Here is a 144,179-nt window from a genome sequence, read left to right as displayed (position 1 = left end):
TGAGAGCCTAGACATATCTTTAAAGAAATTGTTGTGGGAAATTGCCCTGATATCCTAGAACCAGAGGGTAAAGTAGAAATTGAAAGAAAAAAAACACCATTCCAGAGAACTCACATCAAAAAGAAAAATATTGCAAATAACCAGAGAGAAACAATTCAAACATCAAGGAGTCATAGTCAGGATAACCAAGATTTAGCAGCTTCTACATTGAAGAATCAGAATATGATATTCCAGAGGGCAGATGAGCTAGGATAACAACCAATAATCACCTGCTCAGCAAGACTGAATATAATCCTTCAGGAGAAAAATGGGTATTTAATGAAATAGAGGACTTTCAAACATTCCTGATGAAAATGCTGGAGCTGAATAAAACAAGATTCAAGAGAAGCATAAAAACAAAAACAAGAAAGCAAAAACATAAGAGATTCAATAAAGTTTAACTCTTTACATTCCTATATTGGAAGATTATAGTTGTTAATTCCTAAGAACTTCATCATTTCTAGAGCAGTTAGAAGGAGTGTACATACACAGAAGGCATGGATGTGAGTTGACTATGATGGGATGATATCTAAAAAAAAATAACATAAGGTGTCAGAAAGAGATGTGCTGGGAGGTGGGAGAAGGCAGAAGTAGAATGGGGTAAATTATCCCACATCAAAGAGAGTAAAGGGGAAAACAGCAAGTGGCAAGCAATGCTTAAACTTTACTCTCACTGGAATTGGTTCAAAGAGAAAATAACATAAACACTCATTTGGCTATAAAAATTTGTCTCACCCTACAGGGAAGTAGAAAGTGAGGGAAATAAAGAAAGGGGAAAGCTGATAGAAGGGAGGGCAGTTGGGGGGGGCAGTGGTCATAAGAAAAACACTTTTGAGGAACGACAAAGTGAAAGGAGAGAAAGAGAAAAATAAACAGGAAGAAAATAAGTTGGAGAGAAATACACAGCAATCATTACTGTGAAAAAAATTTATAGCAAGTATCTCTAATAAAGGCCTCTTTTCTTGAACATATAGAGAACTGAGTCAAATTTATAAGAATATGCATCATCCCCAAATGATTAACAGTCAAAGAATATGAACAGATAGTTTTCAGAAGGAGAAATCAAAGCTATCTACAGTCACATAAAAATATTCTAAATTGCTATTGATTAGAGAAATGCAAATTAAAAAAAATCTCTGAGATACTATTTCACACTTATCAGATTAGCTAATGTGACAGAAAAGGAAAATGACAAATATCAGAGGGTAGGTGAGAAAATTGAGACACTAAAGCACTCTTGGTGGAGTTGTGAACTGATCCAACCATTGTGGATAGCAATTTGGAAATACGCCCAAAGGGCTATAAAACTGTATAAATCCTTTGGCCCAGCAACACCACTGCTAGATCTATATTCGAAAGACATCCAAAAAAAAAAAAGAAAAGAAAAGAAAAAAGAAAAAGGATCTATATGTACAAAAATATTTGTAGCAACTCTTTTTGTGTTAGCAAAGAATTGAAAATTAAGGTGATGCCCATCAATTGGGGAATGGTTGAACAAGTTGTTGTATATGGATGTAATGGAATACTATTATGCTATAAAAAAAATGATGAGCAGGATGGTTTCAGAAAAAACTCAGAAAGATTAACATGAACTGATGCAAAGTGAAGTGAGCAAAAACCAGGTGAACAGTGTACACAGTAACAGCAAAATTGCACAATGATCAATTGTGAATGCCTTAGTTAGTCTCAGCAATAAGTGGTCCAAGACAATTTCAAAGGACTTATGATGAAAAATGCTATCCATCTCCAGAGAAAGAACTGATAGAGTCTGAATGCAGATCCAAATGTACTCTCTTTAACTTTATTTCTTCTTTTTTGGGGGGAGAAGTATTTTTCTTTCACAACATGACTGATGTGGAAATATATTTTGCACCTGTATAACCTATATCAAATTATTTGCCTTTTCAGTGAGGGGTGAGGGAAAAGAGGGAGAGAAGGAATTTGGAATTCAAAATTCTAAAAAAAAAAAATGTTAAAATTGTTTTTATTTATAATTGGAAAAAATAAAATATTAAAAAAGAAAACACTGGCCATACTAATATCAACTTGTCTAAATGAAAAGAGATTGCATGGAGAAGGAAACATTGTATCCTTTTTAATGAATGCTTCTTAATTAAGTACAAAGGGATTTAATTGTACAGAGACTGTTTATCTTAGGCAACTTTCTACATCAAAGTCTTTCACCTGATGTGTCCAGTCTGTCCAATAGGCTCAGAATTGTGTCCAAGAGAGGAAAACATTAAAAAAAAAAAAAGACTATCCTTCATGAGACCAACCTACCTAGAAGAACTGAGGAGGGGGAATTTATGTGAACTCCAGGCTTATCTTCCATAAGACCAGATATTGAAGTAATAAATTTAATTTTTCAGTTTCACTCCAGATGTTTAGAGTTATGCAGCCACAGCTGTCTATTCTGTGGCCCTGACAGTAGAATTAGGAGCAGAAACCAGGCAAGTAGCACTGAGATGTGCCAAAGATTGACCTTTTGAACTTCCAGTGGTTCACCAAGATGATACAGAGCTGCCCGATTGTAGCCTGGTCCTCCCAGCCCTGTAATCGTGCCCTTTGATTACCACTGCATGAAGTGATTCTAACCAGACTCCCTTTCCTTTGGTAATGTAAGCCATGTTTTTCTTCCATCCCTGTTTCCACTCCAGTAAAATTACTCCCTTGTATGTTTGGGAGGGGGGGAGGGAGAGATTCATTCCTGAAAAAGAAAATATTTATTCCTAGTATGGCCATTAATTTCTCTATGGAGAGGTAGAGGAGGGATGGGAGGGATGCCCAGGGAAAGAAGCACTGCAATTTGTGGAGAAAAGCTATCAAGACAAAGAGTTATGTTCACAGATTCTGGATTCTTACATCCAAATATATTATTTTCCCTGAGAAGGAAGCTGGGTCTTTAGTGTCAGATAAGGATTGGAGGTGTTGTAAACAACTTTCTTACAACAGCTGATGATAAGACAGAGCTGCTGGAAAGAAAGAGAGAAGGAAAGAAAGGAAGGAAAGAAGGAAGGAAGGAAGGAAGGAAGGAAGGAAGGAAGGAAGGAAGGAAGGAAGGAAGGAAGGGAGGGAGGGAGGGAGGGAGGGAGGGAGGGAGGGAGGGAGGAAGGAAGGAAGGAAGGAAGGAAGAAACAACATCAACATGAACATGGGTTCCATTAATTATTCCCATTTAGTTCCTATTTACTTCCAAGGACTGGGTCAAGGCAAAGAACTCCATTTCCTCTTGCTGATTCTTGACTTCCAAGGTGCATCATGTTGTATAGTTTTCTCCACTCTATTCAAAAAGAATTTATTAAGTATCTACTGCTTTTAAGTTCTTACTCTGCACCAGGCAAAATCATTCCTTGAATCCAAGGCACTTACAATCTCATAGGGGAGGCAACCTATAAATAAATAGGTACATACATGTTATATCCTAAGTAGATGGAAGACAGAAGGCCCTTGAATCTGGGGAGACTGGGAAAGGCCAAACTCTATAGGAAACCCTAGGAATACAAAGACCAAAGCAAAACACATACTTCTCTCAGGGAGTTTATATTCTACCACCCTATTTTCCTCTTAGAACTCAACTAATACTATGATTTTGGTAAAAAACTAATACTTCTATGGAAGTTATGGGAATAATAAAACCCATTTATTATGACAATCCTATAAGATAATGCAAATATGTACTATTGTTACTGTTATCATTTGTGACAATTTTGCAGAAGAGAAACCTGAAGTTCTAAACAGTAAAGTAATTTAACTGTAATCATATAGCAATTTATTTGGTGATGAAATTTAATTACAAACCTAAACGACCTGGCTTTAAGTGCTTTTGCTACCTGTATTAACTCTCTGAGGAAGCTAGGTGACATAGTGGATAGAGACCTGGGCTTGAAGTCAGGAAGACTCATCTTCCTGAATTCAAATCTGGCCTCAGACACTTACTAGCTATGTGACCCTGGGCTGGGGAAGGAAATGGTAAATCATTCCAGTATCTTTGCTAAGCAAACCCCAAAGTAGGTCACGAAGAGCCAAACATGACTGAACATCAATAACATGGAACAGTGGACTTGGAGTCAGAAGAGCTGGGTTCTAATCCTAACAGTATTACTACCAGAAAAGTCACTTTTTTCTTATGATCTGGTAAGTGGGGATGGAGTTGGGAGTTTAATCTAGATGGCCTTTAAGGTCTCCTTTAGCTCAAAGTGTATAATTATATAATAGCTCAAATTTCACATAACTGAATAATCAGGTAATACAAAAATCTTTTAACTGGACATCTAAAAGGAGGCAAAACACACACACACACACACACAACACATTATTGGCAATTCCCATAATAGCCAAGTATTACTGTATCTGATTATTTCTAAGACATAGGGCAGCACTTTAACTGCAGCTACCAGGGAAATGTAATGAAGTATAGTGGTAATACTACATATCTGAGAATGAAAAGGTGTGGGTTCTAGGGCCAGCTCGGTCACTAACAAATTCTGACTTCTTGGACAAGTCATTTCACCTTTTGATCTCAATTTCTAATCTATGAAGTAAGGCTATTTAGCTAAGTAATCTCTATGATCTCTTCTAGCCAACAAAACAAACTTCCTAATAAGAGCTGAATGTCATCAAGCACAGGTTGAATGAATTTTAGAGCAGTGTATTGTTCAGACATTGGACTAGATGATGTGATGATCCTGGGCAAGTCACTTAACTCTGTTTGCTTCAGTTTCCTCATCTCTAAAATGGGCTGGAGAAGAAAATGGCAAGCTATTCTTAATATCTACCAAGAAAACCACAAATAGGTCACAAAGAGTCAGACATGACTGAAACAACTGAATAACAAAAACATCTGACCCTCATGGCATAATGATCAAGTATTTATTAAGTGCTTATTATTTGACAAAAATTGTGCTAGGTGATAAAGATGCAAATATTAGGTAGAAATAATATCTGCCCTCCAAAAGCTTACATTCCAGTAGAGGAGACAACGTGTTACATAACTAGATTTATAAAAGCTACATGTAGAGTAGATATGAGATGACTTTACAGAGGAAAGCACTGTCTGCTGGAGAGGACTGGGTAAGGTCTCCTGCAAAAGGTGCTATCTGAGATATTTTTTAAAAGAAGCCAGGAATTCTAAGATGAGGAGGTGAAGAGGAAGAGCATTCCCGTCACAGGGTACAGTCAGTGCAAGTCACAGAAATGGAAAATGAAATGCTGTGTGTGAGAAAGAGCAAACAGGAACAAATAGTTATCACTTCTTCATGGATGACCCCAAATTTAGATCTCCAATGAAGATATCTCTCTGAGAAACAGGTTGAACTGCTTAAGATCACTTCTCCCTATACTTTGATTCCTTGCTTCTTCTCAAACATGCCTGCCTCCAGGTGTTGTTGCTGGTGGTCCCTAATGCTTAGAAGGCTCTCCCCCCTCATCTCCTTCTCCAAAGAAACCAGACTCCCTAGCTTTCTTCAAGTCTTAAAGTCTCACCTTCTGCAAGAATGAGGACTTTCTCAGTCCTCATTAATCTTAGTGCCAGAGTGAATTGGGTTTAAAGCTTGATCTTTGAGAAAGAAATCTAGCCAGTAAACCCCAAGTTAACTAGGTAGCTTTCAGCCATCAAAATTTCCCTTCCTTTCAGCAGAACACCCTCAGATAAGAGGAGAGGAGAGGACAGAAGAGGACAAGAAGAACAAGAGAGGATAGGAGAGGACAGGAGAGGACAGGAGAGAAGAGGATGAGCTGAGTTGCCCAGCTGTAACTGGCCAGCTGGGTTCCCTATTCAGGCAGTTCAGACTACTCACAGGTTGCGATTTGTCCTTCATTCTCATAGAGGACCATGGTATCAGGGAGATGATGACATGACTTGCAATTGACTTTGATTTGAGTGAGGAGGTTTGTGAAAAGTCACCAGCCTCACTTTCTTCTCCAGAGTCATCTGGGTCCAGTGGCCAATTGTAGATTATGACATCTGGAGATGGCCCAGAATGCAGTGGGAGACCTTGGCACTTTTAAGCTAAAGTCTTTTCACTTCCTCATTTTGAGTGAAGCAACACTCATTCAGCAAATAGGCCTCTCTAAGAAGTGAATCAAGGTCACCCCACTCTCAAACTATGCAACCTTGGGCAAATCACTTAACAACTCAGAGGCTCAGTTTCTTCTTCTACAAAATGGAGGTAATAATACTTGCACTTTCTACTCATGGGATTGTTGTAAGGAAAATACATAGTAAAAATTAAGGTAACACAAGAATAGAAGATATTTTTATTTCTCCCAATAATAATAATGTGGCAATATTTAATAATAATAATAATAATAGCTAGCATTTACATAGAACTTTAAGGTTTGTGAAATACTTCACATATGTTATTTCATTTTAACATCACAATAACCCTGTGAGGAAGGCTATTACTATCCCCATTTTCCAGATGATGAAGCTGAGGGAAATGGAAGTTACTGGGTCACTTAAAAAGAAAGTATCTGGGAGGGCAGAGCCAAGATGACAGAGTAAAAGCACTGACTTCTTTGACCTCTCCCCCAAACCCCTCCAAATACCTCTAAACAATAGCTCTGAACAAATTCTAAAGCAGCAGAACCCACAAAAAGAAAGGGTGAAACAAATTTCCAGCCCAAGATAACCTGGATGGTTGATTGGAAAGGTCTATCATGCTGGGCTGGGAGAGGAATGCAGTTCAGCATGGGTGCACAGGGAAAACAGGCCTCAGTGAACCTGGAGCAGGCCTCAGAGGACTGAATCACAGGCAGCTATGGCAGTTTCCAGACTTCTCAACCCACAAACACCAAAGACAACTTAGAAGGTCAGTAGGAAGTCTATAACCATAGTGAGAGAGAAACTTGGTCTTCCAGTCCTGGCGCAGCCCTGGGGCTGTGGCTACTTCCTGAGCTTGGCCCACAGACAGAGGGGGAATTGAGTGGCCGATCAGAGGGGGATTGCAGGGATCTCTTTGCTGATGCTAAGGCAGCATTCTTTGCTTTGAGCATTCTTGGATCTGGGTCACAGTTCTGGGTGGCAGTCCTAAGGCAAAGAGGAGCACTGACATGGTGGAGCTTGTAGTGGTGATAAAGAGAGAATCCTCCTCACAGTTCCAAGGCAGAAAAGAGTGCTTGTGGTCACTCATAGACCAGAGCACAGGCTAGGAAAGGAGTAAACACCTCGCCCTTGATCATACCATCTTGGAAGAACTGAAAATTTACAGGTCCCTAGAAGTATCTCTGAAAACAACTGCACAAAACCCCCAAAGCTTGGGACAGTGCATTCTCCACACTGGAAGCAGACTCCTACCTTAACAAAGAGCATATAACTCAAATAATTGGCTGGGATCATGAGCAAATTGTGCAAAAAAAAGTCAGATCATAGAATCTTTCTTTGATGACAAAGAAGATCAAAACATATGACCAGAAGAAGACAACAAAGTCAAAGTTCCTACATCCAAAACCTCCAAGAAAAATATTAATTGGTCCCAGGCCATGGAAGAATTCAAAAAAGATTTTGAGAAGCAAATAAAAGAAGTAAAGGGAAAGCTGGGAAGAGAAATGAAAGTGACGCAAGAAAATCATGAAAAACAAGTCAACAGCTTGCTAAAGCAGACCCAAAAAATGCTGAAGAAAATAACACCTTAAAAATAGCCTAACCCAAATGGCAAAAGAGTTCCAAAAAGCCAATGAGGAGAAGAATGCCTTCAAAAGCAGAATTGACCAAATGGAAAAGGAAGTACAAAAGCCCACTGAAAAAAATACTTCCTTAAAAATTAGAATGGAGCAAATGGAAGCCAGTGACTTTATGAGAAATCAAGACATTGTAAAATAAAACCAAAAGAATGAAAAAATAGAAAGCAATGTGAAATATCTCATTGGAAAAACAACTGACCTGGAAAATAGGTCCAGGTGAGATAATTTAAGAATTATCTGAAAATCATGATCAAAAAAAGAGCCTAGACATCATCTTTCAAGAAATTATCAAGGAAAACTGCCCTGATATTTTAGAACCAGAGGGCAAAATAGAAATTGAAAGAATCCACTGATCCCCTCCTGAAAGAGGATCCCTAAAGGAAAACTGCTAGGAATATTATAGCCAAATTTCAGAGTTCCCAGGTCAAGGAGAAAATATTGCAAGCATCCAGAAAGAAACAATTCAAGTATTGTGGAAATACAATCAGGGTAACACAAGATTTAGCAGCTTCTACATTAAGGGACCAGAGGGCTTGGAATATGATATTCCAGAGGTCAAAGGAGATAGGATTACAACCACGAATCACCTACCCAGCAAAACTAAGTATAATCCTTGAGGGGGAAAAAATGGATATTCAGTGAAATAGCTTTCTTGCATTCTTGATGAAAAGACCATAGAAAATTGGACTTTCAAATACAAGACTCAAGAGAAGCATGAAGAGGTAAACAGGAAAGAGAAATCATAAGGGACTTATTAAGATCGAACTGTTTACATTCCTACATGGAAAGATTTTTGTAACTCATGAGACCTTTGTCAGTATTAGGGTAGTTGGAGGGAAAAATTATATGTATGTACAGATAGATAGATAGGTAGATAGATAGATAGATAGATAGATAGATAGATAGATAGATAGATGGATAGATAGATGGCACAGGGTGAGTTAAAGATGAAGGGGTAATATCTGGAAAATAAAATTAAGGGGTGAGAGAGGATTATACTGGGAAAAGGAGAAAGGGAGAGGTAGAATGGGGTAAATTATCTCACATAAAACAGGAAAAAAGGCTTTTACAGTGGAAGGGAAACTAAAGGTGAGAGGGAATGAGTGAATCTTATTCTCATCAGAGTTAGCTTAAGAAGGGAATAACATACACATTCAATTGGGTATGGAAATCTATCTTACCATGCAGGAAAATAGGGGGGAAGGGGATAAGAGAGCAGGGAGATGATAGAGGGGAGGACCGATTTGGGGAGGGGGTAATCAGAAGCAAACATTTCTAAGGAGGGATGGGGTCAAAAGAGGGAATAGAATAAATAGTGGGGCAGCATAGGATGAAGGGAAATATAGTTAGTTTTTCACGACATGACTACTATGGAAGTGTTTTGCATGACTACTCACGTATAACCTGTATTGAGTTGCTTCCCTTCTCAATGAGGGTGGGTAGGGAGGGAGGAAGGGAGAAAGTGTGGAACCCAAAGTTTTAAAAAAAAATGTTAAAATTTGTTTTCACACGCAACTGAGAAATAAGATATGCAGGCAATGGGGTATAGAAATCTACCTTGCCCTATGGGAAAATAGAAGGAGAAGGGGAGAAGGGAAAGAGGGGAATAGATAGAAGGGAGGGCAGATTAGGGGAAAGGGAGATTCAGAATGCATGCCTTCTTGGGGTGGGAGGAGGGATGAGATGGGGAGAAAATCTGGAACACAAAATCTTGTGGAAGTGAATGTTGAAAACTAAAAATAAAAAATAGTATAAACTGAAAAAATAAAGGATAAAAATTTTTAAAAAGAAAGTATCTGAAGCTGGATTTGACTTCCTAACTCCAGGTCTGGTATTCTATTCACTGCAATATCAGCTGCTTCAAGATGTCAGATCCATGAGACTATATTTTCTGTCTGTGCATCTGCCGCCATCTTGTACAGCACATATCACGTAGAAGATAATTAATAAATGTTTGTAGAATAAATTGATAAGCTTATTTCATTAATGAAGCTCATTTGATCCACAACCCCTCTGTGACATAGATAAAATAGGAATTATTATAAAAAAGTGATTTAAAGAGCATTAATATTTTTCCAGAAGAATTCCTGAGGGGCTAGCACCACCTCTGTCCATGGGACACTAGGGAATAGCCCTAGACCCAAAAATAAAAAGCTTGAGTTCATATATCCACACTTCATCTCCTATAAACTTGGGTAAATTGAAGGATCATGGATTTGGAGTTAAAAAGACTTAGGAGTTCAAATCCAAACCCCTCATTTTGCAGGTGAGAAAACTGAGGCCCAGAGAGATTAAATGACATGCCCAAAGACACCCAGATAGTAAGTGTCACAGTCAGGATTTGAATTCCCTGTGAATCTAGATTCAGTGCTTGTTCTACTATACCAATCCCTTCTTTCCCTCAGCTTCCTCATCTATAAAATAGGGATAGCAATATTTTCATGGTGCAACTCACAATGTTGTAGCCCAGAAAGTACTTTGTAAACCACTATGCAAACATAAGCCAGGAGGGTTTCTATTTCATCACTTTTAGGACTAAATATCTTTGAGGACTTAAAAAATATTTAAGAAAGTAAGACCTTATGGCAGGGCCTGAGAAGGAAGCCAAGCCCTCAAGATTTATACCTTAACAATTATGTGGGATCCCAAAGGTGATTTCTTTCTCTCTTTGTAACAAAATGCTTCCCTTCATCAATGCAATTTTAAATATTCTACTCTGACCTTTTTGTCTGTGAGGAGAGTTTAATTACCTGCCCAGTTTACATAAATTATTTCCCCTGTTTGTCTAAAATTGAATCCTGGACAGAGATCAATATGCCCAAGAAGGAGCCAGGGAAAACGGCTTCTCACAAATGCCATCAAAGGTCACCAAAACCTTTTCTGCAAAGAGAGGGACACATTTTGTTCATCAGCCTAGTGCACATCCCTTGACTGTTGCCTGCTGTCTTGGAGTGTCAGCCATGGGGGATGATTGATCATCGGCTAGAGGGCATTGGGTACCAACTCTCCTGGGATTCGGCTGTGTGAAATTAATTGAACGCTGTGATAGGTCTGATTCATCATTCTCCAAGAAAGGGGGAGATGGTAGAGAACAAACTAAGCACTTGATGCATGATGCCTGGCTCAGATAAACTGATTTTTATCCTATAGCTCAGTACTAACCAAGCATGTGATCCTTGATCCTGCATCAGAGCCATTCAAAAAAAAGTGTTTGAAAAGGAACATCTCTGTAGCTTTTCATTCATTCGTTATTCAATGAATTAGTTGATCAACAAACACTTAGTGAGTACCTACTCTGTGGAAATGCTGTGTTTGGCATCAGGGGAGACACAATGAAAAATAAAGCAGAATTCCAGCCCTTAAGAAGTTTATATTCTAGGGAAAGATGTCATGACAAAATAGATGGAAAGCATTTCACAAAATGTTGAGTGTTATATGCTGAGCTATCTCCAGTTGTCCTGATGAATATCTGGCCACTGGACCCAGATGGCTCTGGAGGAGAAAGTGAGGCTGGTGACCTTGCACAGTCCTCCTTCACTCAAAACAAAGTCAATTGCAAGTCATGTCATCATCTCCCTGATGTCATGGGCCTCTTTGAGCACAAAGGACAAAAAACAACAACAACAACATGTGCTATATGATATCTCTTATCAATATTGTTGTTATTGTTGTGGTTATTGTTACTATTATATTGAGCTGTGTTAAGAAAAACACAGTTTCTTGGGATAGGAGGTAGTCATCTTGCTTGCTCAGATTATATCTGGAGAATTATGTCTAGTTTGGGGCATCATATTTGAGGAAGGACCTTGTTGACCTAAGGTATATCCAGAGAAGGACAAGCAAGATGATGAAGGTTCTTGAGTTCATGCCGTATGAGAATTGGTTGAAGACAATGACAATGTTTAGCCTGGAGAAGATAAGACTTGGTAGGGACATAGTACCTATCATCAAGTATTTGAGGCATATACAACAATTAGAGTGACTGTCAAGTGGGTTAGCAGCCAATTTGTTGGTATCCTTCACAATCGCAGAGGACCAAAATTTACATCACAATGTTGGGTCAAGGTACAGCATGTTCAACTATGGCTGATCAGACCACAGCCTGGGCAAAAATAGTTCATGTGAACATCTGGGAAGGAAATGTCTCTAAATTTTTGCATCCTACATTTCTTTAGAGTTACTGCAATTCTGCTTTGCTCATACAGCACAGCGCTTTCTTTGATGCAGACATGCCATGTTGAGTGGTCCTGTGCTAGCATCTCCCATGTCTCAAAATCCATCCTACAGCTCTTCATAGAGACCTAGAGAGTGTCTCTTTATCTCTTCTTCTGACCTCCACTTAAGGGGCTCTCAATCATGAGTCACACAGGAGCAGAAGTTGGTTTCCATCTACAAGACTTTCCAGGGGTTGCTGGGAATGGCCACTGAGGGAGCTCCAGAGAGGAGGCCAGACCCCTTAGACTCAAAGCCCCTCTGAAATTATATAATTCTGTGTCACAAATAAATATCAAACCAAATGGAATATACAAAATGCATAAGAAAACCACTGAGTACTATGATACTCTCCAGCTCTATTGACCTCAGTTAATAATGAGACCGAAGTGTTTAATCCTTGGGGCGGTCAACTACTCCCTTCAAGCTTCTGTTGAAGAAAAGGAGGGAATTAGTGGAAGACTAACCTAATAGGGGAGATAAGACATATACAAAGATAACTGTAATAGGGCAATATATGATGTTTCATATGACTAATTACAAGCTAAGTGCTAATTAGAAGGCAAAATGGAGGGAGAAAGAGAGAGAAGTCAGTTCCAATGGAGGAAATCAGGGAAGACAGCATGAAGGACATGGCCAATTAGTTAGATTTTTAAGGATGGGTCAGATTTTAGAATAATTAGAGATCATTATGTGAAATCTGTCCAAGATAAAGGAAAAGGTGTGAGTATGCACAAAGTTGGAAAAAAAATCATTTTATATTTTGAGAAATAGGGGTTTAGAGGAGAGTTGACTGATGTCAGAGCCTGACTCTGTTTCTTACTAACTGTGAGACCTCAGTCAAGCCACTTAGTTTTATTTTCTTCATATGTAAAATAAAGGGATTGGATTAGATTATCTCTAAGGTCCCTTACAACTTTATATCTATAATGATATGACTTGGGAAAAGATGACGGCCATAAGAAGACAGAAATAAATCAGTCATAATCAGTTATTAAGCATTTAGTTGTTGTTATTTAGTTATTTCAGTTATGTCCAACTCTTTGTGACCCCACTTGGATTTCTCAGCAAATACACTAGAGTGGTTTCCCATTTTCTTCTCCAGCTCATTTTACAGATGAGGAAACGGAAGCAAACAGGTTAAATGATTTGCCTAGGGTCACACAGTTAGTAAACGTCTGAGGCCACACTTGAATTCAGGAAAATGAGTCTTCCTGATTCTAGGCTCAGCACTATCCACTGAGCCACCTAGCTGTTCCTGCATCATCTAGCTTCCACTAAGAACCTAATATGCACCAAATATTTTGATGGGTTGTAAGGAGAGAGAGAGAGAGAGAGAGAGAGAGAGAGAGAGTGAATATCTGCCCTCAAAGAACTTACATTACATCAGAAATCTGTACCCCCCCAAAAAATTAACAGCAATACTGAAAGAAAAGAACAGGTAGAACTTGGTGGCATATTGTAATAGGTAGTAGGATAGAGACTTTCACCCTGGTAGAGAAACTCCCTCTACCAATGAAAGATCTCTGTAATTTACAATATTAAAGAGTTCCTTGTATCATAAAGAGGTTAAGTGACTTGGTAAAAGCCACATTGCCATTATGTGTTAGGGGTAAGGCTTGAAGCCAGGTCTATCTGGTTCTGAGGCCAGCCCCACACCATCATACCTCTCTGTGAGGGGTAGAAGACTAAAATTCAAAGATAATTCCAAAGTTTCATACCTAAGTTACGAGAAGAATGGTGGTTTGTAATAGAAATGGGAAATCTAGAGGGAGAGTAACTTTTTAAGGAAGATGTTGAGTTTGGGCCTCAGTTCTCTCATCAACAAAATATAAAAAAAGCTCTAATATTCTATGTTATTACAGGGCATTTGGAGGATGTCCTCTGCCAAATCATGGCTTTGCCACTCACTACCTGTATGGCCTTAGACAAATCACTTAACCTCCTCAAGTCAATTTCTCAGAATCACAGAATCAGAAGGTTATAAGGTACTTTTGTAACCATCTATTCCAACTTAGACATGAAGAAAATCCACACTATAACAATCACTGACAAGTGGTCATCCAGCCTCTGGGTAATTTCTTCCTCATGTGTAAAATGAAGTGGAAGGAAAGGGAGAGAATGCATTAGAAGGTTTGTAAGGTTCGTTTCAGCTCTTGATCTATGATTCCACGTTCTTAAGATCTAGGCAAAAAATTGGCAACAATGATTTTATGATTCCTGTGATTCAAACAAACACTGTCTTACTTGGACTAGCCACCAGAATGAGAGTTGCCGCCTCACAATTTATTGAGTGGCTTAGCACTGTCATCTGTAGAGCAGGAAGGCTACTTTTCATCCATTTTAGACAAGGGCTCCAAAGGACAAAAGCAGATGTTCAGTTTTTTCTGGGAGAGACACAGTCTTCATTTGGCTCCCCTGGATATCTTTCTACAAAGAGTCTAGTCACATATTAGGGGCCCTGGGATCATGGGACCATTACATTCCTCCAAGAAGAGAGTACTCTCAGCATACTTTCTGGGGAGTGTACAAGTCCATAATCAATTATTAAACAAGGTCAATATTTGTGGCGCAGGGAAGCATTTTAGCATATATTATTTATGCAAAGGGTTGTAATGGGCACGTCATGCTTGGATAGGGATTGTATGTAGTGGAATAACATTAACATGAAAACAGCTTGGCACAGGAAATGGATGTCTTTTCATGGAAAATGTTTAGTATCTCCCTTCATTTTTCGGTTCTTTCTAGCCAGCACTGTGCTCTCTCTCTCTCTCTCTCTCTCTCTCTCTCTCTTCTCTCTCTCTCTCTCTCTCTCTCTCTCTCTCTCCCTCTGTGTGTGTCTCTCTGTATATCTTTCTGTCTCTGTCTCTGTCTCTTATACCTACATACACACAGCACATGAGCTCAGTTTACACTTACAATAACTTTGTGAAGTATGTTCCATAAATAATTATCCTTGTTTTACAGATAATGCTGAGGACCAAAGAGATTAAACACCAGACTGAAGTCCCATGGTAGGAAATGACAATGCCAGGAAACAAACCCAGGTCCTCTGATTCAAAACCCATTACCTTTTGCACTGCATCATACTCCTTTATTTGTGGTTGTGAACAAATCAATTAAATTATTGGTTTCTTCGTTTACAAAACAAGTATAATAGTAGCACATACCTTACTGGGTTGTTGAAAGGGTTGAGATTATTTGTATAACATACCTTACAAACATTTAAGTGACATATGTACGTGTGTATATATCTATATATCTGTATCTATATATCTATATCTATATATATATATACACACACACACCTATATATACATATACATATATGCCAATGTTATTATTTATTAACATTAATTATTATTATTGTTGTTGTTGTTGTTGTTGTGAAGGGCCTAGTATATGCAAGATTACTGCTCTGTGGACTAGGGATGTCAAAAGAAAAATAAAATAGCCTCTGCCCCCAAGGATCTTGTATTCTACTGGCATTTTCTCTCTTTCTTGCTCTATCTTATCCTCTCTTTCTCCATCTCAAAAAACTTCAGGAATAGATGGGATCTCAGGGATAATCTAGTTATCAATTCTTACTCAAACAGAAATCACTTCTTAAAATCCCTACAAGTTGTTTCCAAAATCTAACAGAAATTTTTTTATTAATAGAGAGTTCACTACATGTTGAGCAAGCTTATTCCACTTTTGCAGAGACCTTTTAGGAAGTTTTGAATTTTTTCATAATACTGAGCTGAAATATCATCTTTGAAGGATATCTCGCCCAGCCTCCCCCTGTCCCCACTGTCTATAATCATCCTCTCTAAAGTTGCTTTCTGTCTCTATACATATTTTGTTTGTACCTTTTTGTTTGCATTCTCTCTCTCCAATTAGAATGAAAAATTCTTGAAGGTAAGGATGGTTTTTACCTCTCTTTATCTAGTACTCCTCCCAAGATTTCTTCCCCATCTTCCATTAGCCCTAGCAGGGTCCTTAGAAGTCAGCTGACTACATCTCCCCTAAGGAGTCTAGGGACATTTCTGAGGGGTTAGGATTTTAGTATTGCTGACATGACCCATTCAGTGTGCTCCCCACTGATTATTAGACAGACTTCATTAGCTTTTAGAAAAGGGTATTTATTAAGGTGGTAATGTAAAAATGCTTGGTACAATTTTTAAAAAAAGCCAGGGTCATACTTTCCCACAATTATACACAAGACCTCTGGGGAAAATGAGCCTAATCTTAGAGAGTACATGAAACAATGAGGTAACTCACAATTCTTGGTAATGGAAATTCTTTTCTCCTTTCATGGAAGCCTCATGAAATTCCCCTTAGAGGTATCTTTATGTTATGAAGACTGATGTTTCTGTAGAATCTTGAAGCTGCTTGTCCTCAGTTTGAAGTGTGTCTTTTCAGCTCCCAATACAGATTCTGCCAAGAGCCAAGACACTGCTACAAATGCTAAGAAGTCCAAATCTTTTGATATTTTAAAGTTCACAAAGTAATTCTCTGGTGAAGGGGGGGAGGAGAGAGAAATTTGATCTTCCCCTCCACCACCACCAGAGACAACAGCAATTATATCAACTACTGCTGGATGCTGTAATCTCCTGCTCAAATGTCCTTGCTGCAATCTCCAACTCCAAACCAGCTTTCTATGATATAAATGGGACCAGAGTCATGTCTAATTCCTCCATTCCCCATTCTTTCCTCTGTGGAGTTATCTGAGTTTTTCCTAGTGACCAAATCACTTCATTCCTCCCAAATTGATTAAAGTATTATTCACCCCAGTTCATCTTTTTGATCAATTGAAAAGCCTGGGTGTTCTGTGTTTAATGGGGGCATGGGAGCCTCCAACCCTGACATTCTGCTTGGCACAATCCCTGACACACAGCTCACTATTTCTGTAGCTACCCGTTCAACTGCTGTGCAGTGCTAATCAATAATGGTGAGTCCAGGACCCCTGAAAGAAAGATTAAGACACAATCTGATCTCTTCACATCCTGTGGAGGAAGACCTTCAGCTAAATGTCATTTTCATTTGTATTTATTTATTTAGCTTGGTGTATTGGACTTCCTCACAAATGTCTCTAATGGGATAACCAACCTATATTGGAGAGCACCAATTTATTGGTGGTAGTTGGGACCAAAGTTTCTCCTTAAGTATAAACCTTTTAGGGAGAAAATGACAGGTGAAATCAACTTATGTACTCTAAGCACTTTGTTGAGAAATATTTTGAATAATGGCAGGACGTAAAATATGCCAGCATTCTTTCTTTTCCCCTTTATTAAAGTATGCAGGAACCCAATCAAGAAGACATTAAATGTGCATGAGCAGCTTTCTGATCTTCCTTACCAAGCAGCCACTTGCATTTCACAAAACCAGCCTGTTATTAAAAGGATTTTTTGTGTGTGCCAATTTGTGCTTTCATTAACTTGAGGGACTATCAGTTTCTAAACTCTTTCCATTAATGTTTATGGAGATTTTTTAAACTTACAGCCTTTGATAGCTGTCACAGGAAAGGAGAAGTTAAGTGACTTGCCCAGGGTCTTATAGCCAGTATTGGAGGAAGGACTTGAACTTATATCTTCCTTGGCAAAGGTCAGCCCTCTGTAAGAGGGCTTTCTATACCCCTGCCTCTGTAAGTACAAAGGGCTTAGACTTCCCAATTGAAGGAATCAACCAGAAGTATAAACTAGTTATGAATAAGGCCCAGACATCTCTATCCAATTAATCAATCAATCATAGGCATTAAATGAAGTTTATGCAAGAGCAACTTAATTAATCAAGTGGAAATTTGGTCATGTCCTATGAGGCATGCATGAAAATAAAAAGGCAAACTAATTTGGATTTAGGAAATCAAGTGTCTGTCACGGTTGAGGAGAGAGCAAACCAATCCCCTTAGAGGGGAAACACTTGGGGAAGAAGGAAAGCTTCTGTCTCTTTCCACTCACCTTGACCAGAGAATGACCTTGGGGACTTTGGAGAAATGATGGATTTAGGATTCTCACCTGCAACCTAAGAGCATCTCTGGGATGGCAATGGCCACTGACAATAAATTTATAGGGACCCAGAGAACAACTAGATCGGTGTGGGGAATCTATGGCCTCAAGGCCACATGTGACCCTCTAGGTCCTCAAGTGCAGCCCTTTGACTGAATCTTATAAAAGGATTTGTTTTGTGAAGTTTGAATTCAGTCAAAGGGCTGCACTTGAGGACCTAGAGGGCCACAGGTTCTCCACCCCTGAAGACAAACAGAAAAGGCAGACTCTATATAGAGTCTTCTAAAAAGACGCTCCACCATGCCTAAGGAGAAGCTCATGAGTAGCACACAAAAGGAAGAAAAGGACTTCCAGCAAACAGGAATTGTGTCACTTTGCTACCTGTGCTCTCCAAACAAGCTTATTAGTGCCTGGATTCTGTATATACTAGAGGAAAAGTGTGTCATAAACCCTGAGGAGAATGTGATATACCAAATGTCTTTACTATACCACCTTAACAAGTAACCCTTTCTAAAACTGAATAATCCAGCTAACTAATTGACATCAGTGACTATTAAGTACAGCAACCATGCCAGTGGGAGTTTGTGAGCTAAATTACTAGAAAAGCCATTACCTCAGGGGTAGTCCTAGAATTCTGAAGGGAAGTTTTAGCAGCCACTTTTGGGGATGTCAATGCAGGAAAGGGCTGGAAGACTAATTCCAGAGTATGTTCTATACCTCTGTGCACCAAGCCACACTATCTCTTCTAATGTACTGAGTATGTGGTATTATATAGCATAATTAAATACAGCAGTACCTTATCTGTCTGCAAGATTGTACGCATCATGAAAGCTTATCCCAATATTTTATCTCTCTGTCATAAAAAAACTATCATGGTAACAGGGACATTCAAACTCAGAAGAGAATGACTCCAAAAGACCTACAAGCAAAACATCAAAGAAAAGATTGCTTAAATACAAATTCAACTACAATTGCTAGATGAGATGAAGCGAGAGTTACAAAATACTTTTTAATAGAGAAAATTAGATCACTAGAAGAATAAGTGGAAAAGAACTGAGAGTTGTGGAAGAAAGAATTGGAAAGGGAATTAACAGCTTTGAATAAGAAGTACAAAACATTGCCCAAGAAACAAACTCCTTGAAAATTAAAATGGACCAAATAGAAGTGAATGAATCCATGACACATCAAGAAATATTAAAGCAAAGTCAAAAAATTGAAGAAAAGAAGAAAATTTAAGGTTTTTCATAAATGCCTATATTTTAAGGGGGTCAATGTGGGAATTTGTTTTGCTGAACTATGAATGTTTGTTATGAGAGTTTTATTCTTTAAAAAAATATTCAGTGGAGGGTGATAGTGGGAAGGAGACATAATAAATCCTTGATTTTTTTAAAATAAGTGATACTAAAATGATTGAAAATACCTTGGTCAATTAACAGGTTAAATGCCAGCCACCCCAAATGCCATTAATGTCATTTACTTTTTTTAGCACAGCATTTAACATAAATGGAATAAAAGTAACCTCATTTCTGTCTGAATAATTCCAAGGTCTGCATTACTGAAAACCAAACAATATGTCTCCCATTTGTATAGTACAGTTTATAAAGTGCTTTACTGAAGGAAATGAAATGGCCTCATAATTGGAGGATAAAAATTTTGTTACAAAGCTGGAATTCCAGTGTAGGTCTTCTGTCTCCACATGCAATGCTCTTTCCAGTAAACCAGATTTGCTTCTACAACATGATTTTGCTTCACAGGAGAGTGCAGACATCACTGGAAGAAAATTAAAAGAGCTCAGGTCCTGGAATCATGAACCCCGGATTCAAATTCCAGTTCTGTTCCATACTTGCTTTTTGGCCTCGTATAAATAAATTATGTCATTTTTCTAGGCTACCGGGGTTTTTTTTTTATTTTTATTTTTTGGGATTAGACAATCTCAAAGTCCTTTTCCAGATCCATTAGGCTATGTTTCTGTAGGACTGTGCTAAATATGTAGAAAAACACGGCAGGAAAAAGTTTGTCACATAATCATGTCTGTAAGATGCTAAGTAAAGGAAATAAACCCAATACCTTCATGGCAACATTTTCCTGTCCCTCCCATTAGATGGACAACTAGAAACCCAACTTTCAAGACTAGGTGATCTCTAAGGTCCCTTTCAACTTTGTGGAAGGCAATGTGGTATAGTGGAAAGAGCACTGGATCTGTTATAAGAGAATCTGGGTTCAAATCTCACCTGTAGTGTTTATTATCTTTGTGATATGGACAAGTCATTTAGCCTCTGTGGGTGTCAGTTTCTTTATCTGTAAAAATAAGGAAGTTGGACTATATGACCTCCAAAGTCCCTTCCAATGCTAATCCTATGATCTCTGTGAACCAAAATAATCCTATGATCCAGGAGGTTCTTTTGCCCTGCTGATAATCATTCCTTTCTCTCACCCCATGACAAGCAGTTTCAGCAAGTTGCATCAGCCAGCTCTGTGCTTCTACTCCATGAGCCCAGCCATCATGATGATATTATATTTAATTAATCTCCTTAAGTCAGGCCAGCTTTGCCTCTGTGCTCTGATTCCCAGACATTCACTCTCTGTTTCTCCATGTCTCCCCTTCTCAGATTTTGCTCTTTCTCCTTCCAGACACTGCTGTACTACAGCCAGTGCCTATGATTACAAATCATCTCATTAGAGCCCGCCAGGCGACCCCCACAGCCGGATGCAAATGAGTGACCTCTTCAATTTATGAATGTCATGCTTTTCCGGGGGAGGGAGCTCTGTTCCATTAAATGATATCCATCTCCCCAATCACATTAATAAGCTAATAAAAAAGGTTAAAATGGAGTTCATGAGGATAGGCTAGCTCTCCCAATACTGAGTTGACTAAATGAAATATTAACCAAAACATGACACATGTCTGTGTTAGATTCTACTGAGTGAGACGATGACACTATTACTGATAAAGTGAAGACCTGTCTATTCCTGTCGAGTGGCATCTTCTATTTTCTTCCAAGTTGTTTTAGTTCTGCTACATATATGTGGAGAGAGGCATGTCAAATCAGTATCTGAATCTGGAGACGTGGGGGGCTTCATCATTCCTCCATTCATTCAGCAATCATTCATGAATGTTTGAATGAATGGAAGGAAAGCAATTCAAGTACTTAGTATGGACAAAGCACTGAGGATAAAAGGAGAAAATCAAAACAGCCCCATGTCCTCAAGGAGCTTGCACTCAAATGCGGGAAGACAATATGCATAGGAGGGTTTAACTTCTAGGAAAATGGAAATGGAATGCATGCTAGAGTGTAGCCACAGGGGTAATGAGAAGGTCTTGTGCACCTTAGGATTAATGGCAGAACAGCTGTGATCTGTCCCCTCTGTGTATATGGTGCCCTTTTAGGGCTCATTTACCCAACTCACACTTCCACTGGCTGATTGGGTCACCAGAGGGATAGTTTTTAGTATTCCCAGAGTTATCAGTGAAATGTCACAATTAGCTATTCTCCCAAACATTGTCTCATGAACCTTAGCTAGTGTGTTTCCCTTTCACAATTAGCCAATAGACCCAGATATTTTACAAAAACATTTACTCAAAAGGCATAGCAACAACAGTAATTCAAAAAATCCTCAACACTCTTCCCTACAACAAGAGGCACATTTTCCCATAGACATACCCACAGTCCAGAATGGGGAAAGAATGAGTAGAACTCAAAGTACAATGGTAATGAGGAACATACAGAGGGGATCCCCATGGCAACTCAAGACTCCAAAACTTGGGCAAACTCTTCACAGAGCAGAGATGGGGCTCAGCCCCACTTGTTCCTCTTAGGACTTGATTTCTCAGCAGGACAAGCCAGATGCTACAGAACTAGACAGGTCACTCAGTAGCTATATTGGCTCCTCAATGGGCTCCACGGCTGGTGGACCAGGTTAGAGAAGCTGCTCTGATGCTGCTGGGCAGTGCTGGGAAAATCATTGGAAAGTGTCTTGGGATGGAGCCAAAGCAGGCCTCTCTTCCTCTGGGTAGCTGCTACCATATAGAGCCCAATGGGCCACTCTGCCTCTGGTAGCTGCTGCCAGGCAGGGCTAGGCAGGTCACTGGAAAGTGGCTGCAAGATAGGGCCAGGCAGACTACTGTGCTCCTGGGCTCTTCACAGTTTGCAATGTCTCTGCGGGATATGTAGAGCCACTAAACTCTTGACCTTGGTCTTTGATAGGCCCCCACAGCCACTGGCTGGACTGAGGGGTACTGCAGTCTTTTCAGCTAGAATGTTATCATGCTCTTGTATAGAAGACCACAAGCAACTTAACGGCCCCACTCTGGTGAGTGCTTTCATTCTGTGGCTCAAAGGGAGGCACAGCCTCTTTTCCCTTCCCTTCTCCAAGGGAGGTTTCCATCCCTTCTGGGATGGGAAACAGGAAGTTGCAGACTACTCTACTTTCCTCAGAGAGAGAGGGTACTCGACTAGGATTATATCTCTCTGATCCTGTAAATATTATTAGTCTAGGGGTTACCAGTTCCACAATAGACATACATAGCAGACAGCAAACAAAAATCAAACAAAAAAAATCATTCATCCAAATTAGTAGCAAAACAGAAATCAGAGAAAGTATGCGTAGGAGAATAGATAACAGACCACACAGAGTAAAGGAAGTCTACCGTTGGGAGTTGGATAACTCACCTCAACCAAGGGGAAGAGAGAGTCTTGCCTCTCATACAAGGAGGAAATTTCCTGGTACAGTCGCTAGAGTAGCAAGTTAGGGATAAGGACAGGAGGGACATGCCAGTTCCCTTCATCTCTTTCCTTTCAGCATCTTGAAGTAAGGTTGCCCTCTTCCATCTTCCTACCTGAAGATGGAAGCCAGAAGCACCTTAAGGGACTTGAAACTTGAATAAGACTAAAGAAAGACTTGAGCTTCCTAGCTTTCACCAATTCCACACTACCCCTCATGAAGGGCAGGGCATTATTTCCACCACTAAGGAGAGAGTCCCATATCAGTAGGTTTTGACATAAGGGTTACACTCTTTTTATCTGAAATGCTACAAAAGCCTTTTTAGCTGGGCAAACAGCTCTTAGTTTAGATTGATGGAAGCTTCTATTTTTTGACTCCCTCAGCTCAGGGCTTGTTAGCCATCTCCAGAGATCAGAGAAAACTGTCCTCTCTTTGACAAATTCTTTCTGCTCAAAAATCCCTTTTGCTCCATAAACCTCTATGTTCCCCTAGAGTAATCAATATTTTATACCTTCTATACTCCTTTGGGTATCTTTGTAGATGAATGGCTAGGGACAACAGTGGGAATGCAGTCTATGCCCTGGAGACGCATTCGTTGTCTCACTGGCCTCTTCACAGGCCATTAAAGTGTTCCAGCTTTTTATCCTTACTGGGGAGTAGAGTATCTATTTTGCCTCTGAAGGCTTTGCCTTTCTATTTTAATCTCTGAAGACCCTCAGCCTTTAATAAAGTTTCACTTGGGCACCAGATTTCTATGTAGAAAATGGTACTAGGCAACAGAGATATTCAACGATAAATAAGCTTGGCATTTAGCATATACCAATAGACTGAATATATACAATATTCAAATGGATCTATCATCTTACTGATGCAAACATTCTGTCCTGTGATTCAGATAGACATCCATCCACACTAGTCCATCCTGTAATACTCTTATATTTGCCCTCCTCTTTGTCCACAACAAGGGATCCACTCAACTTGCTGGGGGTCTCATTAACACATCCTCTTAACTTCATAAGGATATTAGGGGAACATGCAGTATGTCAGTTTTAGTCAGTTCAATTCCATGGGCATTTTAAAATGCCTTCTAGGTGCCAGACATAGTCTTAGGCACTGAGGACACAAAGAGAAAGAGAACAGTCCCTACCCTCCAACAAGTTATATTCTATTATCCATGGTTTATCCCATATCATCCCTTGAAGTCATCTTTTTTTAATCATATATTATTTTGATATCACAACTATACATAAATATTTCATATATCTAAGAGTACATATGAATATTCCTTCCAGTAGCATAGATTGTGATTTTTCTTCAGCTTAGGAGACAGGCTTCAAGAGTTGCTGTAGTAAAAAAAAAAAAAATGCATGCCAACTTAGTGATAACACTAAATTTAGTGGGTTAATTCTTGAATGATAGACACCTCATCTATCTATGGGTCAATATTTGAAGGCACTATATTTTCAGGATACATGCTAGAGATTGCACTTCACTGGCATATCATTTGAGAACTCACTGACATTTCCACACCATGGCGAGGTTTCAGAATAGGACTTAAAGTATATAATAACCAAAATATAGAGCAGAATATGACAAAAGCATAAGACAGCTACAAAGTACAATGAATAGAAAAGAAAAAATGTAGGGTAGGAAGGAGGAAAGGAAGGGGAAAGGAAGGAACAAAGGAAGAAAGAAAGGGAATGAAAGAAGGAAAATTTCTGACTGTGCATATCAAGCAAGATTTAATGAAAGCGGTACCATTTAAGTTAGCCTTTGAAGTTTGGGTAAGATTTCATGGGGACTAGGACATTCTAGGCATAGGGCAGAGTGTAAACGAAGACACAGAGGAAGAACTGTATGAAATGTATACTAAAGACAGCAAATAGTCCAGTTTGTCTTGGAACCATGTGGTGGTGAACAGGATGAGATGCCAACAAAGTTAGAGTACCCTATTATAAAGGAATATCAATAGCAGGCTGAGAGAGGCGGATTTAATTCCGTGGATAAGAAGGAGTCATTGAAGACTGGAGAAATGTTGTGTCCAGATCTTCACATAAAGAGGATTTATCATAAGAGTTCTTCACACTAAATTGGTTTTTCACAGCAATTAACACCCTCTTTCACACCATAAATATTTCCATTGCAATTTCAAAATATCTCTTCTTCCTTCTCTCCAATACCTATAACTGATTACATAGAAAAGTATGACAAGACCATAGGCAAAATATCTGGAAGAATATTAGACAGCAAAATGACCAAGGAAGAATAAGAAGATACCTAGTTATTAGCAGCAAAATTTGAGGTTGGTAGATTTAACTAGATAACTAGATTTGTGGATCACCTTTGATTTGCTTCTGTCTTTATTAGGATATGGCCATAATGTGCTGACTGTCAAATAAAAGCAGTTATCAGGCTACATCATCCAATAGTGAGGAACAGTGGGAAACCTGCCCTAAATCCATTAAACTTTGATTGGAAACTCCAAGAAACTGAGTCCTCAACAACAAATAGGCATAAAAATAGTCGATTAGCCTCAACATTAAGACCCAAAGGATAAAGAAGAGAATCACAAATTAAAACATGGAGGATCTTCAACCAAATATAGAGTATGTGATTAGGCACATGTCACAAGGGCCATGCCCCGACATATGTCATGATGGTGTTTTGTGTGGCTTGAAGGGAGGCAGAATAGACATCTCAAACCTCTCTACTCCCCCTACTGTTCTCCAAAGGAGATTATATTCCCTGCCAGGAGGGAAAGAAGGATAGGAGCTAGAATCTGTCACTCTATTTTCCTTAGAGAGAGGAGGAACCAGACTAGAATTTTATCTATCTACTCCTTATATACTACTAGTCTAGGGGATGTGATCAAGCTCAAGCTCACTTCTGCTTTCTTTTTCATTATTGGAGGGAGGAGAACCTCAAGCTGTATATTCATGGTTCAACGCCTAATACTACAATGAACACTTGAATAGCACTTAGACAAGAAACTAGTTTATCCAAATCAGTAGCAGAACAGAAATCAGAGAAAGTATACATGTGAGAACATAGGTCATTGTTGTTTTTCCTTCATGTTCAGAAAGGACCAAAATAACATCGTGGATGATGCCTTTTGACTCATTGGATTTAAGTGAGGCAGAGTTGTATGAAGTCATCAGCTTCACTCTCTCTGCCATGGTCATTAGAACCTAGTGGCAAGATAAAGTCAAGACGATTAGAGATGACTCAGCTACGACCCTGGCTTCTTTGGTGTGACCAAGCCCTAACTGCTCTACAGAGACTGCTTCAACTGCCTGCATGGCCTGTTGAAACAAAATATTGAAGTTTTCACATGCTTAGGGTAGACACCCTGCTAACTCACCAATGGGTTTGAGGCCTGTTGGTTATCCTCAACCTGATTTAGCCCATCTGCCAAGACGATTCATTGAGGTGTAGCCAATGAACATACTATAGCTTCTTGGAATCACAGGTAAAGGTCGAGTAAAGGTGGGCAACAAAGGTGGATAAGTGGCCCTGAAAAATGATCAGTAGCCTTCACACCAAAGGTATTAATCTTCCCTGAACACACATACATGCATGTATACATACATATATATACATACACACATACCACACACACACACACCACACACACACACACATGCCAGGCAATACAGAGTAAAGGAGTTCTCCCATTGGTAGTGAGGTAACTCATCTCAACCAAGAGGGAGCCAGAAAGTCCTAGATCTCACCCAAGAGGAAATTCTCTGAAGTATCTAGTATAGCAGGCTGGGGAAAGGTACATGATGGCAACTGCGAGCTTCTCTCATATTGATTTCTTTTCAGCTTTTTTTTTTCTTTCAGCAACCTGAAATGGAATTGACATCTTCCATCTTCTCTCTTGAAACTGGAAGCCAGAAGCACCCAAAGTCTAAAGAGACTTGAAATGACTTGATGATAACTGAAAAAACTGAAGCTCTCTCCCCTCTCTCACCAACATTGCCCTATTATTAGAAGCACAGGACATTGATCACCACCAATGAGGAGAGAATCCTTTATCAATGGCTTTGGAACTGGGGTTATAAGAGCAAGAGAAGTTTCTCAGTGATGTGCCAAGAGTTTTTAATGTTTGTGTTTCTTCTGGAACCCAAAACCACTTGTGTTTATACAAAGTAAAAGTTGCTCTGCAATTCAAGAACAGGAAATAAGGACTATGGTTTCATCAATATAAGGAGGTTCATCTACCATTACAAGTCAGCACCTTCTTTTTAAACTTATAGTGCTAGACTAGAGAGTGACCTAGAGGATTGAGAGATTAAGTAATTTTCCAGGGCTATATAGTGACTTGCCCAAAATGTGTGAGAGTCGGGACTCGAACCTTAGTCTCCTGGTTTCCAGGCTAACTACCTCTCCACTACACCATGGTACACTTCAGAGGTAAGGGCAAAAATTGTTGAATGAACATATCTCTACTCTGTAAGTTATCAAGCAGAATGAAGTACTCCTACTCCAAAAAAAAATTGGGCAAAGAACTTTGAGTGACTAAGTGATCTTGATTATTATAAATACCCAAATAAACTACAAAAGACATGTGCAGCAAGACATTATCTGCATCAAGAGAAAGAAATGATAAATAGAAGTATGTATAGATTGGTGCTACATGTGTGTATGTATGTATATATGCACATATATACATACACATATTTGTGTCTAATGGTAACCATCTCTAGGGCAGGGGGAGGAAAGAAAAAAAAAGAAAGATGATAATTCTGTTATATATTTAAAAGGAATAGCAAATTGTACATAATAGATTTGCAGTTTCATGTACAATCATCTTTTTTTTCCTTTTCTACTATGTTATGGAAATGTTTGTTTTATTTCTTAAATTCTGAACAAAATATTAAAAAAAAAAAAGAAGAATGTGAAGAGGTAGAGTGAAATCCTGACATGGATCAGGAGATTGGAGAGGCAGAGAGAAGAAAGGAAAGAAGAGCCCCTGAATATTTAAAGCTAAGCAGTAGGCATGAAGCTTTTCTGGTAGAAGAGGAAGTTGGACAATTATAACCATAAAAAATTCTAAAACTAAGTGGGAGTGTTTGAAGGTGAATGAAGCACTATGCATACACTTGAGCTCAAGAAGAATTCTCTCCTTATCCTCCAAGGCAGGAAGACAGGGCTTCACAGGTGTCATCCACTAATAATTAGTGAAAGAAAATACACACTGTGCTGGTTGGTGACACCCTGTTGAGGACAAATGATATTACGGAATGTCAATGTGATAGGAACAAGAGAGAGGTTGGCTATCTTCCCAAGGCTTGTGTGAAGTATGTACAAAATACATGCAGGGAAGCTTTTGGTAGTTAATAAACACTAACCACTCCTGGTGATTCATGAAGGGATAAATAGTCAATCAATCAATAAGCATTTACACTCTACTCCTGGCTAAGTGCTGCAGATAGAAATAAAAGCAAAACCAGTCCCTGCTCATCACCAGAAGAAATCAATCAAAGACTTCTTGGGAGTATGAAGTACTGCGCAAAACCAAACAAAAACCCTGAAGGAATTAGGGGTATCTGTGGTATTTGAATCACAACTGTCAACGGTAGAGAGAAGATTCAAAAAAGAAAAATTGCGGCAGTGAACAGCTGGCCTAGAATATGGTTTCTAAGGATAGAATTTAGATTTTTATACTGTGCTTTAAATATAATAATGTTATGTTCAGAGCCAGGGGTAGAAAACTACTCAAGTGGGCCAGTAAAACTATACTTGTGACTCCAATCAAGAGAGTTGTAAAATCCGAGTCTAGGGGCAAAGAAAAACGTGAATGCAGATCTGATAAGTCTGGTACCAGAGGGTAGCACATGTAATCAGCAAAAAAGAACCTCAGAAGACACCAGTTATTTGAAGGAGATAATACCCAAGAAGAGAGCAGCAATAAAATCCATTGCCTCAAATATAAACATAAAAATGCACAAAGTATGGGCAATAAATAGGCTTTGTGAGTAGATTAGTCAGAACTAGAACTTAGGCATCCTAATTCCATGTGTACCAGTACCCATTTCTCAGATGAGAAAGCTGAGACTTAGTAAACATAAATGGCTTGTTATGGGTCACAAAGCAAGTGATTGAAGTGAGATTCAAACGCAAACATTCCTAACTCGAAATTCAGTGTTTTATCTACTTCATTACCTCACTACGAAGTCCCTTCCCTTCTCTGGGCCTCGGTTTCTTCATCTATAAAATGAAGGTGACTTCTCTTCTACTCTTAAACTTTCAATTTATCTACAATCATTTGTCTTTTGATTTTTGGGAATAATTCATTGCCTTTCTTCAATGTCCAGTAAAATCTTCCATAGAATTGCTTGGGTGTAGGCTAATTTCCCTAACCATTGGCTTTCAAGTAACCATCATGTGACAAGAACACAATTAGCAGGTAGCATCTAAAACACAACTAATTAAGTATGAAAAACACAATTAGCACTTGCCCACAGCTTTCCTAATAATGGATGTGCATGCACACATATGCACACGTGTTCACACACATACACACATACATATACACACAAATTTCCCCTTAGAGCTTTTATAGGTCCTCGTTTCCCTTTGACAGTTCTGCCAAGGAAACCCTTCTGTTTCCCAGCTGTTTTTCTTGATGGTCAAAGTCTCACATGGATTGAGCAAAGCTGTTCTTGTTGTTTACCCACATAAAGTTAGGGAAGGGGAGAGGAGGAGAGGCCTGCACATTGTGCTTTGCCTTGGACCCTATGTTATCCTAGGAATCATCTTGATTCCAGGGGCTGGGGTTTGACTCTGTGGCAAATCAGCCCAATCCTATGTATCTCTCCTTTTCTGACTATGACTTCAATCAGAGCTCTCCAATTAATGTTTTATGAAAGGTTTGGGTGTGGGGGGGTTGTTTGTTTGTTTGAATATCATTAACTTGAATAGTCTATAAACCAATGAATCAAAAAGTCAAAAACAATGTTTGCCAAGAAGATATAACTTTAAATAACTCTAAATACATCCTTGAGCAGAATAATCCCTGGCTCTGTAAAAGACTCCTGAGTGATAGTAAGGGATCTCAGCATCTGAAAGATTGGCAGTTGCTAATCTTCCTTCTGTTAATTCTTTTCTCTTTATTGTGAATGGGGAAGATGGGAAATGATCTCACATATGTGTGTGTGTATGTGTGTGTGTGTGTGTGTGTGTGTGTGTGTGTGTGTGTGTGTATACATCTGTCAGAGCTGAGAACATTACCACCTGGTGCCTGTCTCTGAAGTTCATGGAAATGAATAATACCTAGAATTCACATTATGTTCCTTTCAAACAGCTCTCAGTGTGGTGATGGACAATCAAAATTTCATGGAATGTGTGAAAGATTCTACTCTTCATTCCTGGACTTGCTATTTTCCAAGAACTTTGCACTTCTCACTTGGAATTCTTCATATTACTCTGCTGAGGTCTAGTCATATTAGCCTTCATGGCTTACATGTGGAAAGTCCTTTGCTCTGCCTTCCTCTTTGATGCACTTCCTACCTTCCCATGTGTCAGAGGATACAATTACCCATAATTTCCAAATAATAATAATAAATCATATTAATATTACATAAAACATTACAGAGAATTTTTTTTCATAAAACCCATGACATGGGTAGTACAAGCAATACTGTCTCCATTTGACAGGTAAAAAATTAAGCCTCAGAGGACTTATGACATGTCCCCAAGGTCACATGACTAACAATTGTCAGAGCTAGAACTAGGACCCAGGTATCCCAATTCTACGTGTCCAGGTATCCAGTATTCTTTCTATTATGTTATGCTATGATGTTATTCCAAAAACAAAAATATCCCAGATCTGAAATCCCATGGGACCCTACCTGTTTTTAGCTTTGTTTATTTTCCAATGTCTGAAGAATAAATAGTTTAGAGGCTAAGTGACTCTGTGGAGAACCATTCACCAAACTCTGAGTAAGGATAAAAACTCAACAGCCTTTGTTCTCACCTCTATGCTTTGTCCACCAGATCAAAAATCACTCTTGATTGAGGAGAGAGTGGGCAAACACCATCATATAGTAGAAATTAGATTGGGAAGCAGAAAATTTGGGTTCTGGTTCCAAATCTATCCCTTGGTAAGCATGTAACCTTAGGCAAGTCCCGTAAATCCTTCGGCACTCAATTCCTGATATGTAAAGTGAGGTTGTTGGACTGACTAAGGTCTATCTTCCCTTCCTATTCTATACCTGTGCCCTTTTGATCTTCAACTTCAAAATGGCAGATAAAAATGCTTATATTCTCATTTCCCAAGGTTTGTTGTGATTAGCAAATGAGCTAATTTGCATAAAGTGTATTGAAACTGAAAAGCATGATATGTTATTATCATTTTAGTACTTGAAATCAACAATGAGAGCAATTCTCCCTGCATTCCTTCCATATACTTCAATGCATCTGTGATCTTGTTGGCATAAGGAATGCCTCATCTAGTTCAGATAACAATCAATGCCTCACCTTCTTGTCTTGTGAGACAGCTCTATGCCCATTATTTCTACAGTAAAGATCCAGGAGAGGCACAGATGACTCTCATATGGTTCTTCTAATATTCTTGGTATACCATAGCAGCACACAAACTATGTATTTATTGTGCTTATTTCTTGTTACATGATCATTCTTCTTATTATTATAGTAGTCATATAGGCCAGTCAAATAATTAGTCAGTGAATGAGCATTTATTAAACACATAATATGGAATATGTGTGGTAAAAAGGTAGAGATGAGGAGAGAAAGAAGTTCAGTCATACAGCATATACAGTACAAAGATGGAGTCAGGAGATGAGGTGTCTTCTGTGATAAAAAGCAAGGCCAGTATTGTTGGATTGCAAAGCATCTTGAGGAGAAGACTCAAAAGGTGGGAGGGACTCAGATTATGAAGGGCTTTGAATGCCAAATCAGATGTGATAGGGAGCCACTGGAGCGTATTGAATATGGATGTGATATGGCCAGACCTTTACTTTAGGAAGAGCAACTTGACACTTTAATGGAGGATGAACTGAAATGGAAAGATACTTAGGAAGGGAGGCCAACCAGCAGATGACTGCAATGGTTTAAGAATGAGGTTATGAGAACCTCCAATGTCATAAGGCCACAGTTAGAGGAGAGAAGGGGGCATATATATGAGATGTTTTAAAGATAAAATTTGGAGATTTGGACAACAGACTAGATGTGTGGGACAAGAGAGTGGGGATTTTAGGATAAGAAACTGGGAGGATGGTGATACCCTTCATAGTAATAGAGAAGTTCAGAAAAGAGTCCATTGGGGGAAAGAAAAGTTCCAATTTGCTCATGATGCATTTAATATGTTTATGGGATATCCTGTCTGATATATCCAATAGTCAGTTGGAGATACTAGTTGGGAGGTTGAGAAGTCAGAACTGCTTAAGTAAATCTGAGAATCATCAACATAAAAAAAAAATCAGAGAATCCATTGGAGCTTGTAAGATTATCAAGTGAAATAGAATTCAGAGAGTAGAAAAGAAGGGCCATGACAGAGACCTAGGGGCACACCCACTGGGAGGTATGACCGTGATGAATATCCAGCAAAGGAGACTGAGGAGTGGTTAAACATATAGTAGAATCAGGATAGAGTGGTGTCACAGAAACAGAGAAGGTGATCAACAGTGTCAAAGGCTACAGAATACTCAAGAAGGAGAAGAACTAAAAAAGACCATTAAATTTGACAATTTGGAGATCATTGATAACTTTTTCTGTTGAATGATGACATCAGAAGTCAGACAGTAGACAGCTGAAAAGAGAATGAGAGGAAAGAAAGTGGAGGCAGTGTTTATAAACAGTCTCCTCATGGAGTCTGGCCACGGAAGAGAGTAAGATGTGGTTCAATAAAAAGACAGCTATGTAATTCAGTGAATAGAGAGTGAGACTTGGAGTCAGGATGACTTGCGTTTAAATCCTGGCCTCAGACAAAAGTTGGGTGACCCTAGGTAGGTCACTTAAAATCTTTCAATGGGAGTGATAATACCTATCTCAAAGAGTTGTTGTGAGGATTAAATGAGCTAGCTGATATAAAATGATTTGCAAACCTTAAGGCACTATATAAAGTTTAGATAGCTCTGGATCAAATTAGGGTTTTGGAGTTTTGGGGGAGGGGTGTTTGTTTTTTGTTTTGTTTTGTTTTGTTTTTAGGATGGGGAAGACATGGGCATGTCTGTAGGCTGTAGAGAAGAAGCCAGTAGATACGGAGGGGCTGAAGCTAAATGAGAAAGAAGTTAATAGAAGGGGGAATTTTCTGGCAAAGATAGGATGGAATTGGATCACTTGTACATGTAAAGGGTTAGCCTTGCAAGAAGAAGGGCCACCTCTTTGTGTGAAACAGGGGTGAAAGAGGAGAAAATGGAAGAAGGAATCTTAATGACATATCCTAGATAATGTATGTTGCACAACTTCTCATGCACAAAGATGTGTGCTATTAGTGATATTCAACAGCCTGTTCATACTCACCATGCATCTCCCCATCACTGTTCAGTTCAACTGCCATTGCAGTCCCTTTCTAATCTATTTGCCAATGTGACATTACAGGCATCACTGCCTGTTAAAGGCAGAACTTTCTTATTAGAATTCTACCTTCTCCTCCATAATCATTAAAAGCAGCCATCTCTTTAGAAGACATTTAGGTACATAATTCACCCTCTATCTCCTTCCCAATCAGTAGAGAGTTCTTAGAAACAATGGTTAATAAGATACTTGTCACTTTATAAGGAGACAATTTTTTTTCCCCTGGGGAGAAGAAGAAAAATATTTAATGACTAATTGTAAGTATATGGACTTGAGGATAATTTCTAGCTGAGTGCAAACAAAAAAAAAATCCACCAAAATTACTTCTATAAATAAATTGAGAATATAATTCTTAATATTAACCTTAAAGGTATAAGATTCACATGCATTATTATAAGTAGGATTGAATTAGATGACATTTCTTGGGTCTAGTTGGGCCTACCTTGACACAGATTATGCAGACTTCCCAAATCCAGAGAAAGATGGCCATATACATATACATGAATGAAAGATAAGGGAGAGACAAAAGTAGAGAGTGACAAGGATTCCATACTCATGAAACTTACTGTCTACAATGGAAAGAATATATAAATATATATAGTAACCAGAGAATAATAGAGATTGCACCTAAAAAGCAACATGATATGTGGATAGAATGTTAGAGTTGGAGTTAAGACCTGTGTTTGAATCTTGCCTTTTAAAGCTGTGTGACTTTGGCCAAGTTATTTAATCTCTCCAAGCCAAGTTTGCTCATCTATAAAGTGAAAAGTTGGACTTGCTGATCCTGAAATCCCTTACATGATCCTATAATCAGGATAAAAATTGTTGGGTTTTGAGCTTAAGTATGTCAGGAGCTAGAAAAGTGACAGTTTACTTGGCCTCAGTTTTTTCATCTATAAAATAAGGGGGCTGGACTGAATGATCACATTGGTGGGTTGGGGTTGCTCAGGGGTAGTTAAGAAGAGATGAGTTTCAAAAACAATTATTCTGTAGTACTTTGTACTTCCTGTTTCTTTTTTTCTTCTTTAGCATGATCATCAGAGAAAGAGCTGCAGAAAGAAAGATAACTGGAACCAAATTGAGACAATTTGACTACTTAGCATGCTCTGATAAATGAGTAAATGAATGAATGAATGCAAATTTATTAAATGCTTATTGGGTGCCAAGCAATATGCTAACTGAGGATACAGAAACAAAAAAAAAAAGATAATGCTCACCCCAAGGAATTTATATTATAATGGAGAGAAATGTATGTATGTATGTGTATGTGCATGTATGTGTGTAGGTATATATGTGTGTATGTGTGTATTATATGTGTGTATATGTGTGTGTGTGTGTGTGTGTGTGTGTGTGTGTGTGTGTATGAATGAGTGTGATGGCCAGGGAAAAGCGTTTTGATTTAGAAAGTTACAGGCACTGGGAGAATATTGGCACATTCTTTCCAGTAGCAGTGGCAAAATTGCCATATTGATCTGATTATGGTTTGAAACATGGAAGGGATTGGAAGGACAGGTGAGCCAATATAGGTGTAGAAGGCAGCTGATGACAAGATAAGGAGTGGGGGGCAGGTAGGGTCAGGAAAAGAAAGGAAAGCATGCCTGGAGCAACTGGCCTAATATAGTGAGCCACATTTGAGACACTCACCAGTCAGGACCTCAGGGGTTCCAAGGCAGGAGGGCATTTAATAAATACTTAGTATGTACAAGGTACTGTTAAGTGCTTTAGATACATATTCAAACTAGAAAGACACTCCCTGACCTCAAAGAGTTTGCCCTCCAATGGAAGAAGACAATGCATAAAGGGAAGCTTGAAATGGAGTAGGGGGTCTTGAAGAGCACTGTGGCATGGTTTGGAGCTATTAGCAAAGAAGTGAGAATAGAGGCCTCAATTTGTGTGTGTGTGTGTGTGTGTGTGTGTGTGTGTGTTTTAATCAACCAAAATCCACCTTCTCATCTTCGCATCCCTCCCTTCCCCCTAAATGACAACACAAGAAATACAAGACCCATTAAAAGATCCATAGTCAATCAAGACAGATTTCCACATTGTCCATTTCCAAAAATAAATGTATCTCATTCTTCATTGTGAGTCCTTTACCTCCCTATCATAAGTTGAGTAGCATGTTTCATTATTAGTTCTCTGGAATCATCATTGGTCATTATGCTGATAAGTGCAATAGTACCCCATTACCTTTAAATCCATTTCCCAATTTATGGACACCCCTTTAGATTCCCATTCTTTGTCACCTCAAAGGGCTATATAAATTTTTGAGATTATTTTATGTAGGAAAAATTCTTCCCCTTACCTACCCTCCTAAAATGTTCCCCCTACCTTCTCCCTTTTTTCTCCTGTCTTCCTGTTGAGTGAAATGTGTTTCAGCACCCAATTATCTCTGTGAATATATTCTTTCTTCTTTTTTATAGGTCAGAAGAGAGTCAGTTTCAAGTGTGAGCTACTCACTGCCCCAACCCCATTATCCTAATATATATAGATGTCTACTTGTTCACTGATTATGTGGGATAATTTGTCTCAGCCCTTCCTTCTTCTTCTCCTAAATTTTAGTGTATGCCTCTTCGCCTATCTTTCTAGTTTTTTCTTAAGATCATCAAAATATAACAGAACCACTCCCAAGCCTTGCTAAGTGGACTCCCTTTATGACCATTGATGATGGCACAGTTCCAAGGGGTCACATGTATGTATCATCTCCCCATATCTGAATATAAGCAGTTTCTCCTCGTTCAGTCCTTTATCTTTGGTGATTCATGTTTACCTTTGTATGTTTCTCTTTATTCCTCTGTTTGAACTTTTAAGTTTTTTTCCCCCCACAACTTTGGTTTTTTCATCAAAAATGCTTAGCAGTCCTCTATTTCGTTAAAAAACCATTTTCCCCCTATATCATTATATTCCATTTTATTAAGTTGTTCTTGGCTGTAAGCCCATATATTTTGCCTTCTGGAATATTAAATTCCAAGTTTTCCTTTATAGTGGTGGCTGCTAAATCATATGTAATCCTGACTATGGCTGTTGGGTACTTGGATTCTTTTTTTTTTTCCTGGCTCCTTTTTTTCTTCAACCTGGAACTCAGGATTTTGGCTACGATGCTCCTAGGGAGTTTTCATTTGGGGGTTTCATGAAGTGATGAGTGGATGCTTTCTTTCTTTGCCCTATGGCTTAAAGAGATCTGGAGAGTTTTCTTTGAAGATTTCTTAAAATAGTTTGTCTAGCTCTTTTTTTAGTCACAATGCTCAGATAGTATAATGATTTTTACATTTTTTCCTTCTTGATTTGATTTCTAAGTCAGTTATTTGTCCTATGAAATGCCTTATATTTTTCTTCTATTTTTTTCAGTCTAATTACCTTGTTTTAATATTTCTTGTTCCCTAATGGAGTCATTGGATGCCCTTTGGTCCATTTTATTTTTTTAGTGAGTTTGTTGTTTTGGTTAGGTTTTGTACATCTTGTGCTAAGCTCTCAATTCTCTTTCCAATTCATTTTTCCATATCTCTCATTTACTTTTTAATGTTTTCCTCTAATGCTTTCATTTTATCTATTAAAAAAAATTTAAACATTTAAAAAAGAACTGTTTCTTGATCTCTTTTAGGAACTCTAGTCATATTTTTGCCCCGGCTTTGCTTTAATAGAATCATAGTACTTCCTTCAAGTTCCAGCTAAAATCTCATCCTCTACAAGAAGTCTTTTCCAATTCTTAATTCTAGTGTTTTTCCTTCCATTGATTAGTTCTTATTTATCCTGTATATAACTTGTTTGTACATAGTAGTTTGCATGTTATCTCCCCCGTTAGATTGGGAGCTCCTTGAGGGTAAGGACTGTCTTTTATGTTGCTTTGAATTCCTAACACTTAGCACAGAGCCTGGCACATAGTAGGTGCTAAACAAAGTCTTATTGACTGATTGACTGTTATAGTAAATAGAAGCAGCATGGTGGTAGCCTTGGATCCAAGAGTTCATGTCTCACCTCTGACACTTATTAGCTGTGTGACTCTGGGTCACTTAACCCCTCAGCATTCCAGGCAACACTTGAAGATGATATGGTGTTAAGAATGTGTGGACCTTTTTCTTACAAGAGATTTCATCACCAGGTAATTGCATGCATCAATAAAATCACAGGTCCAGTTCCCGTCCCTATAAGAAATGGAGCATCAAATTCAAAGTCAGAATACCTGGCTTGGAATCCTAACTCTGCTACATACTACTAGTGTGACCTTTGGAAAGTTAAATGCCCCTGTCTGTGCCTCAGTTTCTCTGTCTGTAAAATGAAAGATTTGAGTAAAATGATGGTTAAGGTCTTTTCCAACTCTGATCTATAAGACCAATGGTTTCATGTAATTTCCATTAGCTAATTCAACAGGCTGGGCCCCAAATTAGGGAAACTCCTATTTCTTTTAACTACTGTGTTCAGAATTGCCATGCCCCTAAGGAGCTGAGACAAAACCACAGCCACACTCCCACTTGATCCTCTCCGTAGAAACATGACCTTAGCTGATGCAGCAAACACCAGTCTGAACTGTGCTGGGTAGATTAACAAATTTAGCAAGAGCCCTAATACCCAGCCCTACTGAGAATCCAAGCCTGATGTGGAACTGTGCCAACTTCTAGATTTTCTGCCAGAGCCCTTTATCCAAAGGAAACTAGTCCTTAACCTCACTCAATAGCAGCCCTTCCCATCCCAGTCTCTCTAGTTGGCCCTGCTGCTGATGCCAAAACACATATGGCATACTGTAACTTTGTCCCAGATGAAGGAAGGTGCCATTTGCAGATAGGACTATCTCTTGCTGCCTTCAGCCTGTCCCTGAGCTATTGTCTGGTGGACTCATGTTCTTCTTGGCCCTGTGGGTTGGCCTAATGCTGCCTACCTCTCTCCTTTCATGTTGCAGTGGAGTTGCAGTAGATGGAGTGGTCATCACAGCAGCATCCCTGTTGGCAGCAGGGCTCTGTCAATCAGAAGACAGGAATGGGGGTGGGGAGACTGCCAATCAGTATTTACCAAGGCTAAGCTGTTGCTGGAGGTGACTCAGCTCCAGCACTCCCAGGCAACGGGCTATTTTAAAAGAGGCGAGCCATGCTTTTACGAGCCCCCAAACCTATTTTGCTGAAAGCCTCACTGCCTAACAAGCCGGTTGGCAGACAATGATAGCTCTTTAATGAGCAAAATGACAGTGAGATTACATAGGGTGGGAGGCTCAGGCCCACTGTTCCAACACGCTATTATTTTTGCCCAGCCTGTCCATGGGAGCCTTTTGCCTACAGCATCCAGGAAAGGTGGACCAGGAAACAGAAGGAAAAGTCTGAGTCATTGGGCATTGAGTCATCAACATATCAGAGGTAGAGAAAGCTCTCAATTGAGAGAAAGAAAAGGCTATGGCTTAGGAAAACAGTAATGATGCTCCCTCTTCACTTCCAGTATAGAGAAAATTAAAACTAAGTAAGCTCGTATGGTTGAAAAAAATTTATTGGAGAAAGGGGCCATGGCTGACCTAAACATTTAGAAACCCCCTTCTGCTAGACATTGCATGCAGCTGCATTAGCCATAGAGGATGGTATTTTCCCGGAGACTACACATTTGGGCTAATTCAACATTGTGTGTGTGTGTGTGTGTGTGTGTGTGTGTGTGTGTGTGTGTGTACCCAGATCTATGTTTTTGTGCTTGAGTTCTTTATTCTCTTCCATCCTGTTCTTTTCACCTTTCCCTCATATCTCAGTCTCTCCATTCCTTCCCTGCTGTGAGCTTTTCGTCACTGACTTTCTTTGTTTCCCTTCACATTCCTGGTCAGATCAGCCTTGAGACTAAGGAAACAAATGATTGCTATTTCCAAAGCACTTTAAGGTTTTTGATGTATTTTTCTCCCCTTATAATAACCCTAGGGGGCAATTAAAGGAAGGATTATTATTTCCATTTTTACAGGGGAGGAAACTGAGGTCCAAATATAGTCATAGTCACCCAGACAGTAAATATCTGAGCTAGATTTCAACTTGGATCTCCAACCTGGCTTTGCCACTTAACATACTTCCTGTGGAACCTTGGACAACATATTCAACTACTCTGAGCCTCACTTAAGCATCTGTAAATTGAGGTGGTTGAATGAGATACCTTCTAAGGTCCCTCTCAGTTCTAGATCTCTTTCCTCCTCCTCCTTCTCCTCCTCCTCTTCCTCCTCTTTCTCTTCCTCCTCCTCCTTCTTCTTCTTCTTCTTCAGCAAATGCCATTTATTATACAATGGAATTTTAAATATGAAAGTCACTTTAAAAGTTTTTTAAACTACATGTACACATATACATATATGTAAAGTACTAGTTTCTTTTGAATATGGACCCACCATGCACCATATTACTATAAGTTTAGTGTGTCTTCATATTCCCCTTTGTTCATCTTCTCCTCTGCCCCTCTATCCTATATTCTCCATGCCTTTCTTTTTTTTAGTTTCTATTTATTTTCATTTTATAGGATAAAATAAGCATTTCCACAACATAGCACAATAAAAAGATGATTACACATGAAACTGCAAATCTACTATGCATAATTTGCTATTCCTTTCAAATATACATTATTATGTAAATTTCTTTTTTAAATTTTTTTTGTTGATCTCTTTTCAGTGATTCTTTAGTCTTATGTTTTCAGTCATACTTGGTACTTGCTTCTTGAGTAAAGTGCCTGCCTATATGGTATAATCCAAGGGGCACTGAAAAACTATCTCTCTACCTACCCCTTAATGCCTTTGCTATAAAATTACCATAGGACCTAAAATCTCCTCCATTAAAGATTAAGTTCTTTGGGATAAAGTGTTGTGCCACCAAGAGTCTTCTATAAAAATGCAAATATCACAAGATGTTTATGAGTGGAAGGAACAACAGAGGTCACCTAGTCTAATGTCCTTATTTCACTGATGAGGATAATGAGGCCCACAGAGGTGAAACCACCAAGTCACAAAGCTGATAAATGGCAGAGCTGAGAGCAGAGACTAGATTTTCAGACCACTAGTCCCATGCTGTCAGTCTACTGCTCTCCCCTCTACCCCTCCCTGGCTCCCTACAGAGCTAATTCAGAAAGACTTGTAAAAGCACAAGGTACAGGTGCTTCACACCCACAGGCACAGACTTCACACTTGGGACATTAGGAAGTGGCCAGATTATTCTTAGTGGCATTCTATTATATTTGGCATCATTGAGGGAGGTAGGAAGAAGTGGTGGGAGGGAACTGTTCTTTATTCCATTAAAGGGGATTGTCAGTAGCTTCTGACAAAATACATATATTCTTGTAAAGATGGAGAGAAGAAAGGAAGGGGGGGAAGGAAGGAAGGAAGGAAGGAAGGAAGGAAGGAAGGAAGGAAGGAAGGAAGGAAGGAAGGAAGGAAGGAAGGAAGGAAGGAAGGAAGGAAGGAAGGAAGGAAGGAAGGAAGGAAGGAAGGAAGGAGAAAAAAGAAGAAGAGAAGGGTGGAAAGGAGGAAAGGTGAGAGAGAAGGAAGGGGGAAGAAGGGAGGGAAGAAAAAAAGTAAGAAAAGGAAGGAAGGAGAGAGGGACAAAGGGAGAGAAGAAGAAAAGGAAATATTCAATAACATTTAGGAAGCTGAAACATCATTTCAGGAACCTGGCAGCCAGCCATGGGGATTTTTTAGCCTTCATTTTAAACCTGTGAAACCACAGACTCAGCACAATAGCCAGCTGGCTGGAGTTACTCACCCATTTAGCTACCATAAGGGTGAATCTCCAGGCTCTTCATGAGCTCCTCCCTTTCCCAAGGCTCTCCTTTCCCCTCCCCCCAACAAGTGATGACTCTAAAGCTACAGGTAACTCATTTTCCATGGAATTTAGTGAGAACAGGATTCTTCAGGTTAAATCCCCAGGGAGCTCTCAAAAGGGAATAATGGGGAACACCACTTCCCTAAGCCAACAAGAGTCAGCTGCTACTAGTAAAAAAGGGCTTGCTAGCAGATGCTAACATTGCAGGGAAAAGAGCTTTACAAAATGAAGGGAGTGAGTATTCCACATGGATGTGGTTCAAAGAAAACAGTTTTCCAATATCCCTGGGCCCCTGAAAAGGTTCTTAGACAAGGACTTAGAGGTGATTCTAATGTATGTATGAAACTGAATCACAAAATTTTAGAGCCAAAGAGAACCCTAAAGTCCATCTAGTCCAAACCCTAATGATCAAACTGAAGTCCAAAATGGGTTACTGAATCTCTCTGGGCAAGGAAACAGGATGTAGTGGGAAAAAAACACTGAATTTGGATTCAGAAGATTTGAGTTTAAGAGCTAGAATGGACACTTTTTAGTCATGTGACTCTGGCCAATCCACTTATCTATTAGTCTCAATTTTATCATCTGTAAAATGAGAATAATAATACTTACCCTGTTTACCTCACAAGGTTGTGAAGAAAGTACTTTCTGAACTTTAAAGTGCTAGCTTCCTGTGGCCTAACATTATTCAATTTGCCCAGAGTCACGTCATCAGTAGCAGAATCAGGACTATAACCCAATGTCAGGGTCCATTCGTTAAATCATCTAATCAACAACAGCAGCATGTAAAAATAAAATGTCACAAAATAGTATAAAATAAAACAGTCCTCCACCTGGGTTCAAATCTCAGATCTCTGAGGTCATATTCAGCTTTAAATTCTGTAATTCTATGGTTTCAACGTATATATTATCGCACACACAAACACACATTATAAACTGTGTGTACTATATGTACACACACACGCACTACCTATTTACAAAGGTAGGTATACCAGGTATATCAGATGCAAGATTAAGGCTCTTTCTCCAAAAAAGACTGTAAGCATCTAGTCCCAATTTCTAATTAAGGAAAGTAAAATAAAAGTAAAATGAAAAGACCTGATGTAAGGATGAGCACAGTCTTTCCAGTATTTAAAGTTATTAAACAATCAAAGAGATTAATGACATTGTCAACTTTGACAGGTCAAGGACCTGGGTTTTTTGGTCTTCTTTGTCCAATGCAGATTCTTAATAAATTATTTCTGGTGTAATGAGGAGGTGGGGAAGAAAATAGGTGAACCCCGACTCTTTTGCTATGAGAACCCCAGGCAATTCATTCTGGCTCAGTGCTGAAGGGTTTGGGGCTTTGAAATGAGGCAGAAAATCCTGGGTGGTCCCTTGGTTCCCTACCCTCCACCCTATATTATAAAGAGTTGGGGTAGAGGCAACATGGCATCTATTTAAAAGGATAGTGCTGTGTGTGTGTGTCTCTGTCTCTTTGTGTGTTTGTCTCTTTTTCTTTTTGTCTCTTTCTCTTTGTGTCTCTTTCCCCCCTCCCTCTTTTTCTTCCTTCTCTGTCTTATATCTCTATGACTCATTCACATTTTCCCTTTTCTGTCTCTCTCTTTGTCTCTCTCTCTGTCTCTGTTTCTGTCTCTATCTCTCTGTTTCTCTCTCTCTCTCTCTCTCTCTCTCTCTCTCTCTCTCTCTCTCTCTCTCTCTCTCTCTCTCTCTCTCTCTGTCTCTCAGACACTCTCTTCTTTCTCTGTCTCTCAGATACTCTCTCTCTGTCTCTGTCTCTGTTTCTCTCTCTCTCTCTCTTTCTAGATTCTCTGTTTGAGTTTGTCTCTCTGTCCCACTACCCACACCCTCACTCCTGTTTACCCACCCTAGTCAAAATATCTAAGTTGGGAACTCAAGGCCTTGGCTTACTCTTTGCTCTGAATTTCTTTGCCTCAGAACAGTTATCCTGATATGAACATTTCCAGCCTTGGCGGAAAGCTTATAGGCTCAAGAGGTCAGGAGGTTCCTGGGTCCCCCAATCAATGCTGGTTGAATTGTAAGAGGTGTACCCCTCCAACTACCACAGTATTTCATTGAGATGACCACCACTGGCAAGATGATGAGCAAAACTTCAAGCCTGATAGGTCAAAAGATGTAGGCTTTGAGGGAGATTTTCAGTGCAGAGCCAAGGTGAAGTTGAAATACCTAGTCAACATTCTTACTAACTGCTTCATCTTCTAATATTTTTAATATAAACCTCCTGGAAGAATATAATAGTAGCTATAAAGTATTGCTTTGTGTTTGGGTCTTTGTCATTGCACACTTAATAGCTTTTCTTATTTAAAGCATTTCTTTATTTTGTGGAAGAAATAGCTGTCCTATACCTGATCTATATTGTACACTGAGTACCTTTCTGTCTCACTTTTGGGGACACTGTAATCATGAGCCAAACCTAAGCTTTAATGATTTTCCCTGGGATTCCCAGATGGGGTTGTAATGAAATGGAAAGCTGGAGAAAGACCGACTGTTCTGGTTAGAGACCAGGATCCTCCAGGACTGAATCTTGTCCGTGGCCATCGGTAAAGAGCTATTCTATAGAGCAGAGATTCATAACCTGAGGGTCCATAGAGTTTGGGAGTCCTCAAACTTGGATGGGGAAATGTTACATCATTATTTCAATATAATTGGTTTCCTTTGTAACCCTATGTATTTTATCTTATTTATTTAAAAAATGTTATTCTGAGGTGGGGTCCATAGGCTTTACCAGCCTGCCCAAGGGGTCCAGGACATAAAAAATAAATGAATAAATAAATAAACAAAACAAAACAGTAAGAACCTTTGTTTTAGAGTGAAAGAGCAAGAGCTCCAACTCCCCAGGGAGAACAGTAGTCTTGTGTTGTTCTACTGATATTGAAGATTGTGAAATATCCTTCTCTGTAGGTCTTTGAAAGCAGGGCAGATTTTTATCTTACGAGACAACGCACATATAACTTTGCCAAGAACAGAAGCAAGGCCAGTCTTAGGAGTAGGCTGAGTATCATAGAATCAAAGAATGTCAAAGTGGGAAGAGACCTCAGAGGCCATCTAGGCTAACTCCCACCTAAAACAGGAATCATCGCTACAAGCTACCACCTGAAGTAAGAATTCACTGCCTTCCATATAGCAGTCCCTTACATTGTTGGAAAGCATTGAATATAAGGAAGCCTTCCATTACCTCACCTCACATATCTAACTTTTGACCACTAGTTGTAGTGCAGATCTTTTGGTCCAAGCAGAATAAATGTAATCCTTCATCTATCATAAACTCTTCAGCTATTTGAAAGCAGTGTTTATGTTCCCCTAAGTCAGGGACGGGGAACCTATAGCCTCGAGGCCACATGTGGCCCTCTAGGTCTTCAAATGCAGCCCTATGACTGAATCCAAACTTCATAGAACATCCACACTTGAGGACCTAGAGGGCCACATGTGGCCTGAAGGCCGCAGTTTCCCTACCCCTGCCCTAAGTCTTCTCCTCTCTGGCTCAAGCATCTCCAGCTCCTTCAGCTGATTCTCATAATTTTGAGTCCCTTGATACAAGGAAAACTAACTTTTCAATGTTTTTTCTTTCAATGTATTAGCCAGAAAGGAAGCTCAGCATGTCACATTGGCAGCTGGAATTGATTTGAATGAGTATTAGGCAATGAACTCCTCTCCAGATATATCCAACTCAAGGCCTTTCATTCCATCATTGTAATGCCACCAATTTGAATCTCTAAGGTTTGGGAATCTTTAAAAGTCATATTTGAAAATGTAAGCTGCATAGTGGAAAAAAGAGAGGAAGAGCTTGCTTAATAATCACTGGTAGCATGATGTAGTAGCTAGTGTTTGCTCTGGATTTGGAGTCAGGAAGGCCTGGATTCAAATCCTACTTTTAGACATTTCCTGCATGACCCTGGGCAAATCAGCCTCTGTTTTGGTGTGTCAATTTTCTTATCTGTAAATTACAGAATTGAAACAGATTGGACTATAAGCCCCTTCCAGCTCTAAATCTATGATAATATGGCACTCACTAAAAATGTTAATGGAGTGACAATCTAGCCCTATGAAAAAGAATTAACTCATCCTAGGCATTCTGCCGACATTTTAAGTATCTCCTAAAAGGTTCATAGGCTCTTAGGACTGAAAGGGACCTTAGAGGTCATCTCATTCAACTCCCTCATTTTACAGTTGGGGCAAGAGAGGCCAGGAGAGGTGGTGAAGTGACTGGCCCAATGTCACCCAGCCAATTCATGTCAGAGTTGATACTAAAGCCCAGATCTTCTGGTTTCAAGCTCAAGGCTGTTTTTTCCACCTCATCGTGGTAAATAGCTGGGCTTCCTCAGCTCTGGATAAGCGAGAGGACCAGGAATAAGACATCTGCAACTGCACTTCAGCAACTCACCATAGACCTCACCATCTTCCTCCAAACTGTGTGACTTCCAGTCCAATACTAGAAAATTCCCCTGTGTGAAAATCATCTTCTCCCTGTGGATCTTCCCCTCTGTTTCAAGCCTAACTTCTATCTATTCTTCCTCCTCACTCTAATGTCCAGCTTCTCCATCTTCACACATGTCTTGTTCTCACTTCCTTCTCTTCATAGTTTTGACCTTATAGTTAACCAGTTCAATTCTACACAGAAGTCCACACTTGCAAGCCTGACTCCCTTGCCATTCCATCATTCAGTTACTTAGGTTCCTAAATTCTGGGTTGCCTTCACTATTTGTCTTCACTATTAGTTCTCCAATTAGGCTTCTAGGTGACTCAATGGGTACAGTGTCAGTCCTGGAATCAGGCAAACTCATCTCACTGAGTTCAAATCTGGCCTCATACATTTACTAACCGTATGACCCTGAGCAAGTCACTTAACCGTGCCTGCCTCAGTTTGCTCATCTGTAAAATGAGCTGGACAAGGAAATGGCAAATCACTCCAGTATCTTTGCCAAGAAAATCCCCCCAAAAAGACCCAAATGGGGTCACAGAGTCATACATGACTGAACAACAACAAATTAGTTCTCCAAAGTTTCTAGAGATATCTTGCAGCCAAGATAACAGGGTCTACTAAAATTATGTGATAACGATTTTTACCTGGCCCTTCACTACTACACAGCCATCCTTTTATTCTTCCTTCATTTACTCCCATACTCTCTGCACCAACTGTTCCAACAATGGCATCACATTACTAAGAAAACTAAGGCTATCCCATCATAAGGTCCCTGTCTCCCTTAATCTGTACCTTAAAACCCTTCCAACTTTTTCACTTATCATCTCCTCCTTTGCTCAAGTCTCTGAGTAAACAGTTGCTCATTTTCTTTCCAAGGATAACCCCTCTATTTGTGCCATTGAAACTTTCTCCTCATTTCTCTTTCAGGAGATTGTACCTCCATTCCCTTTCTGTCTCTGTCTCTCTTTGTCTATCTCTCTCTGTCTCTGTCTCTGTCTCTCTCTCTCTCTGTCTCTCTGTCTCTCTCATACATACACATAACATGTATCTTCACTATTTCTCTTTCCATTTTCTCCTTCCATAGTAATTCCAAGCTATCATCCTATATAACTTCCCTCTCTTGCCACCAAACTTACCCCCCAAAATCATTTATACTTGAGTCTTTCACTTCCTCATCACCCATTCACTTCCCAAACCCTTACAAGTTGGCTTATGAGGATACCATTCCTGTAAAACTACTCTAAAGTAGATAGAGCTCAGAGATCAGTTATAATTCTGAGATTTAAGTGTTGGGGAATATTTATGTCTGTGTGTATACTTAATATGTGTATATAGAGAGATATGGATATATAATAGATATATAGAGAGAATATATATGTACATATATGTGTGTATGTATATATGTGTGTGTATATTCATATATTTTATGTACAGAGAGAAAGATGTGGCTGAGTGAAAAAAATGTTGAATCTGAAGTTAGGAGAGATCATCCTGCCTAGTTATCTAACCATAAGCAAGTCACTGAGTCTCAGTTTCCTCATCTTTTTATAAAATGAGAATAATCATACCTGTAATTCCTATGTAACAGTGCTGTTGTAAGAATCCAATGTAATACTCTATATGTAAAGTGCTTTGTAAACTTTAAATCTTTAAATAAATGTTAATGATAGCTAATGGAGAAAAACCATTGGACTTAGAGTCAATAATTTGTTTATTTATAGTCCCACCTCACCCCCCTCCAAGTTTCCAGTTGTAGCTGGCTACAGAATTTACTTTATATGACCACTAGCAAATCATTCCTCCTCTTTCAGACTCAGTTTTCTCACCTGTAAAACTGGGTTAATAATACTTACCTGACCCACCCCCTAGGGTTGTGGTGAGGATAAAATGAGGTCATGTATGGTAAAACATTACATGAATGTCAGCTATTATCATTACTTGTGTAAATGTTTGCTGTTCTACAGCTCTACTAGTTATTTTTTTTTCTTCTGCCCCAGGCTGCTTCAGGCTGTGTGCACAGCCCCAGCCCACATCTGCCCCCAAGCCCAACCTTGGCAGCTCTTCAGGGAAAGTGTTAATTATCTCCTAGCTCTTTTCTATTGTCAAGATCTGCCCACCTGAACCTGCTTCTCCCCTAAACCCTACATCATCTGGGTGTTTACAAGTACCTAGCCTGACCTGTGCAGGTTTGATTGGCTCTTATCCCCACAGAAATCATATAAAAGCCTAAGCCTGTGGGAGAAAAGCTGCTTTAGTCACTATTCATCAGAATTCATCACTATTCAAAAGAATCCCAGACTTTGAGAGTTGGAAGGTACCTCAGAAGCCATCTGGTCCAGCCCATACATGAAAGGAATCCTCATGCCAGACAAGCAGCCATCCAGCCTCTTCTAAAAGACCTACAAGGAGGAGGAACTACCATCTCTTAAGGAAGCTTATTCCACTTTTGGACAGCTCTCACTGTTGCCAATGTTTCCTGACATCAAGCCTGTTTTGGCCTTTTTATAACTTCCATCCACTGCTGTCTATATTCTGCGGCCCAAACAGACCAAACCTAATCCCTTTTCCAAATAGGAATAGCTAACATTTTTATAGCATTTACTATGTGCCAGGCACTAGGCTAAGAGCTTTAAAGTTATTATTTCATTTGATTCCCACAATGACCCCAGGAGGTAGGTGCTATTATATCCCTATTCTACAGATGAGAAAACTGAGGCAAACAGTGACATGTCCAAGCTCACACAGCTAGTAAGAGTCTGAAGTAGGACTTAAACTCAATTGTCTGGATTCCAGGCCCAGAACTCTATCCACTGTGCCACCTAGCTGCCTTCAGATATCAGTGCTTCAAATACTTGAAGCCAGCTTACATACCCTCAGTGAATCTTATCCCCAGTTTCTTCAATTAATCCTCATGTAACATGGACTCAAAGCCTTTCACCATTCTGGATGCCCTTTTCTGTAAGCTTTCCAGTTTATCAGTGTCCTTCTTAAACTATGGTACCTGGAACAGAACACAACACTCCAGATGAAGACTGAAAACGAGTCTGTTCTTTTCCTTGCTTTGTCTTAGTCTTTTTAGTTCTTACAGAATTTCTAACCACTTACTTAGACTTTTGACTTCATATATTGCTTTGTTCTGTCTCTATGTATACATGTGAAATATATAATATATATGTATGTATGTATACATATATAAGCATACATATAAGATTATATGTTATTTTATATGTAGGTATATAACTTTTACGTTATACGTCTGTATATGTATATATCCTTTTGTTTTTTATCTTTTTACCCAGTTTTTGTCAAATGTTACATCTTCTACTCCCACCATCCTAAACCAGAAAACTAGGTGATAGAGAGCTAGACTTGGTATCAAGAAGACTTGAGTTCAAATGCCTCAGACATGTCCTAGCTGTATGACCCTAGTTGAGGCATTTAAATTTCTCTGGGCCTCAGTTTCCTTCTCAGTAAAGTGAGGGGTTTGTGCTTCATGGCTTCTAGAAATCCTTCCATCTCCAAATCTAATCCTATGATGCCTAGTCTTTGTATATGCCTTGATTTCAGCTTCCCTATCTTGTCTCCTCCCATCCTTTCAAAGAAGAGGAAAGCTGTATTTCTAGATCTAGCAATCCTAAATGTTCTGGACTACTAACCTGACCTCTGTCTTTTTGCTCTGTCTTTACCACAGATTTTTGTGCCCTGCTCCAGGTATTCTATATTCCTATATAATTACAGCTACAGGAGAACTTAAAAATTCTGTTATGTTCTTTCTTTGTTCTCAAAAAGGACCAATGACATGAGGAGGGTGATATTTTGACTTACAAGTGAATTGGATTTAAGTGAGGCCAAGTTGTGCAGTCATAAGCCTCACTCTCTCCTTCAGAGTCATCAGGTTTCATTAAGTCAAAATCTATGACTCCGGATGCAGTGGGAGACCTTGGCCTTTTTAAACTGAGGTCTTTCCCAGGTCTCAGTTTCTCTGAGGCAATGCCCATTCAGTAATTAAAGGCTTCATCTTAAAAGATTATCTAGTCTCTCAACCCATAGGATTATCAATTTGGGTAGAAAAAGCCTCAAAAGCCAGCCAGTTCAACCTCTTTCTGGTAAAGATGAAGTAACTTAACTGAGACCACCTAATCCAGGGGTGGGTAACCTGCTGCCTCAATGCCACATGTAGCCCTCTAGATCCTCAGGTGCAGCCCTTTGACTGAATCCAAACTCCACAGAACAAATCCCCTTAATAAAAGGATTTGTCCTGTAAAACTTGGATTCAGTCAAGGACCTAGAAGGTCACATGTGGCTTCAAAGGCACAGCTTCCCCACCCCTGATTAGTCCTTTGCCATGTCTCTCACTTACCCTTTCTTTCCAATTCTCTCCATCCTGATTCCCTGCCCTGATGACTCCTTGACTTGCTTCCATTGCTAGCACTAAAATCTATTCCACTTTGAATGTATATTTCCCTGGATGTCCTTCCTGCTGAGAAACAACCTTAGTTGCCTTTGTCCTTGTCCTCGTCCTGCTAGAAGGAACTCTAGTCTACCACATCTGTCCAATCTGCTTTATAGCTTTATTATGGTCTTTGCCACAATGGAGTCACATTATGTATTCTTCTTCTGGAGCAAATTCCCTGCATCCCTCCCTCCATCCCTTTAGTTTGACATTTCCTACATTTTCTTTGCAACTCAGATACATCAATAAATTTATTTATTGGCTTTTTGAAATCTGTTGACACCTTAAGAAGAAGAATCTTATATTTATATAAGATTTATTTATTATTTGTTTATATATGCCGCATATTGCAGTTTTTAAAAAGTTTCATAGGATCACATATCTACAGCAAAAAGGGACTTCAAAGATCATGTAGACCAAATCTCTTATCCTATTTATGTGTGCCTTAGCCTCCTACCCTCCTCCATTAGAATGTAAGTTCCTTTAGGGCAGGTTCTGCCTCAATCTGATTTTGTCCTTGTATCCCCAACACCTAGCACAGTGCCTACCACAACCTTAGTGACTATTGATTTTAAGTATGTTTTACTCCCAAAGGAAAGAGGTATGGCTGGAGAAAAATGTTCCCCCATTTCCACACTCACTCAAGGAATAGATTTCAAGACATTTATTTTAGGTCAGTTTGGGGACCACTCAGTCCTCTCTTAGAATTCCATGTGTTAAAAGGTTGTTGCAACCTATGCTGTGAATCTAGGGTTACTGCCAGTTGTGCTTATAAAGGAGGACAGCACTGACATTGAAAACTGGTGTCCCTGCTGAATAAGGGATTACCAAGTCCTAGTGATAATTCTTCTGAGGAGGTTTAGCAGTATTTGCAGTTTATTAAGAACGATGAATGAAATTTTTCAGACCTTTGCTTTAACAAAGAGCAGACCTTTGGCTATCTAGGACGACATTCTTTTGGTGCAAGCTGAATGATGGATGGAGTGGAGTTTGTATAAAATGCAAATGTACATTTTGTTGAAACTGGAAGTCCATTCATCTAAATCATTTCTGTTATAGTCTGTGACGGCTTTCAAAAATTGCCAGGGTTGTGTTTTTTTTTTTTATTTGATCTTTCCACATTATTGGAGGTCACATAAAGAGGATTATACGAAGTCTTTCATTGTCAATTAGTATAATTCTAAATCAACATTCTGGTAGCAAACAGGGAACATGTCTAGGGTTTGGGTGTTTCGTTTTGTTTTTCCTTACAAAAAGTTACATCAGCTATCCCTGGCATTTGGCTTAAGGCAGAAATTACAGTGCTATGAATTCTCTCTTAAGATATTTCAGGAAATTAATCCATTCCTTGTCTTCATCTTCAGGAATGAAAACTCAGAGTTATTAGAAGGTTAGAAACAAAAATCCATTTTCTGTGAAAATTGGCTGACTAAATGGCATTCCAATTTTCTAATATAAAACGTGTCTGCTCTTGAACTTGACGTGGTTACGCCTCATTTTTAGGTAATGGAGCCAGTGTTGGGCACTAAATTTTCAACAGTAATGGAAAACAAAAATCATATTTCATGCTTTCATAGAAATGGGCAATTTTAATAAGCACGATTCCCTTGACTTCAGTGACATACATTGCCTCCGAGGAGTTGAAAGAAGAATGCTTTCCATACGTATCTCTAAGAAATGGTCATAGAGATACATTTGTTGGGGATGGTCAAAGGATTTTTTTAGTATAAGAATTCTACATCCTTAAAAACACTGCAAGAGATGTCCCAGGGTTAGATCACCACTATGGGCATCATTATTTCCATTATCTCTACATCAACCACATGCTATCCATGATGGCTGTAAGAATCATTCCTGTTAAAAAGAACCAATATCAGCTTTAAAAAGACTAAGTTAGTATTTGTAGATTGCCTAAAAAGCTATGCCCTTCTGCACACTCCTCTGCCTTTCTGCCCTGACAAAATCAGAAGAGAGAAACAAACTAAAATTTTTATTACATAATTTCAATTAGGCCCTCACTGCAGTAAGGTAATCCTTTTACATCTCCTTAATCAGTTTAATAACCCCCTCACCACAGCAGCTTTTCCAATCTCTTCTCTCCAGAAACCTCTCATGGCATCCTGCCCCATGGCATCCTCTCAACTAAGAACTTCAACTCACACTTCAATGAAAAAAAATGAGGTTATTCAACAAGAGTCATCTTTTCTCCCCTCTTCCTCATCTCATAGTATTCAGAAGTCCTTCCTCACTCTCCTCTCCTTCACCCCTCTCATGAAGAGATGGTGCTTCTCCTTGCCAAGTCAAATCCCTCAATATGCACCTTTGATCCCTTCCCCTCCCATCATCTCCATTCTTGTCATTTTTTTTTACTTTCACAACATCTCTCACATATGATCTCTACTCTCCACTCACACAATCACCACCCTGATGCATGCCCTCATCACCTCCTGCCTGGACTATCACAAAGTCCATTTGGTTGGTGTCTCCCCATTCCAATCCATCTTTCACTCAAGTGCCAAAGTGATATTTGTAAAACACACATCTGGCCATGTCACCTCACTTAATAAAATCCAGTTGCTCTCTATTACCTCCAGGACCAAAGAAAAAATACTCCAGCATTTAAAGCCCTTGCAACCTGACTCTATCCTAGCTTTCCATTCTTAGGTTTTTCTTCATTCTGTGTATTCCATAATTTAGCGGCATAGGTTCACTTGCTGCTTTCCACACAAGACTGTCATGTCCCATCTCAATGTCTTTTCACTGGACCATGCCAGGGAGGTTCTTCTTCCTCACATTGGCTTCTGGCTTCTCTGAGCTCCTTTAAGAATCAGCCCAATCCCAAATTCTGCTGGAAACCTTTCTCAATATCTCCTTCCATCTAAACTATATATGTGTGCATTTATCTTATATGGACTTAGGTATTTGTATGTTGTTTCCTCCATTAGAATGTGAGGACAGGGACCTGCTTTTTGCCTTTCCTTGTATCTTCAGCATTTAACTCAGTGACAGCTAGGTGGTACAGTGGAAAGACTGATGGACTTGGAATCAAAAAGATCAGAGTTAAAATCCTGCCTCAGACAATTACTTGCTGTGTGACCCTGGGCAAGTCAATTAATTTTCTCAGTCTCAGTTTCCTCATCTGAAATATGGGGATATTAATCCCCATATTATACTTCCTAGGGTTGCTATGAGGATCAAAAACAAACAATAAATAAATGCTTTGCAAACCTTAAGTTACTATAAAATGCTTGCTATCATTATGACTAAACTTTGATTATTGTTATTGTTGTTTACAGTGCCTAGCATATAGAAAATGCTTAATAAACATTTGTTGACTAATGGATTACTATGGGTGCTTCTTAATACATGCTTTTTTGCTAATTAATTGAACACAAGCACAATTCATACTACTTATCTAACCTACTTGGATAGAGAGTGGCAAAGGCAATGATAAACTAGTATGTTGGTTATTATTATTATTATTATTATTATTATTATTATTATTATTATTTCTAAACCATGGATTGGTGAAGTTGTGGTGTGGTGAAGTCTCCACAGAACTACAGGAAAGCAAAAAAGAACCATAGCTGGAGGTCAAAGGATCAGCCCACTCCCATGTATAAGATGCCACTACCAAGTAATAGAGCTGATTCTGTGCTTGTTAGCACACCAACATATTCATATCCATGCTGGTCTTTCAAAGCAGCCCACATTAATACTATTGTTTCTTTGGAAATTGCCACCACCCCTACCTTGAGTCTATGGCATATTCTGAAATTATACCTTAAGTTGTGGAAAATTTCCAGGCTGTGTAAATGAATTTAAGTTTTAGACATCACTAAAGGTCAAATCTGGAGAATACAATGAGTAATAATTCCGCTATTTTAGATGCTGATAAAATTGATTTTCTAGCATTACTTTCTCATTGATCAGCTAAAAGAGGGAATTCCCCAAGAAGAATCCAAGATGGCGTTTTGGGCAAGCAATCTCACCCTTGATGATCAAGATAATGATGTGTGACATTGGGCATATCACTTAATCTTTAGTTTCTGTAGAATGTTGGGATTGGATTAGACGGTCTCTGAGGCTCTTGCCAGCTCTAGATCTATGGCCATGTGACAGCTATTTATGGAGAAGTTAAATGTTTCCAAAGTGCTATATTACATAATCTTACTTGACACCAACTCTATGAGATAAAGTTATGACCATCCCCATTTTACAGATAAGGAAACAGGTTAAGAGAACTTGATATATCTATCTTCATTGGGATTAGGGTATAGCTTGCCAATGGGACTACTTAGTAGGACAATTTGGATATAGAGTTAGACATTAGAGAGGGGTTTTCTTTTTAAAATTAATTATATTACTTGATAATCAAGTTTCACACTTTTGGTCCACCCACACAGGATTTTGCCCAGGAACCAGGCCTAGTTTATTTTTGTCAGATATGTCTAAGGCACATAGGTAAGAGAACCAGGAGAACTGTATGCCATTATTCTAAGAGCTAAAGATACTAAGCTGGGGAAAATCTGTTAGCTCTTAAATTGTCTGATGGATCTGTAGTACCATTGGTTTGGTATTCTCTCTAATGATGTGAATCTCAGCCTATCTATGCATTTTCATATTTTTAGATTCTCATCCACTTCTTCCAACAAATTCTGCCTGGGAATCTCCCCTAACACTCTGGGGCAGGAGTTGAGGGGCAGTTCTAAGAGCTCTCCTGACATTCCAAGAATATTGACAGAGCTTGTGCACTGGCTATTACTTATCTCTTTCTCTCCTCACATAGCTAACACATTTTCTTTCTCAGTCACACATTTCTCTGATAACTTCCTTTGTGTAAATCTTCCTTTCTAATTCCTTATTTATAATTTATTGCAGCTTATGTATGCCCACCACATACCCTGCCATTGCTTTCTGGGTGATGCTCAAGTTCAGTCAACAAGAATTTGTTAAGTGTATGCTATGTGCCAGGAACCATGCTAAGTTCCAGGGATACAAAGAAAGGCAAAAGATAGTCCCTGCTCACATGGAGCTCATAATCTATGTCCCTTGGCCCGCAGCCATACAACATCACTATAAGGATATTGGTATAAATAAGGTGGCCTTCTGTTCCAGGGAGAAGTTTAGGGTCATCAAAAGGATTTCACAACTTGCTAGAGTCAATCTAGTCTGCCTCTTCCTGCTCTTCAGCTCTGAGCTCTGTTCACTGGCCACTTGCGGTATCTGTCCAAAATATTGATAGAGATATATCCAGATTTATTTATCAATACATAAATATGTGTATAAATATACACACATATACATTCATATAAACATATACCTATATGTGTGTATCTAAAGGTTGTCCATATAGCTACATACAAGGGTCTGGATAATAGACTAAGAATGACATAGTCTATTGGCATAAAAAAAAAAGACAAAGATTCAAGAGAAAAAAAAGTATAAAACTAAACAAGGTCTCAGCCAATACAAATACAGCATGCCTTTGAGGATAGGAAGGCACTAACCCAGTCTGGAAGCTGTCTAAAAGAAGATAATTCTCTGAAGACAAATGACACTGAGATAAAGAGGAGCCAGACATCCTGAAGATGAAAGTAGCTATTAAAGTTAAGGCAAAAGTTTTTAGTGTTTCTTGGTCAATAGGGGCAATTCCTCTAAGCTGGCATTCCCTGGGTAAAACAAAAAATGTTTCCAGAGAAGCCAGGATTCAAAGATTGATTAGAGAAGACAGGTTTCCAAAAGATACATTGGAAATTTTGAGTGAGATTGATGGATGGAGAAACAAAGACAGCTAGAAACAGACAGAGACAGAAAGAGGCAGAGAGACAGACAGAAAGAGAGACAGAGTCATGAAGGCAGAGACAAAAAGACAGAGACAGGAAGAAACAGAAACATAGAGAGATATCCAGGAAAGTGAGAGAGAGAGAGAGAGAGAGAGAGAGCATTTATTAAGTGCCAGGTGTTGTGCTAAGTGCTGGGGATACAAATACATTAGAGCAAAATAGCTCCTGACCTCAGGAAGCTTTTATTCTGATATGGGAAGAAGACACACAAAGGAGCAGGGTATGGAGACAGCATGTTAGGTGATACCTGGAAACTGGTAAGGATGCTTGATTCCAGAAAGATAAGGCCAAAGTCACTTAACAGAACTCAGAATTCCAGGAGATTAAGGCTCCAGTGGGAAAAGATGGTGATGACAGTAGGAGTGGAAGTAGCATGGAATGGAGAGAATGTCCTAGAAGTAACATGGAAATCTGGCTCCACCCAAGATAAGGCAAAAACTTACCTATTGGAGCTTGCATTATAATATTTTCAAGCAGAAAGGAATCTTGAAGATATTTCTAGTCCAGACTCCTCATTTCACAGACGAGGGTACTGAAATCCAGAAACTTGCCTAAGGCCCAGTGTCAGAGCCAGGACTAGAATCCAAGCCCAGGTAACTTTCCATGACACTCTCCTTTTCCTCTAGAAAATTAAAGAAGAAGTAAGTCAGTCCTCAGAGGTAAAGAATTCCTCAACCTAAGGTTCATAATGCTGTTAATAGGGAGGAAGTGTGGTACCTGGATTTGAAATCAAAGAAGCTGGACACAATTCCAACCTCTACCACTAACTACTTTCTAGGCCTTAGTTTTTTCATCTTTATGATGAAGGGATTAGATTACATGAACCCGAAAATCCTTCTTAGCTCTGAATCTATGATTCTATGATAATATCAAGGCAAATTCACATAAAGAAATATCCCATCACTCAGCCAGGTTACCCATTCCCTGATACAAGAGAAATGCAAATGCCTTAAAAATGCTGAAGCATCTAGTTCCTTGTTATTTAAACTTTAAAGACAAGGTAATAAGGTGGTGGGGGTGGGGAGTGAGAATAAAGTGCCTGAATATATGCTGCTTGGGGGGAAAAAGGTGCTCTCTCCATGATAATTGATAGTTCCCTACTCTTTGGAATTATTCCATAGATCTTTCCAGTTATTTGCATGTTGTCCCTCTTTATATTGCTCTATGTACAATGTATTTATGGACTTGGGTACATGATCTACCCCTCCAAAAGAATTTAAGTTCCTTGAGGGCAGGGTCTGTTTTATTTTCCTTAATAACTAGCACGCATTTGCTGAATATAATTAGATTTAGTGGAATATATCAATAGAGTTGGGATGACTTTATAAATCATGTGGTCCAATAATAATCCCTTTCACTCTCTCTCTACCTCATTGTGTAGGTAAAGAAATTGAGACTTAATGGCCTGCCCAGGGTTTAGTTAATGGCCAAGTGGGAACTGATCGCTAACTTGACACCATTGAGTGACATGTATTAACACAGTTATAAAGAAAATTTAGTTATGTAAAGCTGAGTTTTAACTATTTGTATTTAGGTATTTAAAGCAAAGAGCCCCAGACCATTAACAGCAGAGAAGTGGCCCTTTTATCTCACCTGGCCCATCAGATGGCAAAGGCTCTGGGTTCTAATACTCACTTTTTTTTGGAAACTAAATGTGGAACCATCTTGCATCTAAGTCTTGAAATGTAGGACTTGGAAAAGTTATGTGGTGTGGTATATAGAAGGCTGGCCTCAAAGTCAAGAATACCTGGATTCATATCCCATTCTTGACATATAATGGCACAGTGACCCGTGGGCAAGTTACTTAATATTTCTTTGATCTCAGGAAACTCTCTAAGACTATTAGTTTTAATATAATTGCTGAACTAATAGATAGGACTTCCCAACACCAAAGGAAAGCATAGGTCTGGTCTAAAAAAATAAATTTACAAATAAACACAACAATAATTATATTTTAGGACTTGACAAGAGAGATTTTGGAAACCAATGTGAAGCTTGAGAATTGTGAACTTACTTTAGATTGGTGCAGCTACTATTTTAAATCAGTGGATTTTAAGCACACTCACATATAATACACAGTGTCATAGGTGTTTAAAAGCCAATTTCATGCATTAAATGTAGTCTGATATTGTGGAGAAAATGTCTCATTTAACTAAGATCAGAATCCTAAGATGTGGGTGAAGTTGTCTTCAGCCATAGCCTAAAAGGTAAAGTCGCTTAATTCAAATTGTACAGATATTCCCTACATATCTACTATGTGCAAATCAACATCTTAGGTGTTAAAAATACAAAGACAAAATAAAAATAATTTTCCTCAATAGGTTTCCATTTGATTGACTTACCAGTCAAAAAATACATATTAAGGGTTTGTTATGTGCCAGGAACTATGTTAGCTAGGGATATAAATGTAAGATAGAGACATATACACCAACACCAATTATAGTAACTAACAAGATGCTCATCACCTTCATACTCCTATAAGATTGGAACAATTCTTTAACTCAGTTATGGAATCAAAAAATCAAAGGCAAAAACTATATACAAAAAGACCTTTAATCTGGATGGAATGAAATGCTTTGAACCTTTGGATGAAAAGAGACAAAGCTCTGAAGGTATGCATTAGAGTTGTTTGAATAGAATCAGTCCTATCTTGGGAAGCTTGAACAAAACAGCAGACCAGTTCAGAATCTGGCATTCTAATAGTAGGCCACCCTAGTGATGTAGCAGTTCTAGCAAAACCTTTGTGCCTTTGAGAGGGAATCACTGGGGAGATTAGAGTAAGGTGAGAGGAAGGAGATACTTCTATTTGACTTTTCCCCTTGACCAGTGGGTACATCTTATAAACTTCAAAAAGCTGGTTGGAGAATTCAGACTTTCCATTGTTCATAGTGAGTGTTCCCAGAAAATCAATGTCTTGGAAGCTGAGAAAAACAAGACACGTTGAGTTAAAGGCAGCTTCAGGAATCTACAAGGACCCTGAACCTTGGAACCCAGCAGAGTTATATCTTGGGAGATTTCATGAGGATTCCAGGAAGGAAGAGAAAGACTTCTATCCAACCAAGAAGAATCTGAGTTACCCTTTTGGCACATATGTTCTCAAAGCTTGAGTCTACTTTACCCTGTTCTCTATGTGTATTTGTGGAAAAGTGTGACCTAGACTCTGGTGGAAGAGGATTGAGAGCAGAGGGATAATATGTTGTGCTTTGGTCCCTGTTATACCTTCTCAGCAAAATACCCCTTTGTGAAAAAAATGTAGAACTTGGAAAACTTGAAACTTCAGAACTTTAAAATGTAGAAAAAATAATTTAAATTGATTGGTATTGGGAAGATATTGATTATTTAAATGATATTAAGAAACACACTAGTGGGTGCTTATAAGCAATAGTATTGCAATAACAAAAACAAAAACAACACTCAACTCTTCAAAATTTTACCTGAAGGCATTAGTTAGCTACCATTTGGATACCCAACATGCCAGAATATGTAGAAGTTGGGATAGCAAGCCCAGAGATTAAGCTACATACACTCACACACACACACACACACACACACACACACACACACACACACACACACAAAAGATAAAAGCTCCCACTTCTCTCAAGTAAGTCATATTCTAATGGGAAAGACAACATAAAATGGGGCATGTTCTAGATATATACAGAGTAGCTGGGAGTTCATCTCAGAAGGAATAGCACTAGCAACTATAGGACTGAGAAAGGCCCCCTGCAGAAGGTGTGAGTTGAAAGAATCCAGGAAAACTAAGAGGTGGAGGTGAGGAGGGAAAATATTCCAGGCATGAATGACAGTAAATGATGACATGAAGACTGGAGATACTGTCATGTGAGAGGAACAAGTAAGTCAATTAAGCTGGCTCATAGAGGGAAATGAATAAAATGTAAGAAGATATTAAATATATCCAGATAAATACATACAAGGTAATTTGAGAAGGGAAAGAGCATTATAAACTAGAAGGATCAGGAAAGGCTTCATGGAGGAGATGGCATCCGAGCCTTGAAAAAAGATAAGGAGTCTAAGAAGCCATAATGAGGAAAGAGTATATTCCAGGCATTTTTCTCATCTATAAAATAGACATAAAAATGTGAATGACCTATTTCTCAGGGTTGTTGTGAGACAACAAACTTCACAAACTATAGAATGCTAGTAAGTACTTAAACTGTTTTAAGTTTTGTAAAATGTCTCACAAATATCTTATTTAATCCTCACAACAACCATGAAGTGTAGGTGGTTTTATTATCCCTATTTTATTGATAAGAAAATTGAGAAACAAAGAGGTTAAGTGACTTTCTAAGAGTCACATAACTAACAAGTATCTGAGGCTGTATAATAATAATAACAATAATATGATATCTAACATTTATGTTATGCTTAACTTTGTGCCAGTACTGTACTAAACACTTTACAATTATTACCTCATTGGATCTTCACAACAATCCTGGAAGGTAGGTGCTATTATTATATCCCATTTTACAGATGAAGAAACAGGGGCTGAGAAAGGTTAAGTGACTTGCCCAGAGTCATTCAGTTAGTAAGTCTCTGAGGCAGGATTTGAACTCATGTCTCCCTGACTTTAGATCTAACACTCTCTCCATTATAACATCTATTACCATGGCAGGCACTGATATATTTTCATTAAATGGAATTAAATTTAATGTGTGTGATGAGCTACTTATTAGACTAATGAATTGGTAAGTTCAGTTAATTTATTCATGCAGTTGAATAATATTTAGTCAACAAGTCAAAACGGCAACAGATTTTCTGAATAGAGCTGCTTCTTAATTGTCTAAAAATGAAAAGTGAATCCAAAGTTTGAGCTCTCTCACTGTCTCTGTCTTTGTGTCTATGTCTATGTCTGTGTCTGTGTCTGTGTCTGTCTGTCTGTCTGTCTGTCTGTCTGTCTCTCTCTCTCTCTCTCTCTCTCTCTCTCTCTCTTTCTATCTTTCCCTGTGACAGTTGCAAAGTTATCAGCCTCTAAGTGAATTGAACTTTTTCAATTCTCACAATAATGAAGAAAGGTATTATACCTAATTATAAGAGAATCCCAATCTTTCAGATAGCATGATTTCATATACCATTTTGGAAGACATTAAATATTGCAATCAAGAAATGGAAAGTTAGTGAAAGGAAGTGCTGTATGGTATAGTATTAGACTTGGATTTGGGAAACCCTGGGTCCACTTGGGACATTTCCTAGCTTTGTGACCATGGACAGCACCAAACCTCTCAGTATCAGGAAGCTCTCCAAGGTTGACCTACTAAGTCATAAATGGATTTTAATCTGCCTGTTTTGTGTGTTACTTGATATAAGGGGAAATTAGTATGACTATGCATGTACTGCATATTGTTCTGATTTCTATGTTTCTGTTTTCTTCTCTTTTCAATTCATTCCCCCCACACCTTTCAAATTGATATTCCTAAAACACAGGTCTGACTCCTCTCCTAGAAAGTCTCTAGTAGCCTCCAATTGCCTCAAGAATAAAACACAAATACTTCAACACTTCTGTTTAGTCTTTAACATCCTTCATAATATGACTCCAACTTATCTTTTACAGACTCATTTCATGTTTTGCTGTCTTACTCCAGCCAAACAGGTCTACCTATGTTCACTGTACATAACATTACATTACCTACCTTCATGCCTTTGCATCTCCCTACCCTATGCCTGAAATGTTCTCCTTTCTCACCTCTACCTCTTGAAATACCTATCTTCCTTCAAGCCTCAATCTGATCCTCACCAGTTGTTATCTCTGCCTCAGCTCTTCCCTTCCCCCTAAAAAAAAAAAACCTCTTGTATTGATTATATGTGTATATGTGTATATTACATGCACATGTGTGTATGCAATGGGGACTAGCACATATGCAGAGTGAATCAATGCGCCCAGTTCATGTGGATCCCCTACATGAACTAGAGAGAGACTAGGGAGCCAGTTTCTGGGAGAGCCATGATTATGTGTACCTTTGAAAGGCTATGGAACATGCATAAATATTCTGTTGCAGTCTGCTGATCACATGACTGGGAAAAACCTTTTCTGATTAGTTGTGTAGCCAGAACTAAAGGCATCCTCAAAAAAACTCAATCAGCTTTGGTTTAGTCCCTTCCTTCATTCTTCTTGGCTGAACTCTGGTGGTTGGACTCCTTCCCTGATGGCATCCAGTAAGAGACAGTGATGTAAGTAGAAAGGCTTTGGATACTTCTTCCCTCTTAAGTTATGTGTCCCTGTGAAATGAACCACAGAGTCCTTGGTCTCTGCATTTACTCTTTTCCATTTTAGGTGGTGGAGATTAACATGCAGGTCAGGATGTATAACCTATGTTAAATTGCTTGACTTCTTAATGTAGGGGGAGGGAAGAGAGAGAATTTGGAACTCAAAATTTTGAAAAAAAAGTTAGAACTGTTTTCACATACAATTGGGAAAAATAATAAATATTGAAGAAAAAAAGAGAAAAAATGCATGTCAGGAGAGTGATCTACAGAAATCTGAGAGTTGGAGGACATGCTGGATTTTATAACCAGCCCTACATCATGCCCCAAAGGAACAAGGAGTAACCTTTAGGAGTGATATTCAGGTCTTGCCCAGCAGTGTCTGAGAAAAGGACTCACTTGACAGTGAGGTTGCATTTGTACATGAATTTGATGGAAACAACACTATCTGTAGGAATTGAGCTATATTTGACCTCCTCTCCCTAGAGATCCTATTCCCCCAGGTATAGAGGAGTGTGTGTTCACAAGGTTTGGGGAGAGATATTTGTACTATTATTATTGTTATAAATTTGAAAGAAGTATCCCTTTGTAAAACAGTCAACTTGAGAGCTGTTATTCTGATAGAGCTCTAAAAGATGACAAAGGATTTCTAATAACAATCATTCACATTTACATGAAACTTGTAAATTTAAAGAGCACTTGCATCAAAAAATTCTATAAGGTTCTCAAGGTAGGTATTATTATTCCCATTTTACAGATGTGGAAATAGTATGTCAGATTTCTTTTAGGTTTCTTTGCTGTAACTCTAAATATTATGAGCTCCTTCTTTAGCTCATATCTAGACAGGTCTATGAGGGGGTCAGCTCCGACCCTAGGGCTGATAATTAAATTTTCAGTATGAGAATTTATATCTCAGAAATTGACCATTGCTGCAAAATAGGACTTAGTTTATTGTTTTGTTGAACATCTAGGCTTAAGAAGGTTTTAATAACATAGATTAAACTTAAAAGTGTGTGTTTACTATGGTGAAAGGGAAGTCAAACTGTTATACCCTTTGATCCAGACACTACTAGGTCTGTATCCCAAAGAGATCGTAAAAGAGGGAAAATGTGCATGAAAATATTTATAGCAGCTCTTTTTGTGATGCCAAAGAATTGGAAATTAAGGGAATGCCCATCAACTGGGGAATGACAGAACAAGTTGTGGTATATGAATATAATAGACTATTATTGTGCTATAAGAAATAATGAGCAGGTGGATTTCAGAAAAACCTGGAAAGATTTAACATCAACTGATGCTAAGTGAAGTGAGCAGAACCAGGAGATGTTCAGGAGAACATCATACACAGTAAAAACAATATTGTACAATGATCAACTATAATATACTCAGTTCTTTTCAGAAAAACAATAATTCAAGACAATTCCAAAAGACTCATGGTGGAAAATGCTATCCACATCCAGAGAAAGAACTATGGAGTCTGAATGCAGATCGAAGCATATTATTTTCACTTTTTGGGTTTTTTTTTTGTTTTTCTGTGTTTTTTTCCCTTTTGATCTGTTTTTTCTTTTACAACATGACTAAAGGGGAAATACGTTCAATATGATTGCACATGTATAACCTATATCATATTACTTATTGTCTTGGGGGGGGGATGAGAGGAAGAAAAATTTAGAACTCAAAATCATAAAAAATGAATGCTGAAAACTATCCTTACATGTAATTGGGGAAAACAAAATGCTATTTACAAAAAAAAAAAAGGATATGCTTACATAACATCTCCCCACCTTGACAGCCTTGTTGTTAAATACTTACCAACATACCTTTGTGTTGCCCTACAAACACTGCTTCAACTCCGCAAGAGTGCAGTAGGAGGCTCAGGGAATGAAGTCCTCACCAGACTGGAGGCTAAGAATAATAGGAATAATTGGCATTTATATTACATTCTAAGCTTTGCAAAGTTCTTTATGTCCTTTCTCATTTGAATCCTACAACACCCTTGAATCTACCCTGTGGGAATCCCTCCAGAACAAGAGACTTTCTAATGGTATTCCTATGATGGAAATTTCATGAATACCGTGTCTCTTCCCTACTGGATAAAATGAGAGAATTGAATAAATAACTAAACTATTTACCTACTCTTATCTGTCTCATGCTGGGGTTCTGTGGCACTATATTGGCATGGCTTCTGAACAAAAATGTCATTGGAAAATGTCATCAATCGAAATATGTAATTTGAGTGACCTCTACAACATCTTTGACCCAGCCACCTTCTTCACAGTGGAAAAAGAAAAAAAATAAAAGTTGCTCTTGTAAGAGTTACAGCTCACCTAGAGACAATATCCCTTCCATAACCACAAGTTTATATATATATATATATATAATATTATATATATATATATATATATATATATATATATATAATAGAATAAATATAATAATGGATAATTCCACGGTACCTTAAAATTTTAATAGTGTTTTCTTCACAACAACTCTATGATGTAGACAATGCAAATGAGATGTGGAGAGGTTATGGGAACCACCTAAGTTTGCCCATATATAAGTAGCAAAACCAAAACTCAAAACCAAGTTTTCTGTATCAAAGGCCTGAGTTAAAATTTCAGAACGGGAAGCAATATTAGAGATGCTATTGCTGCTCCCCACACCTATCCAACCATCTAAACATATAGATGAGGAAATGGATGAGGAAATGACCTAAACCAAGTCGTGTAGCTCATTATGAGTAGAGTGGGTAATAGAAATCCAGTTTCCTGAGTCTCCACCCTGATCAGTGCTATTTCTGCTGGCAAAAGTAGAAAATAATCAACTGACAAGATTGTATTTGGATGTAAGAAGCATTTATATGCTTCTACTGGGACAGACACTCCCTCCCCCCACCAATAAATGTCTGTGCATCTAGAGAACATACATCCATGAAAAAAAAAGTGTATGTACACCCCCCTGCTCTGACAATAATTTATAATGTTATTACAATTACTACAGAATTACAGGACGCTTGACACCTAATAGAGCTGTGCACAGATCCTCAAGAAAGACGAATGTGCTGTGATATATAGCTGCAGAAAATAGATTAAATGGCACCCATTCCCAATCCTGCTATTGATTTCTCTAGTCCTTCCATTAGCACAATACTTCAGATAAACACTTTATCATCCCTGTGCACCACATACATAGTTTTAGAGTGTAAATAATTAGAACCCTCGAATTCTAGTTAACAAATCTCTCATGTGTCATCTTGCCATGATTCAGAACACATAAATCAAAACTCTTGTTATATATCTCTTCTTGACAAGTATGGCATTGATGGAATGCACCTCTTTCCTCCACCTTGCAACTTTTGCCACCTGAGCATATTTGGCCCTCTACTTATTTCCATCCCCAAATTGACAGTTATACCTTAAAATAAAACCCATAGCCTTATGCTTTCTTCCTCTTTAGACTTCCCCAACACACACCTTTTTCAGTTTTCCAGCACCATTCTCCTGGCCCTACTACTTAATGCTTCTAACCTAGGGTAGAAAGAGCTCTTATCTAGGAAACCTGAATGAGTGCAAGCCTCAGTTCTGCCAGTAGTACTCATTGTAACTTTAGGCTGTCACTTCTTTGAGCCTCAGTTTACTCATCAGAAAAATAAGAAGACCAGAACAGATGATCTTTTTGCTTCCTTCTAGCTCAGATACCCCATGTCTAATATTTTGCCTTTTAGAATCTTTTGTTCTAATGCTCTAACACTTCATGTTCTAATGTCTTTATTTTAAGGTGATTTCCTGCTCTAACATTCTACTTTCTAACTCTATATGTGGAAATGTTCTATATTATCAAGCCCCTTCCAAAGCCAGCATATGTGATTCTAAGCTTTGAAAGGAGTGGCCTGTTTTTTTTTCCCCTTTGGATTATAAATTATGAGGTATATCCTCCATCAAAGATAAGCACAACTAACCGGATTATCATCATTATAATTTTTTCAGTCATTACCATCATCATCAAATCACTTGTTAAGTACCTTTGTGTGGATAGTACAAAATTAATTCTTTAGACACAGATTTCAATTAAATTAAATTTAGCAAACAGTTATTAAGAGCCAACTCTCCCACTGTGTGCAATGCTCTGTTCTAGGTGCTCAGGAGTCAAAAATTAAATAAAATTTAGCTCTTGCATACAAATTCCCAGTATAAAAATAAGATACCAGATGGAGTACAATCAACATAAAGTAGAGCTCAAAAGTCAAAGAATTACCTGAAACTTTAATTTCCACTTCCTCTGGAAACTTTCAGTCCTCACATGGACATACCTGTGTATATATTCATTCCATTTGGAACAAGTAGAAAAGGAGAAATGAATTAACACTGCAAAGAGGGAAGTTTACACGTGCTTTCCAAAAGTGGAATGGACTACCTTAAAAGGTGATGAGTCCCCTCTCCTTGGAGGTTGTCAAGCATAAGTTGGATGTTCACATATCATATTGGGGATTCCTCTGGGTGGGACTTTGACTAGGTGACAACTTAGATCCCCTCCAAGTAGCAAATTTTGGGATCCTATTATTTTGTATATAGTATAAATCAGACAACTACACTATTATTTGGCAAATACATACCATAATTTTACCAAAACTCCAGGAATTGTACTGAAATCTGGTCACTGGCTAAGTAGTGACCAATGTACCAAGGAGGAGGTAGTGACCATAACTAAGATGTTAGCAATAGTATCAGTAGAACCATATATCGGTGTGTACTTTACATCATTAGGTCACTCTAGCTGGATCTACCTAGGGCAAACCAAGAGAAGTGGGCCACCAGCTATTTTCCTATTGAATTTACTAGTTGTATGATTGAATGAGTTAATTGGACCTAATACAGACATAATTTTTGCCAAATCACTACTCTCATCTGCCTTTAATAGTAATAATTTACATTTATGTAGCACTTTACAATTTTATTGTGTTTCATATATATTGTCTCATTTAATCATTCCAACATCCCTATGAGGTAGGTGGTACTAATATTATTATTCCTATTTTGTAGATAATGAAACTAAGATTCATAAACTTGTCCTTGGGCATGTGGTTAATAAAAAGCAGAGCCAGATTTCCAACCTAGATTTTTCGTCTCCAGTGCCAATGCTTTTCCCACCATGCTAAATTTCCAAAGACTCAAATCCCTAACATTAGCTTTTAGAATCAAGTAAGAGATCTCACTGAGGGAGCTGATGGGAGGGGAGAGAATGAAAATGGCTACATTAAGCTGGCAAAGAAGGCAGATGTACAAAATTATATTGGAAGCATCATGTCATTCTAATTCCAAAGATTTGGAGCCTTATCAGTCTTTTTACTTCCCCAATCCATAGCTACAGGACCTGTCTTTCATATTATAAGGTCCAGGGTGAGAGTGAAACCCAGAATCCTATTCATAGTATTCAACTATAGAATGCAAAGATAAGAGATTTCAACTTCAAGAATAGTAGACATTACCATATTTATTGGTCTACAGGAGCTCTAAGGTCCTTCCTGCCTTTAGGCTCTATGTCTTGGACATTCATACACAGCCATCTTGGAATGCTTGTACTGAGCCCAGCTCTTATCTACCTGAGTCCAAGGGGCATATGATATGTCCAACTATGGTTAGAGAGATCTCCCCCAGTCTCTGTGTTCATAATATTAAAGCACTCAGGCAAAAGAATTCACATTTAAACTGATCTGTGGGAAAAGAATGCCAGTTCCCCACTTGTGCTAGGCAGCTTTCAGAATTGCAAACATAGACACTCTCACTCAGTTACTCTGAATACGGACTTTGTTGAATTATATGCAAAACACTCACTCATACAGGGAGGATTAAAGATGATGTACAGATCTGCTTTACTTGCACTCTTTGGCTTCTGTCTTTGTCTATCCAGAAGTGAATCCACACATGTAGTTACTCCCAAAGGTGAGCTATCTATATATAACATGGCTACCCACTGCCCTGAAAATTCTATAATCACAGATTAAGAGCTCTGAGCCTTAGAAATTATCTAGCCCAATCCTCTCATTTTAAAGATGAGGAACTAAGACCACCTAAAGGTTAAGTGATTTTTTCCCAAGTTCACACAGGTAGTGAGTTGAAAATGCAGGACTTGAAACAAGATCACAGAAACACTGAGCCGGAGTTAGACAGGGCCTCAGAGACCATCTAAACCAGCTCTCTCATGTGACAGTTATCTGTGATGCTGAAGCCCAAAGAATAAGTAGCAGAGCCAGGATTTGAACCCAAGTGCACTGACTCTAAATCCATCACTCTTTCCATTGTACCATGAGGCCTACCCTTGACCTAGGATAAGATTTCTCTGTGTGTATGTGTGTGTATGCGTGTGTGTGTGTGTGTGTGTGTGTGTGTGTGTGTGTGTGATCTAACTGAAGAAGACAGAGGGACAGGTATAGTAAAAATCACTATGAATTCCAAGTCTACCCTCTTAAATACTTATCAATAACTCTAGTTGCTCTTATCTTTATGTTACCCCTTCTCATCATAGGATCATAGATTAAGAGAGGAAAGATGGCATTAGAGGTCATCTAGTCCAAGCCTACCATTTTATAAAATTAGTAACTAAAACCCACAGAGAATAACAGGCTTGCCCAAGGTTTTTAGCAATATTAGTGAACATTCATGAATCAGTATGTTTGTGGAATTAGGAGTCTTAGAAAATTTCATTTGGGAAACAGAAGATCTATTAATACAGGCCCCGCCACTAACCAGCTGTGACACTGAACATATCATTTAATCTCTCAGAGGCCATCAGAGATGACCTCAGTTGGTTGTGTCAAGGTCCAATACCACATACAGGGATAAGGTAGGGGTGAGATAGGGGGAGGGAAAAGACGTAAGAGTAAGGGAATTGAGGTTGGAGATTAATGGAACAAAACCTGTCCAAGGGGAAAGTATACATCTTGGCACTAGGTGGAAAGAGACCAAATTGAGACCAAAAGCCCAGACTCATCCACCCAGAGAAATAGCTCATAGAGGAAACCAACCCAGAAGGATAATCTGGGAATCATGAACTGAATACGGAGAGCAAAGCACTATGATCAGGAAAACATCATGGAGGGGAGATAGTCTTAAGTGTCTGAAACTGACAGTGTCTCCTGCAAGGAACCAGCTCAAGACAGCAACTCTTTATGGTGCCCTGTTTTGGGTCCAGATAAGGCAAATAAATCATTGAAAATTCTCTCTTCATTTATGAGAAATGTTTGAAATACAAACCATTTTTGTTTCTACTCTTTTTGAAAATCTGAGATATGTGGACACTTTGATGGACTTGTGATCTCATTTCCTGGGAGCTCCCTCTAAAAAAGCCAGTAATAACCTCTCCATGGCCTATCATCCTGTGTGTTTCTTGCCCTTATCCTCCCCAAAATCCTCTATGAGGGGTCTGACTTAGAGTCTGTCAAGCCCAACCCCTTTATTTCACTGATGATGAAACTGAGGCCAAGAGAGTTGCTTGCCCAGGTAAGTATATAGTCTGAGGGAAGATTTGAACTCAGTTGTTTTGACACCAAGTCAAGATCTCTATCCATTGCACCAACTACTAAAACATTGGTTGAACATCTAAGGTATCAATTTTATGTAAAAGCACCTGGGTATGGATTGTGTGCTTGACTGCTTGGTACTGATAACACATTCAAAAGGAAATTTGAGGAAAGGAGAAATGAGTAAACACTAAAGTATTCTGGGGACTAATGCTATTTCCTTCTCCCTCTATATTTTATCAGCAAGACATGAGGAAGTGTGTATACTTTGGGCGTGTCAGAGGCCTAGGTCTTTCTGGGCCTTTCAATGTCTTCATTTTTTCCTTTCTTCCTTCCTTGCTTTCTTCCTTCTTTCCTTCCTTTTTTCTTTTCTTCCTTTCTCTCTTTTTCTGTCTCCATTCAATAATAAAGCAATCATTTCCTTATCCAGTCAGCTCCCTTGGGGAGCATGGGGGCGGGGAATAGCAGATTGAAAATCTTTGAGTGCTGGATGGAAAGTCACTTACATAGATCTATTTCCCCAATCATGCCTTTGATACTTCATCTTCCCTGTGCTCATAAAGATGTCTGGGAAAATGACCTTCCTTTCTATTGGAACAATAGTCTCCAGTAAATAATAGGATCTGTGGCTTTGCTAGCATTCTATGCGTAGTGTTAAACACTGAGACCATTGGTTGTTTTTAGTTGTGGGTTTTTTTCTATTTTTTTTTCCAATAATCTTGCTGAGAGGAAATATTTCATTGGATTCTGGTAGCTTCCCTGAGTTTACTTCTCTCTTGGCACACACACACACACACACACACACACACACACACACACACACACACACATACACATTCCTGCTGCCTTGGAAACAGAGCTGTGATCACTGAATAACACTTCCTATTATTCCTGCCTTTATCATGCAACAATTTTTTAATTCTTTTTATTACCATCTTCATAATCACATACTTCATAACCCTGAACCCCTTTGGTACCCAGACACAGTCCTTGTGGAAACGCCCATAAGTCCCTGCCACACTAAGGTTATCCATTCTATGTCAGAGGGTAGTGTTGATATGAGCAAACAGGAAAGCAGGGTTTTGTGTAGATTTCTTAGGATGTCGGGCTCAGGAATTATGTGAAAAAACCCTGGATTCAGAGACCAAAGACCTGGGTTCATCTTTCCTCCGTTGTATGTTAGCTTTGTTATACTGGGCAAGTCATAATCTCTCAGTGCTCCCTTGAAACTCTCTAAGACTAAAAGCTGTAAATACAATTGCTGCTCTGCTTTCATAGATACTTCATCTCACTCATATCTGGGCTGTCTGGATTCTTCATTCTCCTCACGCACTCAGTTATCACCCTGAGAATCCTCCCTCTTGTAGCTCTCCTCCCTTCATTGGGGACTCCTTCCCCAGAACTGCTCTTTTAGGAATGGCCACAACCATTCTTTACTTTGCTTGAATTCTCCCTGAAATTCCCTTCCTCCTCACACTTTCTCCTTCCTTCTCCTAATACTCTTTTATGTGTTATCTTCTCCTTCTAGAACATGAGCTCCTTGAGGGAAGAGGCCATCATTCTTAGTTGAATTTGTATCCCTAGCCTTTAAAATAACACACTGCCTTGTACAAAGCGAATGCTTTTTAAACGCTTTATCCGTATACATAAAGTGAGTTTCCTTTTGAAACTGTTGATGGTAACTTCAACAAAATCACCTTTCTGAACTCTACCACCATGATTCCCTTACCACCAAAAATGAGAATAATAGCGCTTATTTCACAGTGTAGTAAGGATTAGATGAGATAATATATGTAAAGTACTTTAAAACCTTAAGCTTCAATCTATAACCTTTGCTAGCAAAAGGTTTATTTTTTAATGCAAATATTTCTTTATAAAAAAAGCAAAAAGCACAATACATTTTTGTATTCTCTGTGGTCTGCTATAAAATGTAAATTCTTATGTAAAATATTATGAAGGAAGACAGTGGAAAATTATGAGCAGCATTACCTCATAAAACAATGACAAGGAGTAGCAGGAAAACAATTTTTTAAAAAAGAAAAAGTAGCTTTCATCTGAATTCAGGTTCTACCAGTTCTTTCTCTGGAGATGGACAGCATCTTTTATCATAAGTCCTACAGAATTGTTTTGGATCACTGTATTGCTGAGAATAGCTAAGTTATTCATGGTAGATCATCATACAATATTGCTGTTACTGTGTACAATGTTCTCCTGGTTCTGCTCATTTCACTTTGCATCGGTTTGAATGGGATGTCCCAGTGAAGACTTCTCAGTGTAATTAAGGTAATGAGTTCAGAAGGTAGTGTGAGGCTCCTCAAAGGGTCAAATAATTCTTAATTACTACTTTCAAAATCCTCCCCCATTCAGACCCTGTTTTTAAGTACTTAACAGAAAGAATAAGCCCTGCCCCACCCCCAACCTGAGCCCTTTGTCCTTGGCTTTGAATTTCACGCCTGGAATGTAAGCCCCACCTCCTGGTTAAGGGGATAGGAAGAAACTTTCCACCTTAGAATGTAAGCCCCACCTCCCAGGTAGAATGTAAGCCCACCCCCAGTTAAGGGGTTAAGGGATAGTGGTGGGTGGAGACTTGTTTTCATGGTAGGCAGAGATTTATAAGGCAGCCTCTGTTAGGCAGTCTCTCTCTCTCTCCATGTTATAGGAGGAGCAGACAGCCAACTCGGGAGACTGTAATAAAGGTAACCTTTGCTTTCTACCTTGAGAAGTCTCTGAGTTTAATTTGGGTTGGGGTCACTGTCCCACACAAGTTCATATAAATTTTTCCATGTTTTTTTCTGAAAGCATCCAGCTCATCATTTCTTAAAGTATAATAGTATTCTATCACAACCATATACAACTTGTTCAGCCATTGATAGACATCCCCTCAATTTTCAATTCTTTGCCACTACAAAAAGAGCTGCTATAAATATTTTTGTACACACACATCATTTTCTCTTTTTTTTTTTATCTCTTTTGGATACAGACTTACTAGTGGTATTGCTCGGCCAAAGGGTATGCATGGTTTTATAGCCCATTGGACATAGTTCCAAATTTCTCTCCATAATGGTTGAATCAGTATACAACTTCACCAATAGTATGTTAGTGTTTTAATTTTCCCACATCCCCTCCAACATTTGTCATTTTCCTTTTCTGTCATATTAGACAATCTTACAGGCATGTGAAGCAGTAGCAAAGAGCTGTTTTAATTTGCATTTCTCTCATCAATAATGATTTAGAGCATTTTTATATGACTACAGATAGCTTTGATTACTTTGTCTGAAAAGAGCCTGTTCACCTTTTAACTATTTATCAATTGCAGAATGGCTCTTATTTCTCTAAATTTGACTCAGTTTTCTATATGTTTGAGAAATGAGATTTTATCAAAGAAACTGTAATTTTTTTTTCACAGTAATGATTAGCAGCTATGTATTTCCCACCATCCAATTTTTCACCTGTTTATCCTACTCCCTCTATCCTTTTACCCACCCATTCTCAAAAGTGTTTTCAAACAAGGAGGCCCCTAGACTAATTAAATCACAGATACTGACCTAAAACAAAACTCCTTATCTCATTTGCTTCTCACATCCTCTTTATGAGCTTTGTACTATCAACCCCATTTTACAGATAAGGAAACTGAGACTGAGAGAAGTTTGTCCCTGGTGACACAGCTGTTGTTATTTGTCCTTCACTCTTAAAGAAGACCATGATATCAGGGAGGTGATGCCATGATCTGCAAGTGAATTGGATTTCAGTGAGGGAGGGATGTGTAAAGTCACTAGCATCACTTTTTCCTCCACAGCCATTTGGATCCAGTGGCAAGATACAGATCGGGATGACTGGAGATGGCCCTGGATGCAGTGGAGGACCTCGGCCTTTTTAAGCTAAGGTCTTTAACAGGTCTCAGTTTGACTGAGGCAACACCCATTCAGTGATTAAGGCTAGATAAGAAATGAGTCAGAGAATGGCCTAGTTTATATGGTCAAAAAAAAAATCAATCTAGGAGGGGAAGGCCCTTAGGATTTCTGGCCAAAACAGAAACAATTGCTATTTACATTCACTCTGAGCCAATCAGGGCCCAAACAATGACCAAGTGGGGCTCTGCCTGGGACCTATGTTGGTCAATCAATGAGAGCCAGAGTGATTTGTATTTAAGGCATGGTCCTTAAGAAAGAAATCTAGCCCATAAAGGTTTCAGGGATCAAAATTTATATTCCTTTGGGCAGAGCACCCATAGTTAAGGGTATGTGAACAGAGAGAAGGGAAGGAGAGAAAGAAAGAAAGAAAGAAAGAAAGAAAGAAAGAAAGAAAGAAAGAAAGAAAGAAAGAAAGAAAGAAAGAAAGAAAGAAAGAAAGAAAGGAAGGAAGGAGAGAGGGAGGGAGGAAGAAAGGGAGGGAGGGAGGGAGGGAGGAGGGAGGAAGGAAGGAAGGAAGACCTGTGTTGCCCAACTGGCCAGTTCCAGTTGGGTCCCCAGTGGGGAAGCTCCTACTACTACTCACAGAGGTTTTTATTTGTCCTTTGTTCTCAAAGAGGACCATGACATCAGGGAGGTGATGTCATGACCTGTAAGTGAACTGGATTTAAGAGAGGGAGGGCTGTGTAAAATCACCAGCCTCACTTTCTCCTCCCAAGCCACCTGGGTCCAGTGGCAAGATGTAGATCAGGATGACTAAAGACTGCCCTGGATGCAGTGGAGGGGGTGCAGGTTAGCATAATACAAACCCAGGCTTCTTCTATCTCCAAGCGTAAGCCTTTATCCAAAATACCAATCTGCCTCTCAAAGAACTACTTTATGAAAAAATTAAACTATTAATTACATAATTTAGATTGCAATTGAATTGAGTTGGGTTTTTTATTTTTTTGTGAACACAATTATATTTTTCATCTGGCCTGACAGCACTCACACCTTTTGGTCTTTAATACTTCCTGATACTACAACTGTAAAGGCAAGATTATTCAGAATGGCAAGTTGCCCAGGATAGCTTTCAAATTTGACTATTTGCCAGAATCATGTCCAAGCTTTGGGAAACTTCTCCCCAGCCATGAAAGTCTTCATGCTTCAAGAGGTTCAGCTTCTAGAATCATTGATTTTCTGCCTTAAAGAGCATCTTGAAAGCATTTAGTCCAATGCTCTCACTTTATAAATGAAGCAACTAAGGCTTAGGGAGGTTACAAGGTGTCCATGGTCACATAGTAAGAGTCAGGACCAGAACCCAGATCATCAGGCGCCCAGTGGAAAATTTATTTCCAATACTCCACCCTGCTTTCTCCTCTAATTGTGTATAATAGATTTTAAATTTCTTAGCTCATCATTCCCTTGACTGTCAGTTATCATCATCTCATCCACCCAAAGTAGTACTCTATCCCTTATTGGACTTTCTTCTTTCTCCCAATCTAGCCTAAACATCATCTTCCTGTTGTTAGTTTTCTTTGACAGTCTGCTTATTTGGAGCTTTTTTGTTGTTATTGTTTCAGTCATGTCTGACTTTTTGTGACCTCATTGGCTTTCTTGGCAAATATCCTGGGGTAGTTTGATATTTTCTTCTCCAGATCATTTTATAGATGAGGAAACTGAGGCAAACAAGGCTAAGTGATTTGCTCATGGTTACACAGCTGGTAAGTGTCTGAGACCAGATTTGAACTCAAGTCTCCTGACTATGGGACTGTGTTCTATCCACTGTGCCACCTAACTGGGAAAAGAGCTTTAGCACTCCTGAAAAGATTCTTACAGAATTATGTCACTTCTTTTTTACTTCCTTTTCTTCCATTTTCTATAAATATCTTTCTAAAATCTACAGTTGTTGTTACACCAACTGGTTCATTTCTAGCTTGGGGACAATATAACAGCCCTCAAGTCCATGAGGTCCCTTTGTCTATTATATTATAGAATTTATATCAGATGAAAGTTATTAATAAATTCATAATAGCTAAGAGCCTTCCTAAGCCTTGGACAGAGATTTAGCTCTCTGCCCTAATTTAAATCTTGTGTATTTCCAGCTGTCCCTTAGCTTCCTCCATCTTCCTTTTTTCCTGACATAGACTAAGTATAAAAACATGGAGTATAACCTTTCATGACTGGCCATAATTTTTTTTTCATATGAAGCTAACTGTGGATGTAGGAAACAACTTAGATAAGGGAAAAAAGAAAACAAGAAAAAGAATAACAGCACCTGTTATCAGACAGGAATGGGAAGGGGAATTTAAGGAGAAACTCTACTTTCTGGAACTTTCTTTAGTCCTTGAAGTAGCGATTACAACCAATAGTTTTAATCTGTGTTCTATATTTCAAGACATCTGCAGACACCTGACTGTCAATCACTATTCTTTACCCCTACCCCCACCCCCCACATATCTCAATTTTCCTCTCTTCCTCCTTGATTCCCCATTACCCCTCTGCTAATGCTTCTCTCTTCAGCTTCAACTGACTATTCTGTTTCTACCATCAAGCTGTTACTCACCTCCTTCAATCTCAGCATCTTCTTCCAACTCTATTCTTTCATAGCCTTTGAATGTCTTATTTCAAAACCCTTGGATATGAGTCAATTTATACTTCTGGGTCTAAGATTGCAGTGCTCCAAATGTCTCATGACTGTGAAGGAAGGCTTATTCTTTTGAACTACTAACCTCAGAATTCTACTCAATTCTCAAACCATTATTTCAGTAGTAAAAAAGTATTTATAAGGACCTGGAGGCCTAATAAATAGAAATAGAGAGAGCCAAGCAATACTTGAAGCATGCAAATGAGGCACAAAGAGGATGTCTTCATAAAGACATGAAGACACAAAGAAGTCTAAGAGCTAATCTAGATTGTTCTACCTACTACCTTTATAAATCCCCTTCTCTTTTCTGAAATTCAGATTCCTTCTCTGTAAGATAAGGGCTTCAGGCTAGATCATCTTTAAGGTCCCTTCCTGCTCTAAGTCTTATACTTCTATGAATAGACAGGATTAGACATACCATTTTAAGGATTGACTCTAATGTACCAGGCCACATTCCACTCTGTTTCTTAAAGAAGTCTAGTCGACAAGTCAAGATCTGTATAAACACTGTATTTTCATAAAGAAAAAAAAACTGGCAAGTGTGATTGCTAAACCATGGTCAATGATATTGAAAAATAATGGAGAACTGGAAAGTACTACAACACTAGAGAACAAATATCCTGATGTTCAAAAAGAGGAAGAGCATGGAACATGCAAATTCTAAGCCTATGAACTTGACTTCAATGCCTGGAAAAAAAATCTATGTTGTATTACCGAAGTGATTGTTATGGAACACCTAGAAAAAGAAGCAGTAATCACAAAAAAACCAGCATGGTTTCATAAAGACCAGGGCATATCAGCCTAAATTTATTTCCTTTTTATACAGTTATTAAAATGGTAGATCTGAGGAATGTTATATAGTTCACTTAGAGATTAGCAAAAATATTTGATAAAGCATATTATACTAACTTTTCAGTTAGAGAGGTGGGAACTAGACAGTAGTATAATTAGGTGGCTTTAGAACTTGTTGAACAACAGACTAACTTAATAGTTATTGCACATTGCCTTGCAAGAAAGTGTCTATCGAAGGGCCTTAGCCACCTATATTTGAGTGGGTCATTGGTATTTAAGATTTTTACAACCCGGGACAAAGTCATAGGTGATATCACTATGAAACAGAGATGACAAAAAGCTAGTAGGAATAGTTAACCCACTGTATTACATCATATTCTATGGAGACCATGACAGGCTAAAGCATTTGTGATGAGTTGATAGGGATAGGGACTCGACCTATGATATCACTGTTAAAGGGAAATCTTTTGATGAGAAAACTCCCTTTGCAGATGGGTACCCTCTCTTCACTTACACTCTATAGAGTTACCCAGAGCACTGAGGTTACCTAACTTGCTCAGGATCATACAACTAGTGTGTGTCAGAGGAAGGACTTGAACCCAAGTCTTCCTGGTACCCAGGACAAATCCATACCCACAATGCCCTACTTCTTTGAGTGCTGAATTGAATAAGATAAAATTTAAAGAGATAGATTTAAAGTTTTATACCACAAATACAAGCTGGAGGAAGCACGATTAGATAAAAATTTGTCTAGAAAAGATCTAAAGCTTCAGTGAATTGTAAGTTCAATGAGACACCAGTAGTAGGTTGATTAATTGATGGAAACCAGAAGAACTTAATGTAATTTTAGGTTGTATTAAGAGAGGCATAGTTTCCAGGCATTAAGGAGTTCATAGTTTCAATGTATACACCTACTTAGATCACAAGTAGAGTTTTGTGTTCAGTTCTGAGTACCATATTTTAGGAAAGATATTGTTAAGCTAGAAAGCATCTGGAGGAGTGTCATCAAAAAGATGAAGAGTCTTGAGGCCATGACACGTGAGAATCAGCTGAGAGGACTGAAAATGTTTAGCCTACAGAAGAATAAGGCTGAATCTGGGGACAGGGAATGGAGGTGGCATCCACAGGTGACTAGACTTGGTATAACCATCTTCAAATACTCAACATACTTGAAGAGTGCCATCAGGAAGATTTGGAAGTGTTCAATCTATCTCCAGAGGGCAGAACCTGGAGCAATGTGTAAAAGCTGTGAAGAAATCAATTTTGTCTTGGTTTAAAAAAAAAATCCTAAACAGAATTATTCAAAAGTCAATGGACTGCCTTGAGTAGAGGATTTCCCCTCATTGGAGTTCTTCAAGAAGAGATTGAATGATCATTTATCTTCATTGCTTTAGAGATTTGTGTTCTACAAGGGGTTTTACTAGAAGGCTACTAAAGTCCCTTCCAATAAGAATCCTGCAATTCACTGACTAGCATATCACAAAACTTAAGGCATTGTATCATTATAATTATTATTATTGTTCAGAGAGTATGCCTCATGTTTGTATGCCTTCTCCCTCTGTACTACTTCACTTGGTGAGCCATAGGGATTTAATTACCATCTCTATACTGATTCTCAAATTTCTCTGTTGACCTCCAGTCTTGCATCTCCAACTGCCTTTTAGATGCTTCAAACTGAATGTCCAGTAGATATCTTAAATTCAATATGTCCAAAACAGAATGCATTATCCTATCTCCCTAAACCCTCCCCACCTCCCATCTTCTTTACAATTGTGGAGGACAATGCTATCCTCCTAGTTTCTCAGGCTCACAACCTAGGAGTCAGCCTGGATTCCTCATTTTCTTTCACCCTCTCCCCATATCCAAGCTATTACCATGGCCTATTAATTTTACTTTTAACACATTTCTCAAATATGATCTTTTCTTTCTTCTGACACTGCCACCACTCTAGTAGGCCCTCATCATCTCACACCTTAATTATTACAATAGGTCCAATCACATCATACTCCCTGCTCAGTAAACCCTAGTAGCTTACTATTGCCTCGAAGAGCAAATACAAAATGTTCTATTTAGCATTCAAAGCCTTTCCTAACCTCATGTCCTCCTATTTGCTCAGATTTTTTTTTTTACATCTTATCCCTGACATACAGTCTTCAGCGTAAAAACACTGGCCTCCTGGCTGTCCATGAACAGACACTCCATCTCTCCAGATCTCCATCAGCTCTAGGCTTTCTCTCTGGCTATCCCCTATATCTAGAACACTCTCCTTATTCTGTTCCAACTACTGTCCTCCCTGGAGTCCTTTAAGTGATAGTCTTCTACAGAAAGCCTTCTGCAGCTCTTCTTAATTCCATTGTCTTCCCTCTGTTAATTATTTCCTATTCATCCTATATATATATATATATATATATATATATATATATATATATATATATATATATATATAATATATATAGTTTGTTTTATATGCATTTGTTTGCATGTTATCTCCCCCATTAGATTGTAAGCTCTTTGAGGACAGAGACTGTTTTTTTTTCTCTTGTACACAATGCCTGGCACACAGCAGGTGTTTAATAAATGTTTATTCATTGATTGTAGTGGGAGAAGGGGAGTCCATTTCTGTGTGCCAATGGCTCCATCTGTCAGTGTTTTCAGAAGCAAGTGGCATAGAATCCAGAGTAATGAAGGCACCTGAAAAAAGTAATTGAGAAGGTGTACTCTCAGATTCAGCTATTAGTTGCCCTACCTGATACCTGGGACTGAGCCCCTTTCCCCAAGGGCCATACCTTTAACCTCAGACTTGGCCACCAACAACCTATTTTGCAATTCTTCCTAGGGCCAATTCTATCCCTTAGAGATCTCATATGGAAATTTACTCTTCACCTGGTGTGTCCTCCTATGGCCTCAAAGTGTTAAGTCAATTTATCTAACAAAATTTTGAAAGGGAAGGGAGTGATGGATGACTCATAGCATTGCATTACCTTAGTAATTCTTTGCATTTACATGGCACTTTCCATCATCAAAGCACTTTACAGACATTAACTTCAGTACTCGCCACACCCATATGAGGTCAGTAAGCATTACCATGGCTTAAGTGGGGGAGGGTGGTGCTTGGTGAAGGGTTGGGATGAGACCCCTCACATCAGAGCTAAGGAATTTTAGCCTTGTTTAGCACATGGCAGAAAGAAATCTGATATCTACTTGATAACCACTAAAACATAGAATTTAATCATGTCATCACTGTCCTTATACAATTGCAAATGTGGAAATAAAAGGAACCTCAGAGGTCATTTTGCCCACTTCCTTCATTTTACAGATGAGGAAGTTCAAGTTCAGGAAAAGAAAGGTACCTAAAGGTGACCTAAAGTCACAAGTAGCAGAGGCAAAATTCAACCCCAGGACCTCTGACTTCAGATCTACAACTCCTTCTCCTAATTCTTTTTTTTTTTTGAGCTGAAACCAAGGCAAATTAATTAATAAATAAAAGAATTAATTAATTGATTAATGACTGCCCTCACCATATAAAAATTTAACCTATGAAGTTAAGTGACTTGTCCAAGGTCACACAGGTAACAAGCAGCAAAGTCAGGATTTGAACCAGAATCTTTTTACTCCAAAGTTAAGCTAAGGCTGGATGACCATTGGTCAGACATATTGTTTAAGAAATCCCTAAAGCAGGGTTGGACTGTTGAGGTCTAAGGGTGCTATGAACCCCAAAATTAAAGAGCAGAAGACACGGGTCATACCTTGAATGTATTCAACTCAAGCCTGCTTTCAGTCAGAGACAAGGTTTACTGAAACACTTGTTGACAGGGGTGAAATTTAAAGAATCCATGTGATTAGCCAGATTTTAAGAATCTGAGCCTCTATAATAAGAATACAACTGGACCAGATTCTTAAGGAATTTGAGCACTTTAGTGTAGGCAAGATGGACCTTTTATATATAAAGACTCTAGGAAGATCTGGATATGATCTAGGAGTGGTCAAGTAATCTGGAATGACTGGGAGGGAACAGAAAGGGAAAACCAGGGGCCTGGGCCATGTGGAAGGGTCTAGATGGAATTAAGTGGCCAGGGGCAGGCTGGAGGTAACAGACAATGAAGGGCTGGGCTAGGTTGGAGGTAACAGAGAGTTGGAAATTAAGGCAGGTCAAAGCCACAATGGAAGGAGAGTTGAAAGGATTATACTGAGTTGACCCTCAGGTGAATGCCAGGAACCTGGGCCACATGGGAAAGTCCAGGGCCTTTTAGGGGTCCATCATTACTGCCTCATCAGGATCAGATGAGAACCAAGGCTATTTCCCAATCCAAATCTATTCAAAAAATATTTATTGAGCTCCTGCTATATGCCAGGCATTGTTAGACTCTAGGGATATCGACCAAATAAAAATTAATTCTTTCTCTTAGAGAGCTTATATTCTACTAGGAGAAGAGAACAGGTACACAGATGAGCAAACACATACATAGTGAATAAATAGAAAGTAATTTTTGTTGGGTACAGGGGAGAAAATACCAACAGCTGTAGGATTCAAGAAAAATGTCATGTTGAACATCAGATCTGAGTTTTGCTTTAAAGGAAGCTAGGGATTATATAAACCAAAGGTCAGAAAGAATACTATTCTAGGCATGAGGGACAGGTTTTGTGGAAAGGTGGGAAATGGCATGTCATCTATGCAGAGGTGTACTGGTAAATGTTTAACAACTGACTCTCCCCAAAATAAATGTTCAGCAGGGCATACTTTTAAGTTTAATGTACATTATTAACATTTTTCCTAAGTCTAGACAATCAACAAAACAATAAATCAAGGTCAAACTGTAGTGTTTACCAACATCTGAGGTATAACTGCTCAAACCGAAAATTTAATAATCTGCTCTCTAGAACTGGCAAAAGTGGAGTTCAGCACTCCCTGGGCCATAGTGTTCAACACTTGCAGCTGCATTATGGCCAGCAGCAATCCTGAATGAGGCCCAAACCAGATTGAAATGCAATTGGGAAATATTTAAGAAAATAAATTAAACTGAAATAGGATATAGATAATGTTAATGTGTGGTTTTCTAGGTCAATTTAGGGGTCCATCATTACTGCCTCATCAGGATCAGATGAGAACCAAGGCTATTTCCCAATCCAAATCTATTCAAATGGGATTTCTAATGTATGGTTCAGTGGCCCAATTTCTATTTGAGCTTAACATAACTTTCCCTGGGCTATACCAATTAGTCCACTTTGGCTGGAAAATTCTAGAGGTGAATGTGCTTCATGTGATGTCACTCAAGAGAAATGGATTGCAGACAGGTTATGAAGGGCTTTAAATGCCAAACAAAGGAATCTGAATTTTATTCTAGAGGAAATAGGGACTCCCAGAAGCCTCTTGAGCTAAAGAATAGTATAAGGGCATATCAGCTACGTGGAGAGTGGACTGGAGAAAGGAGGAGTAGAGGCAAGGAGATCAATTAAGAGGCCAAGGTAATAGGCTAAGTGAGAGATGATAAAGGTCTGAACTAGTATGGTAGCTGTGTAAGAGCAAAGAAGGAAATAGATAAAAGAGGTGCTGCGAACCATAGAATTGACGACTTGGCAATTGAACACATGTCTGAGATGAGAGGAAGTACAGAACTGAGCATGACTCGGAGGCTGTCAACCTAAACCCCTGGAAGGACTGTGGTACTAGCTACAGAAATAGGTGAATTAGAAAGAATGAGCCGGCTCTGGGAGCCAGGGGAAGATAATGAGCTGTTATAATTCCACAGATATTCCGAAGTTTTCTCATCCATTTCTATTTGGCATAGTACAAGTTGCCATTGGCTGAAAGGTGTGGTAATGACTTTGACAGCACAGTTCATGCATCAATATTTTCTTGGTTAATTTAGTTGCTTTCAACAGTATGCCATAGTCAGAAAATAGAGCTCAGAAGAAGGTTGGTCACAGTGTTGAACTGAAATCCAGTCCATATTTGATGCTTAGGATCTATGGTACTGTCTTATCCCTATTGGTCTCATTATATCCAGATCATAACGGCTGTCTACACACACCAAATTGTTTGGGGGAAAGAAAGGGAAAAATATATAGTTGAATTCAAACAACAAAGCTATTAAAAAAACCAAATGTTTGGTTTCTAGTTACTATATGTTCAACTAAAGTAAATGGTGATATCTTAGAATATACATACAGATTGGTTTGAGTGTGACTATGTGATATGAGTTAAAAATTCTGAGAGACAGATTTTGGGTAACTAATAATTTTATTAATCATGCTAGCATATAACTAATAAAGGGGGTCAGTGACATCTTGAATGCCAACGACCTCCACTTAATGCTTATATGTCTTTGGAAGACTGAGTGTTCCTGAGGGTGGCAATCACTCTGATTGGCTAACAAGTTATGAAACAGAATGAATATTATAATGAGAGGGGATGGCCAAAGGTGACTTTGATGAAATCATTTACTTCCACTTTACACCCTCAGCCTGGAACAATCTAATCAAAGAATTTATCCCCCCCCCCAAAACCTGAGTAGAACACAATGGGCTTCCCCACCTGGGTGGGGTCTGAACAAGATGGAAGAGAAAGTTAATCCAATATCATTATCACCAATATCTTTCAAATGCTGGCTTAGTAGAGAATAAAATTTCAGAAAGGGATAAATCCTATATCTCTTCAATATTAACAATTAGTTACTTAATAATCATTTCTCTCATTGACTACCTGATATATACAAGAAATAGTTTACTTTCCTGATCCCATAATGAAAGTGACCCTTTAGGCAAAATAGTGGCAATGATGTTGTGGCCAAAAAATTCACAAACATTTAATGTATGTCTGCTGAGAACTTGGCCTTGTGGTAAGGACTAAAGAAAACATCAAAAAAAAATATGGATCTTGCCCTCAGAGAACCTATCCTTTGAATGAAGAAATGTCTACACAAATAAATTTAATATAAAAAAGGGACTAGCAGCCACAAAAAGTACAAAACTTTATGAGTATTCATAGTGACTAGAGATCATCTGTCTCCATCCTCTTAGCATTTCTGACTGGAGGAGATTAAAGAAGGCTATGCAGAGAACTCGACATTTGAACATTTGAACCGGACCATGAAGAATGCATAGAATTTCAGCAGTTATAGATGGTACTTGGGGCAGAGGTGGAAAAAGGAAGCAAAGAACATAGAGAATGAAAGAAGGTAACAGGTGGGAAAATTCAAGATGTTCAACAACTGGTAAATTGTCCATTTTGATTAGTAATCAGATTGTAAAAAGCCTTAAGTTCCAGGCAAATTCAATTCAACAAACTCTTTTTTTTTTAATACAACAAAACCTGGTAATCCAGTGAATCGAGTGTTGGACCCACAGTCAAAAAAACCTGAATTCAAATTGAAACACTGGATAATCACTAGCCCTGTGATCTTTAGCAAGTCATTTAACTTCTGTCTCAGTTTTCTCATCTGTAAAACGAGGATAATAATAGCATCTATCTAGCAGGGTCCTTGTGAGGATGAAATGAGAAAAAAGTTTATAAATAACTTAATGAAATGCTAGGTAACAACATCATCATATTGATGAAAGAATTCATTATGCAGGAATTACAGAGTCTTTAGTGTGCCACAGAGATAGGCCATAGGAAGGGAAATCCAGCACAATGCACAGGAGAGACCAATAGCAATAAAACTGGTTAGGAGCGTGTTGCGGTAACACAAGCAAAAGATAGCAAAGATTCTAAAAAAGATTTGAGCAGGAAAGAAATATTTCATGGCTGAGCAATTCAGAAACTGGAGTTTCCCGGTGATGTCCTGGCTACAAATGATGTGGTTTAATAGTCTCTCAAAATTTTGTCCCATGAGTTGTTTTTGTTGTTTTTCCATCATTCTTGAAGAGGATCATGACATCAGGAAGGTGATGCCATGACTCACAAGTGAATTGGATTTCAGTGAGGGAGGGCTGTGCAAAGTCACCAGCCTTACTTTCTCCCCCAGAGCCATCTGGGTCTAATGGCAAGATATAGATCAAGAAGACTGGAGATGGCCCAGGATGCTGTGGGAGATCTTGGCCTTTTTTAAGCTCAGGTCTTTGACTGAGGCAACCCCATTCAATGATTATGGCTAGATAAGAAGTGAGACAAGAAGTAGCCCCTTTTACCTAATTAAAAAAAAAAAAACAACTCAATCCAGAAGTGAAAGACCCTTAGGGTTTCTGGTCAAAACAGAAACAATTACTATTTACATTTACTTTGACCCATCAGAGCCCAAACAATGACTGCTAAAGGGGCTTGGGCTATTGTTAGTCTTCCGTTTCTTGAAGAGAACCTTGAAATCAGGAAGGTGATTCCATGACTCACAAGTGAATTGGATTTAAATTAGGGAGGGCTGTGCAAAATCACCAGCCTTACTCTCTCCCTGGAGCCATCTGGGTCCAGTGGCAAGATATAAATCAAGAGGAGTGGAGATGGCCCCTGGGGCTTGGGCTGGGACCTATTGTTGGCCAATCAATTTAATTAGTATGGAGGTCCAATAGAGACCCTAAGACTCTGAGACTGGTACCTCAGAAGCCATCAAAGAAAGCAAGGAAAAGGCAGGAGGATAGGGAAGGGGGATAGGGAGAGAGATCATGGTCTCTAAGGGACACTATAGGGTAAAGAGGCAGCATTAGATGCATTGAGCTTTACTGAAGTCACATAATCTCTCTCAGTTGTCTACATCTGTAAAATAGGGCAAATAATGTTTGCATAATATACCTCATAGTGTTGTTGTGAGGATCCATTGTTATAGTGCATATAATGTTCTCTGAAAATGGTCATGCTTTATATAAATGTAAATTATTTTCAGAAACAAAGGAAAGGTTCCTAATTCAAGTCACAATTGAGACATAGAGATAGAGACAGAAACAAGAGACAGAGAGAGAAAGGAGAGACAGAGAGAAACCAAGAGATAGAGACAGGGAGGGAGGGGAGATTTTTGCTATTAGGTGCTGAGCTTTGTTGTTCCTATGCCGCTAAAGAACAAAAAGCCCCTATAAATTTTGGTGCTCTGGTGCAGAGTTATACTTGTCCCCGTCCTAGTTATCACCCTACAGTTTAATACTCATTCCTCTAGCATTATTTGGAGAAACAAATGAGGCCATGCCCCTAATAATGAAGAAAGGTTGATAGGAGGAGGTGAGTCATTCTGACCATATTGGTAGTCCCAGTTGAATACAAGAAGCTTAGCAATTCAGGATGAGTGCAGGCTACAAGCTAGTGATTAATAGCCAGAAGAATTAGAGGCTTCCTTGCACACCTGCACAGCCCAACTGCCGAGACTGATTGCCTCACCGTCTGCAAGAAATCAGGAGAACGTGCCTGACCGTGACGTTTTAATTCTAGTAAAGAGGAACATCCTTTCTGAATGTCACCAATTGGAAAAGGGGGTGTAGCTAGAAAGAATGTGATGAAAGATGAGCAATTCCACCCCATTTTAATTTGGGCCTCTTATTCTGGTCGGAGCTTTAAGTAATAGCCTTTCAAAAGTCAGTTAATATATAAATAAAAATCCCTACTGAGTTCCCTGCTCCTGTCCTTTGTTTAGAGGAAAAGGGATCTGTGAGGTAGGTAGGAATTCAAATCACTACATTAAGAGGAATCTGGCAGATATATATACCCATATTGAAAAAATATGAGTCAATGAAGTGAAGGACAAAAAGCCCTCAACTTGAAGAAGAAGCCCTAGGGTCTCTAGGAGCTGTGCTACTCCTTGACTTAGACAAACTAATTCCCCACTCCATAACTTAGTTTCCTCATCTGTAAAAGTAAAGGATTGGATTCTGATCTGTAAATCCATTTTCACCTCCATGAAGTAGTTGATTCAGATTGAAGTTATTACTGATTGTAAAATGCTTGAAAGGCAGGAGTTTACACTGATGTGGGTAGAAATTATGTTGGTAGTGGTGGTGGTCCTTGGTTTTCAAGGCAGACCAATGACATCACAATATGAGTGGAATCTTGATTTGACTGTGAAGTGGGTTTAAGTGAGGCAGAGTAGCACAAACTCATCAGTTTCACTCTCTCTTTCAGAGTCATCAAAGTCCAGTGGCAGGACAAAAATCAAGATGACTGGTGATGGTCTGGGAAGCAGTAGATGACCTTGGCATCTTTGATGTCTGACCAAACTATAAATTCTCCATGGTGCCTGCTTTGGCCACCTTCATGGCCATTGGAACAAATATTTCTTATCTATCCATTCCATGGGGGGAAGGGGGTGAAGACTTGCTGGTTACCCTCAACTTTGTTTAGCCCATCTGCCAAGACAGTTTTACCAGAGTGTGGCCACTGGACATGCTACAACTTCTTGGAGCCACAGATGAAAGCTGGGTGAACAGGTGGACACAAAATGTAGATGAGAAGTAACCTAATGGATAGAGCACTGGACTTGAAGTCAGGAAGACCTAAGTGCAAATCTGGCCTCAGACATTTGCTGGCTGTGTGACCCCAGGCAAGACATTTAACCTTGGATTGCCTTAATCCACTGAAGAAGAAAAAGGCAAACCAATCTGTGGTTTAGGCTGGATGGCTTTCAAGGTCCCTTCCAACTATAAATCTTTATTTGTGTGATTTCCACACGCAATGACTAAGTGATGTTGTTTTCTTATTTGTAAATTTAAAGCCTATTTTTAAAAAAATAGACCAGTTTGTACTATACTGCTTTAGTCAGGCAGTCATTTGAGTCACGTAGCAAAGTTTATTGAGCACCTATCATGTGTCAAGTGCCAACCTACTTTTGCAGCCTTATTGCTAACTATTTCTTCTCATACATGACACATTCCAATGAAAAAGGAACTCTTTAAGGATGGTTTCAGAAAAACCTGTGAAGATTTTTATTAATTGGTACAAAGTGAGCTGAGAAGAACCAGGGGAATAATGTATGCAGTAAGAGCAATACTGTAATGAAAATCAGCTGTGAAAGGCTTAGTAACTTTGATCAGTATAAGGAACCACTACAGTTCCAAAGGACTCAAAAAATTCTATCCAACTCCAGATAGAAAAGTGATGGATTCTGCATGTACATTGAAGCATATTTTTTCTCTTTATTTTTCTTGCTTCTTTTTTTTTTTTGCAACATGAATAATGCAGAAATATGTTTCGCATGACTTCATATGTATAATGGGTTTCATATTTCTTGACTTCTTAAATGGTCAGGAAGGGAATAGAAGGAGGGAGAAAAATTGGAACTGAAAATAAAAATTAAAAAGAAAACAAACAAACAAAAGGACCTCTTCAAAGAACATATCTTCTATTTCCCTCTCTCTCCCTTTGCTCATAATACCCCCTTGCTTGGAATGTCATGCCTTCTACTATTTGCTTCTTGAAATCATATCCATTCCTTCTTTTAAGATGCAGCTCAAATGCTACCTCTTCCAGAAATCCTTTTCTGATTCTTCTATGCATCAGATCATAGATTTCTAGGGACAAAGAAACCTTAGAAGTCATCTAGTTCACCCCTCTCCTTCTACAAATGATAAAGCTAAGGCCAAGGAATGTGAAGTGACTTGCCCAAAGTCAGATAGTTAAGTAACATTCAGAGCTAGAATTTGGACCCGTTTTCTCTAACTCCAAATCCAGAGGAAACTGGACTATGCTGCCCCCCAAGAAGAACATCAGAAACATCCTTCCTTCCTTGGAAATTACAGAGCTTGTATACGTGCTTATTAAATTCACTTTACATTAGGGCTATTTGTGAATATCTCATGTCCACTAATAAATTGTAAGAATCTGTGGGGCAATGATGCTGTTGTTCATCTTCAAATCTCACTTAATGGCTAGCACATTACCTTGCACACAGTATGTGCCTAATAAATGTTTGTTAGTTTGTTAATTGGATACAAAAGAGCTATAACTCTTAGTGATGTCCAAGGAGTTCACGATTAAAAAAAAAACTTGTACAGTATTTAAAGGTGTACAAAATATTTTTTTGTTTTTTCACAGTCTACAGCTAGAGAAAAAAATATGCCTAAAAGAAGGAAAGAACACTTCTGAATAACATGGGGGCAAGTCTCATAACTTTTCTGTGTTAGTTAACTCATCTGTAGAATGGGCAAAACAATTGGAGAAATCAAACATAAGAGAAAGACAACAAAAAGGATTTGAAAGATAGCTAATGAATGCAAGGTGGCTAGACCAGCTTTTTTTTTATGATTCTTTCCAGTTCTAAGAGGCATGATTGTATAATAACAACATGCTTATCCCCAAACATTTTTTCTGCTTCCCCTCCAACAAACCCTCCCAATAATATGAAATCCAGAGCTGCCAAAAAAGGGATACTTGTCATCTCTATCCCTCTTAAATATGCGTGAAAAAGAATTAGGCAGTTTCCCCAGGACCAGAGGTGGTAATATTTATCCAATAATAAGTCAATGAATCAGTGAGTAAAATATGTAAGATCCGCCTGGCTTGCGTCCCTCCATGAACCAATGAACTGAATCACTAAAACACTGAAACTAATGAAACCGTTCTTTGGCCCCAATTCAGTTTAAACATGCACATGCACACACACACATACACACACACACACCACACATACAGAGAGAATTTTGCAAAACTTACTAATAGGATGACCAATTTTAAATTTAATAACAAAACACAATCAATATATTGATGCCTGTTTCTATGCAATTGTTAATTCAAGTATTTAATTGTTATGCTTAATAAATCATCTCAATATGATTGAATAAATATATGTTCAGTGACTACCTTTATAGAGCTTAAGCACTAAAGAATCATGAGATTTAGAGTCAGAAAGGACCTGAGAGAAATCATTTTAGAAGGCCATAGAATGACCCTGATTTTTTTAAATGTGGAAACTGAGGACTCCTAAATCCATGGGGTCCCTTGCTCAAGAATTTGTATTTGTCTGCCAGCTCCAGATTCCAGTGTTCTTTCTATGATACCACGCTGCCTCTAATTCTTCCCCATACTGTGGTGTCAATGCTTTCTTTCATATGGAGCTATGCTGCTATCTTATTACTATTAAATGTTTCATGGAATTCTTTCATTTGTATTTTTGTTTTTCCCTACTATCAATTTATGTTCTCAGTAAATGTGTATTTATTAGGAAAAATATTTTTAAATTGCTATTTTAATTGAGTCATCATCCTCATCACTATTTGCAAGCCTGCTCAGTACTATGGAAGTCACCAAAGAAATATAAGACATGGTCCCTGCCCTTAAGGGGATTACACCTAGCATGGGACATAAACTATGCATATAGTAAGTAAATATGGTACAAAACAGAATCTGGTAAATGAGTAACAAAGTGCTATGGGCACTCAGAGGAAAAAGCTGATTGGATAAATCAGGAATGACAACATAAAGGACTTGAAAGATGGCTAATGAATTTAAAAGTTGAAAAGCAGGGAGGACAAAAGGTTTTTTTAAAATTTATTTAGCATTCGTTGTTATTATTAGGAAGCAAATATAAGTGATACTGTGCCTGAGTTTTTTATTTAAATGTAAATTATGTAAATGTCTATCTGAATGCTGAAGACTGCAAGCCAGCCTGAAAAGAGGGATCATAGTCTGTACTGTATTGTGTAAATTACTAATAACTCATATTTTACTAAAACCTTACATTTTATAAAGTCCTTTCCTCAAAATCTGCGAGATAAGTAGTGACAATATGATTAGCCCCATTGAAGAGAGAAGGAAGCTCATCTATAAAGGGTTGGTTTGTGAGCATTTAGAAGGTATAGCTGGGATCACTAAGAATCAGCATGGGTTTTTTTTTAAAGAACAAGCCAGGACATATGAACCTCATTTCCTTTCTTGATAGGACTAATTGACTGATGAGTCAGAGGAACACTTTAGACAGTCTTTATCTGGATTTCAGCAAGGCTTTGACAAAATCTCTCAGGTTACCATTATGCACAGTAAAGGGGGCTAGATGGTAGCACAGTTAGTTGGACTTGAATCTTATTGAATGACTAAACCTAAAGACTAATGGATCAGTGATGGTGATGATGATGATGATGATGATGATGATGATGATGATGATGGTGGTGGTGGTGGTGGTGGTGATGATGACAGCATTGATATAGTGCTTCCTCTGTGCCAGGCACTGTGCTAAGAGCTTTACAAATATTATTTCATTTGATGCTTTCAACAGCCCTGGAAGGTAGGTTCTATTATTATCTTCATTTCATAGTTGAGTAAACTGAGACAAATACAAGTTAAGTGACTTACTCAGGCCCGTAGAGCTAGCGTCTGAGGGCATATTTGAACTCAGGTCTTCCTGACTCCAACCCCAACACTCCATCCACTGTACCACCTAGCTGCCTCCAATATAGAGAATGGAGTGCTCCTGGGATCTGGCAGGGGCATTGCTCTACTCGAAATTTTCTGAAGGCATAGATGATATTTTTGTCGAATTTTTAGATGAAGTTAGATACTCAACATTTTGAATAACAGAGTCAAGCTGCAAAAAAAAAAAATCTGGACAAACTAGTACAATGGCTCAAATTTGATAAGATCAATTTAATAGTTAAAAATGTAAAGTCCTATACCTAGATTAAAAAATCAATTATATAAGTAAAGGATAGGAAAATCAGGGATAGACAACAATTCTTATGAAAGAGACTGAACATTTAATGGCCTGCAAGTTCTATACTAGTCAAGAATTTGAAGAAGCACCCAAAAAAATCTAACATGATTTTAAGCTGTATTAACAGAAATGGAGTGTCCATAAGGGGTTGTTTAGCCCTGCTGAGAATGAGAAGGTAGGTGGTTGCAATAGAGAGAGTGCTGGTACTGAAGTCAGGAAGATTTGCTCAGACATTTACTAGTTATGTGACCCTGGGCAAGTCACTTAATCCCATTTGCCTCAGTTCCTCATCTGTAAAATGAGCTAGAGAAGGGAATGGCAAACCACTCCAGTATCCTTGCCAAGAAAACCCCAAATGAGGTCACAAGGAGTTGGACATGACTTAAAAACAAAAATGAGAAAAATAAGAAAACACCAAGAATTGTTGCTTTCAAGAATCATTGATGCTTTTATGAATTTTAAGTTAGTATAAAAATTAATTTGTCGAATTTTGAAAGGAAAATACATTCAAAACCCAAGTGATTTGTAGTTCTTTCTTCTGTAGAACATGCCATTAACTACTGGTCTATTTTTAACTCACATGCAATAGAAATGTTTAAAGTATTTAAGGTCTGGATCAAGCGATTTTTCCTTGTGTTGGCCTATATTGAGATATATGATAAGGGCTGAGCTGAGTAAATATTAAACTAAAGAAAATGGCCAAGTAAATAGGAAGGATTAAGCTAGTGTTACAGCCTATTAACCCTTTTTATATGAAAAAAATAATGGTCCTTCCAAAACAACAAACCAAACTTGAACCACAGTCTGGAAAATCCTGTTAGACTGAAACCTAACGTGATTACCCTGTTAGGTTCTTCTAAGGAGTTCCTAACTGGCTCCAAGGATCTCAGACTTCCCATAAAAGAGCTTCTCTCTCCTAAATGAGGAAATACCACTTTTCAGGCACTCTTGTGGCTATCTTTCTCTTTTTAATCTGATTCATCAGCTATCAATCCCTTGGCTCATTTTCCAAAGATGAGACATGGGGAAAAGCTTGGAGACTCAGAGTTAGAAGATCTTAGACTCCAGTCTCAGTCCTGAAACTTGCTCATATTGGCATCATGCTCAAATAGTTTATCTTTGAACCTCAAATGTATAAGCTATAAAATGGGGATAATATCATCTATTCTTCCCAGACTTTGTGAGATTAGAGTTTTATAAACCATAAGGTACTATATAAATACAATACTTGTTGTCATGGTTTTCCTTGGCACAAAAGCAAATTGCTACTCCCTAACCTTCCAAAGCCAGAGGAAGCCTCTGAATAGTAAATGGTTTGTGCATGCCCCATCCTCCATCCTACAAATCTGTGACTGGAACTTGTTCAACCCTATCCTCCAGAGGCTATCACTGACAAAAATAAAACAGTCATTAGCCTTGAAAGTTCATTAGTTTCCACTTGAGGCCACCACCAACACCACAAACCTGCTGCCAGGTCACAAGAGTCTACAAAGAATTGTTCTATTGGAGGGGATTATATACAGTTTACACTGACCTGATCCAGTTTCCCAAATAGTATTTGATAAGGATAGATAGATAGATAGATAGATAGATAGATAGATAGATAGATAGATAGATAGATAGGTAGATAGATAGATAGATAGGTAGATAGGTAGATAGATATAGATGTGACAAACTTCTCATACAATGAAACACCCAGTCTTCTAACCTTTTACCCCAAACCCCTGCCCCCTAAAAATGGTACATCATAATAATTCTTTTCAACCAGCCTGCAATAGACAAAATCCCATAAGTGCTGGGTAATGATAATCAGGACAGGGTACATACTTTAAGAACTTTGATAAGCCGGAGTGTCCAGAGGAGAGTAATCAGGATGGTAGTGGTCCCCAAGTTCATACTGTGTGAGGATTAGGTGGCAGAATTAGGGATTCTTAGTCGGCAGAAGAAAAGACTGGGGGTGGAGGAGGTGTTGGTGAGATTTCTAACTTTAACCATTTGAAGTATTGCACATAGAAGGATTTTTTTTCTTCTGCTTGAGCCAAGAGGACTGAACCAGTAGTAGTAGGTAAAAGTTACAAACTTAGGGTAAACTTAGGGTGGACATGAGGAAAAACTTCCTAATGACCAGAGATATCCAAAAGTAGATTTGGTTTCCTCATCAGAGGTCTTCAAAAGAGGCTAGATGACTCCTTGATTGGGTATATTACATGAGTGTTCCGTTAGGGTACTAGTTGACTTGACAGATGCGGAGATCTCTTTCAATTCTAAGAGTCAGTGATTTTGGAACTTTGGGAGCTATTTACCCATAATTCCCCTTTCTCTACAACTTGAATACATTACAAACATCATCCTTTTAGCAACTGCTTCCTTCTTCTGGGTTTCTACCAGTTAACGTTGGCTTCCTATCTTTTTCTACTGTGCAGCTCACAACACTAATTATACAGTCGAACATTCTAAAATTTATTAACCTTTATGAACTGTATAAACTTATAACACTAATTTCTTGATGATTCATGACAGCCTAATTAATCACTCGATTTTAATAACACCCTTCTATTTTTAGACCATTCACCTACCATCATTCCTATCCCAATAGGCTTCAGAATGTTGACACACCCTGTATATAAGCTTGCTGATCCTTCAGCTAACTCATCACTTTAGTCCAAACAAAGCAAAGAAAAAGAGCCAAGTGTATCTTTTGTATGGCTCAATCAACCCAAGTCAATTTTAAAAAAAAGTGTGCTAGACTTCTCACTATGCTGGACACTAGAGAAGATAGAGAATTTAAATAAGTTATAGTCCTTGCCCTTATGAAACCTATAGAGCAATGACACAAATATAGGTAACTATAAAATACATTATTTCATTCAAAGTTTATTATATACTTGTTCCTGTAAGAAATTGTGCTACCAATTGGATATATAAAAATGAAGAAAAAAAACAACAAAGGACAATATTACTTTGTTAGGAGGAATAAATATGGATAAAAAAAGTACAGCTGATACAAGATAGGTTGTGCTGAGAGGCAATGTGATAGAGCGGATAGAAATCTACCAGTGGAATCAGAAAAATCTAAGTCCTGCCTCCAGGCTAGTCACTTAATCTTTCATGAACTCAGGAAACTACCTATGACTATCAATTACAAAAAATTTGCTAATCTTCACTGGTAGAATTTCCTCACAGAGAGCTATTTATAGTGACTAAATCACATGCCTTATCCAACAAATTAAAGAGTATGATGGGGCAAAGGAAAGTTCTAGAAAAAAATATATTGGCCCAATGAGCTAAGCACTGTTCATTAGCAGGGGAGTGCATGAAGACTCTGGGGATCTATTGGCAGGGGTTCTAGGATGGAAGGAAGTACCAAAGATCCAAATATTGGATGCAAGATTAGAACAGAGATGATTCCAAAGATGCAAACTATTGATTTGTTTTTGTGGAATGGGAGTCTGATTGTTACACTTCAACCAGCTAGTTACACAGTCATAAGGTCCCTTTTCTTGAGTCATGAGAGGTTAAGGATTGTAGACAAAGACACTAGAAGGATAGGGCAGTTTGGGTGGGTCACTGTGAAACAGGGAATCAGGACAAGAAGGTTCAAGAAATGTAGTCCTTATTCTGAGGATCCAATGAAGTGAGGTAGTGTCCAGTAGGATTAATTGGGGAATTAGATCAAATGATTCACATGTCCAAACTCTCTGGAACCTGTGGTGAAGCAACCTGGAAAGGTCCATGGTAATAGTTATTTGAAGAGTTGTGTGAAGATTGGTTTCCTTTTTAGTTGAGATAAATCAGGCATATTTTAGATAACTAGGTTCCATGGATAGAGAGAGCAGTGTGGGTCTTTGAGTCAAGAAACCTAAGATCAAATCCTTCATCAGGCACTTATTAGCTGTGTCACTTCAAGAAAATCATCCAACTTTTCTCAGCCTCAGTTTCTTCATATGTAAAATGGAAGGAGAGAAGGAAGAAAGGAAGGAAGGAAAGAAGGAAGGAAGGGAGGGAGGGAGGGAGACAGGGAGGAAGGAAGGGAGGGAGGGAGGGAAGGAGGAAGGAAGGGAGGAAGGAAGGGAGGGAGGGAGGGAGGGAGGGAGGAAGGAAGGAAGGAAGGAAGGAGGGAGGAAGGGAGGGAGGGAGGAGGAAGGAAGGAAGGAAGGAAGGAAGGAAGGAAGGAAGGAAGGAAGGGAGGGAGGAAGGGAGGGAGGAAGGGAGGGAGGGAGAGAGGGAGGGAGGGAGGGAGGAGGAGGAAGGGAGGGAGGGAGGGAGGGAGGGAGGAAGGAAGGAAGGGAGGGAGGGAGGGAGGGAGGAAGGAAGGAAGGAAGGAAGGAAGGAAGGAAGGGAGGGAGGGAGGGAGGGAGGAGGAAGGAAGGAAGGAAGGAAGGAAGGGAGGAAGGGAGGGAGGGAGGGAGGGAGGAAGGAAGGGAGGGAGGAGGAGGGAGGGAAGGAGGAAGGAAGGAAGGAAGGAAGGAAGGAAGGAAGGAAGGAAGGAAGGAAGGAAGGGAGGGAGGAAGGGAGGGAGGGAGGGAGGAAGGAAGGAAGGAAGGAAGGAAGGAAGGAAGGAAGGAAGGGAGGAAGGGAGGGAGGGAGGGAGGGAGGGAGGGAGGGAGGAAGGAAGGAAGGAAGGAAGGAAGGAAGGAAGGAAGGAAGGAAGGAAGGAAGGAAGGAAGGAAGGAAGGAAGGAAGGAAGGAAAGAAGGAAGGAAGGAATATTGTATTTCAGTTTTGGGAAGTGAGCTATAAATACAGCAGGCTTTCTATGTCTGGCATGCCTAGAGTAAAACAAAATTTCCAACCTAAAGATTTAGCTTCTTTTTCCTTGCTGAGGAGCCCTGATCAACACTTACATAAAAACCCAGTCAGAACATGAAGTTTCAATTTTGTCATTCTGGCACGAGGCAGCTGGTTACCATGGGGATAATTATATCAAATCACAAATATAGCCTTCTTCCAAAAGGTTCGGAGATAGGGAGCAAATAAGGACCCCTATATTTTGGTGCTCAAACTCTACCCACATGCACTAGCTTCCCTTTACTGATCTTGCATCCTTCCTCCTTCATATATAAGGCATCTGCCACATACAACAGATAGGAAAGAAGAGAAAGGAGAATAGTAATAATCCACATTTAAATACCTCTTTAAGTTCTGCAGAAAGATCTCCTCATAATATTCTGTGAGATATTTGGTTGACATCAGCTTTTGATACATTTTCAGACAAAAATAAAGTTCCTAGCCTTTTGTCATTTCCATAAGAAGAATTGGTCATTGCAATAGAAAACAATGAAACTCCCTTGGAGAAAGTATTTACCCAAAATTCATAGGAAATGTTTATTTTGTATTGTTTCATGTTTTAAAACTGCACTAAACCTTTTGGAACATGTTGTGCATGTGGAGACAGCAGGCATAGTAGAAAAGGAACCAGCTTCCAAGTCAGAAAGACCTAGGTTCATGTCCTCCCCAAACACATACTGGCTATCTAATCCATTAGGGGAAAAATATGATTTTTGAATATTTAGGAAAGGAAACAGAGCTCCCATTAGCTCATTAAAGATAGCTTATGCCAAACCAATAACATTTCTTTTTTGTTTATTTTATGTTATTACTAGACAACTAGACCAGGAAACTCCATTGACACAATTCACTTGGATTTCATAATATAAATGGATGTCCAATAGGTATCTCAAACCCAGAATGGTGAAATTATCTTTTCCCCAAAACCTTCACCTCTTCTGAAATTCCCTATTGCTACAAGGCACCACCATCTTTTCAGCTGTCTGTGAGTTTGTGATCTAATTATCATTCTCCACTCTTCACTTTCACTCAATATATTCAATCTATTGCCAAATTGTATTGTTTTCTGTGCCCTTCCTCTCCACTCCCACAGCCACTACCCTAGTTCACCTCTCACCTGTGCTATTGTGATAACTTTCTAATTGGTCTCACTGCCTCAACAATCTCCCCACTCCAATTATCCTCTACATAATGCCAAAGTGATTTCCTTAAAGTTTAGATCTGACCATGTTGCTCCTCTGCTCCAGTGGCTCTCTATTATCTCTAAAATTAAACATCAATGTTTATGTTTGGTATTTAAACTTTTTTCATCTTGACACCTTCTTATCTTTCCAGTCTTCTTCTATAATACTTCCTTCCATACATTCTACTGGTCTATTTTTTGTCTTCTCATGCTTTTTTGTTTTTCCCATGGCTGAAATGTTCTCCCTTCTCACCTCCAACTCTTAGACTTTTTAGATTCTTTTAAGACTCAACTTAACCAAGTCTTTTAAGAATTATACACTTATGCATATATATGTAAATATATACATTAAAATATAGCCTGTGTATACATACACATCCCACAAGTTGTGATGAATGAAATTTCAACCAGGAAGGCACTCAGTCTTTAAAGGAGTATCCCAGGGATCTGTCCTTGGTCCTAGACTATTCAACGTTTTTCACTGATGACAGAGGAAGATATAGGTAGTTATATCTGTTCCTTATTGACTATTAACTTTTCAGTGGCATTTATTAATAATGATAATAATAATATAGCACTTCAAAATTCTCAAAGCATTTACATATATTCTCATTTGTCTTCACAGTAACCTTATGAGGTAGATGCAATTATTATCCCAATTTTATGGCTTAGGAAACTGAGGTTTGGCGGCTGAGCAACTTGTCTAGGATAAAGCAGCTAGTAAATGCTGGGAGCAGCATTTGAACTGGAGCCTTCCCTACTTCAAATCCAGCACTCTATCCACCATGTTGCCTAGTAGTCTATCATTGTCTTGAATTATTTTGTCCAAAATCTACACAGTAAAGAGACTTGCTGGGTTGGGAACATTCAATTTGAGAAGGCCATACAATTGCTGTTAGCAGAAGACTTGGGAAGAAGAGTGAAGGGTCAGGGACATCTGGCAGCAATCAATAAGTAGAACTTAAGGCAGCAGGCTGACTGGCATCATGGAGAACTAATGGTGAGTTCCCTTGTAGTCAGGTTCAAGCCACAGTCACACAGAATAGTGTCACATGATTAATCTCTGTCTTGATACCCTATTTATATATAAAGGAATAGGAGGTAAAGGAGGAGAAGTAACTTGTCTATGTAACAATAGTAAATAGTAGATAGTAAGAAAGATAGACTGAAATGACAGAAACTTGAACACAACCTTCAAAATCAGGGCTTTTTCCATTGTACCCTAATTTCTCTTTTGGCATTGTGTGAGTCTGATGGCAGGATCCAGGCAGGCAGGCAGACAGTGTTGGAGAAACTTGCACAAAGGTAATAAAGACCCACGTGTGGGGATTGGAGAAATCTGTGGGTAAATGAACTGGTCTGGTCATTAGAAATAGAACAATCCCCTAAGGAGCTCTTGAGAGACACAGGCTACTTGCCTCTACATTAAAAGGATCCAGGCTTCTGTACCTTTCTAGTTTGGAGTACCTTTGTCTCTCTTTTGCCACCAGCTGTCACTTTTTGGTCCTTTTTGTCTACCTGTTTTGAGCACCATAATCTCTCCCATTCCCTCTTTTATGTCTATAATTTAATTAATCTTGGATAAATTGGGAGTTTTCAGAGAATGAGAAAGGCCATTTGTTCTATCACTGGCCTTAGTTTTATACACTCCAAAGACATAGAAACACAGAATCTTAGTATTAGAAGGGACCTTAGAGGTTATGTAGTCTGACTTCTATGGAAGGATTCTGTTCTGTATCATCCTTGACAAATGATCAGCTAGCCTCTGCTTGAAGAACTCCAGTGATAAGAAAACTACTTTGGGATAATGTTAATTATTAAGAAGGGGTTTTTATTTTTGATATGCTAAACAAAATACTTTTCCCCTCTGCAATTTCCACTCTTAGCTCCTTGTTATAAATGTAAGCAGAATATAGCTAATCTTACTTCTACATGCCAACCCTTCAAATAGTTGAATGTGGTTATGGTCTCTTCCTTCTCTCCTGCAACACACATAACTTCAACAAATACTAACAAGATATGATCTCCAATCCTACCTCATCTTGGTTGTCCTGTGGACTCAATATGTCAAAGGTCTTCCAAAAATAATGCCTTCAGATGAACACAATATTCCAGATGTTGTTTGACTAAGGAACATTACAGTAAGACTGTCACCTCTCATTCTTAAAATGTCTTCTGTTATTTTTTAATTGGGATTTAATTTAATCCATTCAATTCTCCTTTCTCCAAGAATAATTTGGCATTGCTATGAATCAAAAAAAGAAATGAAGATAAATAAGCAACAGGCATGGTGTTGCCTGCTCCATTTCTTTTCTTTTTTTAATATATTTTTCCCAATTGTATGTTAAAAAATTTTAACATTCTTTTTTTTTATTCTGAATTCCAAATTCTATCCCTCCCATCCTCAAATCCTCCCTCATTGGGAAGGCAAGCAATTTGATATTGGTTGTAAATGTGGAGTCATGAAAAATATAGTTCCATTATTAGTCATGTTGTGGAAAAAACACAGATCCCTCACAAAAAAGAAAAAAATAAATATAAAGTTTGCTTTAATCTACATTCAGACTTCATCTATTCTTTCTCTGGAGGTGGATAGCATTTTCATCATAAATCCTTCAGAATTATCTTGGATCATTGCATTTCTGAAAACAGCTGTCATTCACAGCTGATAGCTATGCAATATTGCTGTTATTATGTACAATATTCTGGTTCTTCTTACTTCACTTTGCATCAGTTCATGTAAATTTTTCCAGGTCTTTCTGAGAGCATCCTGCTCATCATTTCTTAGAGCACAATAGTTATCTCATCACAATCATACATCACATCTTGTTCAGCCATTCCCCAATTAATGGACATCCTTTCAGTTTCCAATTCTTTGCCACCACCAAAAGGGTTACTATAAATATTTTTGTATATATAAGTCCTTTTCATTTTTTTTGTTTATTTCTATGGAATAGAGTCCTTGTAGTTGTATTACTGGGTCAAAAGGTATGCACAGTTTCATAGCCCTTTGGGCATAATTTCAAATTTCTCTTTAGAATGGTTGGGTCAGATTACAACTCCAACAATGCTTTAGTGTCCCAATTTTCCCATATCTCCTTCAATATTGGCCATTTTCCTTTTCTGTCAAATTAGCCAAACTGAGAAGTGTGGGGTGGTACCTCAGAGTTGCTTTAGATTGCATTTCTCTAATCAATAGTGCTTTAAAGCAATTTTTTTTCATATGACTATGCATAGTTGTGATGTCTTTGACTGAGAACTGCCTGTTCATATCCTTTGACCATTCATCATTTGGGGAATGGCTTGTGTTCTTATAAATTTCACTCAGTTCTCTATATATTTGAGAAGGCCTTTATCAAGAAACTTGTTAGAAAAAGTTTTCCACAGTTGTAATTACAGCAAAGTTCCCTTCACCCTATTTGTCCCCTATTTATCTCTCTCTCTCTCTCTCTCTCTCTCTCTCTCTCTCTCTCTCTCTCTCCCTCCCTCTCTCTCTCTCTCCCTCTCTCTCTCTCTCTCTGTCTCTCTCTCTCTCTCTCTCTCTCTCTCTCTCTCTCTCTCTATCCCTCCCTCCCTCTTTCTCCCCTTTGTCCCTTTACAAAAAGTATTTTTCTTCTAACCACTGCCTTCTCCAATCTGCTCTCCCTTCTATCAGACCCTCCCCCTTCACTTACCCTCCTCACTCCTATTTCCCTGTAGGGTAAGATAGATTTCTATATCCAACTAAGTGTGTATATTATTCCTTTTTTGAGCCAATTCCAATGAAAGTAGGGTTTGATCATTGTCTACCACTATCCTCCAACTTCTCCTCCACTGTGAAAGTTATTTTATGTAAAACAATTTACATCATTCTACCTCTCCCATCCTTCTCCCAGTGGATCCCTCTTTCTCACACCTTAATTTTATTTATTTAGCTATTATCTCATCCTAGTCAACTCACACCCATGCCCTCTGTCTGTGTATACTATTTGTAACTTCCCTAATAATGATAAAGTTCTTAGGAATTATAAGTATGATATCCCTATGTAGGAATATAAAGTTTAACTTTATTGAATTCCTTATTATTTCTCCTTCATGTTTATTTTTCTTTGCTTCTGTTGAGTCTTGTGTTTGAAAGTCAGATTTTCTATTCAGCTCTGGTCATTTCATCAGAAATGCTTGGAAGTCCTCTATTTCATTAAATATCCATTTTTCCTTTATGGATTGTATTCAATTTTGCTGGGTAAGTAATTCTTGGTTGAAATCAGAGCTCCTTTGTCCTCCAGAATATCAGATTCCAACCCCCTGATCCTTTAATATAGAAGCTGCCTAATCTTGTGCGATCTTGATTGTAGGTCCATGATATTTAAATTATTTCTTTCTGGTGGTTTGCAATATTTTCTCCTTGACCTGGGAATTTTGGAATTTTGCTATAATATTCCTAGGAGTTTTCATTTTGGAATCTCTTTCAGGAGGTGGTTGGTGAATTCTTCCTTTTTTTATTTTTTTTTTTATTTTACCCTCTAGTTCTAGAATATCAGGGCAGTTTTCCTTGATAATTTCTTGAAAGATGATATTTAGGCTTTTTTTTTATCATGGCTTTCAAGTAGTCCAATAATTCTTAAATATATCTCCCCAATCTATTTTCCAGGTAAATTGTTTTTCCAAAAAGATGACATTTGTCTATTTTTTTCATTATTTTGATTTTGTTTTACTGTTTCTTGATATATCTTAAAGTCATTAACATCCCTTTGTCCAATTCTAATTTTTAAGGAATTATTTTCTTCCATGAGCTTTTGTATGTCCTTTTCCATTTGGTCAATTCTACTTTTCTTAAGTGAATTTTTGTACATCTTTTACCATGTGGTCAATTCTGCTTTTGGAAGTATTTTTCTCTTAAATGGATTTTTGTGCCTCTTTAACCACTTTGACTGTTGTTTTTTAAAGTGTTATTTTCCTCAGTATTTTGCTACCAAGCTGTTGACTTATTTTTAATAATTTTCTTATATCACTCTAATTTCTTTTCTCAATTTTTCTTTTACCTCTCTTATTTGATTTTTAAAATAATTTTTTGAGCTCTACCAGGAATTCTTTTGGGGCCTGTGACCAATTCACCTTCTTCTTTGAAGGTTGGGACGTGATTGTTTTGACTTTGTTATCTTCTTCTGAGTTTGTGTTTTAATCTTCCCTGTAACTATAGCTTTTTATGGTCAGGTTCTTATGTTGTTATTGTTTGCTCATTTTCCAGCCTATTTCTTAACTTTTAACTTTATGGGAAAGTTGGGCTCTGCTCTCAGGATAGAGAGGTCACTACTCCTAGCTTCAGGTTTTTTTTGTGCTGCTTTTTTTCAGAGCTAGTTCTCAGGGTATATAAGTCTTCAGTTCTTTCAAGGTGGGATGATCTAAGGAGAGGTGTAGTCACTATTCTCCTAACCTGCACTCTGGTGTGTGAGTGACCACAAGCACTTTTCTCCACTCTGGAACTGTGTCCAGGAACTCTCTCTACCCCTGTAGCTGCACACTCTGGTGCGCTAGTGCTCCTCCTACTCCTTGCTCTGAGACTACAACCCTGAAACATGTATGGGCAATGCAACAGAGTCATGCACCCAATGCCAGCAAAAAAAGTTCCCTATAATCTCCTTCTGACCAGTTGTTTGACTCCTTTCCCATCTGTAGGCCAAGAGCTGCAGAAGCCATGGGTGTTCATCCCTGCTGATTCGGTCCTCCTCAAGGCCTGCTTTTTCTGATTTGCTGGGGTACAATCTGCACTGGCATAGCTTACACTTGACAGCACTCCATTCTTACCCTAGTGAGACAGACCTTTCCTTTTGACCTTCTAACTTGTCTTGAGCTGGAAAATCATTTTATCCCATCCTTTTTTCTTTTGGTTCTACCACTCCAGAATTCATCTAAAGTTGTTTGGAAGGGAATTTGAGAGATCTCAGGTGAGTTTCTGCTTTTACTCTGCCACCTTGGCTTTGTTCCCCAGTGCTTCTGTCACCACAAGATATTGGCTTTTTTGGCCACTATGCCATACCATGGACTCAATATGCATTTGCATTTCATTAAAATATTAAGATCTTCTTCATATGAACTGATATCTAGTCATGCTTCCTCCTCCTAGTAAATGTTGAATTACTTTTTTAATCTACTTGTTGGACTTTGCCTTTATCCCTTTAATCTGAAACTCTTTTTAATCAATTTGTCCCATTGTCCCAGCCTGTCAAGATCTTTTGAATGTTGGTCCTGCAATCCATTGTATTAGACACTAGTTTTATGTGATTTAGAACAAATCACAAAATGTGTGACAACATTTACTTTTCCTACAATGGCCAAAACTCCATGGCCCTTTCAAATGATTAAATGATTGCCCAAACATTGTAAAGAAGTTATAGGAAAATTCTGTAAAATCTAGTTTACTCTGTTAATTGAATGACTGATTCTAAGATGTCTTCTGGGATTACATTAATTGTGGTAGGGTAAAAATTCCCACCCTTACGTATAGAATTCGTACAATACAAAACAAAGCTAAGGTAGTTTTGGGACAGAGTGAACAAACACCTGGCAGAGGCAGATTAGAAAATGTTTTGTGTAGAAGGTGGCACTTGAAATACAATACAATGTCATTTAATATAACACAAAGCAACAGAACAACACAATATAATACATTCCAACCAATATCTTCTAAGGCATCTTGCAAGTACCACATACTGTCCTAGGTGCTGATGAAAATACAAAGTTAATACTAGACATAGTCTCTGCCGTCTTAGAATTCTTTTTTTGTTGTTTAGGAGATAGCACCTGAAGAATTGCCTAGAGAAAAGAGGAATTTGTAGCACTCTCCTACCACTCCAATAGACTCAACATTTTAGCTGTGCATAAATACTCTACCCCAATCCCACCCCCAAGCACAAGTACATTTGCTCACATTGTTCTCTATGTCTAGAGTATCTTACTGATAAGGTGTGGCCCAAGCTGAGGTCTTCACCCCTTGTACCAAAGGGAATCTGGCTCCCATTTGTCTACAGGCCCCAGCCCCTCATCTCCTTTTGAAAGCCATAGCCCCACCATTTTGATTTCATTCAAATGCCTTTCAGTTCCTTCATTATCTATTCCCATTGTCTATTCAATCTCTTAGACATTCCAATCAGAATTCTCACTCAGACCCTTTTCCCAGACCATTTTCCCATTTTCCCAGACCCTTCCCTGGCTACCCAAAGTCACTTTAGCTTTTAAGATCTACCCTGGCCCCCATTCAGATGCTGAGAATCTCAAGCCCAAAAGGCTGAGACTTTCTCATGTCCATTCATCCTCATGGGCGTTACTAACATTCAGCTAATATGCTGAGAAACTCATGCCCAAAAGGCTGAGACCTTCTCATGCCTGCTCACCTTTATGGGTGTCACCTGGCTGAGAATCTCAGGCCCACAAGGCTGAGACTTTCTCATGCCCGCTAGTCCTTACGGGCGTTACCTGGCCTGTGTGATTTATACTAATAAACTTTTCCTCTGGCTAGAAGAAGATTTGAGTTGAATTATTTCAGACAGGGCCTGGCATCGCATTCTTGGGGTTCCCAGCAGCACCCCAAAGTCCTAGACCTCTTCATTACTACCCTTTTCAACTTGGTGACTTCCCATTTTTCCAATTAAAAACTCGGTTCAAATGTTACCTCTTACATGAAGCCTTCCCAGATTCATGCTATGACACATTTTTTCCCTCAGACCTCACAAAGCACTTTGTTTTGAAATTCTCTGAAAACACTGATCATTCACATTATCTATTATCCCTATACTAGGCTATAAGCAAGGATGCCTGGAATATAGCAAATGCTTAACTCAGTCAACAACAAGCATTTATTAAGTACTTACTGTGTGCCAAGTACTATGGTAAGTGTTGAACATGCAAATGCTAACAAAAAAAAAAGATAGTCCCTGACTTCAAAAAAGGTTATATCTAATGCATTTTAAAGTACAGAGAGTCAGAAGTGGATATGGAAGAGGAGTAAAGCGTAATAAGTACTTGTTGACTGAATGCAATGTACTGGACTTGGAATCAGATGACCTGGATTCAAGTGTTATCTCTGCTGATGATTCACCATGTGACTTCACTTTCTTCATCTGCATAATGGGCATAATAATATCTTTACCACCTGCCTCACAGAAAGCATTTTTAAACTGTAAAATTATTTTTTTTACAAATGTGTTATTATTAGTACCATTAATAAACTATAATACATTGTAAAATGTGAGCTATTTTTAAAATGAAACTGATATACATATTACTTATTATCAAACTGTGAAGTGTTATACAACTGTGACTTATTATTATGCACTTCTAATCCCTAGACCAGTGGCATAGGCACTTAAACATCTGTCAAATTCTTGAATTAGAAAACTAAATTATATAACCATAATTGATAAACTGAAATAAGAGCATCAAAGGGGACATAGCTACAAAAGGGAAGGAGAATAATAGTAAGTTCCCACCCCCAACACCTTGCAGGTGTCTCTCCTACAAATGCTCTGAAATCTAAAAACCCTCCAACTCTTCAAGCTTGAGCTCTTTAAAGGAGGAGGGCTGGTAATTTGTTTACTAAGCCAATTGCATTGTTCTTTTTCTTGGTTCTCTTCTGATTTACCCAAAGGACTTATTTGCAAATAATTTATCAAGGTAGGGCCCCAATTTTACAGGTAGTTTAACAACTTGTTGCCATATCAACTAAATTCCTGATTATATCACCTTAGGGCAGGAGAAATTAGGAGTAATCACATTTCCTTTCCCATATATACCCGAAAGTAGATATTTAGAAGGAATAAATAAAATAATAATATAAATAAATAATAATAAATAAATAAATAAATGAATGAATGAATAAATACTAAATAAAAAAATAATAATAAATAAAATAATATATGATCCTAGGTTCAATGAGGAGAAAATGGAGCTTATTAAGAAAGGGAATGACTTGGAAGGACCTGTGTTTTAGCAACATAATTTTGACAGTGGCATGAAGGATAGATTGGAGTAAGGAAAGATTTGAGACAAAGAAACTAATTAAGAAGCTATTGTAATAGTACAAGAGGTACTTGATGAAGGCTTGAACTAAGGCAGTGGCTATATAAGAGGAGAGAATGGGATAGATGGGAGAAATGTGACAGATGTTGAAACAAGATTTCACCATTGATTGGATATGTAGTGTGTGGGAGAGTGAGAAGTCATGAATGGCACCAAGGTCCCAAAACCTGGATGACTAGAATGATGGCGCCTTCTATAGTAATAGAGAAATTTAGAAGATAGGGGTTTGAGAGAAAGTGAAATAAACTCTGTGATTCAGCTCAAGACTAATATATCCCTTTTGTATTCTATCCCACCACAAGTGAAAATGGGTGAGGCGAGACTCTCACCAGACACTGTGTCTAAGCTCAGAGCCCCTTCTTTGTGTTTGCTTGTAGCAGCCAGGAAGTAATTTGAGGGACAAAGGATGGGCTTAAGATTGGTGGAGAATTTCACTATTTCAGGTATCCAGAAAGTTACCTGAAGGTAGTAGAGTAGGCCAAGGGTGGGGAGGAAGAAGAGGGAACAATGATGGGCAAAGAAGCTAGTGTCATTGTGATGGAAATAAACCCACCTCTGACTTTTTTAGGGGAGAATGGTATAGGACTTATTTTTCTAACCATGCATTAGTTGATCATACATCCTTGGGATAATGCCATAGACAGCTTAGAGTCTTGTTAAGATCCCCTGCCAGAGCATGGCCCACCACTTTGGAGATGACTGCACCACATTGTGTTGCCTCTGCAAGGAGTAGGGCCTGGGTTCCCAGAACTGAAAAGCCACTTTCCATGGATCTCACACGAATGGAAATATTGCCACTAAAAAACACAGAAATGGCTGAAGGAGCTTTAGTGGAAACATTTCTAGAGAATGACAACTTGAAGGAATAAGTTTTCTTTCCCTTTACAATTCATCAACCTCTCCATGTTAATGAACACTGGCGGGGGAGGGAAGAGGAATGTCAAAAGAATTCAGATTTGAGCTTTAAGAGTTGGGGATGGGGAGGGGGAGTGTTTGGATTTGACTACAGCTCCAATTTCCTTTCATGAATATTTCATTTAAATCCTGTATTAATCATTAAGTCATAATGACTGTCTCTGTCTTTCCCTTGCTCTCTCAGTCTCCCTGTCACCCAGACATTCTTCTCTCCCCTTCTGCTCTGTTTCTCTCTCTTCTCCTGCTTCACCTCTCTTCCTGCCCTCCAACCCCACCCTGTATTCCTCTAATAAAAAAAGAAATATAAATGGGTTGAATGAGCATTGACTACTTAAACTCTTATAGAAAAATATCCCTGTGGCTTTAAGCTGTGTCTGCTACAAAGACATTGCCTGAATGGGAGCTGGAGGATTGCATTATGGGAGACAGTACTAGTGCATCAAAGTCAAGGTCTTCCAAAATGCTCCCTGCCAGTAATAACTAAGAAAATCATGTACACAGAAAGGCAATGTAGGGCAATTTCAGGTGGTTTTTATTTTTGTTGTCATTGTCTGTTGTCTTTTTTCCCCAATAAGAAGACTGCCCAAACAGGAAAAACAGTTCCACTAAGGAATACTGGTTGGACTGAATTGATATACCTTTTCTTTTTTTCATACAGCAGTTTCCCATAATGAAAGGATCCATGGTTAGTATTCAGCTCATCCTTGACAGAGTACTTAGAAAAGAAAAATCTCCTTCCTGTTCACTTATTCCCTCTCTCACTATGGTTCCAAATTTCTGAAGAAAGACTGAATGGAGTATTTCCTTCTTTTAATAAATATCTATCTTTTGCCTTTCTGTGAAAAACAATGGAATGAAAAACAGTAGGGATGGAATGTCAATATTGGTCTGAGGATGGAACTCCAGATGTTTTTGTTATGCTCTACCAGCAGCTGGTCTCAAAGCTTTACAGACACGGGGGAAGGGAAAGGGTGGTCCAGGAAGAATAATACAAGAGTCTGTTTGTTTGTTTGTTTGTTTGTTTGTTTGTTTGTTTGTTTGTATTACTGTCCTCAGAACTGAGGAGATGAGATAAGAAGGGGATGCCACAACCCATAAGATACAGAGAAAGAGAGAAAGGTTGAAACTAAAGTAGGGAGCATAAAGCTCATGGGATCTATACTCCATGAATACCTTCCAACTCCTCTCTTGAAAGCCTTTCCCAGAGAGGTGAAGAATCCAAAGGATGTCTATTTCAGGTAGTGGGAACAGGGGCAGTGGTTTCAGATCCTATCCAGCCACCCACCAGGATCCCAGGGCCTACCTTGGCACCTTGCCATTTGCCCTACTGCCAAAGGCAAAGCACTTTGCAGTAATTCAGTCAAAACTACCATCACTACTAGAACGCATGCCAATTGACTTCCTTATATATCTACCACGTCCTATAATCCCCATGACTCCCCAGACTAAAATTCTTCTTCCTTTGATACCATGCTCTAATATATGTTGTTCCTTCCAATTAAAATGCAAGCTCTTTGTATTTGAATTCCTAGTGCCAAGAACTTACTTTAAAAATGCTTTTCATTCATTCATTAATTTATCCAAACTTTGTTTCTCCCTCAGTGCCTAAAACAGTGTTAAACAGGCAAGGGGTGCATAGAAAATGGTCTATATTCTATTTATTATAATTGAATAGTTCAGATGACTAGGGAATTATTTAAAGTACATCTTTTGTCTTCGTCCTACCAAATGCAGTAAATTATTTAGCCTGGCGAGGGATTGGGAAATGATTTTGGTGATTCAAATATTCTTGCTATTTAGCATGTATGTTGTACATGCATTACCAATATTCAAAGAATTAGAATAACAACACTAGCTCCCATTTATGTAGTGTTTTATGATTTACAAATTGCTGTCCTTGCAATACTTCTGTAGGATTCAATCTCTTCTGAGTAAAGTTTGGGGATTGGACTAGTGGTATGTAGTAGTTCAGATAATATTATTCCTCTTTTTCAGGCAAAAAAATTATGAAAGTAAGGAAATATGCATTTACTAAGCTCCTATTATGTTCTATTTTCAAGCTCTGTGCAAAGCATTTTATACATGTTATCTCATTTCATAGTAACAACAATCCTGTGTGGTAGATGCTATTTTTGTCCCCATTTTACAGTTGAAGAAACTGAGGCAGAAAGTGGTTAAGTGAATTGTCTAGGATCACACAGTTAGTAAGTGTCTAAAATTAGATTTGAGCTGAGATCTTCCTGACTCCAGGCCCAGTGCTCCATTTTTTGTGCCACCAGCTGCCTAGTTCTCCCAGACATTTATCAATTTGACCACGATCAAACTACTAGGAAGTCCAATGCTCCTTCTGTTATACTGTACTATCTCTACTAATACCATTAACACTGAAACTAGACTGAATGTAACTTAATAGTTCTTTGACATTTCAGAAGGCTCTTCAGGACCTTGCTGCGACTCAGGATCATCACTGTGAATTCAATTATCATGTCATCAGTGAAGAGTAGATGTGTTAGCTTATAAGAGTTTCTGCTTGATGGAATGACAGATAAAAAGAGAGCTTCCTAAGGCATATTTCTAAATAATATCATAGAGATAGAATTGGAAGAGATATTACAGAAAATCTAATCCAGCCTTCACATTTTATAAATGAGGAAACTGAGGCCTATATGGATGGAGTGACTTTTTCACGCTCAGCTAGATTTCAAACCCAGACATTCCAATTTTTCCACCTATACACAGTTTGATTTGGTCCTGTACCTACCTATCTCAGAAAATGGCACTATTTGTGGCTCTACTTTTCAGACCCTTTGTCAACCCAAAGCTTTTGGTCAAAGTGACTCCATTTCAGCCCCACCAGCCATGGCTAATGGCTACATACCATGTTGATCAGTCAGTTGTTCAGTGTTTCCCCCTTCAAATCAAATTAATATATATTGACTTACTGAGCACCTAAGGTATCCTGGGAGATACAAACAATGTCTATGACATCTAATCTGCCCTTAAGTCAGAAAGAAGAGATACAGTCTCTAAATTTTGGGATAATAGTACAAGGCAATAACATCAAACTATAAGGACAGAGAAGAAAGAAAGAAATCAGAGGTCAGAATAGCACCAAAAAGTGATCGAGCTAGAAAACACGTTTGAGATCATCTAGTCAAATCCTATCATTTTACAGATGAGGAAACTGAGGCCTAAAAACCAGAGTTGTCCAAAGTCACATAGTTAATAGTAGCAAATCATATGGAACGGCCCAGTTAACCACCATCTTGCACATTCAAATTGTGTGTGGAAGACTTACAGAAGACTCTTTCATCTTCCTAAATGTTTGCACATGTGAGAGCATTGTGAGAACAGGTCTCATACAGAGATTGAAAGGGCTTCCTGCTTTTTGTTCTGAGGGAAATCTCTAGGTATCAAGACCCCCAAATTCCTCCCCAGCTAGAATCCCTGGTTCTGATAACATAAGAAAGGTCATACTAGATCAGTTCAGTTTGTCCAGCCAGGGATTAATGATATAACTGTGGCACCAAAGGGTGATTTGTAGTTGACCACTTCATCCCCACTTACTTAGATCAACCTGAAAAATCATGGACATATTGCTACTAAGTTGCACAGAAAGTTATTTGAAAACAAAATGGCTTGAACCTTCTCAACCCATGTTCTACACACATCGTTTACTACATGCCTTGTGCATACACGTCATTGGTCCTCCAAAACAAAGTACAAATAACAACGTGCTGAGCATTTGAGAAACACAGTTGATTTAAACTAGAAGCCCAATATAGGTGCCACCTGCTCCATGAAGCCTGCCGAAAAAGAAACAATATCTGGTTCCTCACGGTACCTCCATTTATACATATATGTATGTATGTATTTTGCAGTACTACTTTGTCGTTGCTGAGTTGTTTCAGACATGTCCAACTCTTCATGATCTTGTTTGAGGTTTTCTTGGCAAAGATACTGGAGTGGTTTTGCCATTTCCTTCCCTAGCTCATTTTACAGATGGGGAAACTGAGGTAAATTATTTTGAATGACTTGCCCATGGCTGCACAGCTAGTTAGGGTCTGAGGCCAAATTTGAACTCAGGGAGATAAGCTTACTGAATAGTGCAATGAAGTGGCACAGTTGATAGAGTACCAGGCCAAGTCAGGAAGACCTGAGTTTAAGTGTGACCTCAGACACTTCCCTAGTTGTGTGACCCTGGGCAAGTTATTTAACCCTGTTTGCCCCAGTTCCTCATCTGGAAAACGATCTAGAGAAGGAAATGGCAAACCACTGTGATATTTTTGCCAAGAAAACCCCAAATAGGGTCACAAAATTTCAGATATAACTGAACAACAACAAAAGAGGTTATTGAAAAGGGGGCTGGCATGGTCAGATCAGATTTTTAGGAAAATCATTATGTATGTTGTTTTCCTGGTTCTGCTATATCAGTTAACATGTCTTTTTTCATTTCTCTGAATTCCTCTGCCTTGCTGACACCCCTAGCTTTCTTCAAAACACCGCTCAGTTACTAAAAACATAGTAATAATTAGAGTAGCTTAAAAGTAGAATGTACTACCTACAAAGGTTCCACCTAATTCTAAGTTTTCAGGAAGAGGTTAGATGGCCATTTGTCAGGAGGATTAAGGAATTATTTTTAAGTATAAGATGGATTAGACGACTGTTGAGGTTGCTTCCATGTCTCAAATTCTATGTGAAGCATTTTCCACCTCTATATAATTCTGTCTTGAAATGACACTATGTTTTCTTATCTGTAATAGGTTGCATCCCACAAGTAGAAGATAAGCTTCTTGAAGGCAGGGACTGCCATTTTGTTTGGTCTTTTATCCCTAAAGCCTTTGCAAGTTCCTGATACATGCTTAATTTTTTTTATTGAATCAAATTAAAGAATATCCCATCCCATCCTATCTTATAATTTGTTGAACCATTCCTGAATGTCTAAAACCTCAATTTGTTTCTAGGGGTTGTTTTGGTTTTGGTTTTTGCTCCAACACACACACACACACACACACACACACACACACACACACACACACACACACACACACACGTGCCCTTCAAATCCTTGCTAATGGATTAGCCATTGCAGGTAGCTTTGCTCTGTTATTCTATTTTGACACACATAACTCCTATGTTATTTGCTTCTCTGTTCCCAAAGGAAATCTAAAGCATCTCTCAAGATGCTTAATAGGACGTTTCCAGTCCATTTGACATTTGTCAGGGAGGAGGAGAACATTCACTTGGCTTAGTGTCTAGCAACACTAATAATAGGGCTGACATAGAGGCCTTAGTGCTGTTTATAATGAAGGGACAGCTGCATTTGTCTGAGCTGCAGGTAAAACTTATAGCCTCATGCCAGGATTGTAGTGAGGTGGTACTGAGAAGGCAGGAGGTTGAGGGGAGGGGAGAGAAAAGGTATCTCCATGTCATTGTTTTCACTTGTGTCTATGGTCTCCTGGAAACAAGAGAAAACCAGTGATAGAAATCCAAGATGAAAGCTATCTATTAAGTCAAGTGCCACCTGCCTGACAGGGTACCTCAGTAGAGTGTCCAAGAGCAAGGGATGTCACTCAGTAAAATTTCACTCTCATCAAAAGCAGCAGAGTCAGCCTGCCACTGGGAATGTGTGTGCCTGGAATTCTGATGGCTCCAGAGAGAATCCAAACAGCTTTACTCCTCCCTTTGCTCCATTACTTCAAACCAGCTCATGCTGCCTTTTTCTTTTTTTCCTGAAGACAGAATGATTGACGAGTTTCCCCAGTGATGTCTCTAGATTGCCCCTGATGATGTCAAATGACGCCCACTAGAGCATACTGGCCTCTGTGACACCCAGAGTCCTGACACATGATCCATTTTAGGAAAATGAGAGGGTGCTTAGGGAACCTTGAAGGGACGTGATTTAGAGGAACCAATCCACAGGGACTTGACCCAGATGAGCATGTCATTACCCAAGAATTCATAGCTTTGTCGTTCATTGCTCAGAACCCCTAAATACAATTCCCAGTAGGAGCTCAGCACTTTGTGTTTTACAGTGTGACAAGTTGAATGGCAGTGGTTGGTGCAGTCTGCAAACAGTTTTGGGGGAGGGGAGAAATCTGGAAGCAACATGATCAGAAGGAAAGTGAAATGAAATGGAGAGCCAGGAGACCCACCTGCACTCTTCCTCAACTCTACCATCACCTAACAAAGAGATTATAAGCAAAACATATTACCATTCCATGCCTCAGTTTACTCATCTGTAAAATGGAAAGAATAATGCCTAATCTATTTTGCCTCATCAAGTTGCACCATAGATAAAATGAGAAAATATGTGGGAAATAGCCTTGGTGAATTAAAAGCTCAATACCAATGTAAGGGATTATGCTTATTAAATCTGGCAGAAGGCTCTTGGACCAGTCCTGGAGTTTGTTATAAAAATCTTGGTCCAAGACATATTGAAAGTTTTGGCCATCTCAGATCACATCCCTAACACAACTTCAGCTGCTAATAAAAATCATTGTAACAAGGGTAATGACAGAAAGCAACCTCAATTACCCCTATGATGAATCTTCAGCACTAAGGAGCAATTCTAGGGAGGCTGATAGATGAAAACAGTGCTGCAGATATAGTCAACCTATATTTTAGCAAAGCTTCTGATAAAGTATTTCATACTACTCTCTAGTAAATATAGAGAGACATGGAGAACATAGATTGGATGATAATATAATTATGTCAGTGGCACAGGTTTTATCTAGTGGAGTGTCCCAGGGATCTGTGCTTGGCTCTATTCTGCTTAATATTTTTATCAGTTATTTGTGTAAAGGAATAAGTGGCATAGCCTTCAAATCTACAGATGATTAAGAGTTAGGAGGAAGAGTTAAGATGCTGGATGAGACTCAGGATCCAAAAGAATTTTAACAGGCTAGATAGAGGGTTGTGAAGATAATAAAATAAAATTCAATAGAGATAAATGTAAAGTCTTACCCTTGGATGCAAAAATCAACTTCTAAGTCTAAGCTTGAGGAGGCAAAGTGAGGCAGCAGACATTCTGGAAAAGATATAGGGATTTTAATATAAGTCAGCATAAGAGCCATTCCCCAACCAATAAATGGCCAAATGATATGAACAGGTAATGTTCAAAAGAAGAAATCAAGGCTATCAATAGTTACATTTAAAAAATGCTCTAGAGGTGGAGCCAACATGACAGAGAAAAGCCAGAAAGTTACCTGACCTCTCCTCAATTTCCCTCAGAAACAATGTTAAATCAAGTCTTTAAAAGATGTTAGACTAACAGAACACATGAAAAGATGTAGTGATACAATTATCCAGCTTAAGTTAACTTAGAAGAGCTTCAGGAAAGGTCTATCTCACTTAGATAAAAGGGGAGTGCAGCCCAGTGCAGACAATGTCCAGGCAAACTGGGGGGGGGGGGGAGGCTCTTAACCACAGCACAGATCAGAAAACAAGGCCCCTTGGTATTGTCTCAGCAGACCAGTGGCACAGCAGGCCAGCTGTGAGGCCTCCAGCCCCAACACAGAAGGCAAACTGCCAGAGCCAGAACCCCTGGCATAACAGGTACAACTAGTCTGGGCCACCCCAACATAGTGGGCAAGCTGCCGGCACCTGAAGCCCTGTAACAGAAAGCCAGTGACCAGGTTTCTGGCCCCCAGAACAAGAAGCTTGGGACAGTGCCCCCTATACCCCAGGAGCAGAACTCAATTTAAAAAGTCATGAAATAGGCTAAACCATGAGAAAAAAAAAAAAAACAGAAAAGAGCCCTGGTCATAGAAAGCTACTAGGCTGACAGGGAAGATCAAAATACAAGCTCAGAAAAGAACAACAATGTCAAAATGCCTACCAGTGAAGCATCAAAGTGGAATATGAATGAGACTCAAGCCCAAAAAGCCTTCATGGAAGAGCTCAAAAAGGGATTTTAAAAATCAAATAAGAGAGGTAGAAGAAATAATGGAGAAAGAAGTAAGAGTCATGCAAGAGAGAGCCAACTACCTGGAAAAGGAAGGATAAAAACTGACTTAAGAAAACAATTCCTTAAAAAATAAAATTGGCCAGATTGGAAGGGGAGTATCCACTGAAGAAAAGAACTTAAAAAGTAGATTTGGCCAAATGGAACAGGATGTTCAAAAGCTAGCTGAAGTAAATTATCACTTAAAAATTAGAAGTGGAGAAATAGAATCTAATGACCCTATAAGACATCAAGAATCATCAAACAAAATTAAAAGAATGAGAAAAATGGAAGGAAATGTAAAATCCCTCATTGAAAGAACAACTGACAAGGAAAATAGATCCAGGAGAGATAATTTAAGAATTGTTGGACTACCTGAAAGCCATGATAAAAAAAAAGAGACTGAACAGCATCTTTCAAGAAATTATCAAGGAAAAGTGCCTTGATATCCCAGAACCAGAGGCTGAATAGTAACTTAAAGAATCAACCAATCACCTCCTGAAAGAGATGTCAAAATGAAAACTCCAAAGAATATTACAGTCAAATTCCAGAACTATCAGGTCAAGAAGAAAATACTGCAAGAAGCCAGAAAGAAACAATTCAAATATAAAGAAGTCACAGGATTACACAGGACTGTGCAGCTTCTATATTAAAGGATCAAAGGGCTTGGAATACGATATTCTGGAAGGCAAAGGAGCTTGGATTACAACCAAGAATCAATTATCCAGCAAAACTGAGCATAATCTTTCAAGGAAAAAGATGGCTATTCAATGAAATAGGGGACTTTCACACTTTTCTGATGAAAATACCAGAGTGGAATAGAAGATTAGATCTATGCAAAAGAAACATAAAAGATAAACAGGAAAGAAAGAAAAAAAACATGTTATTCAATAACATTAAAGTGTTTACAGTATCTCTAGTAGGGCAGTAAGAAGGAGTATGCATAAACAGAAAGTATGGGTATAAGTTGACTTTGATGTAATGATATAAAAAAATTAAGGCATAAAAAAAGGATTGTACAAGAAGGAAAGGAAAGGGGGAGGCAGGATGAGGGAACTTACATCACGTGAAAAAGCATAAAAGATCTATTACAGTAGAGGAAAAGAAAGGGGATGAGAATTGTTTGAACCTTACATCAGATTAAGCTCAAAGAGGGAATAATATACACACTCAATTGGGTATAGAAATTTATCTTACCCTATAGGGAAGTAGGAGGGGAAAGGGAAAGGAATTGGTGGGGGGGCGTATGCTGATAGAAGGGAGGGCAGATTGAAAGAGGTGATGGTAAAAAGCAAAACATTGGTGAGGTGGGACAGGGTAAAAGGAGAGAGAGAAAAAAATATAAAAGGGGAGAAAGTAGGATGATGGGAAATGAACAGTTAGTAATTATAACTGTGAATGTGAATGGGTTGAACTTTCCCATAAAACAGAAGCAGATAGCAGAGTGGATTAAAAACCAGAATCCAACAATATGCTGTTTACAAGAAACACACTTGAAACAGAGAAAGGTAAAGGTAAGGGACTAGAACAGAATCTATTATGTTTCAGTTGAAGTTAAAAAAAAAAAAAGAGGCAGGTTAACAATCATGATCTCAAAACAAAAGCAAAAATGGGCCTAATTAAAAGAGATAAGAAGGGAAACTATCATGCTAAAAGGTATCATAGATAATGATAACTATTATCAATACTAAACACATATGTACCAAATAGTATAGCATCCAAATGCTTAAAGGAGAAACTAAGTGAGTTACAGGTTCATGACCAAACAATAGATAGAGAGCATTATGAAATATAAATTAGTTAATTTTGATTATATTAAACTAAAAAGCTTTTGCCCAAACAAAACCGATGTAACCAATATTAGAAGGAAAGCATAAAGCTGGGAAACAATCTTTACAGCAAGTGTCTCTAATAAAGGCCTCATTTCTGAAATATATAAAGAACTAAGTAAAATTTATAAGAATACACACCATTCCCTAATTGATAAATGGTTGAAGGACATGAGCAGCCAGTTTTCAGATGAAGAAATCACTATAGGTATATGAATAAGTGCTCTAAACCACTTTTGATTCAAGAAATGCAAATTAAAACAACTCTGAGGTACTACCTCACATTTATCAGATTGAGTAATATGACAAAAAGGGAAAATCATAACTGTGGGAGAGGATGTGAGAAAATTGGGACACTAGTGCACTGTTGGTAGAGTTGTAAACTAATCCAACCACTGTGGAGAGCAATTTTGAACTATGCCCAAAGGGCTAAAAAACTGTGCGTGCCCTTTAATCCATCAATATCACTACTAGCCCTGTATCCCAAAGAAATTATAAAAAAAGGAAAAGGAACTACATGTGCAAAAATATTTATAGCAGCCCTTATCGTGGTGGAAAAATATTGGAAACTGAGGAGATGTCCATCAACTGGGGAATGGCTGAACAAGTTGTAGTATGTGAATGTAATGGAATACTATTGTGCAATAAGAAATGATAAACAAGCAAATTTCGGAAGAACATAGAAAGACTTGCATGAACCAATGCAAAGTGAAATGAGCAGAACCAGGAAAACATTGTATACAGTATCAGCCACATTGTATGATGATCAGCTATGATAGACTCAGTTCTTCTCAGCAACACAATGATTCAAAACAAGTCCAAAGGACTCACATAGGAAAATGCTATTTACATCCAGATAAAGAACTGATGGACTCTGAAAGCAGATTGAAGCACTTACTTTATTTTTTCATTATTTTTTCACTTACTTTATTCTTTTTTCACATTTTTTTCCTTTTTGATCTATTTCTTCTTTCACAACTGTGATTAATATTGAAACGTTTTACATGATAGTACATGTATAGCCCATATCAAATTGCCTACCATTTTAGGAAGAGGGGAAGGATAAAAATTTTGAACTCAACATCTTGTAAAAATGAATGCTAAAAAGTATCTTGACATGTAATTGGGGGAAAAAATGTCTGACTTCATGACCTCATTTGGAATTATCTTGCCAAATATTTTGGAGTGCTTTCTACATTGTTGTTAGCCATTTCAGCCGTATGATACTCTTCATTACCTCATTTGGGGGTTTCTTGGTAGACACACTAGAGTTGTTTGCCATTTCCCTCTCTTGCTCATTTTACAGATGAGGAAACTAAGGCAAAGAGGGTTAAGTGACTTGCCTATGGTCACACGGCTAGTAAATGTCTAAGGCCAGATATGAACTCAGGAAAATAAGTCTTCCTGACTCTAGGTCCAGCACAGTATCCACTGCACCACCTGGATGCGTACTCTGTATATAGTAAGCACTTAATAAATATCTCATTCATGCTTTCAAGTGTGTATGTGTGTGTGTGTACTGATATACACACATATACATATGTAAAGATTAAGTGACTTGATGACTTGCCTGTGATCACAAGGTAATGTGTAAAAGGTAAGTCTATATGAGCAAACATAAGCATGCTTAGCTACCTCAATCCTCCATGTGAAAAAGGTTAGAAAACCTGCTTCAGGAAAGTCAAAATGATGTATAATGGACGTGCTTTCTAGAAATTTGGAGTACTCAAAAATTTTTGTAAATGATTCTTGTCAACTAGCTATGTATTGATAAGAAGCCTTTTTTTCATTAACTGCATAGTCAGGACTGGGATATTTCAAAAGATACTGGTCAACCAGATCCTCTCTTTTCTTTTGGCCCGACCTCTTCCTTCCTTGGTACATTCTGGTGAGAAAAGAGACAAAGTTGTAAGGGGAAGGGCCTTTGTTTTTTGTCTCAGTGTCTCTTATTTTAAATGAAGGAGAATGGAAATGCCAATGGCCTTATGAGATTAAAGGCATCTGGGAGTAAAGTTCATGACAGGTTTTACAACTAGGTAGCCCAGCCTCAATTCTACCAAAAGCAACTTTCAGGACCCATTCCATCAGTAGCTGCGACAGGGGTTCATACAGCATGAATGCCACATTTACATATGAGCATGGTGAGACTAATGCTATGTAGAAATTGTGCTAAATCTGAACCCATTCTCTGGGAACTGTGGTGGGAGTCCACAGACTTGTACTCTTTTTTTTTTTTTAGTGAGGCAATTAGGGTTAAGTGACTTGCCCAGAGTCACACAGGTAGGGAGTGTTATGTGTCTGAGGCCGGACTTGAAATCAGGTCCTCCTGACTCCAGGGCACATGCTCTCTCCACTATGCCACCTAGCTGCCCCATGTATTCGCATTCTTGTTCTACCTACAAAACAAATGCCTTTTCTAAAGGCTAATCAATATTCATTGGTTAAATGTAACTATCGCTAACAGCAAAAGGGATGGAGAACAAACCAGAATAGGGACAGGAGCCAATAGCTCTAGAAAAGAGGCACTCAATTCTTCAGGGATCCCCCCTGAATGCTGAGGTGGAAGATACAGTTGGCTTTGTTTTGGAAGGAGAAGTCTAGGGCAATTAATGGATGTGTGTACGTGCAGATAGGTGACAGATGATAGAAAAATAAACAGACAGACTGATATAGAGGGTGTAAAGATGTTAATATAGGTATAGATATGTATACACACATAAATACGTGTATCATAGGATAAATATACACAGAACAAATACAAAATAAACATATAAGGTAGTTAAACATGGGGCTGCTAGGCAGCATGCTGTGCCTGGAGTTAGGAAGACTCATCTTCCTGAGTTCAAATCTGTCCTCAGACACTTACTAGCTGTGTGACCCCAGGCAAGTCAATTAACCCTGTTTGCCTCAGTTTCCCCAACAGTAAAATGAGGGGGAGAAGGAAAGGTAAACCACTCCAGGATCTTTGCCAAGAAAACCCCAAATGGGGTAACAAAGAGTTGGACACAACTGAAACAACTACAACAAAAACATAGACAAGAGAGGCATCTAGGCATATTGGATAGACACCTGGCCTTAGTGTCAGGAAGACATGGGCTCAAGTCCTGCTTCTGACACATACTAGCTGTGTCACCAGAAGGAAGTCCCCTAACTTCTCAGGCAACTCTCAGGTTATAAATTACTAACGAGTTGCCAATCAGTATTATTGAAGGGCATTCCCACACCAATACTTTCCTACCTTGATAAAATCTTAGGCCCAGCTCAGATGTACATATGCTGTAGTTCTCTTTTGCTTCATTTGAACCTGGACCTATAATTTCATTCCTTTGGGAGTTCCCAAGGGAAGAAACTCCCTCTAGGAATAAATTAATGCACCTGATTTGCAATTTAGAGCCAGGGGATTGCCTGAGGCACTGAGAGGTCATTTGTTCAGGGTCACACAGATAGTTATTTGTCTGTGGCAGAACCTGAACCCTGATCTTTGGGACTTTGTGTGATAACAGATACAGAGGATTTCTGTATATTCACTATCACACATGCATACATATATGAGTACACACAATTTTCAATTTCTCCTCATTCTACTCTGTCCTTTTTTTTATCTGAAATTGGTGAGAGTTTTATTAGATATACAAAATTTTAATAAGTATTGTTCCAGGATCACTAACCATCTACTTCTCCATATCCAATACATTTCATCTCCTTCAAAATAAGACTGATGGAAGCAGTGAGCCCCAGATGGTTAATGTCCAAAGAGCCACAGACTTGCCATTGCTTCAGATCCTCTAGGATTCTCCGATCAATCTTTGGAGCACAGAAGGAAGTTTCAGTTTGATGCCTATCTTATCACTTGTTATAAACCCATCCCTCTCCAGTTTCCTACCACCAGTTGGTGGAAGGGCGGAGAGAGAGGGAGATAAGCTGTCTGCTTGTTTGGGGGGTGGGAGGGTGGGCTAGCTACAGAGGCAAGGTTCCATTATCAAATTGCATGAGCAGCCCAATAACTTTCTGTGTTTATTGATATTTACTTGAATAGTGGGTGATGGCCAAGGGAAGTCTGGTGGACTTCTACATCAAGCAGGAAGGAAGAGATTGCTAGAAGCAGACTTGACCAAAGCACTATTCTATCCTAAACACTTTTTCCCAAAGCACCCCATTACTATCTTTTGGAGTCCTTCTTCCCTTTCTTCAAGGCCCAGTTTGGGTGCCATACCTTTCATGAAGCCTGCTCTGAATGCTCCAGCTAAATGACATCTCTCCTTCTTCATATTCCTCATAATCAATCAATCAATGGGCATTTGTTACATAACTACTATGCGCCAGATGTTATGCCATGTGCCACAGATGCAATAACAAAAAATGGCACATTTCATGTTCTTTGGGAGCTTACATTCTAATGCAAGAGGTCACAAGTGCACATATCTGCATGTATGTCAGTTTGCTTTGATGACCCTCTCTCTAGACCAAGTCTGTTACATTTCCACCTCTCCCCAGGGTTCTCCAGTACCCTGAAAGGTCTGGGGGGTGAGGGAAAGGGGAAGTCTCTTCTCTGTCACTGAATATACCACCCACTGATAAGCTGATAGTACCTCCCCAATTTTAGGGAGAACATTAGTTCTTATATAACCATTTAACAGTTTGATTAGCTTTTAAAAGGAGTATTTACTTAAAAGATTTAACAAAAATACAAACATTTCCTCCAACACCTCTAGAGTGTAATCTCCCTCTTTGTCTACTGCCTTAGTCTCTGGGGAGGGGAAGGGGATTATTTCACAGTTTAACTCAGTTCCTACATTGAATTAGTCTTACCAAGTTCAAGTCCCAAAGCCTAGCACCCCAGAACCCCTGACTCCTCAAGTCTTCCCCGTGGTGCTGCTTGTAATATCTAGCTGAGAATTCTGGGGTGCAAGATCCTCATGGCTCTAGTTCCTGGGCTGGGAACTCCTTTCTCTGCATGTAGAGCTGAAGAGGATGCATGGAATAAACCAAAACCCCAGGTGTGTTTCTCAAGTCCTTCATTGCTTGCTGCAGTGAATGAGTCTTTTATCCATTAATGCCTCAGTAGACTTTATATAAATGCTTATTCTCTCCTTATCTATCTATATAGGATTACAAAGGAAGCCAAATATGTTGAAATACAGTTATCAAAATACATTCATGAACCTCAGGTTAAGAGACCATGGTTGAAGGATTCTATAAATTAGAACATAAGAGGCAAATCCTTCCAGTCTTGCTGGACAGATACATACAAAGGCAGAAAGAGAAGAGATAGGGCATTGTGTATGAGGAACAGAGAGAAGGCCAGTTTAGCTGGACTATAGAGGGCAGAAAGGAGAGCCGTGATTAATGGCACAGAAATATTCCATTGCATTCATAAACCATATTTTTTCAGCTATTTCCTTGTTGGTGAGTACACCCTAGGTTTCTCATTCTTCACTAAAGAAAAACAACTAAGGTAAGTTTTATATACATGGACCTTTTACCTCTTTCTTTGATCTATTTAGGGGGATAGACCTAAAGGGGTATCATGGGACAAAATGGTATGCATAGTTACTTTTGGGGGCATAATTCCAAATTGCTTTCTAAAATGGCTGGTCCATTAATAATTTTGGAGAAGGCAATTTCATTCAAGTGATAAGGTCAAAAGCCAGATTGCAAAGGGTTGAGGAGGAAGTGAGAGGAGAGGAAGTGGAGGTAATGGGGATAACCATTTTTTCTATTGCAGAAACAGAGATGTTGAATGATTGCTTTTACAAAGGGATGCTAAGGCCTAGTGATTTTTTAAAATTTTAGGACAGCGGAGAACCAGGCATGTTTGAAGGCATCAAGAAAGGAAATAAAAGATAGAGAGAGATTTAAGATTAGAGGGGTAGATGATTGAGGGGGCAATCTGCTAGAGAGGACAGGAAGGGATGGGATCAAAGACATTTGGGGGTTGGCTTTGGCAAGGGAGAGAGGGAGGAGGAGAAGAGAACAGCAGAGAGTAAGAAGTATTTATATAGAGCTACTATGGTGCCAGGCATTGTGCTAAGTACTTTTTTTTTAAACAATACTTCATATTATCCTGAGATCAACCCTATGAAGTAGGTGCTGTTATTATCCTCATTTTGCAGTGGAGAAAATGAGGCAAACAGAGATTAAGGTACTTGTCCAGGGTCACACAGGTAGCAAATATCCAAGACTAGATTTGAACTCATGCCCTGCTGACTCTAGAGTCTTCTCTACCAGGAGAAAAGGCACCTCATTTCCAGAGTCTGGAGTAAGGGAGCACAAGGTGGGACCGAGGGGAGGTAGAGGCGGGAAGCTCATGTCAAGAGATTTTCAGATGAAGAGGAGGAGAAAAGAGAGAACTTACAAGCACGTTGCCCAGACCTCTCCTCTCTCACATTCTACCTTCTCTTAAAGCTCCTTGTACATAGCAGATTGTAGATTGAATTAAATATTTGTCGATTTTTAAATTCAATTCAGTTTAATTTAATTCCAATTTCATGAAGCACTTGTTAAGCATTTACTGTGTCAGGTACTGTGCAAGGCACGGAGAATACAAAGACAAAAATACAAATAGTCAGTTGTCCTCAATGACCTTGTATTCTACATTCTCTTAATCTGTCTCACTCCATGTCATAGAATTTTAAAGTTGGAAGAGACCTCTGTGGCCACAACCTAGCAGATGACAAGGAGTTAGCCAGCTTTTGTTGGAAGGCCTCCTTCCATTTTACCTTCTCTGAGACGTATGCCGTTCACCTAGATCACTTTTCCAAAACTTTGTTGCAGGTATTTACTGAGGTTTCCTTCCTTTCTCAAGTACACTTCCTGGTTTACAGTCTTCATCTCCACTCCAACCTCAAAGCTCCTACTCAGATACTCCAGTATCCATGTAGATGTCCTCTCCAATACTCCATCATTATAGGGCAGCCAAGTGGCACAGTGGATAGAGCACAAGGACTAGAATTGGAAAGACAAGTTCAAATGTGGCCTTATACACTTATTAACTATGTGATCATGGGCAAGTCACTTAACCTCTGTCTGCCTCGATTTCCACAACTGTAAAATGAGGATAATAATAGCATCTATATCCCAGAGTTGTTATGAGAATCAAATGAGATAATTTTGTAAAGCACTTAATATAGTGAATGGCACACAGTAAGTACTTCATATTTATTTCCCCATTTCCTTCCTTGCCAGTGACTACAGTAGCTTCTTCAACTTCACCAACCTATAGCTTTTTTATCTAGATATATCTATATCTATCTATCTATATCTATATCTATATCTATATTTATATCTATGTCTGTATCTATATATACACACATATATATCACTCTACCACAGCCACCCACAGGGATGGTTGTCTCTGCTTGCCAATTGCATAAGAACTCTGATTAGTGAAATGGTCAACCACAATTCTAGAGGACAAATGATAAAGCATTCCATCTACCTCCCGACTCAGTAAAGAGTGAGACACACATTTTTGCACATGACCAGTGTGGGGATTCATTTGCTTAACTATCCATATTTTTATAAGGATTTTATTTTTCTTTTTTCTCCATAAGAGGGAGGAGGTGGGAGAGAGAAAATAGATTTTTGTTCAATGAGAAATTAATTTTTAAAAAGAAGAAACAGTAGCTATCTGGGTGTGATTTGATTTCTGCACAGGAAGTTGTCACTTACCTGTGTGTTTCATTATGGGGAGGCATCTGGAGAGCTGCCCGAATGAGTCATTGCTGACTGTGTGCTTCCACTTCTTTACTTACTGTTTGTTTATATTGAATAAAAGGTTTGTAATTGTTGTTACTGTTCTTGCTGTTAGTCTCATTGATTCAATCTCTCCAGATCTCACACTTGCTTTTGCAGCCAACACACACCTGACCAGAGAAAGGAAGTTATAAGGAAGAGAAGATAATAAACTTAATAGTTAATATTTATATAGAGCTAGTTTACAAAGCTCTGTGTCTATGCTGCCACATTTGATCCTCACAACAGTCTTGTAAGGTAGGTGCTGTTATTATGCCCATTCTACAGATGTGGGAACTGAGACTGAGAGAGGCTTAATGACTTGTCCAGTATAGCTAAGTGCTACAGTGGGTAACAAACTGAATGTGGAATCAGGAAGACTTGAGTTTCACTTCTTCCTCAGCTGCTTACTAGCTGTGTGACCCTAGAAAAGTCATCTGATCTCTCTATGCTTCAGTTTCCTCATCTGTTAAATGGGGACAATAAAATAGCACCTACCTCACAAGTTTGTTGTAAGCATCAACTGTAAAGTGCTGTACAATCCTTACAATGCTACATAGGTGCTAGCTATTGTTATTATAATTGTTTTTAGCTTCAGAAACATGATTTGAACTCAAATCTTCACTCTAAGACCAGCACTCTTAGCCATTGAACTACCTAGCTTCAATAGTGTCAGATAACTAAGAGAAATAGAAGACTAAGAAAAGTTTGCTATATCGATAATTAGAAGTTTAGAAAGAGTAGTATCAGTAAGATGGTAGGGGCCAAAGGAAAAAATGATCATTCTAACCATAAAATTTGTTCCTAGACTATAGTATATGTAGTATAGCATATACTGGATGTGTAGTATAATATAATATCTATATATAGTACAATGCAATAGGTGCATAAGTTCAGGCTGAATGTGCACAGATCCCAGGGAAACCGCAGGAAGTCAGCTTACTTATTTATGTTTCTGACAGATCCTGATAGCATGTTTTCTTTGATTTATCCTTCTCCTGACAGTGGACCACTGGAGAGGCAGCTAGGTGGTACAGCGGATAGCACACTGGGCCTGGAGTCTAAAGGATCTGAATTCAAATCTGGCCTCAGATATTTACCAGCTATGTGACACTGGACAAGTCACTTAACCTCAATTGCCTAAAAAAAAAAAAGTGGACAACTGAAGGGGAAAACAGGGCTGGTTAATTGACATTTTATTAGACATTGAAGGTCTTGGCCAGAAGCTAAAAAATAAATTTTAAAACAATCTGTGCCTACCTCCTGCCAAGAGGATGTTTTGGAGACACCATAGTCTCCTGGATGCCAGGAAGTCTCATCTCCAGCTGATTAGCATCCTGTCTCACAGCTGGAAGGGCAGAAAAGAGTATCTAAGGCTTCATATTGATTTGAATCTTGATATCCCCTTCTGATACCTAGCAAGGATGTGACATTAGGAAGGCTGTACCACCTGAGCCCAAGTTTTGCCATGTCTGACTCAACTGAAAGATTTCAAGTACAGGTCTGCAGTGTGTTTGTTGCCCAAAGACCAGTCTATGTAAGGTCAGAAGAGTCTTTCACCAGGTCAACATGTAAAACGATGACTCCTTTCAGTCGCAGCAACTCATATAAACAATGGAAAGAGCACTGAGAGGGGAGCCAGAGGGCCTAGGTTCAAGTCCCAGCTCTGTCATTTGTATTATCTCAATTTTATAAATGAGGAAACTGAGGTTAAGAGGTTGTGACTTGCACTAAATCACACAGGTTGGATGTAACCAAAGCAGGATGAACCCAGGTCCTTTGACTCTCCATCCAGTCTCTTTCTACTCTCCCACACTGTCTTTTCCACACCCACATCTGGCACTTGCACCTATATGAGCATGGGCAAATGGCTGTACCTTTCTGAACCTCAGTTCCTCCAGTTACAAAGTGAAAGTAGTGATATTTGCAACACCTAACTCACTGGATTGGTTTGCCGACTAAATGGGATGATGTACGTCAAGGGTTTCGTCCTTCACACAAATGAATTGTTTTTAGCCATATAATTATTGCTTCCACTCCTTGGCCCCCAGTTTCCTCCTCTATAACATGAGAGAATTATACTAGATAACCTCTGAGTTTCCCTCGATCTCTAACGTTCCTTGACTGGATTACTCTCACTCTTATACCTACAAGCCATTGCCTCACACCATTTATTTATTTTAACAGCTCCAAAGAATAAGCTTTTATGTCTATACAATGGAGAAAAAGCAATTAGTGGTGATGTTTCCTTTTATAGAAATGGTGGATGCCATTTTTTTTTTTATTTGAAGAATATCAAATAGTAATTAATAACCTCTTTCATACTGTTGATCAAACACTCTTAGCTAGTTAATATTGACTAACTAATTAGAAAGTTTCAAATGACTAACTCAGTTTGGCCTAGTTGATAGATTCTTTTTCATTCAAAGAACAGGGACTCAGTTAATGTTTAAAAGTTATCCAGGCTCCCCTCCACTAAAACCCAGCAGGGCACATCAGCCTCATCATGGAAGACATCTCATTCCTGAAGTTAAAGGTGAAGACTGTGAGTAAAAAGTAACCAGGAGATGAAGTTGAGGTGCAAACAATTCGTGTTTCCATTAACTAGAATTGCACAGAAACTCGTTAAAGGGGAGAGCTGTTCTTCCTCCTCTCTAATCCTTCCCCACCCCCTTCAATCTCCTGATAGTACTCAGCCACAGCTTCTCAAGGGGGCCCTTGCACAAGTCAAGGTAATCAAGTTCTCTAAGGAATGTGGTCATAGATTTAAAGTTGGAAGGGCCCTGAAAGGTCTTGTGATCCAACTGCCTCGTTTTACAGATGAAGAAAGTGAGTTTCAGAGTGGTGTGCTGATTTGTCTGTGGACAAGCAACAGGATTCTAGCCCAGTTTCTTGAATATTAATACCCATTTTAAATATCAGGAAAAGAAAATAGAGTATGATCAAATAACCATGTACAGACATGAACTCCTGGCCCTCCCTGCTACCTGCCCACTGGTCTGCCCATCTGAACAACATCACAAGATTTTAGAATTTGATCTCAGAATTTTTTAAAGCTGAGATGACCTTAGAGGTCATCTAATGAAATGCCCTTATTTTGCACATGAGGAAACTAAGGCTCTGAAACACAGCTTCCCAAAGAAAGCTGGTAATCACAGTTAATGGTAATTAAATGGCAGTGATTTATACAGCACTTTAAGGTTTGCAAGATGTTTTACAAATGTTACTCATTTTATCATCAGAACAGTCCTGGGATATAGGTACTCTTATTGTCTCCAATTTACAAATGAAGAAACTGAGCAAGACAAAGGCTAAGTGACCTCCTGAGGCTCATGCTGCTAGTAAGTGTCTGAGAATGGATCTGAATTTGTCTTCCTTTCTCCCATGACAGGTACTTTATCCAGTATGCCTCCTAGTCGCTCTATTCATTTAAGATGACTAATTGGTATGTTAATAATTGACATTTCTGCAATGTTTTAAGATCTAAAAAGCATTATATATTTTTATTCTTATAACAACCTGGGGAGACAGGTTACAAAGTTATAGTTATTTACATTTTCTTAATGAGAAAACTTAGATTTTGAGATGTGACTTTTGCACATTCACACAGCAAGTTAGATGACAAAATGATGAACCCAGGTCATGAGGTTCCAAGGATAGTGCTCTTTCTAGTATACATATGACCTTTAGTCATAATTCATATTTATTTTATAATTTTACAATTTGAATTTACAATTTACATATGTATTTTACAATTCACATAGAGCTATGTTTGGAATCATGAAAGTCTGGGTTCAGATTTTGCTTTGTACATTTATTATTTGTGCACCCCTGGGTAAGTTACTTAATCTCTATGTGTTTCAGGCAATTCTCTAGGCCTTATCTACTAAGTGATAACCAGGTTGCAATCTGCCAGGATGAGGATCCTTTGATTTCAAGTTTAAAACCAGTGTTCCTCTTAACAACCCTGAGGGATAGGCCATAAAATGTGTATGTCAAGTACCCAGGGGGCCAAGGCACTCCCTTACAGATCCATAATTTTACTCCCTGGCCTCAGCATTCATTTCCTCCACTGTCTGGGGGAAGTCCCAGTTTATCAGTTTTCAGTGTGCAGAGCAAACCTGCCTCCCCAGTCTCACTCATTTGAATCTGTATACTTCATAGTTACCAGCTGGAATATTTTCTTCTTTATCTCAGACTGGAGGAAATGCATTCCCATCTCCTCCCTGGATTGCATGGAAAAGTACCTGAGTCCCCAGAAGAAAGCAAGCTGTGACAGCGCAAAGCAATGTTCCTGGGAGTCAAGGCTGGAGCCTTGGGTCTTGGCTCAAAGGTCTCACTCATAAGCAACAAAGGAAATCCATCCCTCCTAAGCCTTTGATTTTTGGCATCCCTGCTGCAAACTGCCAACTTTCCTGATAGACAACCCTGCAACTATGACTAGCCTCACCCATGATTCCTTTCATCAGGGCACAGATACGCCCTTGCTAAAGTCTGATTACTGGCAGTCTAAGGTGGTGCCTGGAAGGACCATGCTCTTTAGTTCACCCACATGGGTCATTTGGGTCTTTTGTCTAGTTTGCCCTTGGCCTGGCACATTCTACAACCATACAAATACAGAAATTGGCCATGTGCTTCCCTGGGAGCAAGTTCATCCATCTGGGTTCACTCAGGAAGTTTTCGAACTTGTTGATAGAATGCTGGAGTCTCAAGCAAGGCAGTGGCCCTCTCAGAGAAGAATTGGATCAACATCAGAATATGGTTCCATTAAGGAACTATTTAAGTTCAAACAGCCTTGGCTTATTAAACACCCACTATGTGTCAGACACACTAGTAGGACAGAAAAACAAAGGCTGAAACCACTCCTACTGTCAAGGCGTATACCTTGTATCTGGCCAGAAACTTTTAAGCTTATAATGTTAATAGTTGCCAAGGTTTTGAATTGTGGCCCTGTGGAATTAATAATATTAGCAGAGCACATTAATTTACTAGCCCACAACATGTCAGGACTACAAAGTATTTTATTTCATTTGTGCCATTTGATACTGAGGCACCATGGAATAGTAAGTAGAGTGCTGGAGATGGCAGGACAATGCTCTCAGTTTGAATCCTGCCTCTGATGTTTACTAGACGACCCCTGGACAAATCACTTCATTCTGAACCTCAGTTTCCCCAACTGTAAAAGTGGTTATGATGTGCTAAGTGGTAATAATATCTAGCAGAGTGCTTTGCAAACATTGAAGTTAGATTTTTTTTAAGGCAATTGAGGTTAAGTGACTTGTCCAGGGTCACACAGCTATTAAGTGTCAAGCATTTAGTCTGAGGCTGGAGTTGAACTCAGGTCCTTCTGACTTTAGGGCCGGTGCTCTATCCACTGCTCCACCTAGCTGCCCCTAAAGTTAGATATTATTAAACATTAAAGTTAGGTGTTATTAACATTACAGTCAGGTATTACTATTGACCTTACTTATTTTAGAAATAGTGAAAATAATAATAGCATTTGTATAATTCTTCAAAGTTTGCATGATCCTTGCAGCAAATCTATGAAGTAAATGCTATTATTATCCCCATTTTACAAATGAGAACTCTAAGCTCAGAGAAGCAGCGTAATTAGTCAAACCAAGTCTAGACTTGAGCCTAGGTCTTCTTGTTCCAATTTGGGAATTCTTTCCACGATACCTAGTACTGTTATCACTAGTAATCCATTTGCATGGCATGTTAGCCCTTTTAATCCTTTCAAATGTATATAAAACTTGAATTTTTAAAAGTATTTTCCTTACAACAGCCCCACATATTAAACTTAATATCTTAATAGACAGTATTCTGTATTATCATTTCAACAACCCGGTATCATTACCCCTGTTTTACAAAAGAGGAACTCGAGACTCAGAAAACTAAAATAATAACACTTAGTTATAGCTAGTATTTATACAGTATTCACAAATTTTATCTCATTTGATCCTCCTGATAGCTGTGGGACATAGATACTACTATTGTGCCCATTTTACAGATGAGAAAACAGGCAGACAGAGGTTAAGTAACTAGCCCAATGTCAAACAGGTTAGTAAGCATCTGAGGAGAGATTTGCACTCAGATCTTCCTGATTCCAAGTACAGCACTCTATCTAGTTTCTTCTAATGTAAATACTTGAGCCTATATCTCAACTCCAAATTCAATATTCTTCCTAGTGTACCACTGTGAGTCACCCAATGTCATATAGCTCCTAAGTGTCAGAGCCAGAATTCAAACCCAGCTTGGCTAACACTACACCCAATATGCTTTCTACTACAGTATTATCTCTTATTGATGGGAACTGTGCCTGACTGACCCACGTAGTTAGTTTATGGACAGCCATAAGCAGTATCAGCCTTATGGGATCACTCCTATTACATTATACCTTGGTATGAGTAAATTTACTAGAGACTTACTCCCAAAATATAGCTGAGTAGGCTTAGAGCACTGAATAGGTTGAAATTGTATTTGAGCCAGTATTGAACAAAATAACTCTGACTTAGATCAGATGAGTAGGCCACAGAGAAGTGATTTAATAGGAGGAGCCCTGAATTGGAAGTCAAGAGAATTTGGTTCTTTACTCAGCTCTATTACTAAAAACTATGTGACATTTATCAACACACCTCTGCTTATAAAGTTCCTCCTGGCTCCAAAACTTCTGTGAATCAGTGAGGAAAAACTCAGATGCTGTTACCTAGTTGACAGAGCTATTCAAAAAAACTCACTGGTCATTTCACAAAATGACAAATGTTAATACATCCTTAACAAGATTCACTTCCAGCAGTTTTCTGAACTTGAGGCATGCTGAGGGCTCAAAGAGCAGAATGTAGGAGTATATATTCTACCTGTGATAGCTAAGTCAGGAGGAAGATCTCATGACCAAAGGGTCACCACAGCACCATTGAAGGACACAACAAGGAACTGCAATTTGGATAATCAGGTTGAGTTACACAAATACTTCTATGCCCAGAATTCTTTGTATTTTGGCTTTTTCAACTAGAACAGACTACCTACCCTGTCCCTGCTGCAGCAATGGTCTCTCTCAGGTATGCTTTGAGAATTTCTACTGCTTTCTTCCTGACTTAGACTGGCCACCTCAGATCCAAAGTGGGAATTGGCATTTCCCCTTCAAAAGATCATAGATGAACATCTAGAAGGGCATTTTAAACGAAGTCAACCTCCTGCTCCAACTTCCCCCTCCCCCCATCACAATCTCTCTGAATTACCCTGAGGAAGTCATTAAACTTCTACAAATCAAAAAACTGAAGCATAAAGAAAAAGCAACGTCCATTGCCTCCATATTATTCAGTGATAGAATAGAAGAAAAAACACTGTAAGGGACATCAGGAGAACTGGCTTCCAGTTCCATCTCTTCCACTGATTGTGTAATCATGGGCAAAGAACTGACCTTCTCTGGGCTTTCATTTCTTCCATTTCTTCATAAATTCTTTTGCAGTTCTTATGTTATTATTCAATGCTTCTCATTCTTACACTGAACCAGGAATTATTTCCTCTTCTTCTAAAATAATAATAATAATGAAATCATTCATGTGGTGCTTTGAGCTTTGCAAAGTTCTTTCACAAATATTCTCATTTTTATCCCCACAACAATCTAGGGAGGTAAGCACTATTATTATCCCCATTTTACAGATATGGAAACTGAGGCAGACAGAGGTTAAGTTTTTAATTCAATAAACATTTTTGCAATACCTACTATATACCAGATCATGACAATGCTAAAAAGAAAGAGTCCTTGCCTTTAAGAAGTTTACAGTCTGGGGCAGCTAGGTGAGATCAGGAGCACCTGAGTTCAAATCCAGCCTCAGACCAAACACTTGACACTTGCTAGCTGTGTGACCCTGGGCAAGTCACTTAACCCCAATTGCCTAAAAAAAAAGGAAGTTTACAATCCAGTGGGAGTAGATGACACAAAAAATAGAGCTGAATAGGGCACCAGGGGCCATGATGTTCTATGGAGTTAAAGCCAAGCAAAGCCACTGATGGAAAACAGAGTTACCAGTAAAATATTCTGAAACCTGGATGAAGGAAACCTTTGGGAAGAGTTTGTTGTTCACCTTCAGCCCTCCAATCAGAAAGGAGAGGCAACTGAGGGAGCTGAGAAAGCATCTAGTATAAAACAACTGAGTCATTCTGCATGGTGATGAGATTTCAGGTTCTCCTGGGGAAGGCATAGAGTTGAAACCAAGCTGATGGAAAATGGAGAGTAAATGAGTTGCCTAGGATCATTCAACTATAAAGTGTCTGAAACTGGATTTCAACTCATGTCCTTTGATTCCAGGTCCAGCACTCTATCCAATGAGCCATCTAGTGGAATAGCTGACATAAAACCAGACAATGAGCCCATTCATTCCTTCCATTTTGGCTAGTTACAATAATGTACCCTTTAAAACCACAGAAAAGAGAGAAATCTTATCTCTCATGTTCCCCTAGAAATTAAGGAGAAAAAGTGAATCACTTCTGAATAACCACAAGGAAAAATACATATTATGGGTTTCTGAGAGGTGTGAGTTCTGCTAAAGAATAAACAAATTATGATGAAGTGTCTCTACAATTGGCTTTCAATATTTTATGAAAGCATTGAGTAATGGAAAGAGCAGAAGCTCAGGAGACCCAGGCTTTATTTTAGACTGTATCACTTTAATTTGTGATATGTGTTAAAAAAAAGGATGGGGGAAGGACCTATCTATAAATAAATAGATAGACAGACAGACAGACAGACAGACAGATATAGATAGATAGATAGATAGATAGATAGATAGATAGATAGATAGATAGGTAGATAGATGGATGGATGGATAGATTTATAGCAGCTCTTTTCGTGGTGGCTAAGAATTGGACAGTAAAGGGATGACCATCAATTAGGGAATGGCTAAACATGGTAGATGATTGTAATGGAATATTATTGTAGAAATTACAAGCAGGCTGATTTCAGAGAAACCCAGAAAGACTAACATGAACTTATGCAAAGTGAAGTGAGCAGAACCAAGAGAATATGGTATTCTGTAACAGCAATATTAGATGATGAAGAACTGTGAATTACTTAACTATTCTCGGCAATGATCCAAGACAATCCCAAAGGACTAATGATGAAGCATACTATTCATTTCCAGAGAAAGAACTGATACTGTTCTAGTACAGACTTTCTTTCTTTCCCTTCCTTTTATTCAAATCTTCTTGTACAAAATGACTAATATGAAAATGTTTTACGTGATTACAATGTATAACCTATATCTTATTGCTTACTATCTCAGGGAAAGGAGAGGGAAGGGAGAGAGGAAGAGAAGAATAGAATTTAGAATTCAAAACATTAAAAAAAAATGGTAAAATTGTTTTGAGACAGCTAGGTGGCTTAGTACTTAGAGCTCTAGCCTTGGAGTCAGGAGGACCTGACTTCAAATCCAGTCTCAGACACTTGACACTTACCAGCTGTATGACCCTGGGCAAGTCACTTAACCCCAATTGCTTCACCAGAAAGCAAAAAAAAAATTGTTTTAACATGTAATTGGGGGAAATATATATTTAATAAATTATATTTTGTATAATTTTTAATTGTGATGTATGGTGCACCATAAAGAGTCTAGATTTGGAGTCAAAGGATTTGGGTTTAACTGTGTGACTGTGGACAAATCACTTAGCCTCCTTGAGGCCTCAGCGTCCTCATCTGAAAATTGAATGAGTTGGACCACATGAACTCTAAAGCTCCTTCCAACTCTAGATCTGTAAATGTTTGATCCTATGACCAAGATTCAAATAACAGCTTTTCCACTTGCTACCTGTGTGACCTTGGACAAATCATTACACCTCTCTTGTCTTTTGTTTCTTCCTTTGAACAATAAGGCAATTAAGCCAAATTATCTCTAAAATCCCTACCAACCCTGAATCTACAATCCTATGACCTCTCAGGGGCTCAGTTCTGTCATTTCAAAATTTAAAAAAGAGGATATACTTCCCTTTATCCACTTCTACCCCACAGGGATGTTGTCAAAAGCAAACAAGATAATGGATATGAAGTACTTTGAATGGAAGAAATACTGTACAAACATAAGCTATTATTATTCCATTGCATGGGGAAAGAAAATTGGACAAAATATATAGTGACAAACTCATGGACAAATCACAAAACTCCACACCGCTTCATCCGGCTGATTGAATGAAATGTACCTCCTAATTACAATAACAGGAAGTTGAAGGAATATAATAATCCACAAAATGATGGTTGATAATCCTAATCATCAGGAATTTGCAAGAGGTGTGTTAGCAGAATGGAAAAGTATCTCTACTGTTGCTGCAGAAAGGTAATAATTTGGGATGAGCAGATCTTAGACCATTTTGGGACCCAAAAGACAGGTTCAGGGAGGGGAAGAGAGAGAAGGGATCTTTCAAGATGTGGTGAACAAGACAGGGAGATCTAGGTTCTTATCCCAGTTTTGACACCAACTAGCTGGGTAGTCTATGATAAATCCAAATGAACAAGCGTTTAATTCTTACTATTTGAAAGGCATTTTGCCAAGCACTGAAGTTACATAAACAAAAAAAAAATCTGTCTTCAAGGCACTTACATTCTATGAGTGGATCACTCATTTCTCTGAGCCTCAGTCTCTTCACTCATCAAATGAGGATATTGGACTAGATCAGGTGCTTTTAACATTAGGTCTATGAACTTGTTTTATTTTTAAATATTTTGGTAGCAGTATTTCCAATACATTTGGTTTCCTTGGCAATCCTATGTATTTTATCATATACATTTATTATGTATAAAGCACTATTCAGAGGAATCCACAGGGCTTTTCCCAGATTGTCAATGGGGCCCATGACACAAAAGATTATGAAGCCCTATCCCAATCATCTACAAAGTTTCTTCCAGCTTTATGTTAGTAGAGTTGGGATCTTTTAAGAAATGAAGTGACCTGCCTTAGGTCATAAAAGTAGCATTTAGCAGAGCAGGAACTCAAACTTCATTTCCATGATTTTGAGTTCAATGCATTTTCCACTTTATAATTTGATCAACCTTGTGTTTCTTTCATTTCAACTAGCAAAATATTTGTGAGTGGCTCCAGCTAACTTTTAGTAACAGTCTAGCCCAAGTGTTTAAGCATCTACTGTAGGCTAGGCACTAGAAATGCAAATATGACACTCTCCTGGAATTGGCAGAGTATTATCTTGACCTTGAGACTGATGAGTGCTAGACTTTGATTCACAAACTAACTTATCCTATCCTAAGAGACTGGCAATTGGGTACAGGGCAGCAATTCCCAGGAGTGAGAACAGAAACAGAGAAGTCACAGATGGAATTGGCTGCCATGAAGAAATACCAGGACCACTTGAATTTATAAGGTGGTCTCCAAGTCTGGAAATATCCATCTCTATATTGCAGTTGGAACATCTATGATTGGAGGAAGAAACACAAAGCAGAAGAAGCAGGTAGGGGAATGAACTCCAGGTTTGCCCATACATAACTACTATCATGTGTGAGATGCCACCATAGCTTACAGGAAGAAGGTCTCCACCCTTCTTCATGGAATGTCCCAAAGAGAGAGAATTTCATACCACATGTTCAGGAGAGAAGGAGAAGGAAGAAAACAGTTACTTCTCATTTTAAAGTATATTTAATGGGAGGATGTTCTTGTCTCAGTAGCCAGTCCTCTTTGATACAAAAACTCTTTGCTACCATTTTGGGGACCACAAGACTAATATGATCATTGCTTCATTATCTTAAAGCACAAGCACTTTGGTACTGAGATCACATGTCACTAAAAGTGGCCAGGGCAGTCTAGCACAACTTCATGAATAATTTAATGGCAGGTCCTCCAGCTGTAAGAGATCAAGGGCTCCCTAACTATCCACCATTACACAGAGGTAACTAGCTACAACAAAGGCCATGCCCTCTGCTCTGATGGAGCTTACATTGTAATGAAGGGGTACACAAATTACCATCACACAAAGGAGAGTGAGGTAAATGCAAAGAAGGCCAGAGGATGTGTTATTTAGCAGAGAAAAAGGAAAAAGCCCAGAAGACCCAGGTTTTAGTTCAGTTTGTATTACTTTTCTTTGTGACATATGACAGCAATCAGTTATGGGTTGGGGGGACACAGAGACAGAAAAACAGACATAGGCATCTCTTTCACTGGGGAAGTGGTTGTTCATGGAGGAATGGGTTAAGAAAGGTTTAATAGAGGGAACATCTGAGTTCAACATTAACCAAAGCCAGGACCTTTTAAAATGAAGGCCTCATGGAAAAGGAACAATTACAGTTCAAACATCAATTAATGTTATGAGACTAAATAAAGCTCAGGGAAGAGATTAGATAGGATCTTGTAGGTCTGGGAACCTAGAGATGAAAATTGTGAGCAAAAGCATAGAAATAATCGAAGGAAGGCAGAGAATGAGAAACCTAAAGGAGCTCTGCATGACTGGAATTTGGAATGTATAAATGGGATTGTTGGATAAAGCTAGATAGTCAGTTGAAACCATATTGAGGAAGATCTCAATGTCTACATCAGGAGATGTGTTGACAGAAAGTGAGCAAAGAAATGGAAACTAAGAAGAATTGCAAAGTCAATTATAAACTCTCTGAGAACAGGGATTTTTTTGGCCTTTGTATCTCCAGCACTTGGCACAGTGCCTGGCACACAGTAGGCACTTAATAAATGTGTTGACTGTGACTATGAATGTAATGCAAGACTATTGTGCCATAAGAAGTAATGAAATGGAGAGTTTCAGTGGAACCTGGGAAGACATATGAATTGAGGTAGAGTAAAGTGAGCAGAACCAGGAGAACAATTTACACAACACCATCATAAAGACAAAGAACACTGAGAGACTTAAGAACTTTCATTAATGAAAGGCCCATCCACAATTTCAGAGGAGCAAAGATGAAATATAGATGACGTCTCCTAATGGAGAGGTCATAAATTCAAGATGCAGAATGAGACATATATTTTTGTCATAGCCAATATAGAAAGTTTTTGTTTGTTTTATTATTCATATTTGTTAAAAGAGTTTTGTCTTTCTTTGTTTTCCCCAGTGGTGAGGGGAGATAAGAGGAAGAGAAAACAGATTCTTGTTCATGGAAAATACAAATTAATTTTAAAAGAATTCCATAATGGATTCCTAACTTCAAGCAGGCCATTAGTGCAAAGTCACCTTAGAAGTCAGTGAAAGCCAAACACTAAATAAAGGGTCTTGGACTATGAATATCTCTCCCTATTGTAGGGCAAGATACCCCTTCCTGAGCTCACCTGATATACTCAGAGACAGAAAAATCAACTTTCTGATTCTGAATTTCAATGATACTTTTGTTCAAAGCAGCCTTACTGGGAGACAGGCTCAGAGTTCAGGGAGAGAGAAAGGAAAGGTTGCCCTCACCATATAATTACAGCTGCTTTTTTCCTCCCCTCTAACTAAAAGCAGGGCTTACTTTAACAAAAGCAACCTTAACATCCTGCTTCTGTTCTGGCAGGTTGAAAAAAAATAGTTATTGTGAGAACATGCTGAATACGAACAACCTATACAGCATAGAGTCAAGTAACTAAAGTCAAGTTCCTTGACTTTGGTGAGGTTGAAAGATTCAAAAACTAGAAGGAGATGGCATAGTCTGGGAACCTCAAGCTTTTTCCTAAGCCATACTAAGCAGTCCTTTGCCCCTTTTCCCCCCTCAGGGCTATGGAACTGAATTCAAAAGTCTTTGTGAAGAAAAACAAAAAATTAGATACTAGTAATGCAAGTAGATTCCTGATAGAAACTGAAACATGCAACTTGCATTTCAGAAACAGTGACCTAAACTGCCATCCAAGATTGGTTTGGTATACTACTGCCTGGCAGCCAAAGACTAGTAGACTGGATGACCCCTGAGTCCCTGCCAGCCTTTGGTCAACCATCTGTTTGTCTTTCTATGCCATAGTCTCTCCAAGCAGGAAAATGAGAATAGAAACAATTATAGATGTAACAAAACCATTCATCTATTCCAAAAAGCCCTCCTGATCTAGTGTACCAGACTGTTTCTCAATTCCACATTCTCTCTGTACCCACAAACTCATTTTTACAGAATCTCAGAGTTGGAAAGCACCTCAGAGGGCAGCTAGTTGCACAGGAATCCCTGTACAAGTGCCCAACAAGTCGACTATATACTCATTCACAATTCAGTTCAATAAGCTGTAATTTAGGTGTCTATCTTGTGCCAGATCACTATTTATGCTAGGAATGAATTTTCTGTTACTTCATTGCATTCGTATTCATTCCAAAAATTAAAGAATTATTATGGCTACAAGTAATCAACCAACAAGCATTTATTAGGTACTTACTGTGTGCCAGGCACTATGTTAGGCCCTGGGGATACAAGTGCAAAAATAAAACAATGCCTGCCCTCAAGAACCCTCCATTTTATTGAGGAAGACAACATGCACACATACAAATATATGCTGAATATATATAAAATAAATACAATATTAGCTTCAGTTACCCTTTTTAAACTTTATTTCAAGACCTCTCATAAAGTGGGAGTAATTTGCAAATGTCTATAATGCAAATGATAATAAATAAAACTTTAAAAAAAATACGTAAATATAGGATAATGGGGAGGAGGCAGAAAAAGCCCTAGCAGCTAGAAGGATCAGGAAAGGTTTAATGTAGATGTCCTTGAGCAAAATCTGGAAGGAAACTACATATTCTAATGGGCAGAGGTGAAGAGGGAGTATCTTCTAAGCATGAGGGATAGCCTATACAAAGGCAGGAGGTAGGAGGAGATACTGTGGGGAGTGTGAGGAAGAGTAACAAGAAGGCTAGTTTGGCTGAACCAAAGAGCGTATAAAGGGGAGGAATATATGATAAGCCTAGAAAGGTAAGTTGGAGCCAAATAGGAAAGGGCTTTAAGTATTCATCAGAAGATCTTATATTTGGGAAGTGTATAGGAACACTATCACTGTTCTGAATCCTTCCAGGATAATCAGAGAGAGAAACCAACTAAGACAGAAAGGCAGTGAGAGATAGACACAGAGAGAGAGAGAGTGAGAATGAGTTTCATCTAACTATGTAAAGTCACAAGGTTGTTGCTGTTGTTCAGTCTGTCCGACTCTTTGTGACCCCATTTGAGGTTTTCTTGGCAATACCGGAGCGGTTTGCCATTTGCTAAGGTGATCCCATGTTATTGTATAATGGGCTAGTTAGGTAGAAATATCATAGAATAATAGAATCAAAATCACAGAGTGTCAGATCTGGAAGGGACTTTAGCAATCCTCATTTTACAGCTGATGATGATAGCACATTTATACTTTAAGGTTGACATAGCTCTGAGGAAGCTGGGATCCACAGACGTGAATTGATTTACCCTGAGATCACATAGCTCATAAGTAGAAGAGCCTGGACTCAATCCAGCTTCCCTGTATTCAATTCCATTCAATTCAATCCAATTCAGTACACGTTTTCTTCTTATCACCTAATCTAGGTAGATAGCCCTGTGCTGAATTTAAGGCCAGATTTCTTTCCACTAGCCCCACATTAAAGCACCTTGACAAGATCTTTCTCCTCAAAGTTTTCATGGTACTTTGCCTACCTCTACTCTGTCTCTATTACATTCTATTTTGTATCATATTTATTTACAGGGAGCTGAATGTCATAGTGGCTAGAGTATTGGACTTAGAGTCAGAAAGACCTGAATTCAAATTCCACTTCAGACAATTACTATCTATGTGTTCCTAAGCAAGTCTCTTAACTTCTCTCAGCATCAGTTTTCTCATCTGTAAAATGAGGTTTAGAACAGCACCAATCTCATAAGGTTGTTCTTAGGATCAAATGAGATCATCTCTGTGAAGCCCTTCGCAAGCCCTAGAACGCTATACAAATTCTAGATATTATTTACGTACGTGTCATGTCCTCCTCACTCCAATGAAATATAAACCGCCTGAGAGCAAGGATTGTGTCATATTTTTATCTCTGCAATTCCAACTCAGAGCACAGCACCCTGAACAAATATGCTCAAGAAATGGACTCCTGGGTCTCACTTTATCCAAGCAGTCCTAGCCATGCTTTAGTTTACTCCCTGCCATCTGCTCACCAGCCACTCTGCTGCTTCACAGTCCAGAGAGTATGCCCAGGAGGGCTTAAGTCTTTTCAGCTCAGAACTACTCCTCTAGGACTTCTCTGTCTTGATTGGTGAACACCTCATGTGGTCCACTATATCTAGGTGACTCCAAACACGCTTTACTTTACTCTCAACTTTCATGTCCTTGACAGCTGCCTCAATACCATTAGTACTTTCTACCACCACCACCACCTTGACCACCCTTGCAAACACCATTGTTACCAACATCACCACTGCTACCACTCTTTCAAGTTCTAGAACAATAGTCAAATCATCATCACCATTGTTACTATCCTATGGCCCCACTCATCATCTCTGTAACTTTTCAAATCAAATTGCCCTTCCCAGGTCACTACTCCTGTATCCGTTTTTTTGTCCTCCATTAGAATGTAAGTTCCTAGAGGGCGAGGGCTGTCTCCATTCTCACTCTCTCTTTTTTTTTTTCCTTTATATCCTTACTGCTTGGCATTTAAGAAATGCTTTTTCTTGCAATAATCCATCTTCATTCAATTCACCAAATATTTATTAAGTGTCTGCTATGTACAAGGTTTTGTGCTCTGTTCTGGAGAAAGGACAAGAAAGAGAGACAGACAGAGGCAGAGACAAGAGACAAAAAGAGAGAATTAACAAGTTAGTGTGGGAAGGGTTTCAGTAAAGTCTTCTTACAGGATGTATAAAGGCTGTATTTGGAAGGAGGATAGGGATTGAAGAGGAAGGCATGAATAAAAGGTTGAGACTTCAGTTGTGGAGAACTGTTAGCAAATCAATTTTATTAGAAGAAAAAGTGGTAAAAGGAGAGAAGTATGGATTAAGATTAGATGGTAGATGGGAATCATTTTGTGAGAAGCCTCAAATGCAATGGAGAGTCACTGATGATTTTTCAGGAGAATGACATAGTCAATCCTAATGAATTGACATGGATGTAAGGAATGAATCCAACCTCTTTGTTTTGCAGATTAAGAAGTAGAGACAAATTAACTTGTTGAAGACCTTAAGATGGTGCCCAGCACATAGTAGGTGCTTAATAAATGTTCATTCCTACTCCTTTCCTTACTCAACTAGTTTTACAGCCACTACAAGAACTCAGGACACTTCCTTTCCACTATACCTTACTACCTCTTCCAAGCAAAATATTTTGAAATGCCCCCTTTGAAAATCTTCTCATTTATTGCCATAGGAAAGCATTAACCTGCCTGCTTAGTTTGGTGGGATTGCTGAGGTTAGTGGGGTTGCCCATTGGCCTCCTATGGGGCCACATGCAATGTTTGTCTCTATATTGAATGTAATTAAACTGAGCCAGTCAATGGTCTCAACAAAAATGATAGCTGAAATGTTACCATGCAAGCACAGATCCCAAACTTTTGAATTCTCTAGGGATTAACTACATGTTAACCATTAACTCTCAGCTTCACTAAGATACCTAGCCTCATTGGTCTGGCATAGTGATTTCACTACTTTTATTAACTAGTGATAATTCCCTATTATTAACCAATCATCATTCCAGGTCACCCTAGAGTAACAACCCTTTTCTCCCATTATGTAAGAACTCTCAGGTACATTCTGAGCCTTCGAAGTTCTCTCTGGGGCAGATTTATGTTGGAAATGATTCACCACTGAGAGTAATTGGGAGCCACATTGAGCGAGTGGCTTTCCCTTGTCTTCACTTCCAAGACAGCAGGGTGGAGTCGAGTCCAAAGCCTTGCAGCAAACACTTAGATGTATTTTTAGTCTCAGAAGAAAAAACAGGCAAGCATGCATTTAATACAAAATCAAGCCCAGGGAGTGATCCACTGTCAGTTTTTGTCACAATCAGGGAAGTAATATGTTTTCAATTGAATTTCTATTGTGGTTATAGTTATAAAAAGAGAGAGGGCAAAAGAGGAGAAGGGGAGAAAAAAAATGTTGAATGAGACAGCTCTTCAGGAGCATTTAATTTTGGTCATCCTAATTTCAAAGTTCATACCAAGACATGAGACAAACACTACTATTTAGGAGTTATTTCAAGGGCACTGGCCAAAACCAGAAACAATTGGAAGGGAATGCCATACAGCTGCATTGATCAATCTCTTTTTTTTTTCCTTTTCTGGTTTTGGCATCTATGGTGTTCTCATGCTTACAAGCAGATGACATGCCATGTGAATCAGAGCGATGGAGGTAAATTTAGATCAAGACAACCCAATCCAAGAAGACTTAATTAAAGCATCTACTATGTAAGGCATTGAGGACACATGTGCTTCACTGCCATCATACTATAAATTTGTATCTACTCTTCTCCCCAGACTCTAAGTGTGGTTGTCAATAGTTCACCCTGATTTCAGAAGGAAATGCTTTACAGCTACTGTTCTGGTGATGCCATTTGAGTAAATACCTCTGCCAAGAGCCATCTACCTAATTGTTAAGAGAAAGCACACCAGTGGGGGTCTATAGTGTTAGTAGAGTAACCACCCACAGATTACTCCTAGTACCCTGAGAAAAGAAGCATATACTCTCTGAAAATCTAACTTGCCAATGTGAGTTGGGGAAATAAGTCCAGTAGGAGATGCTATATCAAAATTATACACGAAATAATTATAAAGTAATCCTGTGGAGAGATGTTAGCAACTAGGGGAATTTAGAAAGCATTCATATAAAAAGTATCCCTTGAGCTGAGTTTTGAAGAAAACTTTGTATACTTTGAGAGTACATTCCAGGATTGGAAAAAGCTTCTGTAAGGGTATGGAGGCAGGGGATGGAATGCTATGTACTTCAATCAATCAACAAACATTTATTAGGTACCATTTAGTGCTAGGTACTATGCTAAGCACTATCTTAATATTAAGAACCTCTTATATTTCTATCTCACTTAATATTCTTCCAAGTGTTTTTATATGCATTTTCCCTCATTCATAGGATGATAGATTTAGAGCTGACAGTAGCCTCAGAGGCCATAGAATCCAAACTCTTTATTTTAAAGGTGAGGAACTGAGGCCCAACCAGCCTCAGCTTCCTTATCTGTGAAATGGAAACAATAATAATTTTCGTGCCTACCTGAAAGAGTTGTTCTGAAGATCGAATGAAAGAAGGCACGGGAAAATGTCTTACAAAGTGCTACATAAATGGAAGCTGTAATTGTTGTTGTAAATAATTCTTCTGGGTTTATTCAGGGATCTCTGATCTCATCCTCATGAGGACATTCTTAACAGGTACAAATTCAAAGTCGGTAAGCATTTATTGGGTTCCTGCTCTGTGTTAGGTCCATTGATGATTGCTAGGTATTTAAAGGCAAATCCTTAAAAGAGAGAGAGAGAGAGAGAGAGAGAGAGAGAGAGAGAGAGAGAGAGAGAGAGAGAGAGAGA

The sequence above is a fragment of the Phascolarctos cinereus genome, unplaced genomic scaffold (assembly GCF_003287225.1).
Source record: "Phascolarctos cinereus isolate Bilbo 61053 unplaced genomic scaffold, phaCin_HiC Scaffold_4;HRSCAF=312, whole genome shotgun sequence".
NCBI lineage: Eukaryota > Metazoa > Chordata > Mammalia > Diprotodontia > Phascolarctidae > Phascolarctos > Phascolarctos cinereus.
Note: the sequence above shows the minus strand (reverse complement) of the source record.